Source organism: Hemibagrus wyckioides, linkage group LG07 (assembly GCF_019097595.1).
Source record: "Hemibagrus wyckioides isolate EC202008001 linkage group LG07, SWU_Hwy_1.0, whole genome shotgun sequence".
Lineage (NCBI taxonomy): Eukaryota > Metazoa > Chordata > Actinopteri > Siluriformes > Bagridae > Hemibagrus > Hemibagrus wyckioides.
The window spans coordinates 6,572,565-6,716,743 of NC_080716.1; the positions used below are offsets into that span (position 1 = coordinate 6,572,565).

The 144,179-nt window shown below is 38.5% G+C and overlaps 4 protein-coding genes across 6 annotated transcripts; 2 read left to right on the forward strand and 2 right to left on the reverse strand.

Annotated features, from left to right (window-relative positions):
* The first annotated feature begins 1,514 nt into the window (after positions 1–1,514).
* On the forward strand, positions 1,515–3,070 carry LOC131355905 (probable myosin light chain kinase DDB_G0282429). Its single transcript, XM_058394481.1, is given in 7 exon segments — positions 1,515–1,604; positions 1,696–1,785; positions 1,932–2,079; positions 2,289–2,383; positions 2,496–2,546; positions 2,727–2,984; positions 2,987–3,070. Coding segments are annotated over 7 exon segments (816 nt in total).
* Positions 3,071–12,282: 9,212 nt separating this feature from the next.
* LOC131356474 (probable G-protein coupled receptor 25) lies at positions 12,283–14,208 on the reverse strand. Its single transcript, XM_058395528.1, has one exon. It carries the CDS (start codon positions 14,012–14,014, stop codon positions 12,875–12,877), a length of 1,140 nt encoding a protein of 379 aa, XP_058251511.1. The 5' UTR covers positions 14,015–14,208; the 3' UTR covers positions 12,283–12,874.
* A 5,486-nt stretch (positions 14,209–19,694) lies between these two features.
* On the reverse strand, positions 19,695–77,235 carry chd8 (chromodomain helicase DNA binding protein 8). 2 transcript variants are annotated; one of them, XM_058394024.1, is made up of 39 exons: positions 77,094–77,235; positions 76,014–76,916; positions 69,593–69,871; positions 68,523–68,639; positions 67,368–67,831; positions 61,067–61,175; positions 59,730–59,933; positions 56,787–56,855; positions 56,655–56,710; positions 56,446–56,563; positions 53,466–53,549; positions 53,222–53,359; positions 49,787–49,908; positions 48,418–48,661; positions 47,254–47,430; positions 46,854–46,997; positions 44,697–44,795; positions 43,178–43,337; positions 42,157–42,367; positions 40,780–40,975; positions 37,824–37,994; positions 37,437–37,727; positions 36,167–36,387; positions 35,353–35,555; positions 33,020–33,176; positions 32,841–32,930; positions 32,658–32,761; positions 32,409–32,532; positions 32,235–32,310; positions 30,027–30,307; positions 28,916–29,148; positions 28,006–28,659; positions 27,805–27,920; positions 25,442–25,663; positions 25,232–25,327; positions 24,982–25,083; positions 24,195–24,305; positions 23,945–24,055; positions 19,695–20,606 (listed from the first exon to the last, which is right to left on the reverse strand). In XM_058394024.1, exons 2-39 carry the CDS (start codon positions 76,914–76,916, stop codon positions 20,235–20,237), a joined length of 7,629 nt encoding a protein of 2,542 aa, XP_058250007.1. In that variant the 5' UTR covers positions 77,094–77,235; the 3' UTR covers positions 19,695–20,234. The 2 variants fall into 2 exon arrangements, with proteins under 2 accessions (XP_058250007.1, XP_058250008.1); XM_058394025.1 differs by lacking the exon at positions 24,982–25,083.
* A 35-nt stretch (positions 77,236–77,270) lies between these two features.
* Positions 77,271–88,014, forward strand: cbln12 (cerebellin 12). Of its 2 annotated transcripts, none has more exons than XM_058394027.1 (6): positions 77,271–78,232; positions 80,765–82,126; positions 82,217–82,830; positions 83,578–84,100; positions 84,178–84,297; positions 84,391–88,014. In XM_058394027.1, the coding sequence occupies exons 4-6, from the start codon at positions 83,813–83,815 to the stop codon at positions 84,586–84,588; spliced, it is 606 nt and encodes a 201-aa protein (XP_058250010.1). In that variant the 5' UTR covers positions 77,271–78,232; positions 80,765–82,126; positions 82,217–82,830; positions 83,578–83,812; the 3' UTR covers positions 84,589–88,014. The 2 variants fall into 2 exon arrangements, with proteins under 2 accessions (XP_058250010.1, XP_058250009.1); XM_058394026.1 differs by having other exon boundaries at positions 77,271–77,475.
* Positions 88,015–144,179: the final 56,165 nt, after the last annotated feature.

Sequence of the window (144,179 nt, forward strand, 5' to 3'; positions counted from 1 at the left end):
CTAGCAAATCTACTCCAGCCTTTATTTCACACTACACCATAGAACACAACTCAGATGGGTAGCCTAACCATAGCGAATCGGACCACCTACATATATAATTACCAGCATTTAAATATGAGGAGAATTTTGAGGATGATTATGGAGTTTGTTGAAAGCTAAATGCTAATTGCTAAATGGTTGTTCATAGCTATCTAGCTAGCTTGTGTGTTATTTTTTAAATGTATTTGAACTCTCTTACTTTAATGTTTCTTTCTCTTTTTTTTCTTTTTTTTTTAAAGAATAAGCAATAAAATCATTTTGGACAAAGTTTTGCGAATTATAAAAAGTGCATGAATAAATGAATAAATATCCGTATTATTTAAAGATATTTTTCTTTTACAGAAAACAGTGAAGGCAGAAATCGCCCTGATCCTCTTCAAGGGCTATAGACTTCTGAGGAGAAAGGATTCAAAAGTGAGTGTATCAACATCAACATCATTTTTTCCTTTTTTTTTGTCAGCATCACATGGACTAATGGACACTTTTTGCTTCAGATCAGACGCGTTGCGATGCAGCAGGACTGGTGTCTTCCTCTGGCGAGTCTTTTATGCTCCAATACTCCAGAAGCTGAACACAGAAAAGCCATCACTGAAATGGGAAATGATTTTGGTACAGATATGCTCCATTCTTCTGAAATGAACATGCTCACCATACTCTTTATTAGAAACATCTGCTCATTTGTTCGTAATTATCCAATCGGCCAATCACGCAGCAGCACATTGATTGAAGTGAAGAGTTTTCTATCCTCATATTTTTATGTGTTTAGTATTTTTATTTTTAATTTGGGATATTGCATAAAAAAGGGATAGAAACACAAATAAAATCTCCAAAATGGAAGTGTGGAAAAAAGTATGCCCTCTACTGAGGAGGATCATTTTTTATTTGATAAGAAACCATGTGCTTATGCTATGATGGGAACAGATTTACTGAATAAAATTATTTTTTCTTTTTTGTTTGGTTTGATAAACATATTTTTAACATCAAATGTATGTACAATTTCTTGATGGAAAACATAAACAAAACATGCAGATTTCTCAAAAGAATGATTTTATGACTATTTTATGAAGAGCCCAGATTTAAGCAGAGATATAAGTGGCAAAAGTTAATTTTGTGGCAAAATGTTAAATTTGCAGCACTGATGGAAACATAGCTTGTAATGGTCTGCGGACTAAACAGTTAGGTGCAGGTGTTCCTAATAAAGTGGACAGTGGACTCACATACATGTTTTTTTTCAGCCTCCAGGGGTTGGATCTATGCAGCACATATCTGCTATGTGGTGGCACGACTGTGGCTGGATTCACATCGAAATTTTCAACTAATTGGATATGACAGGTATTTTATGTGTGTGTATACATATGTATATGTGTGTGTGTGTATGCATACTGTATGTGTGTGTATGTGTGTGTGTTTTTTCCTCATGTGATTTGTTTTGTTTTTTGTTTTTATTTTTTCTTTCCTCCAGAGAGCCTGATACCATGTCAGCTTTGAGGGAAGCGATTGATAGAACTGAAGTCTACGAGTACATGCTGTTTCTCACCTCAGGATTCGGCCAGCCAGACTTCCAGGTCGGAAATTTCTGTTCCATGTGTTTCTTTTTTTCATGTTGAATTGAATGGGGAACCTTAACGAGAACAAACCTTTCTGTATCTGTTGTAGATGTCCAAATTTCTTCATGCCTGCAAGCTATCCAAGGCTGGATTTACTTCTCAAGCGCTCGATTATTGCGAGATCATCACTACAACGATCGTCAGATTCCCTCAGTGCACCCTATATAATATAATGGGATTGTTTATAGGGGTAAACAAGACAATTCATATTTGAAAAATATGTGAAAACTGAGTATCAATCGTCAAGTCTTCATAAGTGGTTTTATTTTCCTGTCTGTGTTGCAGTTCTGTAATAATCTGCTTCAAGAGAAGAAAAGAGAAAGACCCGAGTGGCTGATGGAACTTGAGCAAATGCTCCAAAACCAAACTCTTCTTTCTAGCTCTTCTGATGATGAGGAGCAGAAATCAGCTGAGTCTCTCACTTCACCATACGGTATGTTACAATACAGAGAAACTATATTTCAAAATCACTTAATCAAGGTGTGTGTGTGAGAGAGAGATAAGTCTAGATTTGCATGTACTACCTCCAGATGCTTATATTCGGGAGAGTGTACAGACAGGTGTAATAACAATGCTATGTAATCGCAACTGAATGATTGTGTGCGTGTGTGTGTGTGTGTGTGTGTGTGTGTGTGTGTATAGGTGAGCTTGATTCATGGTACATTATGGAAGGGGTGCTGGGGAGAGGAGGCTTTGGCACTGTCTACAGTGGAGTCCGTAAGGAAGATGGTAAAAAGGTCAGTGATTCTGTTAAATGTTTGCTGACCCCTAAAATGTAGTGATTTTACTAATTGGAAGGTTGAATTGGCCTAGAGAACTGACTAATTGTGTTTTGTTCCATACAAACAGGTTGCCATTAAATGTGTCGCCAAAAAGCCACAGGCCAAATACATCACCATTGTAAGTAAAGTTTTCAGATTCTCCAGAAAAGTGCAAATGACAATAATGTTATGAAGCAGATTTCTAGAACACTAGTGAGCTTCAATCCAAAACCTTCTTCAGTTACAGCTCTGCTTCCCACAGTTTAGATGTATTCACTCCAAACCCATGCTAACCATTGTTGTGTCTTTGTAATTTTAGCCCGGAGAGACACGCAGCCTGCCTCTGGAGGTGGCCTTAATGGAGATGGTATCCAAGCCTCCTCGCTGTGAGAATGTGGTGGAGCTGCTGGAATGGTTCGAGACGCCCACTTATTTAATCTTGGTAATGGAGCAACCCAACCGCTGCATAGACCTCCTAAAGTTCTGCATATGTGTTAATGGTCCTTTGTCTGAACCGATGGCACGAGTGGTTATGCATCAGGTGGTTCGAGCTGCTTGTCACTGCTGTGAGCGAGGAGTGTTTCATCGCGATATCAAGGCCGGGAATCTTCTGTTCAATCCAGAAACTTTGCAGGTGAAGTTGATCGACTTTGGCTGCGGTGACCTACTGACGGACAAGCCCTACGAAACCTATGCGGGTCAGTTCAGAATAGACATAGGACACAGTTGAATAGAGCATGCAGTGTAGGTGTTTTTTTGTGACAGTTTTTGTTCTAACTCTCTCTTTTTTCTTTACTCAGGCACTACATTTTACTGTCCTCCTGAGTGGATACTCTACCAAAAATATTTTGGTGTTTCTGCTACCGTCTGGGGTCTGGGTATACTCCTGTATGACTTGCTTGTTGGAGACATGCCCTTTGGTAATTATAATGAGATTACTGCGGCACAAGTACCTCCCATTCCTGGTTTATCTCGTGGTAAGAAAATTGCTACATTTTTGCATTATTTTTAAAGTTTCATTTGAATTTCATGCTCATCCTCTGTCTCATCACTGTTCACACAGATTGCAAAGATTTGATGATGCGGTGCCTGAATCAAGACCCTGATATGCGTCCATCTTTTGATGAAATCCTGAGCCACAAGTGGTTTAATAAGTGACATGGTCCAGATTTCTTATTTTGTGGACCCCTCCTGGTGACAAGGATCTGATATCTCCATCATACTCATACCTTTCATAGACCCCAAATCCCACCCCCGACCCCACCCCAAATAAAATAAAATAAACATTTTTTAAGCACTTTCTGGAATACTTACTCTAGCCAATCTAGTACCAACATCCCTGCAATAATCAAAGACACAAACTTCACACTTTTTCTTCATTCTGGTGAAGAACCAGAAACATGTCAACATTAACTAAAGCTCTTCACCTGTGGTCTTATGTATCTTGTATGAATGAGATAAGTGATTACCAAAACTTAATAAGATGTATGAAGAAGATAGTTAAGTCATGGGATGGGAACACACTATTTAAGATATGGTTACAACCTAGTAAGACATGTGAACATAATAAGTAAATTATGTCTATATAAGGCATGAGAATGAGACTATGAAGTCCTGGGAATGAAATACATAAGATATGGTTACCACTTACTAAGGAATGAGAGCCAGAAAATTAAGTCATGGCCACAACTTATGCTGCATTCAACTTATGTTACATAGCCACAAAATTTAAAGCACACAGTTGTCTAGAACGTCTAGCATGAAATCCATTCATGGGAAAGTGCTACTTTGCTTACTTCTAATTCTGGGAAGGAACTTGTAGTTAAAACGACTCAAGTCATAGCCACATACAGTAACATACAGAACCCCAATGGTGACACCTATTGTTAATAAAACTAATACCTAGCCATGAACGATCCTGGACTTCCCTACTAGGAGACCTCAGTCAGTCCGGATTGGGAACAGCATCTCCACCACCACCAAACTGAGCACTGGGGCCCCTCAGGACAGCTGAGAAGATCATTGGAGTTATCTTCTCTCTATCACAGACATTTACACCACATGCTGCATCTGCAAGCCCACAGCATTGTGGATGACCCCACACACCCCTCACACACACTCTTCACCCTCCTGCCATCTGGAAAGAGGTTCTGAAGCATTTGGGCCCTCACAACCAGACTGTGTAACTTCCCTCAAGCCATCAGGCTCCTCAACATCCAGAACTGAACTGTACTAACTCACACACAAACACACACACACACACACACACACACACAACTGTAAACTGATCTGTTCCACACTCCTGCCCCCTGCTGTAGCCTTTGCTACTTGAGGTACTACCAAATAACCTGCACCCTTTAATCGAAGTAGGCATGGCGGATCATAAATAACCAAAAGATCACTCAGGTACTGCGGCGCGAGACCATTTAGTGCTTTATAGGTCAGTAATAGTATTTTATAATGAAGAAGCCAGTAACAGGTCATTTACCACTTTAACCAGTGCTGTCTCTGTGCTATGATGAGGCCTAAATCCTGACTGATACATTTCATGAATGTTATTCCTATGCAAGTATGAACATAACTGCTGTGCTACAGCCTTTTCTAGGATCTTGGAGATAAAGGGCAGGTTTGATATTGGCAGCTCCACATATACTTGTTCTGATGGATGGAAAGCTGACAGTCAATGAGCTAGATGAGTATCACTTAGAAGCTATTTTGGGTTTCAACCACACACACCAAAAGTGTGATGTAGCCTCTGACCTGATCTTAGGTGTATCTGGTGGGACATACCATGACAAGCAACTCCGCATAGGAAATTCCTCATTGCTTCCGCAGTGGGACTCTATATATACTGTAATATACATAAACAGGAATGGTGTTGGTTCAATGGTATTGATGTCCCAGAAGAGCATCGTCTTCAGTAGTAGCACATTGGGATTCGTCTTCAGCAGCTTGGACCTTTTTCTTATCACATATACAAATCCACAAAAATATAAGGTGGATATATACTATCTGGTATAATCAGCAACGTTTTTTCAACCATACAATCACATCTCTAGGTCTGATTTCAGACCAATTGCACACCACCCTTATGACATTTTGAATCACTTCACGTTTGATATGATGTGTGAAGCAGAACAGAGAGTTTGTGATATGATTGGCTCTGATTGTTGTATGGTCATTCCATTGAATACTGGCCTCCTTGGTCCCTTGAGTACCCTGCTGAGCATCTGTTTAAAGAAACATGCAAGTAAGGGATCTAGTACACAGGTTGATAGTTTTGAAAAAGAAATGAGTGAAATTAAACCAGTCTCAGGAAGGGGAGTAAATCCATTGTGGCTAAGCACTGATCAGAAGTAGGTACAGGATTATCTATCAAATTGTCTGGTTTTATATTAATAGTCTGAATTTTTTGCCTGATATAGTTACATTTTTCCATTGAAAAAATTCATGCAGTCAGTGGACTGTTTTTGTTATCTTTGATTAGGGCAGAGAGATACGATGATCTAGCAGCACTAAAAGATTTTTTGCAAGGGTTTGCCTCGGGTCCATGGCTCGCACCAAAAACTGAATTGGCAGTATCCAGTACAGCTCTTTGGCATCCTTCTCAATGTAATCAGTCCATAATATCTGTCTGAGTGTCACAGAGTCACATCAACCCTACTTTCAAAGTAATTCTTCAGTTTCATAGCTTGAATCTACTAGCTTTTACTACTTCTCCGTCATCATATCCCCATTTTAATGCACTTTTGGCAAATCCTAATTTGGCCTTTTGGTTTGTCTCTCCAGTTTGTACCACTATTTTAAACCCCCTTCCCACCCTGAGTGGGTGGACAACTGGTAGGGTTTCAAACTGTTCCGACTGGGACAGTGGATGGTTCTGTGAGATTTTTGGCTGGAATGCACTCTGTCTCCTCTGGGTTATGAGATGTGCTTACCATCCCTCCTCACAAGATGGTGCTTTAGCACTGTTTGTTTGAACTCAGATTCACCATTACACTTTCTTTTCTTCTTTTCTTCACTTTCTTCTGCAGAATCGATGCTCATCGATTCTGCAACATGCCTTCATCTTAGCGACATGCCTTCATCTTCTAGTGGCATAATATCTTCTTTCAAATACTGAAGGATACTGAAGGTTCTTAACTTATGAACTATGTTTCTATCACTCTCACTGACAGTCAAATGAAGTACTGCACAGACATAATTTAGCTGCGGTGCAGACAATAAGGGCAACTTTTCTTCAATTTCCCCCAATACACTCTCCCATGTAGGCGACAACCCATGTGGATTGGCCATGTTACTGAACCTTTATTTGCTACTTCCTACGTTCTGAGTGGGTTAGCAGCATGCAGCAGCTAATAGCCATGGTCCAGTCACACGTCGCCTCGTTTTATACTTGCTCCCCCGTGACGCAATAATTACACCTTCCGGTCATAAACACCAAATTTATGTTTCACACTCAAAACAACACTGACTAATGACACTTAATTCATTGACTCTGATTATACTCATTTCCACCCTGAAGGAGAAAGATCATGTTATATGATACCACCTGCAGATGATGTACTGAGCATTTGTGAACTAGCTTTAAACATGCTAATATTTGTGGATAAAAGAGCATCTGTTGAAACAAAAAGGAATCCAATTAGTCAATCTGGAAAGATTCCATTTGCCTTTGTTCAGCATAACTATTAACATGGACACTGCAGAGAAAATATACTTGGTCTCTCAACATCATTTTGATGAACTTAAATTTAATAAGAGGACTTCTTGTTAAGAACAGTTATGAGAAGGCAAATCTAAATGAGTGCTTTCAACACAGAATCTGGCTCTTTAATACCTTTGTTTTGACGTTGTGAATCAGTGGGAAGCCGCATACTATGCCCCATAGCATGACAATTTACTCTCTTGGCCTATACATTTAGCTGGGCTTGCTAGGCTGAATTGCTAGCGTCTGGTGTTATAATGTCATGGGAGGTTGTCACCCTGTGAGGTTGGCTTGCATGGCTGTCATATTCCCCTCTGGCATGTACATAGCGTGCCTCCCCAGCCAAGCTTACACCAAAGACCCAAAGACAGACTGGGTGGCATCCCATTCCAAGCACAGAACCAGAAGACAATAGGGCACCCTCCCATGTCATATCTATGCCAGAAGCCAAAAGAGCAGCCTCCCAAGTCAAGCTCACGTGAGTGCCCACAATCATCAGAACTAGACCATGGGAAGTTGGCCTGGTGTGATGAATTACATTATCTTTCATATCATTCACATGAAAAAAAATGTGATTTCTTAGACCAGGCCACCTTGTTTGAGGTGGAGGTGGTGCATGTGTGTTGCTTACCTGGCGAAAAGATGACACTAGGATGTATGGATGTATGAAGTTCTGCTAGGAAACCTTGGGTCCTGGCATTCATATAACATTAACTCTTTCTGGGTTTGTTTACGTCTGTCAACCCCATCCCTCTGGAAGAGGGGGAGGTCTCGCGATAATCTATCGCGAGAAGTGGAAAGTCTCGTACCAGTGTTTCCCTCATTTGAAACCATAGAATCTAGACTGACAGGACGTACTTGTCACCCTATTATTGTTGCTGCTATATATCACCAACCTAAGCCAAACACCAACTTTCTAAATTAATTTGCCACGTTTCTTACTCATTTAAGTGCACTTTCTCCAAATATATTATTGTTGGGAGATTTTAATATACATATGGACAGTACCACCAATGTTCTCACCAGGGACTTTTTATCTTGTCTGGGTAGTTTTGGTCTCCGGCAATTCATAGGTTTCCCGACTTATTTGGAAGGACATATTCTGGACTTGATTTGCTGTTCTGGCCTTGTGCCTCGTGACTGTTCTTCAGTTGATCTACCATTTTCTGATCACGTGCTGATATCTTTCAGTATCAGTTTTACCTTATCTCAACTAAAACAGTTACGTTCAGTTTCTTTCCGCAAAACATTGATTTGTCTCTTCTTTCTAATGGGATCAACAGCCTGCCTGGAACTGAGGATTTACTCACCACTGATGACAGCATCTTCCACTACAAGGCCGCTATTTCTACTGCAAAATCTATCTACTATTCTAACTTGATTAATTCAGGTGCAGGTAATACAAGAGTACTTTCTCAACCTTTAACAGGTCACTACGGACGCCAGATACTCTCCCGCCTCACCTTTAGTCAACTGCCCAATGTGATCATTTTATGACATTTTTTAGAGCTAAAATTGATAATATTCATCATCAACTGACCTCTCTAAACACCTCTTCTTCTTTGTTTCCCATTTCTCTTCTTACACCCTCTGCTTCTTCATTATCTAGTTTTAAACTGCCACCTATTGCTGAAGTATCGCAGATTATTCATGAATCCAAACCTTCAACTAGTCAGTTAGATCCTCTCCCAACCTATTTAGTAAAAGCCTGCTCGCCTTCTTTATCCACTTTAACAACTAACATTATACATTCTTCTCTGAGTTCTGGTCATGTTCCATCATCCCTTAAAATTGCTGGAATAACACCTATACTTAAAAAACCTGGGGCAGACCCCTATAACCTTAATAATTTTCATCCTATCTCGAAATTTACCATTTTTATTTTTATTTTCCTGGATCTGTGTGCAGCTTTCGACACTATCTCACACAATATTCTCCTTGAATGGCTTGCCTCTCTATATGTCACGGCTAGTTTAAATCATATCTTTCCCACCGTTCAGAGTATGATCAGCTTAAAAATTTTAGATCTCAGTCATCTCCTGTTATCTCTGTCATCTCCTGTTATCTCTGTCATCTCCTGTTGATGTTCCCCAAGGTTCCGTGCTAGGCCCTCTTTTATTTATCATCTATCTCAGTCTCTTTCATCTATCTATACACAGCTCTACCTGTCCACAAAGCCTACTTCCACGCTTCCTCCCGCTGTTCTTTCAGCCTGTTTAAATTAAATTAAATCTTGGGGTTCTTTCAACTTTCTTCAAATGAATAGCAATAAAACAGAAGTCCTTCTCATTGGCTCTAAGTCAACCTTATACTAAGTTGATAGTTTTTCATAAAAAATTGACAATTACATTGTTTTTCCTTCCCCTCAGGTAAAGAGTTTGGGTGTCATCCTTGATAGCACACTTTCCTTAGAGGCTCATGTTAATAATTTTACTCGGTCTTTCCCCTCCGCAATATTAATCACCACTGCCCAGGCTTGACACAGCACAGTACTGCCATTTTAGTCCATGCCCTTGTTACATTCAAAAATAATTCCAAAACTTCAACTGGTACAGAACTCTGTAGCTTTCATTATTACTTGAACTCTTTCTATTGATCATATCATGCCAGTTCTTCACCAGCTTCACTGGCTTCCTGTGAAGTGTCGTATTGATTACAAAATTCTGCTATTCACTTTCAAGGCTCTTCATAATCTGCTTCACCATATCTGTCTGACCTTCTCCAATTACACACACCTTCCCGTACACTTTGTCTATTTGTATGGTTTACATTATGCTGTGTGTTTTAATGTATTTTTTGTAAGGTGACCTTGAGAGTTTGAAAGGTGCCCACAAATAAAATGTATTATTATTATTATTATTATTATTATTATTATTATTATTATTATTATTATTATTATTATTATTATTAACATATCACCTACCATGTACCTATTCAACTTAAAAAAATATATAATTATAAAGATATTACACAACTGAGGTGCTAGTGGTCTCATGTTTGTTTAGTGGAAATTATTAAGTGATTCTATGCAAATTTCATGTTAAGCCTGATTTAGCATTTAGCTCACTTAATTTTTCCCAGAAAAAAAGCATCCTCTCTTTTGTTGCTAGTTGACTTGTTTTTTAAAGTTGACTCTTTTAATGTAAAGTTGAATCCAAACTTAAATTGATCTATTACATTTAACTCTATTACATTGTTAATCTATTAGCCTTTTTCATTTTTCAGCTTGTCATTAATTGATTGTACAGAATTTAGACACATTTAATATTTTATTGCATCTAATAATATTTGAAGGTGACAATCGAACTTTTACAGGCTGATCCTTTTTCACAAATTCCTGTGAAAGATCTAGGTTACAATGGATCCAGACGTTTAGTTTCATTTTCTATATTTGCCAAGATTCATTTTTATTTATTTATTATTTCCAAACACATTCTAATGTTATATAATTTTCCTGAATAATGAACAATTTTTCTGCATCATTTAGGAACATTGTTATAAGTCATAAAACACAACAACACAAACAACAGTACTGAATAAAGATTACCCAGTGATTCCTCATCATCTGGTCTATACACAGCATATCAACAGCATTGTGTTTCTACTTTAGTCAGTGAAATGTCTCATGTCTCAAATGTTTAATTTCACCTCTGAACAGCATCTTAATGTGGCTCTATATGATGGATGGATGTGATTTGATGGTTTTTATGAAGGTTTCAAAATCAAAGAGTCTGTCAGTGTGACGGTAGAAGTAACGGCATATGTGCATGGGAAAGTTTCTGAAAAACCACTGTAAATTCCCCACCATAGTGTCTGCTGTGAGTAGTTACAGGTCAACTGTGCTTTTATGTTTTTATCTCAGATAAGCTTAGATATTCATTGTGTGGCTATTTGTGTGTTTTCTGATATAATGGGGAAAAATTATCCCTTAACTCATTGCTAACAACAGTGTTTTGAATTACATTCGGTCTAACCAATGTTAGTGTTCTTGAATGCATTTACAATAACACATTATTTCAGATTTTTTTTTCCAGCGATCTTTCCCTCTTTAATTTTTAAGAAAAGACCAACCTACATGTTTTTCTATTAACCTACTTTGAAATTGTACTGATTCTTTTCAGAACTGATGTGTCAAACTGATGTTTCACATACTCGTGAACATATAGAACCAGCTTTCTAAATAAATAATTTTCCACTCAATCTACATTCATCAGTATTTCTTAAATTCTGTGTAGAATTTAGCAATTGTTTAAAAGTTATAATAAAAGTTCAATCATTTTTTATTGTATGTTTTTGTGGGCTGATCATAGGAGTGTTTGTTTATTTGCTAATAAAATATGTTTTTTATTGAAATTTAGAAAATTTGTAATAAAATTTTGAAAATTGTTTCTTTTATAAAATCAATTTAATATAATCCTTTTATGCTACTTAGTTTAATTCAGAAATGCTAGATTTCTTGTTTAATGATTATTACAAATTACTTTAGTGCTGAAACAATAAATAAAAAACATTAAGCAACAATTAGAATTAAAATTATAAATATTTATAGTATAGATAAGAACCTTTTCTCCATACATTTAAAATTTTAAAAACTGCATTTTCCTGTAACATAGTCTGTACCTATCCTGAAACACAGATAGTTGTGTTAGTAATGGTTCTCTGAGACAAAACTAGAGCTGAAAGTTCACACTGGCATGCACATTAACCACTGACATAAAAACTGCTCTGTGAGTCATTTGTAAAGATAACTGTGAGACCGTGTGGCAAAGTGTGAACCATTGACCTCTCATGTGTTGCATCTACCACTTACTTTCTCATGAGAAAATGGAATTTTAAGAAGACTTTTACGTTAACCTTTCTGTTTTATTTAAAAAGGGGAATGTGATTTATAATGTGATTACTAAAAAGACCTCTTCTGATCTGAACAAGGTAGGAAAGTTCAAGGAAAACTGATTTGAGAATTGAAGTGACCAGTTGGATCACAGAAATCTTTTACAAACATTTACATTTACTAATGATGACAAATGAGCAAAATGAAACATTATCATAACTGTTTTTAATAGTTTTTAATCTTTATTCCTTAAGATTACAGAATACATAATGGTTCCAGAGCACAAAAATGTTTTTAAAAAAGCACTAAAACATTCTGTTACAAGGATGAATATATCAATGAGCATAAAAAATAATAATAATCTGTTTTAATATAAAGAAAAAAAAACATAGAAAGTAGAACAATTACATAAATTCCTGCATTTATTAAGATCAGTCTCATGCATGTTGAAATTACAGATATTCAATTTGAGCAATGATTTATTTAATGCCATAAAGGAAATAGGTATTTTTTTTTTCAGTCAGATATGTCGAGATATAACAGTCAGATATGTCGAGCAAAACAGTCAAAAAAATTTCATTAAAATATCTACTGGCATCTTTGTATTTACAACATTTTAGAAAAAACATTTGTAAAATACTGTAAAGTATTCAGGTATTTTATATTGAATAATATCGAGAACATACACTGAAAAATATCATGAAACATTTCTGGCACACATTTGAGGAGTACCTTCAAGAAAGTATTGTTAAGAATTAATTACAATATCCAACAATCGTAATGACATGACCACATCCTACTGCAAATCTAATCCTTTCATGCATTCCTAAAATAATATAAGAAAGAAATAGATTGGAGTATATTTCTGTCTTTAACAATAAATCTAAAATCATGTAAAGCTTTGTTGATAGATGTGGCTGAGAAAAGTTCATTTCTTTTGAGTGAGGGAGAAGGCACGGCCACGGATTGCAGTGCTTCCCAGACTCTCGGAGAGACCATTTGAGGCAGTTGAGGTAGAGGACATGTAACTCTGCTGTACATCCCCCTTGCCTATGCATGACTTGCATTGTGCAGCTGCGCTGCGTCTGAAATGCTTATCCAGGAACAAGTAAATGACTGGATTCATACAGCTGTTAAGAAAGGCCAGGCAGGAGGAGATGATGAGCCCTCTAGCCAAATATAGGTGGGTGTCATCATTCAGCTTGACATTAGTGATCTTGCAGATTACTTGAATTGTCCTCAACACGTTGTAGGGCAGCCAAGATACCAGAAAGACTACAATGATGGTGAAAACAATTTTGAGAGAGTGGCGACATCGGGCTTCAGCGCGCGAATTTCCGGCAGAGACACAGTGGTGCCGCAGTTTGAAGACGATTGAGCCATAACACAGGAGGATAATCAACACAGGCAGCAGAAAGGTCAGAAATACAGTCAGCAGCATCATACCTTGATAAAAGGAGGAATCCAGGTCATCGATACACAAGCCACTTTCATTCAGCTTGCGATAAACCAGTGATGGTGTCCCCAGGATCAGCGATGATCCCCATACCAATCCACAGGTTAGATGTATACATTTGCTGCTCCTGAGAAAGTGAGAGTCCATAAGGCGCACTATGGCAAGGTATCGGTCCACACTCATGCATGTGAGAAAGAAAATGTTGGAAAAGCGGTTGACTGCAATGACATAGCTGCTGACCTTGCACAGCAATTCCCCAAACGGCCAGTGGTTATCCTTCATAGCTGAGACAGCCCATAGTGGCAAAGTAAAGACAAAAACCAGGTCTGCTAGAGCAAGGTTCAGCACAAATGTATCTACCAGACGTGCATTCTTCTTGTGCCTGTTACCAATAACTATGAGGACAAATAGGTTCCCAGTGAATCCAGCAAAGAACATGACAAAATACAACATTGGGAGATAGATGTGAGACATGGAGAGAGGTTGCTCCTCGCCTGCAGTGTCTGGCATCGGAATCACTGTGATATTCAAATCATAGTAATAATAGTTGTAGAGCTCATCCTCAGTTGCCATCATGGTATGAAAGAATGCCACCTCAGTGCTGGTTGCCATCTGTGCCTGTCTGACTGGCAAAGTGGAAAAAAACCTATTCAGTCACACTCGCTTGCACATGTGACACAACCACAAACTGCAGCAAGTCCTCTTTTTCATCTGATAAGTAAATCTGCAGTTCTCTTCAACAAATCATAAATCTATCTTTTTCATCAAACACTTTTAAAAATATTTTAGATTTCAGTAATACATTGTATTATTTCCTAACAAAACACACAAATACTGTATATATGACTAAACAGACCTAACCATACATGTCTGATAAACATCTTCAAACCCATCAAAATTACAACCATATATCCAGAAACCAGCAGATGTGATTGCAGCAAATGGCATTAAATGTTTTATTTAAAAGCACACTAGATTATAGTAGTAGTCTTACAAATACATGCCATATGGGGAAAGTGTGTTTATGTGTGGTTGTGGTTTCCTGGTGTTTCCGAAGCAAGGTTTGCAAATGGCACATATTTATCATATCAATTACATATTTAAATATAACATTACATATATAAATATAAATACATATTTAATGTATTAGAAACAATAAACTTTTAATTAATTAATTATTTTTTTAGTGAAAGAAACTATAATGGCCCAGCAACTAATATATGGATATTTTAACTAGGCCTCCATATTTTTTGTACAAAATGTTATGGAACCTGCTCAGGGGAGGGATTTCAGTATCTAGTGCTCATAACATGAGTATCGGTGTTAATATACTATACCATTTTAGAAAATCTGCATATTCACATAGGAAAAAAAAACTTTTCACCGTTTCAAACACCGTTTCACTTCAAAAAAAATTTTGAATTTTAAATATTGTGTGTATATATATATATATATATATGACGCTTCCTTGCTAAAAAAACAAAAAAAAAACAAATCTTCACTGAATGCCCACTGAATGCCCACAGAAAAACTAAACAAACAAACAAACAAACAAATAAATGTCAGGTGGAGTCATAGTATGTTGTGAACAGCGACAGGTACACATGAATTTCATAGCAGCATTGCATTTGTCTTATTTGTGAAAAGTCCAAACAAGAGCGCATATCAAAACCGAGAAAGAATCAGATCCAGAACTGGCATGCAGATTCTGTTCAATACCACGAAGACTTGCTGGCTACATTGGTTGTGAATTTATCCATTTAACAAATCTGAAAACCACTGCAGTCTCACCATCACACACTTAGTGCTTCTTGCTCTTGCTAACAGACGCTGAGATTTCTGTGAGACAGAGCTGTGACTAACAGAATCAAATCCAGCAACCATACTCCTTAGTCGAGACATGTGAAGAATATGAGAGCTTGTTACAGAAAGTAATTAGTACTTGTCATATATTCCTTCAGCCTCTATAATGTTGCCATATGTCCTCTCAGCAGCCTCCCTGGCCAAAGTTCATCTTCATCATGTAAATCTTCAAACCCATCAAAAGATTGTAGCAAATGGCATTAAAATGTTTTATTTAAAAGCACACTAGATTACAGTAGTAGTCCTACAAATATAGCTCTGGAAAAAAATAACCAGACCACTGCCCAATCTCCAGATTTGAACCCTATTGAAAACCTCTGGAATGTTATCAAGAGGAAGATGGATGGTCACAAACCATCAAGCAAAAATGAGCTGTTTGCTTTTTTGCAAAAAGAGTGGTATCAAGTTCCCCAACAGCAATGTGAAAAACTGGTGGAGAGCATGGAGCCAAAACACATGCAAATCAGGGGTTATTCCACCAAATACTGATTTCTTAATGTTATTTAGCCAAAGCATTAACACAATTTGTTTACAAATTATTTGCATTTTGTTTTATTTGAGTTATTAAAGGTCTGCAAATACTGCATGATCTTGGGTTATTTTGATGTGTTGTCATTTCCTTTAACTATACACTCTAAATAACAATAGTTATATTTTAGTTTATTTTTTCACCAATATATGAACCTGTAAGAAAAAAACATACGAAACTGATTATTTTGCAGTGGTCTCTTATTGTTTTTTCCAGAGCTGTATATGCGATATGGGGAAGGTTTCTTTATGCGTAAGTTGTGGTTTCCTGGTTATGTGTGCACACTTGTGCAACCAGGTTTTGCAGGTGGCCGTTCACAGATTTTTAAATAATCCAGGCAATCAAAGCAAGAAAGATTCTTAAAGGCAATCTCAGAGCAAGTTAACAATATCAAATCCAGGAGAGCAATAGACATAGCGATATACATGTATTGCTGTTAGCTAAGAACAGGCATCTGATGTTATTTGGGTACAGGACACTTTTCTGACTTGATGAATAGAGAAACTTTGTTTTTCTAATGGTTTTCTGCTGTTGCCCCCTTAAGGTGTGTTCTGAGCACATAGTATAGACTTCCTGTGGGCATTGTGTATCTTATTACCCGCCATTTGCACCTAACCACTGATGTCTGTTAATACTTGATATAGTGTATGTTGACAATTTTTGTCTGCTTCAGTGTATTTGGGCGCTACTATCTACTATCTGTCTATGTATCTATAACCATAACTCTATATAGTAGTAGTAGCAGTAGTAGCCTTTATTTGTCACAAATACATCACAGCATATCCCAACTTTGGAACCCTGATCAACAATCCAGGGCCTTAACCACTTGGGCCACCCCTGCCAACCCACATGCATGCCGGCTTGATTTTTAGCCTCCTGGGATAGGGGCCAGATTCCGTGTGACCATGTAAGATAAGCAGTGTAGAGAATGAATGAATGGACAGATGGAATTTTGTTATAGATATTTATCACTACTGCATTATTGAGTCAGAAATATATTATAATTTCAAACATTTCCAACAAAAAATTAAATGTTACAGAAAAATGTTGTAGTAAGCAAAATAATACCGAACATAATGAAGTCCACACTAAATACTGACTTTGTCTAGTCACAAAAAGTAAACAACTGTTCACTGCTCCTTTATTCTATATTTTTCATGTAGAAATATTTAATTCTATTATTTTTGAAGGCAAATAAAATTAAAGTATTTATGTCCTCAGAATCATTAACAAAGTCCTAAAACTATTTGAACTTGCATTTTATTTTTGTGAACTCACGCTAAATATATTAAACATCTGTTTTGTGTTTTTTGTAAATTGATTTGTGTGTATTGCATGCTTGAAGCATCAGAATGCAGCAGTTAGGAGGAAATAATTTGGAGCTAGTTAGATAAACTTCAGCAAAGCTTTGAACTTTCTTATGACCACTGTAAAATCTACAAAAACTTGGCCCAAACCCAGCGCTGCCAAGATCAGAGTGCTTAGTGCTCAGACAAGAAGGTCAGAGAAGTGTCCAAGAGACCAGCTAAAACACCAAAGGGGTTACAGAGCTCATTGGCCGAAATAGGGAACCTGTGCAAATGTAAAAAAAAAAAGATCATTGGCTTTTTACAGCTCTGACCACTATGAGAAAATGGGCAGATGTTGTGGTCTGATTTGAATAAAGTTGAGCCAGTTGTTCTAAAGCCAATAGCATGCTTGTTGCAAACCAAATACTGCAAATGTAGGCCCACACGACATGGCACCAATGGCCAAATGGATGGAGCCAAATATAAGTAATTGTGGATGAAAATCTCTTCTAGTTAGTACATCTAATGTCTAACCAGCCGTACAATCCCAAGCCATGAGATAAGGCGTTATGTATTGGATCATGATTTTTTTTCATTAGGCCATAGGGAGTTGTTCCCGGCTTTGAGGAATACAAGTGTTTTCTTGTCAAAACATCTCTAGATTGTTGACTGACATTTTTCAAGAATGTACCAAATTGATTAGTACAAAGGATTTTATCTTGAGAGTTAGTAGATAAATAGTGAAATAATGAGGATGTAACGCACCTGGCCATGGAAGATTGATGAGAAGCTAAAAGGCAGACATAGTGGCATGTAGCCTATACCCCCGCTCATTCCTTCTTAAATACTGTTCATATTCTGACCCTTTACAGTATGGATCTTGTCATTTTTGACCTGGCCCAATTACTGCCTCATTATTAGATTAACATTTCTTGCTTGTTTTATTGAAGAAAACGTATAAAACTTAGCAATAGATGTGTACCCTGACAGTAAAAACGTTTTTGAACTCAGTGGACTTATTTCATATAATGAATTCTCATGATTTTACCAAATTCTATTCACAGATATGCCATAAAATTGATTAAACCTAATTTTTCAACACTATATTAACACTGATTTTTCTGCCATTTCTACCCCATCAGCTTGTACTAGTTTGGGAACAAACTAGAGGTTTCACAGGGTTTCTTGATTTACAGATGGGGTCTTGAAGGCAACTCACAATGTCCTGTTTTGCTTCTTTCAATTATTTTAATAAGTATATTTTGAATCTACATGTGCAGCAGATACAGCCAGTTGGATGGTGGTTCAGATTCTTGCCTGCCCATATTCATAATTAACACAGTACCTGTTCATGTCGGGAGTGAACACACTAGGGCCCTTGTGTCATGACTGACCGAGGTACCATTTGCTAGCTATCTGACATCATTTTAATGAAAATAATGTAAGCTGAAGTATCTACCGACTGAAAGTATACTGGTAGTCAGCACTTATCTTTTTCCAGGAAATGAATTGCTGTTCATCATCATTTTCATATAGCTCTGACACCCACAGTAAGATACCCATCTGAAGTGTGACCTAATGTTTTGCATACTTTTTGTGGGTTTCTTTTTTGGTAACATGGGATTAAAATACACACTGCAGCCATACACAAGATGTCCACAGAGATTTTCCCACCTCTATGTGCTGCCAGTGATCCCGACTTACCTCACTAGCAGAGCTCAGCAAAAGAAAATGGGGAAGAAAAAAAAAATTCCTCTCCATCGAACTGCACAAAATATGTTTCAAATATGTATTCTACACTGTTAATGAGTACTAATACAAACCAGTTTTCTTATTATAGTTATTATATTTTAAATAATAAAAAAAAAAACTCTCAATCCTACCAGAAGGCTGGTTTTATGTACCAAAAGCCAGAATGTATAGCAGCCATGAGGATTTTCTAGATTAATATATACTCCAAATGTAAGGACAGAGTTTCAAATGTGAGACACAACCCTATTATATGCTCTAGAAATGCCCGTTTTCTCACTGAAATGATAAATCTCTTTTATACTCATAAGTTGCTCAAAAGCTCCTGGTTACATAGTTGCACTTGACTATAGAGAGTTCCTTTGTAGAAAGGAAACGATTACAAATTACATCTGGTGTGATCCAGGTGGGTTCCCTTTGAGTCATGTTTTTCCTCATATGGTCTAAGGGACTTTTTTCATCGTCACCATTGTCTCTGGCTTGCTCATTACACAAACATGCATTTAAATAATAAATGTTATTTTATTTTGAATTTTTATATTCTTGTAAAGCCGCTTTGTGACAATGAGTATTGTTAAAAGTGCTACACAAAAAAATGGATTTATTTGGTATTCTGAAGTGAATGTTAATGTTATTTCTCTGAATGTCTAAGTGCTTGGAACCATATTAAATTTTCTATTTTATTTTTATGTACACAGTGCTTTTAATGACCGACATTTTCACATTGCAGCTCTATAGAAACTGGGATATCCAACTGTAATTGTTTATAGGATTTTTCTACTTCTTTGCTAAAACTGATTTTTGCAGAGCAAACTGCAGGTGCTGATTGACTATAGTGAAGTGTTTTAGCTTATATCTCAAAAACTGTAAAAAGACTCATTTTATGGTAGATTGTTATTCATGTTTACATTAGTTGGAGTCAATTCATCAAACAAAAATGAACAAAAGTTTTGCATTAATATTACCAACTATACATTGTACAATACACCAAAAAGTCTTGGTTGCGGTATTCACTGGAAAAAAAAATTAAAGCCATGTTCTTTGTGACATAGGCACAGTTAAAATAGACTGAGGTACCACCATGGCTCAGCTCAAAATATAAATATGAACCTTTCAATCCATTCCAAAGACAGTCCAGCCAGAGGTTCCCCACAGCCACAGAACATGAAGGGAATGCTGAACAACAGTTTAACAGATGAACAGTACATACAATTTACTGGGATTTGAGTCTGCATAATAGGCCAATCATACATATTAAAGTCTATGATAATGCCACCATAAAACTAACACAAAACTGGAAAAAAAAAATCCACAATTTCTTATAAGCAGCAAGAAAAATGTATAAAGTGTGGGGGGCAGACACAATAAAAGAATTTCATGATCTCAGGTGAATGGGACCTGGTCAATCTTCTGAGCATGAAGAAGAATCAGAATTTTTAGGTGCCATAATCACATCATCCAAAATAGCCTCCCTATCAGAGCTATCGTATCCAATCGGTGACAAAGCATCTCCTTTGTCCAGGTCAAGAGAACCAGTCTCCATCTTGGCATCATATGTAGAAGTCAGGAGGTGGTGAGAAGTTGTAAGGGCACTACCGTCCAGATCTTCATCGTCCATAATGTAAGCTCCATCAGAAACCAGTGTCTCGTTTTCACCTTCCTCCAGATGAGGATCTATTTGGTCTGAAGGGTTGGTGAGGTAATTGTGGCTCTGTCTGGAGACAGAGGTATGCAGAGTCAGCAGTCGATGGAAGAAATGCTCCGGCAGGAAGCCCTGGAATAGCGATACAGTATAACTGTTAGCATCAGCATGCCAAAATGTCCTAGTCATACTGGCCCTTATATGAATAAGGGCTGTGTTTGGTGAAGACTTTGTGTGAACAAATCTTCTCGTCATTAATATTTTTACCAAAAATTGAAAAACACTTGAATTGCAGTTAAATATACAATCAATATCAGTTATCATAGTTCTAGCAAGTATCTAAAACAAATAATGAACCTATAAAATTAAACTGATAATCATTATTGCACACATGGAAAATGTAGATGATGCAGTATGCCTGTAAACATTTAGATTCTAAATGTGAATCAAAGAGGTGAATCTTTATTAACTTATTAGTCCTTCAGTTCAACAGTTGATCCGGGGACAAACCAAACACCTGAACAACTTAAAAGATCCCTGGATGTCACGGCACATTTTTCACCACTATTTGCATCCGTTCTCTCCACTACTTATCCTGCTGGGTCCCAGGGAACCTGGAGCCTATCCACATGGCAGAGTACACCCTGGACAGTGCAAAGTCTCACACACACATTCACACACTGCAGACAATTTAGAGATGCCAATCAGCCTACAATGCTAGTCTTTGGACTGGGGGAAGAAACTGGAGCAGCCGGGAGGCAGGGTTTTTTTTTTCAGTCTTTGATTAATTTAAACTGAAATAAAGATTTGTTTCATTGTGCTCATTAAATGCTGTCCAAGATTTATTTTGTAATTGAACAGAGTTGCCTTTTCAGTTTAAACTTTCTTTAATCAAATTTATGCTGTATTTTCCTTTTGGTTAGCAGTTTTGTACATTACCCACAATGCTGCTCAAATGGGCCATGGCTTTTGACGTACATACAGCTGTATGACTGCATAATTATATGAGTAAAGCACAGGAAAACTGAAAGTGTGTGAAAACTTGGTAGAGCTTACCGAGCAAAAAAAATCCTTGATTTAAAGATTTTTTAAATACACTGAATAGTTGAAGGAAAAAAAAAAACAAAAAAAACAAGATTATAATCAATTTGCAACCAAAAACTAGTATTAAATGGCTGCTGATCTGAGGATCCGAGTCATTTAATTGGAATTTATATGATGGCAAATGTCATTTCTAGCTGTGGCTACAGCAGATATATTAAATGTCACCTAATGGAATGTTCACAAATATTGCAAAGCTATAAGGAGATCCTGGTTAATTTATGGGTCTTATAAATTTCTATATAAGGGAAAAGCATTTAGTATTATTAGCTGCTCCAAAAATGCAAGAAAAAAACCCTAACTCTATCCTGTTACTAAAAAATAAATTCCCCACAAATTCTAAAATCTAAAGCTAGCAAACCAGGGCACAGCAGATTTAATGTTTTGACAGATTTATTTTGTCTGAAGAACTGTCAAGTTCAGGCCTGTCAATATGAAAATAAGCCCTGGTCCAGAACCTGAAAAAAAAAACATGGGTAAAAAAAAAAAAGTCTTCATTACTGCCAAGAAAAAAATTAAACAAATAAACATCTTATCTGTCTGAACTAGAACACAAAATACTCCACAAATAAAAATATGTACACTATAGCCTACATGCTGAAAGAAAGTAACACATGGTGCTGCACAATACAATCCACGCTGCACTTATTATTGAATGACAAAATGTCTTATTCCACCTTCTGTACAGTTAACTAAAATTAAATTCATCTCACTCATATGCAGCCAGACCTGCTCAATAGAGCATCATGTTGATGCATTACTTGATCATATCTATTAGGCTATAGGCAGTTATGATGGCAGATCTTAGAGAGAATCTCAGGAATGAGTTAGCTAGCTTTTTTCCCAATGTGCATCAAGCAACAATAAGAAAGCAGTGCGGCAAATAATCACTCATCAATGTGGGGTGCAGAAAAAAACCCAAGGCTCTATGCATACACAAAGCATAGAGCCTTGGGGTGTATGGGCTACAACACCTCAAGGTTTGATGGGATGTAGTTCAGAAATGCTTTTCTGCTCACTGTGATTGTAGGTTGTTTAATTGGGTTACTTTAGACTTCAGCTTAAACTAATTTGGTCATTCTCCTCTGATCTCTCTCAACAACAAGATTTTGCAGTCTTGCAGACCTTTTGCAAACAGGATGCTTGGTTTATTTTCGCACCTTTCTGCATACACTCTAGATACTGCTGTGTGTGAAACACTCAATTCTTTGTTTATGAAATGTTTAGAACAGACCAACAACCATGAGTCACAAAGATTACACTTCTCCCCCATTCAGGTGTTTAATATGAGATAATAATATTTAGCTCTTGAACTGTATCTGCCTGATTTTGTGCATTGTGATGCTGCCACATGATTGTTTGGTTGAATAATAATTCAAATAATTATTAAATAATTTTTTTATTGTCAAAAACTTTACTGTCCACACTGACAGAATTTCTGAAAATATCTCTGAACACAGGGAAATTAATTTCATGCTTGAAACAAACCCCACCCCTCCCACAAACTGTTTACCCCTCTGCTATTTTTACCAGGAGGCTCTGCAGGATCTGCTAACTGAAAACCAGAAACTAACAGTTTCTGCCCACAGGTTTTCAAACTGCTGAATACAGTGTTGCCCTCTTTACACACAGGGTAACACACCCATCCACCACTTTGTCGTCACTTTGTTCATTTACTGCACTCAGTACAGCACTACTCTGTCACTTTAAACATTATTCATCTCAGGTCGTCATTCATCTCTCTTTTACACATTTCTGAACTGACAAATGTTACTAAATTCATCATTCTAGTTGCAGCTTTGGACCTTGTGTTAATGCATTTTTTTTTATTGTATTAATGTCTGACCCCCACTGATTCAGATATTCTGATTATGAGATATCTATCTATTTCAATTGTGTAAGCCAAACAAGGCCAAGCTTTGCTCCGAGTTACTGATTCTGTGAACTGGTTTTTAAATGAAAGTGTGACACTTAGTGGCAAGTGGCAGTATTTTCTGCGAATACTACTACTACAACTAAAAGTGATCAGTGGATACCCAATATGAGTTCAAAGACTCATTTATTAAAAACTGTACCATAAGCCTAAAAAGTTATCCAAACCTACACATGCTGTCTAATGTGCTCCTTATGCCTGCCATAGAGTCAGGTACATACATATTTGGACACTGATCAATTCATTTCAGCCGTCAAGCACAGTTTATTGGAACTGAAACAACATCATGTATATAAGTGATTGTTCAGATTTAACCTGAGGGCATTTACATCCAAATCAGGTGAACAATGTAGAAATTACAGCATTTTATTTCTTTGTCAAATACACAGTCATTTCACAACCTAATATTAATATGCAAAAAGTGTATGGGACTAACCGAGTTGCGAACAGTGTCTGCCCATTCTGGTGCTACTGCATGATCAGGATTCTCTTCAAGATACTCCTTAAGGTCCTGCAGTGCAGGTCCATACACCCCACCAAACTGAACCTAAGAACCACAAATAGACTCAATATTTTATAAATCTCTTTGTTGCATATATTGATTCCCAAATTAATTTTGCCAACAGGAAAAAAATTATACTAAAAAAATGAGTTATTTCTTGGTTAAAAAGAATATTTCCCCTCACCTTCTTGCCAGTCTTCATGTCTATAACCTTAACTCTTTCACTGCCAGTTGGTGCTAGTTCCTTTTCAGTTCTCTTCTTTCTCCTTTTCCTTTTGGTCCTGTTCACCAGCAGCTGTGATGCATCAAGAAAGTGATTATCAGAATAAATGTTTATGTCTGTAAGATGGTGGTGGTGATGGTGCTAATAACATCAAACTGGACAAAGCAGAAATTGTGCTGTTTCTGGAAAACTTAACATTTGAGCCAGCAGATCTGAAATGAGTTTGAAAGCCACTTTATTATTTTCCTACTATTAGATCTGGCTACTGTGGTCAACTGGCCACTGACTGCAAAGGGGTTTTCTGAATTTTAACTGAATTTTTTGTGATTGTTTTTTCTGCCTGATTCAGCAATATTTACTATAAAACATTAATGCTATCAAAGTCCAAATAAGAATTACACATATGCTTATACCAGCTCACAAGCTGTTTATGTTGCTGGTGAGATGCCACTGTCAGTCATTACAACTCTGCAGGTTTTGTAAGCTAGCATGAGAACAAGAGAATGTGTTGCAAAAATTATTTATTCATTAAACTGCAGTTAGGGAAAGGTGAATATCATTGGTAGATACCTATTTTATGACATCTATAGTCATTTATTTTGTTGCAAGGGGCTTGTGATAATTTGAGGCTGAACTTTAATTGGGAGAATTCTAACAAAGGATGATGTCAATATAATCTTTATAAATCTAATGATAAACCTTAAACATGCTTAAATAGTGATTGAACAGTGGCAGGTTCTTCTCACACCTCTAGCATGTCACCCTCAACTTCATATTCAGGATTTTCTTTGAGCCAGTTGGGCAGGTCCCTCTTACGAGGGGCAAAGAGTACTCCCTCCGTATCTGATGACTAAGAAGAAAAAAGAAAAAAAAAAAAAAGACAACTGGAAAAATGGCTCTGCATCAAGGCATGTGCCAAGTGTGATATATATTTTTTTTTTTAAATGGTGAGAATTTCTGAGAAATGTTCTACTCTCAGAGAGCCCCCATTATGGTACCTCTTGATCTCTGCGCCTTCGCCGTCCACTTGTCTCTCTTGCTGACCCATTAGGTATTAAAGCCTGCTTGGAGAAGGTTAATTTCAGTCCTTCCTCCTAAAGGCAGAATTAAAATGGATACTTTAGAAAAATGGATATTTTAGAATAATATGCATTGTAAATATAACATTCAAATTTTCAACAGCATTCTGAAGTTAGTCTCTTCCTCACTTTCAAGAGTTTAACAGTAAACTCAGTTTCTTCTCCATTCTGCTCAGAAAGGGTACTGTTCCCTTTGCGAGATATACGGGTGTAGCTTAGGTCATCTCCAAGGCCCTGCTCATCATAAGCCAGTGTAAGTTGAGGATCTGAGGTATACCGTCGTCCAGATGGCCAGTGCCCCGTCAGAACCAGAGTACAAAGGTTATCTATTCGGTTTATTAATATGCGATCCTAAAAAGCAAAAAAGGTCAGTAAGCCACACATCTTCACCAAGCATGTTCAGCCAATGAAATCAATTGACTATTAATCTATTAAATGTTCAACCATAAATGCATTTATTGTTCCATGTACCGTGCATTCAAAATGTATTCAACCTCTTACCACTCTCATTTTGTTAAATCAGTCTTACTCTAAACCTATGTTAAAGGAGTTTTCTCTCTCATCATTATGCAAAGTATTCTAAAATACTGTAGTAAAATACTGATGTATTAATAGGTTTTCACAAAGATTTGTAGATCAATCAAGCATAGATAGTGTACAGGTTTAAAACAGCCAAGGCCAACATTTTACATATACCCAGGCTAAAGATATTCAATCTTAACTCCACACATTTTCTCCATACATTTCTATTGGCAAGTCAATTAGGACATTAATTGTGCTCACATTAGAAGTAACTATAAAGCAATCGATTACAAACAAATTTATCAATCTGAATTTACTAATTATATTTAGTCTGGAAAATTCCAAGTAATTGTTTTTAAAAGCATCCTACCGGCCATTTGTCACAATCAGGAGTGTACCTGTGGCTATATTTAGAGCCAGTGTGTTTTTGCACTAGTTGTGCTGTGCCTAGCAATTCTTAAATTTTACGCTTCGAATTTTCGGAATTCGAATCGAATTTTTGAGTCATTTGACCTCGGTGTACAAAAATATTTTCGGTGTATGACGCCGGTTCTTGTTTCATACAGCATTGCAAAAAATATCAACATTTCGAACAAAATTCGAACGAATGTTAATGTGAACTGTATTTTCAATACAAATTTTCAGTTTTCAAAAATATTTTTCTGTGTTCGACCCGACCTGAAAAGAACTATTGTGACCGCACACCAGGGCTGATACTAGGATTTTCATTTAAGGGGGGCTCAGACCCCAATGAGGGTATAATAGTAAAAAATAAAAAAATAAAATAAAATAAAGGTTTGACTAACAGGGTAGGATGGTAAACTTATTGCAGCATACAGTGGTATTGCATAGATGTGTATAACATCTGAGTACTGAACAAGCCAAATACGAGTCTTCCTGATCACTCTCACACACACACACACACACACACACACACACACACACACACACACACGTCCTCTGATCCTCGCTCTGCGATGCCGCGGTCTGCGGATTGAAGAACGCGCTGAAAGATGGGGAGGAGCCGAAGTCTGCCTGAGTTGTTATATGGCATTTAAAGGGGACTGAGGCGATCACCAATTTGTGTAGTTTATGGAGAATCGCAGAATTTTTAGTGGGGCTGAGTAAAAATTTTAAAGCCCCCCTAAAAATGGCCTAGCGATGCCCATGCTGCACACGCTTTCCATGCGGCGTACCCTGGCGTAGATAATAGAGATAAAGCAGTTTACACGGGTCATCTGTTCTGAAAGCATCATCTGAGTGCTTGCGTTATAACCCCACGCTATCTTTTTCAATGACAAGTCACTGAAACAAAATTAGATCATAAAAGGGAAAAGAAATGAGCATGGATTCTCTCTCTGGACTGGATTTTTCACCTCTGCCCTTTCACCTTTCACCCATAGCCATTTTTTTGTTCAGATGTTTGCCGACAAAACCCACCATTTATTACCTGGCTAATTCCATCCCTGAAACATGGTTGCTGTAGGAATGTTTTTCTGCAGTAGAGACTGATCGAAGGATAGAATCGAGGAGCAATATAATTATGGAAAACCTGCTCATGATGCCAGAGTTTGGCAAAGTTTTGTGGCACAGCCCTAAAACTCCGGCCAAGATAATCCAGGAATTGTTTCAGGACAGGTCTGGCAATGTCTTTGCATGGCCAAGCCTGAAATGGGACTTTGGCAATGAAGCCAATTTAACACCTGTAAATAGCAGTAGAAGCAAAACTCTCCATCCATTCCAACAAAACTTGAGACAAAGCTATGAATTACCAAATCTCCATGGTAAAGTTTAAATTCAAGTTTCTATACATTTGTTCCAAGTTGTTACTGTTGCCTCTGATATGAGTATAAGTATGGAGTAAAGGACTGAATACTTGATTTTTAAAATGTTTACAAAAGGTTGTGAAAACCAGTGTGCTTTTTTAATTAGTGCTAAAGAAAGAAAGCAAGCAAGCAAAAAAGAAATACCTTAGGCCAGTCAACTCTAAGTGTGTCACTGAACCTTTCTGGTGGAGCACCATCCTGAGACGGAGTGAAGGAATGGGTGCTGTTCTCTTCATCTACATCACAGATCTTCAGTGGTTCTGCAGAAAGACTCCAAGATTCAGGCAAATATATGACCATCAAAGACCATCACACACAAAACACACACATACAGCAGCATTTTACCTTGCTCATCTCTCTCGGCATCACTGTCTCCACTGACATCTGAACTAGGGGACCGATGGGAAGAGGTAGATGATTCTGAATCAGAATCGGAGTCAGAGTCTGAAGGCCCTCCATCAGTCTCCCCTTGTTTCCTTCCACCTTCTCTGGGCCCCCTGCCTCTGATTTTATTCCAGGACCAGCCTACTTGTGCTCTTCTTTTGCCTTCAGAGTGAGGAGAGTATGGTATGGCTGGAAGGGATGACGAGCAAATGGTTTCCAAAAGGTGGTTTTTATCACCAATTTTTACTTCTCTAACATTGTCTTCCTGTTGTGGTGGGCTGTGTGTGAGGGTTTGTGCAGCAAGGCATGCTTGCTGTTTCTGGACATAATCATGATGAGACTGGATAAAGGACAACTGTGAGTCTGAGAATATGAAATGCTCTGTGCGGCTTACACCACAGCTGGCAGCACCTAGAAGCAGTTCATGATCATGCTGTGGGGTACTCCACCAAACAGGCAGGTCAGAGCTGGGTGGTGCCAGAGCAAGGTGCTCCTTTAAGGAGGGATGAGGAAGGACAAGCTCACGTAGGCGAGACAAGAGGCTGATTCGGTAGAGTGCTCGTGAGGCACGCTCTTCAGTAATGGGTGCTAGGGAGTGGGACAAGTCCGGAGTTTCTGGCACAAGAAGCGGGTAAAACAAAAAGGCAAGACCATTTATTGTGTGGGGAGGGTAAAATGGCAAAACTATTGTACTGTGACATGACATTTTCACAAATTGCACTGTGTAAGATTTATTTCTCATATATCTCATTCTTTACAATTTCATTTCTTTAAAACTTGTCTTTTAAAACAAACTCTATAACTACAATTGTATTCTAAACATATACAAACAAAAAACACAAATCAAAAATTTAAAAAACAGATACCATACCCTCTCCTCTGGCAGCCTGCAAGTGACAGACCCTGCGACACATAGCCACAAAGCTATGGAAGTATCGGTTAAGGCTCTCATCGGTTTTCTTGTCTAGTCTTGCGAATGTGCGGAAGCGTGTCCAGTCCAGTCTGGGGTCCCTACTCTCATGGAGTTCCACCTCAGTCTTTATGCGTTCCACGCCAAATGTGGACACCACCCGATAAAAGTCGCACTCTTCTCTACGAGTCCACCTGAAACAGATTTAGTAATTTGACAGATGCTCTCTCAGTGTATAAAAAAAAAAATATATATACATCTTATGATGGTTAGAGGCAAAGAGCTCACACAAGACCTTCGTAATAAGATTGTTGTACTACATAATAATGGCACTGGTTCCTGATGAATTTCGCAACTCCTAAATGTAATCACCACTGGGGCCATTATCCGCAAGCAGAAGGAACATCACTCGACCAAGAAACGCCAGCACACAGGAGCTCCTTGCAAGATATCTTATCACTTAAAGTGCTCCAGAAAGACTTGGAGGCAGCAGGTACAACTGTTACAGAGAAAACAATGAACATTCACCCCAGAAGGCTGATGCCCTGACCAGGAATCTTGTGAAGAGGTCCTGTGCATGGCTGGTCGATAATGGAGTGATGTTCCCCCATGTGGACAATGGTGCTTATAAGAACACTGTAGGAGGTACAAAATCTGCCGGTAACCAGTGCCGTTCTTATGTAGTGGAACAATCTTGTTGTGAAGGTCTTGGCTCTTTGCCTCAACCCATCATGAGTTGATTTTATACTTGCATTCAGAGGTGGATAAGCCTTTTTCTAACTTTTACGAACCCAGCTGTTTTTAATTTGCACCAGTAGAAGGTAGAACTTCTTACTGCATTCAGCTGCTGCGATGCAATGCCTTGCATTTCTGTACTGTTTTTTCTAATGTGTGTTTTTAGTTGTCATTACAATTTATAATGTATGTAATAATATGATTTCTTTATCTGTGTAGATTTCTTGAGTTAATACCAATGTTTGTATAAAATAATTCTGATGTGATGAAATGTTTTTCCACCATTGCCATATTTGTTTGTGTGTGTGTGTGTGTGTGTGTGTGTGTGTGTGTATACCTTTGCTGTCGTTCTTGTCGTGCAAGTTCTTTGAGTTTAGTGGCTTGTTCACAGCGCCGGCGACGTCGATCTCCTTTTTCTGCTGCCTCCATCTTGAGTTGTTCTCGTCTGTAGCTGCGCTGGTATGCTGTGATTAGCCGCCGTAGTCGAGCTGTGAGGGAGGAACTTGTTGGCCAATAACAGCTTCCCATAGATCCTGAGGATTGTGCCTCAACTGGCACAGCCGTGGAATATGTGGAGTGATCCTCCACAAAGAACTCATCCATGTTTCTGGGGTCAGTCTAGGATGGGGAAAAAAAAAAAAAACAACCAAAAAAAAAACGAAATATTGCAGAAATGATGTTAGTAAAATATATTATACACACACACACACATACATACATATATAATATATATATATATATATATATATATATATATATATATATATATATATATATATATATATATTATATTATATTATATTATATTATATTATATTATATTATATTATATTATATTATATTATATATATATATATATATATATATATATATATATACACACACATACACACACATACACACACACACACACACACATACACTACTCACAAAAAGTTAAGAGTATTTGGCTTTTGGGTGAAATTTATGGAGAATTGGATCCGGTAAAAAGTTCACGCTACAATGATATAATATCATGAAAGTAGGGCATTTAAGTAGAAGCATGCAGTGGTGATTTCCTCATCTCAAACAATTTATTGAAACAAAAGCCAACAACAGTGGGGGGTATACCACAACAAAAAATGTCAGTGTCTCAATAATTTGTCATGTGCCCTTGACCATCAATTACAGCTTGACAATGACGTCTCATGCTGTTCACGAGTCGATTTATTGTCTGCTGAGGCATGGCATTCCACTCTTCTTGAAGGGCGGCCCTCAGGTCACTGAGGTTCTGGGGTGCAGGGTTACGAGCCTCTACATGGCGACTCAGCTGATCCCACAGTTTTTCTATGGGATTCAGGTCTGAAGAAAGTGCAGGCCACTCCACTTGAGGTACCCCAGCCTCCAGCAGCCGTTCCCTAATGATGCGACCTCGATGAGCTGGAGCATTGTCGTCCATGAAGGTGAAATTAGGCCTGTGTTGTTCATGCAGGGGCACAATGACTGGATTAATGATGTGAATGGTACAGTGACAAGCCAATATTACCTGAAAAACAAGATGTAGGGCAGTTCTGTATTGAGTAGACACACCTGACTGTAACACCACCACAACAGTGGCTGATGCATAGCGCTCTCCTTCGTTGGCGGCCATCATTTCTGCTCACCGTGAATCGACTTTCATCAGAGAACAGCACTGAGGCCCACTGGTCCCTCGTCCAGCATAAATGCTCCCTGGCCCGACGCCTGTGCCTGGTGGTGTGGTCAGGTACCCTTGCAGGTCGTCTAGCACGCAGACCACGCTGATATAAATGGTTTTGAATGGACTGATGTGACACTTGGGTGCCTCTCACCTCCCTTAAATGTGCCTGGAGTTGAGTGGCATTCATCATCTGGTTCCGCAGGGCACTGTTCACAATGAAGCGGTCATCAACGTGGAATGTGGCCAAAGGACGTCTACTTTTCTGCCTTTCTGTGACTCTTCCAGTCTCTCTGTATCTCTGTCGCAACCTGCTGATGACACTCTGTGACACTCTAAGCTCAGTGGCCACTTCCCTCTGAGAACATCCTGTTTGAAGCCTCACAATGGTGAGGTACTGTTGATCAATTGTTAGGTGTGGTCTTGGTCTCATGATGTCAAAATGTGAACAGCATGATGAAGAGGACTGTTTAAATACCAATTCTAATTGAACCAGAAAATTTATTGGTGGATTCATGGATCAAACACCAGTTGTGAATTTTGCCGTTAAGCACCTTGTTAGAGAACAGCAAGTTATGCAAAAAGTACTGAAACACTGAACAGTTGGACATGTGCATTCAAAAGTGTAGAGAAGGTCAAATTAAGTTCACCTGTAAAGGTTATAGTGCATTTTAGGTGCATCCTGAAATTTCACCCGAAAGCCGAATATCCTTAACTTTTTGTGAGTAGTGTATATATATACACAAGTATATTTCAGTCTTTAATAGCATGTATAAAAATCCCCTACTGGTACAACCAAAAAAAAAGTCTCTAAAGTCCTATGGACACTGAAAAGGAAAGAGTCATACAGAAGGAATGCAGGGACCTTACCTCTTCATACATTTCTTTGCTGTGCCTTATTAAAGGCTTGAACTCCGGATCCTCTGAAAACTTGTCATAGGCACCTCTATAAAACCAAGCAGTGAAATGAGATAAAATGTTGTAGATGTATCTGAATATCTGATATCAGAGAGGAAAACAAAAAAGTGGGAAAATGCAGGTTACCCATCTCTTAAATCTGGATCTGTCGAGTGCTGTTCTGCCTTTATGTCCTGGTCATCAGGGCGACCGCATCTCTCCAGGAAACACAAACAGGGATCAGCACGCATTGTAGTGTACATCTCATATCCTAACAAAAAAGATGGAAGAAAGATTATATTATCGGACAGACTTGAAGAAATAATTCCCATGCTCCAATACGCCCTCAATAAGGACTTTTAGGAACACATTTAAAAAACAAAAGAAATTGCTCACCATGTTTGAACACTCCAATAAGCAAACAACGATCAGCCTCTGCATCCCACCAGCCTGATGGAACATCCTGCTGTTCCATCTCAGGCAGCCAAATGTCAATATCCCTACATAAAACATCATGTCAGTATATGTGTGTAAACCCTCTGAATAAATGCTTGAAACAAAAATACTGCTGTCTCTGACCTGCTGTCAGCACCGTCGAGTATAGAATTCACATGTTCGCCAATAACTTCCTGTTTCAGGTAGTACAGCATACGAACGCGCAACAATACCCTGAGAACAAGCATTATTATTAATAAGTGAGTTTGCAAGGTTAAAGGTCATCTTGAAAAGGATCAACATTAAACAAAAAGACTAGATACTTGTTACACTGGTGCTTGAGGTGCTTCCGATAACTGTCATCCAGCAAAAGGGTATCTGGATTATATTTCCGGATCCAATCTGCCTTTTGCACATCAAAAGAGCTCTGAGCCTTGACTCTTTTCCCTTTTCTTCCACGAGGCACAGGAATGGACAGACCTGTGAGAGATCAAATTGGCACCCTCTTAAATATTTTAGAAAGAAAAAGCACATTCTGATTTCCTGTTTTTCAGTTAATCTGAGGGACTCTTAAAAGTGCCCATCAACGACTTTCTCTTTCACTTGTGAACAAGTAAGAGGTGATTAAACAATTTAGGGTCAGGGCTGCCAATCAGGAAGTTGGGCCCTGAATCCTCAACTGTAACATGAAGACATTTACGTGAAAATTCCTGCATGGAACACCTAAAACAAAATTTTAAGAAGTTCATTTTTACCAATAAACTGCAGTTTTCTACATTTCTGTTTAAATATGCATAGTAAACAACATGTGTTCATATCAGAGGTCCTCACCTTGATCTGTCCTATACTTGACCTTTCTGTGTACATGACTTACAGGATGCAGATGTCTACACTACTTCCCTTCTCTCAGCACATGTACTTTCCATGTCTAGTTTCATATCTATTCTTAGTGAAGTGCAAATTATACATCAGATTTATAAAGTTAACATTTTCTATTACTATATACAGACTTATTTTTCTAGATTACGTCTGGACCACAGCTATTTTCACTATATAAGCTATATGTTTATGTATATGTATATATATATATATATATATATATACACATATACCTTTACAGACAATAAACGAAGAAAGAAGTACATTTGCATCTCTGTGTGCTGTGTCTTTCTTCCTGCCAGCTAGCATGGATACCACAGAGGAAAAGAAGGTCTTTAATGACTGGAAATACATTTAGAACATGAAACATGAAACTCACACACAGCACCAGGTGTGAGCTAGTCCTGTGGTTGCATGACTACATGATCATTTGAATTTCAGGCAAGATTTATGGGATTTAACCTTTTTTTTTTTTATCTGTAAGGGTTTATAGAGTTAAAGATACGGTGTATTATTAATTGTTACTTATAATCTCACAGTATTTCATCCTGACTGTGCATAAGATGTGAAGAGCCACAGTTAAATTTGATAGAAACCTATGACTGAGAGACTTGCAGCACTGAGTCTTGGTCTTGGTCTCTCTCTTCCATGTTACACATTTTCCCAACACAAGTTCCCAATTTTGAATCATGTTTAAACTATATAGTTTTTTTTTCTGTTATCAATCATTTTCAGCTATCATTTACATCTGCAGTATTTTCACTTTCCCCTTCTGCTGTATGTAATTTTTTTCAAAGATTGCTTTTGTTTTTTGTCTAAATACAGAGGCTATTCATGTCAGATCTTTCTAAAATAATATTATTAAGACTTTATTTAATGCATGTCAAACACACATTCCTGGAAGATTCAGCATGGTCAAAGTGTTGAGGGGAGGATATTCATTCTTCCTCTATGGTTAGTAATAGCTTTTGTCTGTGTTAAGTGTATATTAGATGTATACTAGCCCTCTGTCAAAAACTACCTCTGGCCTTTCTGCTTCATCAGCATGTGCAGGAGACAACCATATTTTTATATGCTTTTGTAATCCTCTAGGTTGGATTATTGTAATGCCTTACTTTCTAAATGCTTAATAAACAAGCTTCAGTTAGTCCAGAATGCAACACAGTACCTGAGTGAACTTTTGGTCTTTTATGATCTGCCATGCCTACAATCAATCAAAAAGTGCAGACTATTTGTTTGTACATTGAATAATGAATGCTACAGCAGGAGGCAGAGCTTTCTTTTACAAAGCCCTGCAGTTATGGAGCAGCCTTCCATTTGGTGTTCAAGTCTCAGTACAGCACCTATTGTCCTAAAGCATTAATGGTGTGTCCCTTTATCCATTTCTCAGGATACAAGCTATGTATGCATCAAGACTCTTCTCTGTTCTGGCACCTAGGTGGTGGAATGAACAGTCACAGGCTGTCTTCAAAATACAGTTCCTAACTCTTCCTGAAATGCTTTTACCTGATTTACTAAAGTGGGCCTAAATAACTGATAATTAAATAAGTACATTTATTAATTAATAAGTAAGAACTTTGCACTATTAAGCATTCATAAAAGACAAATGCAATTTACCACTGTGTCCCTAAAAAACACAAGGAAATGCAAAATTGTTGCAAACTTCTTCTGACCTGTGCCTGGATAGGTTTGGGGATGTCCCACTTATTACTTTTAATTTAACTTATTGACTGGTTGAAGCTTTTGGAAATAAATCATCTTGTTTTTCATCTCATACCAGAGTGGTTGAGAAGTGTGTTTGGTTCCTGGCCATTCTCTGGTGGAGTGATGAGCTCCCATATGAAGCTTTTGATGTTTTCATCTCCACGGTAATGCAGCAGACAGAAGACTAGGATGACCCTGCAGATGGTCTCTACATCCTTTTCTCCAAGACGACGCTTACACCTAGCATGGGACAGGATATCATGCCAACGTCCCCAGCTGGACACAAAAGGGAAAAAAGGCTGAACATTCCAAATGGAAAAAGTGGGGAAAAACCCCAGAAATAAATCCGTACAAAGACAAAAACAACTAATATAATAACTAAAACCCTACAACCACAGACCATCTGATAACACAGCAACATACGTTAGAATATTCCAGGTTAAACGTTTGTGGCTATGTACACACACACAATGGCATATGAATTTAGATATAGTCAGAAGATTTCAAGAGGGTACCATTAACTGTCTTTAAAAGTAATACGTTGTATTGGAGGTTTACCAGGGGACTACAGAAAATAACTGTGTGGTTGTTTGCAATGCCAATGAAACAGCCTGTTTCTCTAAAAGCAGTTCTTGGCTATGTGTATTTATACTGGTTGACTATTGCGAACATGTTTACATTAGGTTTCAATAAATTTAATTTGGTTTTTGAAAGCTATTGTACATAATACTTGACAGCTATTGTACATAATACTTGACATCTAATATTAGATGTTCTGGAGGATCAAAAGCTATACCATGACAAACAGCCCTAAAATCGCTATTACATGCTATAGCACTTTAGACACATTAGACTGCTTTTTGTAACAACAAAAAACTGTTGGGTACCCATAAATCAGCAGGTGTTTCTCCACTCTGAAGCAGTCAGTGCGGCCATAGCCACCACCCGAGTGACGTTCAGCGCGGCGTGAGGCTCGGGCCTGCCGAGAATTTTGTGGTGGATACTCATCATCACTGTCCAAGTCTGAAAGCTCACCACTTTCCCCACGAAGAGAAGAGTACTGTCGTGTCTGCTTTCTTACACGTGGAGTATCAATCACAAGGGTATTCTATAAACAATGTGTCAAATATAAAGGAACAAAAGAATAGAATGTAAGTAAGAGAATAAGGCATAGATAATGGTTAGATGGTATATTACAGATAGCACATTGACCATAACACCCATATATGCTTGCTGAATATTCTATTTCAAAGACATGGCATTAATAGGGAGTTGGCCCTCTGCTTGCTGCTATAACCTGCCTCCACTAGATTTGGAAGGTTGTGTGTGGATTTGAGTTAATTAAACTACAACAGCATTAATGAGACTGGGCACTGAAGTTGGGCAAGGGGACCTGGCACGCAGTTAATGCTCCAATACATCTCTAAGGTGATCAGTGAGATAATGGTAAGGACTACGTGCAGGCCACACCAGTTCTTTCAAACAAACCCTTGCTCTTGTAGTTGCCTTATGGACCCCACTTTGTGCTCTAGAGCATTGTCATGCCAGAACAGATTTAGGCTAGACCCCATATGAAGTGAAGGAGAACCCTTAATGCTAGAGGGTAAAGTTCATTCATCTGCCTCCAACTTTGTGGAAAAAGTTGAGGACAGCCCTCATATATTTGGCATGGTCAGGCATTCACCTACTTTTGGCTAAATAATAATTTTTATTTATTTATTTTTGCGCTGAAGTCATTTGGGTTTGAGATCAAAAAATATATTCCTCAAAAAGTGGATTGTGATAACTTCACCTCTCCCCTGTACAGACTGATGGTCACTGATAGACTGTTTCAGGGTTATTCTTATCAACAAATACAGTTTTCATTGTTAAACACAGGATGCAAACCAAGAATTCAGAGCAATCAAGTGTTTAAATAAATCAATCTAAAAGGGCACAGCTGGGCAACAGGAAACACACGTTCCAACATTCTGACCACGTAAAAAAAAGTTTGGGTTCAATTAAAAGGTGCAGGTTGTTGAAAGGCAAGGAAGAGGAAAAGAAAGTTGAAACTCCAATCTATAAGTTCTTACTATGGCTAAGAGGTTAAAAAAAGCCACATAGCCACCTATTCTAATTCCCTTTGAATTTGAAATTTAGCAATCAACAAATTCATACCTTCCTATTTATGGTATCCAAGTCGATGTCTGCTTTCTGAGCCCACTTCTGCCAAAATTCTGGGTCATCCAGAGCAATGTCAGTCCGATTTTCTGATGCCACAAAGCTGGCCTTAGAAAAGGTGGATCCCTTGCCCTCACTCTCAATGGTAATAGTGGTGGCTCTCCTCTGAAGGATCTGGTCAATGTCTTCTTCACAGAAACGGCTGCCCTCATCATTCTCATCCATAATTGCAGCATAAGCTCCCTTTCTTAGCAAATCTTCAATTTCCTTCTTGGTGAACTGGTGAACCTTTGAATGAATCCAGTCATTGTTTTAATGCATGTTTTGGTGTGACGTATGTAAAACATAGAACATATACAATACATAAAGAAATACAATACTTACCCCATTGACATTATTGTCTTTATTGCTACTCATGCTTTGAAGCACAGCCCTATCCAGTCCCAACTTCAAACTAGCTTTGTCCAACATCTCCCGCTCATAGGAGTTTCTGGTGATGAGACGATATACCTTTACTGCCTTGGACTGGCCAATACGATGGCAACGTGCCTGAGCCTGGGAAGAGAACCACCAGATATGGATAGATTTGTAGAGCTCTTGAACATTTATGAAGTAGTAAACAATTCTAGTCTTCCAAATAAATCTACACTGAATCTGAAAACATTAATAGAAAAGAGACAGAAATAAAGTTGTAAGGTAGTTGCAATGATATTCAGAACACAGTGCAGGCTTTTAGGGGTTCAGCAGAAATGAAAAATCACCTCCTCTGACAATATTAAATCCAATATTGCTATTGTGTGAACTGAACAAAAAACACAGTCATTGATTCAAAGCACACTGGTGCTTTTCCACACAACCTTGCTGAATTATGCAGGTTTGAAATGCATACTGGAGAATCCAACGTGAATATACTGGAATATAAGAAAATTACAGACTGCTTCAACCCAGATTCCACTTCACAGTACTGCACTTAACAAAGGGTATATGTGACCATGATTGCCATTAAGTAACGCCCCATCATTTGGGTTAAAACACCTGTAACAATACCAAGCCAAGGTGCACGTGACCGTGATTACCACTGAAAGTCATCCGGCTAGACGATAGCATCACCCGACCATATAGGTGATCCTCAGTTCTTACACTCAGTTTCTGCTTTCTCTTTGGCCCTGATGAACCCAAAGCACTTTGTGTATTTTGTCACTGCTACGCTGCAATAAACTTGTTCAACATTTAGATCTTTGACACCCTCATCGTTTTATTTTTCTTACACTGGCTAGTCACCCAGTTTCCAAAAAAGCATGGAAAGTTAAGAAAAACAGATTTTTGTTCTGTTAAGCTGTTTTTTTATTTAGGGAACCCCCTTGTTTAAAAAAAAATGTAGAAAAGAAAAAGTTAAGGGCAGAATAGAACTTGAGTTATTGAGCATAAGCAGAAGGAGTTATTAATTATTTCTAATGGAACTGAATCAACCCGATGCACTGTGGTGACAGTTGTTTCTAAAGTAACTGAAACTTGTGTAGTTGTTATAATTCTGGCAAGATGGTAAAGTAAGTGAATCAGCCCGACGCAGTGTGGTGGCCAAATTATAACTAGATGGTTACTAAAGTAAGTGAAACTTGTGATAATGTAATGTATAGAGCTCGACATACCACTGCTCTGTAAAGTTTAAAACAATAACCCGAGGTAGTGTGGTTGTCAGACGTACTGTGACAGTGTTTTAAACTAAAGCCTGAAGTACTGTGGCTAAGTCAACTGTTTCAAAATATAACACAAAACCCGAGGTAGTGTGCTTTTGTCCGATGTACTGTGAGTGTTACTGTAGTTGGACTTGAGGTCTGACGGAGTGTGGCTGTATGTGAAACAGTGAGAATTTTAAGTTTAACCCTTAGGAGTCGGCGGGAACACTTTCATTTTTTTCCGGTAACCGTGAAAAGAACTTAAAATGCTCCGTCATTTTTGATCATACACATAAGTGTAGTACATCATCTGAATCTGTAAAGGGTCTATTTTATATATGTACACTCACAATATCCACAAAACATTGTGCTTTTGTAAAATAAAGAAAATATTCAGGTTGCGCTTTCAGCCGTCTCGGTCTCTGCGAAAATATTTTTGAAATGCCTCATTAAAATGAACTGAAACTCCGCGAATACTGCACACACAGACATGAGAAATATATCTATAGAAAGCTTGAAGGGTCTACTCTTAAATGATGCAAGTCACATCGAAAACAAACATTCTCAATTTATGTAATCCGTGTGAAACAATATGAATGTGAATCAATATTTCTGAGAATCTGATAATGAGCTGAGGTGGGGCACGCCCACACGCTATTCACAGGGAAAACAGTCTGGGTAATCTACATACAAGGCCACGCCCCCGGACACCAGCTTGCTGTTTTACCCTGCATGTATTTTTGTGGACAGGTTTTTTAATATATATATATATATATATATATATATATATATATATATATATATATATATATATATATATATATATATATATAAAATCAGACTTTAGCTTTAGCAGACTGAAAATCACAAAAATATCAGGACATGTCAGAACTTCTTCAGGGCTCCAAAACACCTGCAGACTCCTAAGGGTTAAACGCCCAATTTATTGTGGTTGTTTTATTCATTTTGCGTCCAAACTACTGGAGCTGTGAATAAACAGACTAACTGGTATCTTAAAGTAACTAGATCCCATGTAGTCACTGAAGTTGTGCACAGCTACTGAATTAATCAAATTAATTCAATAAGATTGTGAAAAAGGAAGAGCTGATTGTTAAGTACATCACTAAGCATGGTTCTCAGGGAATGTTTGATGGAACAGAGAATATTGTATATAGGACTGGGCTATTACTAATTTCAAAAGTTAACCCAAAATACCTAAGAACAAAAAAGGAAAAAATGCCAATGCACTTCAAGCAGGTTTTGCCTCATAAAAAGGAGGCAAAACGAGGAAGACTGTAGATGCGTTAAAGGATGAAAATGAGCAACTTCAATCTAGACTCGATGACGTGCTAATTTCTCAAATAAATTTCAGGTGTATAAAGGTCAGGATGCAGAATGAGATTGCTCTTCGTAGAACCAACAACAGCATGCTTAGATCATCTGTGGAAACATTGTCCAGTGACTGGTGTTTGCATGAGACTCTGTCTGGAGCCTTAAATCAGAAAGTGAAACCTGGCTGAACTGAGCCATCCTGAACAGCGCGCTACATCTAACGGGATTCCAGCTGTTCAGAGCAGATCACCTCACAGAGTCGTCGGGAAAAATGAGAATAATTCTGTGCATAAATATAGTAAAAAAAAAGTGGGAGCAGTGCAAAATCTCACCTGAAGGTCATTCTGTGGGTTCCAGTCAGAGTCGAATATGACACAAGTGTCAGCTGCAGTCAGATTAATACCCAATCCTCCAGCACGGGTACACAGCAAAAAGACAAACCGGTCAGAGTCTGACTTACTGAAGCGATCAATGGCTGCCTGACGAAGGTTTCCTCTTACTCGACCATCAATGCGTTCGTAGAGATATCTGGTAAAAATAAGTAAATAGATGTGATGAACATCCTGTTAGCAATCCAATTAAATTAATCTTACTCAAAATAATGTTGCTTTCAGAAGGTCAAGCTATATTTAAAGTAGACTTTAACTTATGAGGTAACTACTGTATATGGCCAAATGTTAAAAGGCACCTGACCATCACACTCGTATGAGGTTTATCCCTGAACTGTTGCCACAAAATCGGAAAGCACAGAATTGTATAGGATGTCTTTGTATGTTGTAGTATCACTGAAACTAATGGGACCTAATGTAATGTCCTAATGTAATGCTCCTGTGGCTAAATCCCCAAAACCACATTCTAAAACTTAGTGGAAAACATTCCCAAAAGTGTGTGAGTTCCTATATTCAATTCAATTTCAATTCAATTTCTTTTGTATAGCGCCTTTTACAATGAACATTGTCTCAAAGCAGCTTTACAAAAGAAGAAAACAGAGAAAGGGGAGGGGGAAATGAAAAATAATAATAAAAAAATAAAAAATAACTAATTAACTAGAAATAAGAATAAATTATTAAATTCTATAATTAGACTATTATCTATATGAGCAAAAGGGGACTAAATCTGTAATGCATTGTTCAAAAAGAGTGTTATCAGGTCAGTTGTCCTTTTGACCACAGAATGTATTATTGCTAAGGTTATATAAAAAAGGTACATTGTCAGAGGATACAAACATTTGAAACAACTACAATATGCCTTGCTCAAACCATTTAAGATAAGAATCAGATTTTGTAAAATATTATTGTGTAACATTTGTTGAAATTATTGTTAGTAAATATACTATATATTTTATAGTGAAACTGAAAAAAAACAGGTATGAAATAAAGGTTGTAACAAATGCACAATCCTTGCAAAATGGACAGATCAGCTGTTTCCGTTTGCTTTATAAGCTTCACTTTCTGAACCCTCTAGCGCTTTCTGGTCAGATAATTAGCTTTCACATAAACAACAATCAACAATATGAAACATAATCTGCCTCAGTTAACTATTTTATATCTTGAATGTTTTTCTCTCCACCAAGACTTCTAGTCATTTTATATAACTGTGTAACTTTTTATATTTGTTAAAACAAAACCATACAGTAAATTAGACCTTTAATATAACACTTTTTTTCACACTGGTTCAAAACAAAAGGGTTTTTAAATATTTTCTTCTACCTCTTGTGGAGAAGATAATCTTCTAGAATGTCCAGACAGCGCACCATCTGGGAGAAGATAAGTACTTTGTGTCCACCAGCCTTGAGACGAGGCAGCAACTTATCTAGAAGGACCAGTTTCCCTGCTGAGCGCACCAAGGCCTGAAGGTGGAAGTCCGGAGCTGACGCATCGTACACCTCTCGAAGTTCAGCCACTATTTTCTCCTCAGCACCTGAACAGATTCACACATGCAGTAAAAAAGTTAAATGCTAGGTATGTATTTGCAGTACCCTGAAAAGAAGAAAGTTAGGGATTACCCACATCAAATGCGGTGTGTTTGATCAAGCAAACTACTTCAGCTGATCAAAGACATATGCACATGCATCCATTTCACCAAGCTACACTTGATCAAAACTTCTAATACATTAAGTCACGATGCACATAGTCTATAAGTGCAAAAGTTGGCACATTTAAAGATTAGGTGCATGAACAACTCATAATAAGGAACACAGGAAGTTAAGTGATCAAATGTTATAAGCCATTTAACAAATTAGGCATGATGCAGCAATCTTCCTAACGGTTGACTGAAATCACCTGTATGGAGTTAAGACAGCTTGTGAAAGGTGCTACAAAAAAAGAATTTGCTCCATCATCGGGAGAGTACAAGTTTGAATCCTGAACATGTCACAGCTCCAAGAAAGCATAACTGGCCCCTGATAGGAAGGACAGCACTACTCTTTCCCAAACTGTAATCTTAAATATGTGGAACTGTGCCACAAACACATTCCTCTATAGCTACCATACAATATCACACAACGTTAGCAGTAGTTTGAAAAGCTGAAGGGTTTGACATCTTGTGTCTTGAATGAAAGCATGTCCTCACCTTACCAAATCCGCGGTGTGATGGGGAGAATTAGCTAGTAAGTGGGCTTTGGTCATGACTATAATGATCTAAAAATGGGTTTACAACAATCCTCAGGATACTGGAAGGTTACAAGATGCATAAAATGACAGAGGTATAAACAGAAATTAGGAGAGAGACCTGTAATTAAATAAGGGTGGTTGCAGCATTTGCGGAGCTCCATCATGGTGTTAAGAAGATTAGGAACGTTGCTGTTATGATTAGCTCCCATGCTCAAGAAGCTGAAGTTACGCTCTAGAATAGCACGGTAGTACTTCTTCTGCACATCGGTCAACTCCACCTAAAGGAAAAACAACTTAGCACTTAGATCTTAAAAATATTATCCCCATCCATTTAAAGTACAGTGTAACAGTGTACACCAATTTAGTGATAACACAATAATTATTTAAAGGTTGAAGTGCCTGTTCCAAGTTCCTGTTTACACAATTACACTATTTGATAGTATACAGTTATAGAAGATACTATTATTATTATCTGAAATGTAGAGCTGGGCGATTAATCGTTATTATCGATTAATTCGAATTTTATGGTTTATGTCGATGTTGAAAAACAAAAATCAATTTTACAATTTCACTTTGGTTTGGCAGAGCGAGCTTCCGTAGTTCCGCGACGCAGAGCGAGGATCAGAGGACAAGTGTGTGTGTGTGATCAGGAAGACTCGTATTTGGCTTGTTCAGTACTCAAATGTTATAAAACACATCTATGCAATACAGTGGAATGCTGCAGTAAGTTTACCATCCTACCCTGTTAGTCAAACCTTTATTTTATTTAATGTAATTTATTTATTCATTTATATTTTTTACGCCCCTGATTGTGCCCATATACACAGATGTAAAATGCTGTCTGGCACCTGTTTGATTTTATTTAGCGTGTTAGTTGAATGTTGAACTGCTTTACAAAATTGTTTTTCTTCACGGATTTTTCTTCAGGTGACAATTATTTATTTTATAAAAAGTAAGTTAAGTCTGCAGTTTGCACTTTACAAGTTCTAATTATTCTAGCAAAATATGAGGGATTTATAAAGACTGGTGAAAGTTTGCACTTTATTAATCCCAAAAAAAGGTTTTTATGTTTTTGTATTGATTATTGTTTTTCTAAAATAACAAAAAAAAAACTTGGCGAAAGCAAGTTTGCACTTTTAGTCCAAATAAGCAGTTCATATGTTTGGTTATATTGTTTTTGCTCAAATTAAAAAAATCTATCATATAGTCTCTAGTTTTTATTATTTTTAAGAAAATAATCGTTTTAAAATTGAAAATCGAATTTTGTTTTAAAAAAATCGGAGATTCAATTTATAGGACATATCGCCCAGCTCTAATGAAATGTCTTGAGAATTTTAAGTGTCTTGAGAATTCATTCAATGGTTTAGTAAATATAACACACACATATCTGTATAGACCATAAGACTATGTTAAACATGCACTGATACAGTGACAGAAGAGGTCACTAATACAATGATTAGGATATTTTCAGAAATAGGTCAGGATATTTTCACTCCTAAAAGTTTTGGGATTGAATTATAATAATAGACCAGATAATGTGCTGCTAGCCTATAGAGTGGAATACAGTTGACATTCAGTAACTGACATTTTATGGATTCAAATAATAAGCACATTGTTTAATCTAATAGGACTCATACCTCAATAATGGTCTCCTGCTTTGGTGCCAAGTTCTTTTCCACATCCTCCTTCAATCTGCGTAGCATCATGGGTTTCAGAATAGCCTGCAATTTCTGCACCTAATGTGATGATAAAAATATACAATGATACCGTTAGGTTCTTTTTGAAGTATGTATAATAAAGCTCTGGAATAAATTATCCCTGCAAAATTATCAGTTTCAATGGTTTTACTATTTATATGTACGTTATGTATTCTATAAACTACTGAAAACTGATCAGGGAGACAGGAAGAAAGGTGCTGGGTGTGTCATCTGGAAGGAGGAAAGAAGATAAGGAGACTTGGTGGTGGAATGAGGAAGTTCAGGATAGTCTTCAGAGGAAGAGGTTAGCCAAGAAGAAGAGGGACATGGACAGGACTGAAGAGAATAGACAGGAATACAAGGAGTTACAGCACAGAGTGAAGAGGGAGGTGTCTAGAAAGAGGTAAAGAAGCGAGTGCAGACAGGTTGGAATGGGTGGAGAAAAGTGTCGGGAGTTCTGTGTCAAGAATCAAGGGGAAGGTGTACAAGACAGTAGTGAGACCGGCCATGCTGTATGGTTTAGAGGCAGTGTCACTGAGGAAGAGACAGGAGTCAGAACTGGAGGTAGCAGAGCTGAAGATGTTGAAGTTCTCTTTGGGAGTGACACGGTTGGACAGGATTAGGAACGAGTACATCAGAGGGACAGCTCATGTTGGATGTTTGGGGGACAGAGTTAGAGAGGACAAATTAAGATGGTTTGGACATGTCCAGAGGAGGGAGAGAGAGTATATTGATAGGAGAATGTTGGACATGGAGCTGCCAGGCAGGAGACAAAGAGGAAGACCAAAGAGGAGGCATATGGATGCAATAAATGAGAATATGAAGCTAGTGGGTGCAAGTGTTGAGGATGCAGAAGATAGGGATAGGTGGAGAGAGAGATGATTCGCTGTGGTGACCCCTGAAGAGAAAAGCCAAAAGAAGAAGAAGAAACTACTTAATAACCCTGATTTTCAATCATAGCTATGCCACTCCTGGAGAAGAAATTCAAGCAGCCTGGCTTTGATTGATGGCTTGTGACCATCCACTTTTCTCTTGATCACGTTCCAGAGGTTTTCAATGGATGGAGTTCAGGTCTGGATATTGGGCTGGCCATGACATAGTCTTGATGTGGTGGTCTTCCATCCACATCTTGACTGACCTGGCTGTGTGGCATGGATTATTGTTCCGCTGGAAAAATCAATCCTCAGAGTCAGGGAACATTGTCAGAGCAGAAGGAAGCAACTTTTGTTTTGGGACAACCTTGTATGTGGCTTGATTCATGCGCCCTTCACAAAGATGATTGTGCCTGATTTCAGCATCGCTAATGCACCCCCAGATCACCACTGACTAAACCAAAGCTCACAGTAGGTGCAAGACACTGTGGCTTGTAGGCCTCTCCGGGTCTCCATCTAATCATTAGACGACTAGGTGTTAGACAAAGCTGAGAAGTGGACTTAGAGATGATGACCTTCTGCTAGTCCTATATGGTGCAATCCTTATGGTCTTTTACAAACCTCAGCCTGAGTCTCCTTTGCTTCTCAGTGCATAGCTTTGCATGACTTCAGCCTTGGCTCTAGGAGCCTGTTTCAAACCATCCGCGCCGTACACTTCACCCTAGCTGCCATTTGCCATTTTTTTTTAGGTCACTTTAATGTCATCCTCTGGTTGTTTAGTGGCATTCAAATGAGTCGGCGATCATCCGGGTCAGTGGAGGGTTGTTTCCTCACTCTCTCTAGTTGTCTCTAGTGTCAGCAGCTTGACCTTGTTCTTGTGAACCACTGTCTTTGAAAGATTAGGAAGGAAGAAATCTGACACCCACTGTATCCCTCTGACAGCAGAGTTAAACCTGTCTTTTCCCTCACTCAAAATGTTTCTTTTCAACTTGTTTGTTCAAACGTTATTTGACTCCAATTACTTTCGAGGTACTACTAGCACTGTTTTTGCCATCCAGCTGGTCCTATTGGAAGAGAACTGTGAGGACAACAGCAGCGGTTTTTATGTTTTCCCTCATTACATAAGATCTGGTTCAGGTGATCGTTCGTATGTATGTATGTATGTATGTATGAATGAATGTAAGCATGACTGCATGAACGTATGTATGTAAGTAAATTTGTATACCTGCTCCTCCGTTTTGAGATTGCCAAATTCACGCAGGAACTCTGTCTCTGAAGGGAACTGTGCAGGTTCTAAGAAGTGCAACAGACTGAACAACTCTTCCACAGTATTCTGCAAGGGTGTGCCTGTTAACAGCACTTTATGCTCCTGTAATTAGAAAGTAAGATGGCTGACTGTGATTCATTTCTGGAATCTTAGCATGAACAGACTTGCGTCCACAAATTTATGAGGACACTGACCACTTTAACTAGTATTGCTATTATAACATAATGCCCCATTAAGCAGGTACTTTTATATTGCTTGATGGTCTAATATTTCTTGTTTGACAAACAAGCTCGAGTGCAAACAATGAGCACATCGCTAAGCTTTAGTAAATAATGCAATATTTTATACACCTACTCACCAAATTCAGCATCTTAAGGCTGTCGAGCAGTTTGCAGTTTCTGTTCTTCAGGCGATGTGCTTCATCAATGATCACACAACGCCAATAGATCTCCCTCAGTTCTGGGCAGTCAGACAGAATCATCTCAAAGGTTGTGATCAGAGCATCAAATTTATAAGCTCCAGGAATGAGGTGTCCCTTAAGACAGGGGAAAATATATAACCAATTATTTAACGTTTCAGCAAAATAATGAACAAACATTTCAACGTCATTAAATTCCATAATACAAGAGATACAAATACAGCTAAAAACACTGTAGATAAAAGGCATTATAACACTAATAATAATAATGTGGCAACTCACTTTGTGGTCTGGGTTTAAATATAGGTAATATGTAAACCAGATTTTTTGTCAATACAAATCCAAAGAATATTAAACATGGTAATTATTCATACTTAGAGTAATCTACACCTACAAACTGTTCAAATAAATATCTTTACAGGCTGACAGAATAAATATTCAATTTAAATATCCAAATATGGAAATTACTTACTATACTTAATTATTTGCGACTTCATTCATTACTTGGGTAGTAACAGGAAAACTGAAGTCTTAATCTACGGCCTGTTTTATTTGCTATTATTAATGGTTATTAATGCTATTATTAAGGGTTATCTCTATTATCGCTTCTGATTTTTCATTCAAACCACAAAATTCTCTAAAACATCTAAAACATGACAAACTTAATTTAATCAGCTGAAATTTCTACCTTTTAGTTTTTAATAATCAACTATATTTAAAAAGGTATGAACTTTCACCTGAGTACATTTTGCCTGGATATTTCTATTTTAATGAATATTAATCAAATTAATTTCACATTACTTTTTACACCCTTGCCAATTTCTACAAAAAAAAAAAAAAGCTTCTTAAATTGAACAAAATATAGTTAGGATTAATTCACACTACTTTAATCCAGTTATGCAGTATTGTTCAGTACACTGCTTACTGATTTCGAAATGTGGAATAAAGCAAAAGCAAGAGTCATAAGAAGACCAGTGAAAATTTGGTGACTGCTTACATATTTCTAGAATTTAATAATAAATGTATAAACCAAAACCATAGAAAACATACTCCTTTTTGCAAACATCAGATCACACTGCTGTTAGTGCATGCGCAAAAACCAACCTTTTCATCTTTGCAGTACATCTCATACTGCTGAATCATTTGTCTGCTGGCCAGGCTGCCATGATAGACAATCGCATTCATTTCTGTCCATGTGGAAAACTCTCTTTCCCAGTTTGTGATGGTGGAGAGAGGAGCAATTATCAGAAAGGGTCCCTGGACTCCAGTAGCAAATACTTCAGACAGTAGGGTTATTGACTGGATGGTTTTACCAAGACCCATCTCATCTGCCAGAATACAATTCTGCCTAATAGGTGTTCATCCAGGAGAGGAAAAAAAAAAAACAGGAGAGGGAAAAAAAAAAAACAGAAAAAAGCTGTATTAAGAATTAAGCTACATAGAAAATGCCCCAAATACAATTTGGACAAGATAGTGCAGAGATACTCTAGCATCAAATTCTTTGTGTAAACTGCACAAATGTGGTTGTCTTCACAATGTATGATGACTGTAAATAATGCATGAGGGATTTTTCCTTATTCATAGGTCCCTATGCAAATACAAGCTCATTTCTGATACTTACAAAAGGTCAGATTCTCCTAATGCCTAATCTTTCATAGCACTGATGAATTTGATATAAAATTGATTACAAGTATTTGAACAAACTTGTGGAAACCAGGCTAGCTTGAGCACAGTGTCATTATAGCAAAAAGGGGACATACCAAATAGAAAAATACTGAAATTAAAAAATAAAAAAGAATATTAAAATAATCAAAATAGAAGAACGTTGTGGACTCTGACCTTTTGACCACACTGTATGCTTACTGCTTAGTTTAATTGTAGTTACTGTCAAGTTCTGCTTGATTGTTGGCAAGTTACACACCCATAATATGTTAGGCTAGATGTAAAGAACTACAAAAAAAAAAAAACCCTAAAGCATCCCTGCACCAAGAATTCCTTTCAGTTTCATCTACATTTTATTATTCTGCATTCTGAACTTAGCCACTACTTGGGATCTCTATGATTTTAGCAAGAGGAGAAAAATAAATGTTTCTCATGGTGTTTCCATACAGAAGGAAAAAAAAAAAACACTAAAAAAATCTCTCACAAAATATAGTAACATTTTTATCAATGTCGGATTTATGGGGTGTTGTCTACAGGTTATTTTTAAAGAAGGAAAGGACGGCACCATCTACCCAAACGGCACAAAAAAATAGACATGATTAATTCAGTCCCATCTGAAATTCCAGAGCAACAACCGATGTAATTATTACCTTAGAAAAAGACGTTATAGTGTCCCAGCTCCCCAGTCAAAATAGGGCTTTAGATAAATAGTAGAAAATAAATCTAACTAATTACATTAACTGATCACATTTGATTAATGGGTAAGTGTGAGCTTACACACTTACAAAGAAAATTCATGATGATTCATTACCTGTTATACCAATTGAATAGTAGCCAGTTGACTCCCTCTAGCTGATACTCTCTGAGGGTGTTTCCACTACGGTATTCTCGTGATTGCTCCAGTTTCTTCCATGCACTTGCAGGTGGGCGGGACTAACCAAAAGATTAGGATAAATATGAAGACAAACATCACTAGATTCTACACAGATAACTTTTAATTGAAGGTAGCATTATAGAAGCAATATCCATGCCATCATATGCTCTGGCTCCACCCCAATGCGGTTTGAAGATTACAATAGGTTAGGATCCCTTAACTGCTGGATGTGGTGCTCCCAGTATATGCTGGCAGACAAAACAGCTAAACCAACCATATCCTAGCTGTCTTGAGGAGTCTAACAGATTCTACCATATTGAGAGTATGTTTGAAAATTTCTACAGTTTTGTTTAGCTCAGCTAAACACACAGTCAGCTGTTAAAGTGGACATAAAGCTATTCCTCCCAAGAACAACTATATATACACAACCCTTATCTGACTGACAGAGGAGGTGGTAACAATACTGAAATAGAAATAAGAAAAAATAAAAAAATAAAAAAGAATATAGAAGGAAATAAAGTGACAATTGCAATAAAGTAATAATGAGTTTAACACAAAAAATAAACAGTCAAAATATGGTATAGTATTGCATATGAAAAAAACAGTATGTTATGGATTACAAAACAATACGGATTAAATGAACATGGATAAAGTATTATATATTGTTATAAAATGTGCATGTAGTGCATTTGCAAACTAAGATGTGTCAGGCTGAGCTAATGAATGCTATGTGAAAGAAAATGTACAGGCTCTAGGTGTTCCCCTGTTTGGGCCCCAATGGCCTCAAAAGGAAGAAGCTCCTCCTCATTCTCCTCCATTCTATCTTCCCGGCCTTGGTCCAGCACAGCTTAGTGTATATAGACTCCATGTCAGGGAGCTCAGTGTGGAAAGTTCTCTTCTTCACCCTACATTGGCCCTGGCTAGCTCACATAATCTGGCTACAAAATACAACAATAAAACTCAAAATCAAATCTTAATAAGATTAAATAGCCAAACTGGATTCAGAATGGATTATTAGCAGTCATGCAAGTCAGCAAACAAACCAGCTAGTATCAGGCGTACAAGTGGCGTAATCATCCAACCTGCACCAAAGTAAGTCCTTATATACACCGATCAGGCATAACATTATGACCAGTGACAGGTGAAGTGAATAACACTGATGATCTCCTCATCATGGCACCTGTTAGTGGGTGGGATATATTAGGTAGCAAGTGAACATTTTGTCCTCAAAGTTGATGTTAAAAGCAGGAAAAATGGGCAAGTGTCAGATTGGATTAGAGCATCTCCAAAACTGCAGCTCTTATGGGATGTTTCCTTGTCTGCAGTGGTCAGCATCTATCCAAAGTATCCTTTAAGTCCTGTAAGCCCCACCTCTCAACTTACAGGACTTAAAGGATCTGCTGCTAAAATCTTGGTGCCAGATACCACAGCACACCTTCAGGGATCTAGTGGAGTCCATGCCTTGACGGATCAGGGCTTTTGTGGCAACAAAAGGGGGATCAACACAATATTAGGCAGGTGGTCATAATGTTATGGCTGATCAGTGTACATTTCATGCATGTTCCTTTTCAACCATTGTTGGATCATTTTTTCAGCCTGTCCCATCATCTAACCTTCATCTAATCACATTTCAACACACAGTGCTCGTTGTGTTTTCTGTTCTTGCCTTTGCAAGCTTCCGGTTGCCTCCAAAAAGGGTCATGTTCCATCTCCTCGCTTTTGCCATAGATCATAGTTTCTTCACTTTGTGAAGCCCATAGCTTTTCTATACCTTTTACTTTATTTTACTCTAAAGCTTATAAAGTTTCATGAGTAGGGCTACTATAGGTTTCTTGTTTAAAATTAAGTTTATTCAATATCATGTGCTACTCTATATTGTATATCCTGTTCTACACTGTAAGGCCTCTCATGCGTGTCCTCTCTATTTCTTTTGACCAACAAATGACCCCATTGTTTCCTTACTGGTTTTTGGCTTTTTCCACTGACTGTGGACTGACTTAAATTAACTTCATTTTTTGCAGTACATCTGGGGTTACTGTACTGTACTGTACCCTGTTCTTCCGCAAAGACACTCACTTTTTGCAGTCAGAGTCTTAGAGGCTCAGAGGTTTTGTTCATTGTTTCTACTTCTTTAGTTTATATAAATTTTTGTTATTTAAAATTACTTATAATGGTATGCTCAACAGATCACACCACCCCCTGGAGAGCTCACCTGTCCTGCTTAATGCTGTTCACAAACCAGGCTGTGATGTTTCCAGGCAGGATGCTCTTAATGGTAAAGGGGTAAAAGGTCCTTAGCACCTGAGAGGGTAGTTTAAAGTCGGTAAAGATGCTACTGGGCCTTCTGCACCAGGATATTGGCGTGACAACTGTCAATTCCTTTGTCTTGCTGACGTTCAGGAGGAGATTATTGTCCTGACACTATATCCACACGTTTTTAATCTCCTCTAGGTAGGCCATCTCATCATTGATGGAAATCTGTTGATGGAAGGCTGCCTTTTTGACAATGTCCCATGACAAAATTATTTAGGTATGAGTAAATTCAAGCTGTATTTACAAAGACATTTTCTGAGATAGTCCTGATCACAGAGGCCAGTACCTATCTTAAATCTTATGATACATGATCTCATGGGAGCTTTTGTTACTATTAATTAACAAAGTGTTCTATTGTGGAGTTAAGGGAACATCGCTTTCCAGGCTCAGGTCTCATTTGATTGATCACAAAGAACACTTTCCGCATAAAAGTGATGTTTTTTGTTCTAGGCCATTGCTTGGATATTACAGTGAGTAGCTTCAGTTTAAAAGAAATATTTATAGCTTATTTTTGGTCAATTAAGATACACCATGTCTACTACAATCAAAAGGGACAGAGGGGAAGAGCTTGTGCCTGTGGAAAATCCTTAATCACAGATTCAAAGACCAGGGTTAAATACCATCTTGTTTAGTCAAACATTTTGATATAAAGATTTTTTCCCCTTTGTTGTCTTGATTGTAAGTTGTCTTAGTTGTAAGTCTTGTAACTCTGGGGTTTAGGAATCATTAAAAGTTTAAGTATACAAAGAAAATGTTGAATGTTCTGATGATGTCCTTCCTTCTACCCCTCCAGACCTGCATGATTCACTCTGCTGCTTAAAGCTTCTGCGATTGTGACTCTCTTCTGCAGTGGGTGCAACCACAAGGATATCCTAAAATTACACCCCCCTCCCCATAATCATAAACACATGCAAATGCTGTTTCAACACACTTGGTAGTTTGATGGGATAGGATAACTGAAAGAGTAATAATTTATAATCCCTCTATCCACTGTCACCCAGATGATGACGGGCTACTCTTTAGATTCAAGAACAGTAGCTGATCAAATCTGGAACTCACCGGTCTCTTGACTCTAGGCTGGCGACTCTGGATCCGTTTAAACTCCTCCACCTTCCCTTCATCTACATCTTCTTTCAGCTCCCACGTGGCATCCTCATAGGGCAGAGAACACCACTTCACTAAGTAGTACACCACCGGCTATTACAGAACAGGAGAAGAGAAATATCACTTCATGCAGACATTAACAAATTCTGGCCATAACCAGAGCAACACAAATATTTTTGCTGGACCAAAAAGTTCTAACCTCGCCATTTTCTTTGTCCACACTATGGGATTCATCCAGGATACGGTCCACCTCTACATAATCTGAATTGAATGGCTCCTCATCCTTATATATTGACAGAGAATAAAAAATATAAAGAAAAATATAATTATTTCTCCATCAGTATTCAGTGATTTACTGACATAGAAACACAAGCTTTGGTACTGCAAATGTATTTTTTATTATAATAAAAAGAATATATTTCAAACATCCTGGAAAAAAAAAAAAAAAAAAAAATTGGTGAGCCCGTGTTTCTGTTTTTGAAGCAGATTTAACTTAATGTGGTCTGGTGATGGTTATGTTGTCTCTCATCCACCTTAAATTCATCGCTATATTATTTTGCACTCCCTGAAAGCTTGGACCAGCCTGACCATTCATGCCCGGAGAACTGGTGGACACCGGATCCATTTTGTTTTTAACATACTCAAACATGCCTGAAAAGATCAATGCAGCAGAACTGCATGGTTTTAAGAATACCATTCTAACATTACTGAAGGACAAAAAGATATAATTGGGCAGATTATTCATTAAGTATTCTTTATTTGTTTTTTTATTCCATGTTTCATGATGCAATCGTCCAGATGGCTAAAAAAGAGGGTAAAAGTATTTTCACCATTTCAGGTTTAAGGTTTTCCAGTTGTGCAGAAATGTTCGCCAGCTGTAGTCATCAGCATGATGGTGGCTTTTCTGGTAAAACTGCAGTACTGTGCAGTTTTAAATAAATAAATAATAAAAAATTAAGTAAAACATAACCCAGACCATTTTCAATATAATCATTTCACACTTTGGGTGCGACACTGCTTTCTGAGTGTCTGCAGAGACCGACATACATACATTACACATATAACTCTCATCATTATTACCATTAACATTATCTTTGGGCCTATGTATTACTTCTGCCAGAAAAGACCATTCCTGAGCAAAATCCTTTGGTGACCGCCCTACTACATGTAGTTGACCGATGTTAAACGTATACTAAGTGGAATTTGCACCAACAGATTTTACTTCAACTCACTCAAGATAAAAAGTTTGAGAGGGTTTTCGGTATGAATGTCACAATCTGCTGTCTTTACAACAATAATGTATGCTGGACATGACAAGTGTGCCATAACACCCTCAAATGCATTATTTCCATACATAAACACCCTGTTTGGAGCATGTTATACTGTATTTGTATTTTGTGTAAAGTGTGGGAAATAAAAATAATGACCCTTTACTCAGAAACTAGTTACTGTAAAGTACCAGTATTTGCATATACAAATGTAGAAACCAAGTTGGTGGGAGAGATATTGCTGTAATACAATAGTTACAATAGTAAAAGGTTCTGCTTTTGTAAACGCTCCCTAACATGAAGGATAAGTAGACGTTATGAAGTACAATTAAACATAATAGAAGGAAACGATGAAATAAAAAGTTTAGCTGCCTTTTTTTTTTTCCCTTGGACACATATATTTACATATTGTCTAACTTTTCTCTGTCCTTAACCTCAAACAGGCATTTCTTATATCTTACTTCATGGTTACTTTTTTAAGTGAGAAACAGATTTTGTTTTTATATACGCAGAGAGTAATATTAAATAGTTCAGTCTGCTAAAATGACTTTACAAGTTGACACAAAATTCACAAATCAGAAAAATAGATACACAATAAACTTCCTGTATACAAACAATACAAATCTCAATCAGTTTGTAGAAAGTATAGATTTTTTTTAAAGATAAAAAACACAGGCAACTGCGTGAACTGCTGCAAATTTCAACTGAGAGTAATTCACATTTACTGTCAGTGATGCCAACATACAAACAACCCCCATGTCAACAGGACACTACACTCAACATCAGGTATTCAAAGGATACCACTATTCAAATTTGGAAATCTGCTTTTATACTAAATATTTTTTAGTATTTTAGAGGAACAAGAAAGATCACGTCATTGACAGGTCTGAGAAATAGTTTCTGTCCATCCCTTTTACTGACCCTTACTTACACCCTCCCTAGATACCAAGATGGACAACTGTGTTTCAGATGGATGACAGGCTACAGATCCATTAGATCAGTATATGTTCATCCTGTATTCCTTTCTGTTCTGTCTCCATACAAATCTAACAGACAAAAAAAAAAAACTTCCACAGAGAAGAAACCAATAAAATGTGAACATGAATGGTGCTTGAGAAGAGGCTTACTAGGAATTCAGCTATGAAAGGGGCAATAGAGCTGTTTTCCACAAAAAGCCCAAATTCAGGGTGCAAAATGCTTGTCCTCCTCATCCAGTATGTTTTTGATTTTCTAAAAATTAAACCAGCATTTAACTGTAAAATGTATAAAATTGTGAGTGGTCCATCCCACCACAGTCTCACAAAATGAGAGCAGTGCCTCCAAAATGGGGGCAGTGGTGGCTCAAGTGGTTAAGGCTCTGGGTCGTTGACCGGAAGATCAGGGGTTCAAGCCCCAGCACCGCCAAGTTGCCACTGTTGGGCCCTTGAGCAAGGCCCTTAACCCTCTCTGCTCCAGGGGCGCCGTATCATGGCTGACCCTGCGCTCTGACCCCAACCTCCAAGGATGGGATATGCGAAGAAAGTATTTCACTGTGCTGTAATGTATATGTGACAAATAAAGGCTGTCAAATCCTGTGGGAAACACTGACTGAGATGTTGACTGGCATGTGACATGACATTCTGTGGGAAGAGTAGTAGGAATATACATTGCTTTCTTTTTTGTAGTGTTACACTCTAATGTCCTGTTCAAGATTTCAGCGGACGTTTCAAATAATAGGGGCTTGCTTAATGCTTTTTCAGTGTTTTGTATTAAGACTTCAATAAAAGTCACAAATTTCTAAAGTTTTTTCTTCCCTTTGACATTGTTCTAGCAATACAAAATATCAAGCTGTCACAACTCTGAGATCTAAGGGGAAAATGGGAATTTGTTAACGGTCTGCATGCATGTGTGCATTCTTAAATAAAGACTAACCTCTTGGAAGAAGGTTCTCATTTGTGACTGCTTAGCCTTAAATCTTTTCAGCTTCTGGTGAATCCTCTTGTCCCGCTCAAGTTGTTCCAGAGTGGCCCATTCACAGTGCAAGTATGAGCTGGAAGTTATGTTGCATGTAAATTTACTCTTGCAGAAATACAGAAACATGAAGTATTTTATTTTCTAAAATAAATAAAACCAGTACTTACTAGTTTTTGTATTTGACAAAGAACTCCTCGACATTAGCATATTGGCCTGGAGATACCTATAGCAGGTAGAGTGTATAGGTTATTGAACCAAAGACAAGTTTCTGAATTGGACAGTCATGAGTGCTAACTCACCTCCTTTTTGGTAAGGCGCATAGATAAAACTTTATCTACAATCGCAGCATCTTCTTCACTTGGGTTTTCCTGGTTCATACAAAAAATGAAATGTTTCAGGTTCAATAAAACTCTATTTACATATGTAACTAAGGTTCTTTTAACCCAGTGTAAACACCAAGGGTGGTAAGAAACACATGCACAACATCTTTTGCCCACTCACATACATACCAAAACCATCAACAAAGATATATATTAACATATGTTGTTGTTGTTCTTTCGGCTGTTCCCTGTTTGCCACAGTGGATCAGTTGGTCTGCATGCATATAACAAAAATAACTTCCAAACCTTGGGCACCCATCCTTCATTAAACTCTAACGCCAATCAGCAATAATATGAGAGGAGGCTAATCCTAGCTTTGGTAAACAGGTCACTTATAGACTTTTTTCCTGAGGGCACTGGATATAACTGCCAGCAATAGTAGTAGGGTACTGTTGATTGGGTTGCTCTGAGAGCAGTAGGTATTGTTTATGTCCTGATTTGACTGTGTTAAAAATTCAAGACAGTTTATTCCTTCAGCAGGAGTATGTTAAAATGCCATTAAAGGCTCAGGAAAAATTGCAAGTTATTTCAGAAAATGAGAAGTGTATATATTCTAGACTCATAGACATATATATATGTTCCAAAAATTTTTTTATTTAATTTTGATAATTGTGGCCTACAGCTCAAAAACACTGAAAAAGAATATATCAAAACATTAGAATATTTCATTTCCACTTTGAGCAAATCATTTTTTACGCAGTATAAATACCACAAATCTCCCAGTCAGGTTCAGTACACACTACCATAATGATGGGGAAGACTGCTGACTTGACGGTGGTCCAGAAGACACTCACTAACATCCTCAATAAGAAAAAATGAACGTTTCCTCAATATATAATGATATATAATGAGATATATATATATACATACAGCGAGGGAAAAAATTATTTGATCCCCTGCTGATTTTGTACATTTGCCCACTGACAAAGAAATGATCAGTCTGTAATTTTAATGGTAGGTTTATCTAAACAGTAAGAGACAGAATAACAACAAAAAAATCCAGAAAAAAGCATTTCAAGAAAGTTATACATTGATTTGCATTTTATTGAGTGAAATAAGTATTTGACCCCTTTGCAAAACATGACTTAGTACTTGGCGGCAAACCCTTGTTGGCAATCACAGATGTCAGACATTTCTTGTAGTTGGCCACCAGGTTTGCACACATCTCACATCTCAAGGAATTTGGGCTCACTCCTCTTTGCAGATCCTCTCCAAGTCATTAAGGTTTTGGGGCTGACCCTTCAGCTCCCTCCACAGATTTTCTATGGGATTAAGGTCTGGAGACGGGCTAGGCCACTACAGGACCTTAATGTGCTTCTTTTTGAACCACTCCTTTGTTGCCTTGGCCGTGTGTTTTGGGTCATTTTCAGGCTGGAATATCCATCCACGACCCATTTTCAATGCCCTGGCTGAGGGAAGGAAGGTTCTCACTCAAAATTTAACGGTTCTCACTCAAAATTTAACGGTACATGGCCCCGTCCATGCGGTGCAGTTGTCCTGTCACCTGGGTATGGTGTACTTGGGGTCATAGGCAGCATTCCTCCTCCTCCAAACATGGCAAGTTGAGTTGATGCCAAAGAGCTGGTTTTTGGTCTCATTTGACCACAACACTTTCACCCAGTTCTCCTCTGAATCATTCAGATGTTCACTGGCAAACTTCAGATGGTCCTGTACATGTGCTTTCTTTAGCAGGGGGACCTTGCGGGCGCTACTGGATTTCAGTCTTTCATGGCGTAGTGTGTTACCAATTGTTTTCTTGGTGACTATGGTCCCAGCTGCCTTGAGATCATTGACAAAATCCTCCAGTGTAATTCTGGGCTGATTCCTCGCCGTTCTCATGATCATTGAAACTCCATGAGGGGAGATCTTGCATAGAGCCCCAGACCGAGGAAGATTGACAGTCCTTTTGTGTTTCTTCCATTTGGGAATAATCACACCAACTGTTGTGACCTTCTCACCAAGCTGCTTGGCGATGGTTTTGTAGCTCATTCCAGCCTTGTGTAGGTCTACAATCTTGTCCCTGACATCCATGGACAGCTCTTTGGTCTTGACCATGATGGAGAGTTTGGAATCTGATTGATTGCTTCCTTCTGTGGACAGGTGTCTTTCATACAGTTAATGAGCTGAGATTAAGAGCACTCCCCGAGAGTGCTCCTACTGTAATCTCAGCTCATTACCTGTATAAAAGACACCTGGGAGCCAGAAATCTTTCTGATTGATAGGGGATCAAATACTTATTTCACTCATTAAAATGCAAATCAATGTAGAAATTTTCTGAAATGCGTTTTTCTGGATTTTTTTGTTGTTATTCTGTTTCTCACTGTTCAAATACACCTACCATTAAAATTATAGACTGATCATTTCTTTGTCAGTGGGCAAACGTACAAAATCAGCAGGGGATCAAATAATTTTTTCCCTCACTGTATGTAAAATAAAGAGAATTACAACTAAAACCAGTTCTCTTTTTTCTTAACATCTTACTGTTCCTGTCACCTAAGCAAAGAATAATGGGGGGAAAAAAAATAATTAATTTGTCAAGGCATCCGAACCGAACCGAAAACTGTGGTTAAAAACCACGGTACGTATTGAACCGTGGTTTAACTGTATTGTTGCATCCCTAATATATATATATATATATATATATATATATATATATAAATATATATATATATATATATATATATATATATATATATATATATATATATATATATATATTTCAACATTTTACGTTTGAATTACATCACTGTTAATAGCTACAAAAAAAAAAAACTATGTGAAACTGCATACTAACTGGCAGGTTATAAATAAATAAATAAATAAATAAATAAATAAATAAATAAAACAAGCTCTAAATGTTACCACAAAGAACTGCATGCTGGGAAGGCCATCCCCTTCTAGCTCCTGGAACGTAGTCCCTGTTGACTGAGAATGTCCTGTAGGTATTATGGCTGCTGGGGTGATTACATCAATTTCTTCTCCTGGCTCATCTTCATCATCTGTAATTTTAATATCCAAATCCTCTGTGTACTTTTTCCTCTTCACTTGACGATTAGAACGTCTCATCTGTTGGGAGACCAAAATTATGATCAACATGAGTCAGTTCATTGGCCAGTTTTAACATGAAACAATAAACAATTCATAGATGAACATACATTTAAGTCAGGTTTTGAAATTGTAATGCAAAACATGTGAAATGCATGCAGAAGGCTGACTGGTTGTAGTTAGCCATGCTGTTGCAGTAATCCAGTGATCATTTTGATTAATTGTCATCTGAGGTCATTTGTTCATAGAAATTGGTGAGGACCACACAGTTGTTATTTAGGCCCTGATGGGACTAACTGAAGGAGAGTGTACATTCTTTTTCCACATGACTGTAGCTTTGCAACCTGTGTATTCCCATGGCTCAAACTTTGCTAATGTCCCAAAAATCTTGTCTATAAAAATAAATGTCATATAAATATGCCTTTTCAGTTTTGTGAATCTATGCAAGAAATCATGAGTTTGAGTAAACATGTTTTGGTTCCTGCACCTTTGTGTGCTGGGTCTCCTAACAATATACACAACACATTTTCCCACTAGCAAAAATTTTCCATCACAATCAAAAATAACTATTTAAAATGAAAATATTAACACAAGCCACCAAAGGATACATGCTCTAACATCAGGAGCACTGTGATTTGTACTGGAACTTATGGCACAACAGATTAGTTAAGGAAGGGTAGCGTGTCCTGTTAAGTATCTGATAAGATGCAGTTTATAAAGACTCAATCTGACATCACTCCAATTTAGCAAAATAATGAGCATAAAGCATATGAAAGGTGCTGATGTTCAGTGAGATAAGAAAATGAGAAAGGCTTGCTGTACCTCTCATCTCTTTGGGCACAAAATACCATATTAGTTCATACCACACTAGATAAATAAAACATTGTTCATTAATAAAAAGATAGTTAATATGACCTTTAAGTAAGAGTTGGTAAATAAAAAAAAAAACATTTCTTTTAGAAATGTAATGGTTTAAATGTCATGTTAGGGTCTTACATGTATTCAGTGTTCGAAATTAATTCTGCAGTTAAGTGAAACTTTCAAATAGTTTTTCATTTTCTGCCTTCTAGTGGACATTGAAGTATGAAGTGGACACCTATGCAACTAACTGCTGATGACACCCTCACATGTTCAGAACTACAAACCAACCTTACCTGAGATTCTTCCTGTGTGAGAGGTGTGGCAGGAGGGTTCAGTTCTCCATCTGAATGGTCTGAAGATGCATTTCTTTTCCTTTTTTTACCACCCACTAAAGTGATGGTGCTGGAGAAAAGCAAAGAAACAGAACAAAAAGATAAATATGGATATATTAACATTCAGTACGGAGTCATACAAATTAAAAAAAAAAAACATTAGGTACTTTTAATTAAATGCTTAACCACAAGGAGTGTTCAACTTATTTAGATAAAGGGCCACTCAATGTCAAGTGGGCTAGACTAAGAATCAGTAGACCAACATCCTCTTGAATGTGTTCAGTTATATTACTCTGAAATTGAATTTTATTTAAATTTTAGAGCTTCACACTGCACTTAACTCCGGCACCACAATGCAGGGTTAACAGTGTTAAACATTCTTCTACTCAGGATAAAAGTGGGATTTAATACAACTATAACCCATACATGGAGAGTACAGTGTGAAACAATGCTGCGTTAGAACATTCTAGCTAGACTGCAGTATCAGTATAGAAATTTTCATAAAAATCACATTTATTACTCATATGGTCAGGGACATTGAACAGAATCCTTGGCCCAATGCAATGACAGTGCAGGAAGTCTTTAAGGACCCCTTTCCCCATCATCCATGCGATTTATCACACTTTCTTTTTTTAAGTAATAATAACAGGCTATTAAAAGATAAATAGCACTTGCTGGTGGTGAATTATGGTGTAATTTCAGAAAAATGTATAACATAAAATTAGATGTTATTTGCACCCATGTTAATGCAGCACTCAATATAAATACAGCACTTCAGTCATCCCCTGAGAGAAGAGAATAACCATTTAATAATATTTCTGTTATTTCTATTTTGCGTGTTGTAACCTGACAAATCACCACACACACACACACACACACACACACACACACACACTGCACACCCTCACTGCCCATTGTTTGGAATAGCCCTTAAACAACCAATCTAGAGGCCTTGGCCAACCTTTGCTTGTCTGCAAACATCACCATTAAGGCATTTGGCATACACCCTTATCCAAAGTGACTGAGAAGTGTGTACACACATGATTGCTGGGACACAGATGCGGTATATACACACAGTCTTACAGTTGTGAAATAATAATGCCAGGGCTCTATGTAAATAGTCACCCTTGTACCCTGCTGGGTACATCAGAGGGTGAAAGCACACCAGTCCACAGAGTCATAGAAGACCTGGTTAGTAAAAAGAAAAACAGTGGCTCCATTATTTGGAGATGGTTTGAATATAAAACAAAACAATGTCATTTGCAGAGAATGCTGTAAACAGGTTGCATATAAAATGGGAAGCACTTTATATTTCTTCCACCATTTCCAACAGTGCCATAAACTGTGGTACAAAAAAATGTGTTCAGTTCTGTGCTGGCCTACCACCGCTGGATGATCAAGACAGGTGTCAGCCTGAGCCAGCACTGCCCAACCCAACAGACAAACAAGCAGCAGTGCCACAAACATCTAAGAATTCATGGTCATTGGCAAGAATCTTCAAACACAGCAAAGCCACCTGTACCACAATGACAAAGAAAATTAACTTTCAAGTTACCTACAGTCAAAAGAAAGAGGTTTGTTTCAAAGTCTAGGCACAGACTCACTAAAACAGATGAAAACTGGAAAATGACCAAGTTTCGCTTCCATATCTTCAACTGTCCAGTTTAGATGAGACTGGGCTCATGATGGCCTCAGATTCATGTTCCTGGCTGACCGGAGTGTACACCAATGTGGTCTTCTGCTGCTGTAACTCATGCCCCTCAATGTTTGATGTTTTGTGCACACTGAGATGCTTTTCTGATCACCTGAGTTGTAAACCTGTATCTTCCTCTGTCCATTTTCCATCTCTACAGAGCTGTGGACTGTTCAGGCATATTTTTGAGCAATTATTTGTACTAGTATTAGGGATGCAACAATACAGTTAACCCATGGTTCAATACGTACCACGGTTTTCGGTTCGGATGGCTTGGCAAATTAAAGTTTTTTTTTCCATTATTCTTTGCTTAGGTGACAGGAACAATAAGTATGTTAAGAAGAAAAAAACCTGGTTTTAGTTGCAATTCTCTTTATTTAACTTAAATGCAAAAATCAACTTGTACACATTCATAGTGTACTGAAAATAGTGAGATATAAAAATTAGCGCTTGTATGACTTTATTACAGGGGACGGGTTTGGAGGACGGCGCTCTTTTTTTTCCCCAATCCGCTATGTAATGAACAGTAAGGGTGAGATAACTCTCCCGTGAGGTCCAAATATCTGTTATTAGAACAAGGCTTTGTGCTTTAGCCAATTCGTTTTTGATTTTTTGCGCGTTTTTTCAGTCATTTTTTTTGTTTAGCATTCTTATTTAATCGGCATCATAGTCAACAACAAATCCAAAATGTTCCTATACCACAGATCTGAAAGACGGCACTGCTTCCTCGTATTTCCGTCTCACTTCACGGCTCTCCAGGGTTAGAGTGAAATCTGACGCCAGCATCGCAAGCATGGTTACCACCCTTAACTTTAGCGCTCACTGATTGGATATTTACTCGCGGGGAGACGTGTCTGTCTCAGCACGTAGACATACAGTACAGGCAAACACAACCAGCCAGTTCAGAGAGTAATAAAACACATGGTTATTATTGTTTTAAGGAAAAAAAACGAAAAAACCGCGGTTCACATACATGTATTGAATCGTGGAGGTCGTACCAAACAGTTCAATATTATATTGAGTATTGTGGCATCCTTAACTAGTATACAATGTGTAACAGGGAATGAACTAAACATTGTTAAAAATGATTTAATACAATCTGCACCGTAAACAGTGCTACAAAAGCCACTTACCCTTCCACTAACAATAATCTAAAAATAAATTCTTTATTAATAATATTTTTGTTGTTTCTTTAAAATTAAAAAAAACAAATTACAACCCTGGAACTCTCTGGTTAACAGGAATGGACTGTAAAAAAGAGAAAAACACTCCCTCTCTGGCTGACTGCCCTGCTCGATCTGGCTGAAAAGAGGTTATCTACATTTCTCTCATCAGAGATTGTAATGAGACAAATGCTCACCTCTACCAATGGCATATGATCAACCAGTGCTATCCATTAGCATTTTCCACGCTTGCCTGCCCCTGGACTTTTGATAAAATCTCCATTTTGTTAAACAAAGGGAACTGGACAGACTGAATCTCTTACCATCAAGGAACAATGCCAGAGACAACAAAGCATAATTCTTTCTTTTTAAACAAAATAAAGTTATAAATAATCAATTGGACCTTAAATCATTAGTATTCAAGACGCTATTGGCAGAATGTTTTTGCTGTTCATCCAATAGCCCAGCATTGAACTCAACAGTCCGCATGAAAACTACAGACCCAATCAGAAGTTTACCAAAGAGAAGCAGATTAAATTAAACCGCATCATAAGTTCTTTTGCCATCATGGAAAATGTTACAATTAGGCACCCCCACATGGAGGAAAAACATTTGATCATTGGCGTCTGTGTCTGGAGAGCTGCGACTTGCTCTCCTTAGATGTAATGAAATCAGGAAATAGCTTAAAGGACATAAAATATTGACCCCAAAAACATAAATAACAACATCTAGAAAGCAACTTCCAGAATAGTCCATGCATTTATAAATACCTCCAGGTTCACTTTGCAACAGCTTTAGCTAGCTTTGTGACGCACTGATCTGAAAGGCATTCGTACTTTTCTAATGGGACTTCCACTATGGCATGAGATGAGCATTATACTTGTTCACAATGAGCACCCGCTTGAATTTTACAAATCACCCAAGCATGCACATGTCCATGGAAAAAAGATCCCCATGAAAGTGCAATCCCTATAAGGATTAGGGTTAGCAACACCCACCCCTGAAGCCAAGGCTGTTGACCATGCCTCCCAAACAGCCTGGCATGCTCAGCACAAAATGCCAACATGGAGCCTATGATATGTACAATTCCAGACAGGTGCCAGGAATGAAATAAACAGCCTTATATTGGAAACTGACCGAGAACGCTTCACTTCGTGTGCAACCTAGAGCACTTACTCACTGCAGCATCCATTAATGGACAATAAAATTTATGCAGACATCCATACTTAAGCTTTCAATCATTTCCCACCAAACTACTAGTGAGAAAAGAATAGGTTGTGTGCTATTAACAGTGGTGATGGTGAGCATTTTAAGCTGCAGCACATATTTCTATTGCACTTAAAAGAATCCAACGTCTAGGTGAAGTGATGGAAATTTTAGGAAAGTATTACTGGGAGGTATGGCCCACTGAATCTAAAGGGGTTACATTTCATTACAATTATATGAAATCCATAGAATATCAATAACAAGCATGTCAATGTTCAATCACAAGGCCATATGTGTACTTCATACCAGACCACCTTGTTATCTTGAGGCCATATATTTTGAATTCTTAGAAGAAAGGAGGTGTTGTGTGTTTAGTAGACACTATACGGCCATAAGATCATGGACATCTGACCAATCACACCTATACTTTGGCCTTTCCCACACTGTTGCCACACAGTTTAAAGCACACAAGTGTATAGGAAGTCTCTGTATATTGTATGGACATGGTTTGTACCCATTTACACATATTTAGGGACTTCAGTGTGATCAGCAAACTTTGGGACAATGTATTAAAACTTTCTGATTTGATCGAAACTCCTCTTGTCAATATTTGAATATTTCTGTGCTCAATTAAAGCCAGTCACACAACAGGAAGTTCAATTTACTATGATCTTTTTTTTTTCCAATTAAATGAATAGACTGCACAGAACTTAGAAAAGCATTAACCAATAATCTAACATATGCATGCATGTACACAGAGGTTGTAAATTAGTAAATTGTATCACGTCAGTGAATTTTGTGCTGAACATAACAGCCAATCTGTTAATCTGAGTTAATCAACCTCATGTGAAATAAAACATTCTGCACATCCAGTGGTAGATTTTTGCTCAGCTGAAGATCATGCTTCATTCATGAGCGAGTTCATTAACCTCTGTGCAACCTGTGTATTGTATCAGCTCACTCTCAAATCATTTTAATTCTTGCAGCCAATGCTCAGAAGAGAGCCACCAGACAGACCGGCAAGCACAACAAACTAAAACAGTATCAATTTAACAAAAAATTAATTCAAAACATTTCTGAATATCTTCTGATTAGAATAATACTTACAAATCTAATAACATACAAAGATCAAGTCAGTAAACTGCTTCAAATGATTTGTTAGAAATTACCTTTACATTAGCAGTAAAGGGTTACCAGTATTCTAACAGCATTTGACTGTATTTCTATAAAACAGTGTCATGCTATAACTTTTACATAATGGTTATAAATATACAGCAGTTTTCTTTTTCAAGCCTGCGTCATCTGCAATACAGCATCATACTGTAGAGGCCTTCTGGGGGGGGGTTTCACAGCTATTTTTTTTACACATATGTGGAAGTTCTAGGTGTAGCAAATTTATCTGGACTTCTCTCCAGGGTTTAATGTGATGATTGAAACAGATGTTTGTGCTTGTACTGCAGCCAGACTTGATCAGTCAGTGGGACTTTAATGAATGGGTGTAGTTCTTAAGCATTCATTTGCCTGTGACGCAGGATAAATAGATGATGCAGGTTGAGCTGTCAAATAAATACATTTTATCTTTTATTTTAATTGTTTGAGTATTAATACAATAACCCAATATTTTTGGGAGCTTTTCATACATTTCTACTTTGCTTCCACGAATGGTCCGACTTTAGAATGGTAAGCGTTTTACACTTTTCCCATACAAAAAGTTCAATCTGTTCAAAAACTCTTAACCCAGTAACTTACACTGATCAGCCATAACATTACAACCACTGACAGGTGACAAGAATAACACTGATTATCTCCCACCTTTTGCTGCCAAGTGCCAAACGTTTTAGTAACATTTCTCAAGAAGTCAGCTGAGACAATGAACAAAGTCCTTGACAGGACAGCACAGTATGTCAAGAGAGAATCATTCAAACCATCTCATGATTTTGCTATCCAAAAGCTATGTACTGTGTTTTAATGTCCTGAGACAAAATATATCCAACATTAGCATTAGACTGGAAGGAATTAGCACTGACACTGGTATTGATATTAACATTGATAAAATACACTGTACTGTATAGCAGTCCATTTAACACTTAAATTTCAGTCGTTTCATTCAAACTCATTCGTTTCATTCAGTTGGTTCATCATTTTAACTGCCCCTAAGCTTGATAAAATTCTGCTTACACATGCACACACACACACTTACTTGGGCTTTGTTTTCCCTTTGCTCTTACAGCTTCCACCTCCTCCAGCCACGGCAGATCCAGCACTTTTCACTTTAACCTTCTTTTCTCCAACTGCAGCTTTCAGAGTGGGCTCACCCAATACAGGGCTCTTCTTTTTGTTCCCTCCCGCACTTTTCTTCTTGGTCCCAGTTGGACTTGCAACACCATCCAGGTCAGTGGATGTCTGTCTAGCAGGAAATTCGTCTTGACTGAGCACCCGTGGGATGTTTCGCTCACCACGGGCTTTAGCTCGAGCAATGGCCTCAGCCACAATTCGATTGGCTTTCTCCTGCTTACACAGAGTCTCCACTTTCCGCAAGGGCTCAGTGGCTTTGATGATACGTAAACCTTGCGAAGTAGTTGTGGAGTTGGCAGAAGATCCAGCTGAGGTATTGATGACCTTCACCACTGAAACAGCACCCCCAGAACAAGAAGCTGAGCTTGTCTAGGAAAATCATAAAGAAAAGAAATAACGTCAATTTAATTATCTTGCCTTAGCAAAAAAAAAAAAAAAAATGCTTTAATGCATTATGTTAATTTACAAAACATTTTCTTGCCTGAAATATAAGAATGGCAGCATTTTAATTTAAACACATTTCCCTTATGAGTGTGCACAGTTTATGCCAATTTAAATTCAAGGGAGAGGTGGCTTGATCTCAAGTGGGTCTTCAGATACACTTGTGCGGACCTGATGGCAACCTGATGGCACGTGACTCAACTAAAAATTTGGAAAGGAGAGTTTACAATACCCAAGTTCATGTCTGTCTATAGAGACCTCCTTATAGCCGGAGATACTCATATCCTTACAGTCTTCCTTGGATGAAGGATACTGCAACTACTGCAGCATCTTTTAGGTTTCTCTTTGCTTATATTGACTATGAGTGGAAATGGATAATGATGTGCAACCAGTATCAATGTCCCCTTTCACCAGAGCTAGGATTTTATTTAAATTTAATTGAGCTAATAAGTAAAAATGCTAAAGTAACTTTGGGAGGCATTCTACTGGTTTCAGTCAGATGTGATAAGTGTACACTGCAATACATGCTTGAATGAATCATTTTCTAATTAGCATTTTATTTGTCCAGAAAGTTATTGTGTTTGATCCCATGTAGACAAATATAAACTCTGAGTCATACCTGTTGCTGTAGTAGAAGTTTAACAGGCACTGCCAGTCTTTGTCCTCCTTGGCCTTGAGAAACCTGGACTACTTGGTGGCAGCCACCAGCGTTTGCGGTACTAGAAACTAGCTGGAACTGAATAAGGGCAAGTTAATGATTTAGTTCTCATCGGTAGCTAGAGAAAAATAACATGATATCATGTTATAAGAGGGTTTTTTTCTGGTCATCCTGTGCATTAATAGCAAAGCACCAATATAATGTATTGATTATTTCTAAAGCTGCTTAACACACCCATTTGCCCAAAGCATGTCTGAATTTCTTTGACTGTTCTCTCGCTTCCTAACATATCTCACATAAATATAAGTCAAAAGCCTCAGTTAATGTTCACATTTATCATCAGAAAGGGGGAAAAGTGTGATCTATGTAACCTTGAGCATGGCATGAATACTAGTACCAGGTGGGTTGGCTTGAGTACTTCAGAAACTGCTAACTTCCTGAGAATTTCACACACACACACACAACACTCTGGTTTAGACTGAATGGTCAGAGGAAAAAAAAAAAGCACTGGGTAGGAATGCATTGTTAAGAGAGTTCTGAGAGGATGGATACTGTAACTTAATCACTCTTTATAACCCTGTTGTGCACAAAAGCATCTCATCATGCACAAATCATCAACCACTGGGGTGGCGGGGCTACAGAAGTTCACATCACTATCTTCTTCTCTCAACCAAGAACATGCTGTTCTGCTGACTACGGTTGTATAGTGTGCTAATTTGAGTTTCTAAAGACTTCCTGTCAGCTCAAACCAATCTGAAACATCTTGTTGAGGATAAGCAGTCTGCTGACGCAAGGGACAAATGATGTTTTTCTTTGTTCGCACCACTCTGTGTAAACTCTAGAGACTGTTGTGTGGGAAATTCCCAGAAGGTCAGTAGTTTCTGAAATACTAATAATTGGCTATTACAATTCTTATCAATAAAACAATTTAAATAAAACCCAGGCTGGCACTGGCAGCATATCCCCATAGCCTGCAAACAACCATGAATTTAATTTGAATAAGTTGGTCTGAAGCATTCCTTTAGACTCACCTTGGCTCCCTGCTGGCTGGGCTGCTGCTGTACTTGAAGCTGGATAGTGAGCACTTTTGGTTGTGCCCCCGTCTGGCCTGCTCTAGCTTGGGTAAGAGCTGCCAACTGGCCACCCTGAAGGACTAATTTCCCCGGCAGGGAACCCAATACAAGCCTGGGCTGCTGGCCTTGTTGTCCAGCTCCGGCTGACGGAGTGCCACCAACTGTCACTGCACTGGCCTGGTTTGTCCCACCTTGAGAAGGCGGCTGCAGGACCAGCGTGATTCTTTTAGGCTCAGCCTGAGGGGTAGGAAAGAACAATAATAATATTAATATTGACATTGATAATAATAAAGACAACAACAACTATACTGTTATAATAGCTATGAATGACTCTCATTCCTTATGGAACAGAGTTTTAAAAAAAATAATTTTCCCAAAACCTCATCATTAGCCAATATCCGTTATGATATCAGTGTGAAGTGGTTTGGCTTGAGATATCAGGCAGATTATTTACCAAAACAGAGAGGCCAATTGAACACCTTACTTCTTCATAAAAAGGTACTCCAAAAGTCCAGAACCCTTACCCTTTTAATAGCGTAATATTTAACACTTTCATACTCACACTTCCGTTGGTTTCCATGTTCTATACTCTCTCACAACGTGATAACATTTGATGTATCTGAGCTGACATATAATAGAGGTCTATAAATGACCTGCCATTTCCAAATGGACATCCTGACACAGTGCTGATAGAATTATTATTATAGTCATGGTGACAATCAGCAGCTCAGGAACATCATATCAAGTATTTACATTATTAAATCTGTGTTTTTTAAATAGAATGTAAGAATGTTATAGTATGTAAGTTTTGAAATTATACCACCCTCACTGGTAGAAAAATATTACTGCAGGAAACTATCAGAACACGCTATAGGATGAAGCACATTCCATTTAATGATGAATTTAGAGATTCAGTTACAAATAATGAGAGGCAAGTAACATTACAAACCACATTCTGTACACTACGGCTCAGTATAGTAGCATGTGGTTTAAAAATGCAAAACCTGGATTTAATACTTTAGCGTGTTCCACTGGTGCCCAATGAAAAACACAAAAAAAATAGATGGAAAAGATGAAAAATGCCATGTAAAAGTCAGTTTAAACATTCATTCTATACGTTTCTTAGACTGGTTACTTTAATGAACATTTCTCCTCTCTGCTTAACCTCTCATATTGAAAAGCGAGTATAAATGACCAACCAACTTTTCCCCCCATAGTTTTAGGGGTGTTTTTTTTATAAACAGCGATATAAAAACAACGTAATTTTCTGTGAATAAATACATTATATAATGATCTGGAAATGCATTATATAAAGTGCAGGGCTTTATAACAACTGCAGGTCATTATTTTGGCTAGTTTAATCCTGCAAGATCACACAGTTACCTTCCTTTTTCTTCTTTTTTAAAAGTTATCAGTGTCGGGGATTCAAGCCTTGATATTTTTTCATACAAATATTTGAACTTGGTGTATGACTACAGGTTGCCATTGAGAGCTGGTTTAAAACAGCTTTTAAATAACGTTAGACCCAAGATACACACTGCCTGGGTGAAAATACTTCAGTGAAACAGTGCGGCCTAAACTATACGTGTCAAGTTGCCTAAAACTTGCGCATGAAGTGCAGAAGGTTTTTGCCACAACAACCGATTTGTGGTCAAGCAGAACATCGGGACCATACCTCCCCCTCACAGTGAAACCTGGCAACTCCAAAGCTACTATCTGCAGACATCTTATTTTCCAGATGACCACACAGGTGAGATCATTGGTCAAGGTCTAAAAGATGCGCTGGCATCATGGTCACTGCCTGAAGACCGCATGGTTTGCATGACAGACAGCGGGGCTAACTTTGTCAGCGCACAATTGATTAACAAGGGCAGCGGCTTCCTGGTTTTGGCCACAGGCTTCATATTGCCATTGGTAAGCAATTTTGTTGCTTCTGTGAAATGAAAGTCCAATAAAATAGATCTTGAATTTGTAGGGAATTTGTTTAAAAATGCAAAAAGGATAACATAAGCAAAGCTGTTATAGAATAGCAAAATAATAAAATGACAGCAATATAATAAATAAATCAAATTTTAAAGTAAAATAATTATAATACTAAATAGTACTGTGAATAATATAAAATATCATACCTTCACACTTTGAATGTTCAATAGACATAAAAACATTTTGAGTTACTTATGTTTTATGTCTATTAGGAGCATGCAGGATCCTAGATTAGACAGAGCCACTGGACTTTGCAAGAAAGTGGTCAACAAAAAGCACAGGCACCTTCTGAGAGGGCTTTCAGCACAGGAGGAAATATTGTAACATGTCACTATGCTGCTCTCAAGCCAGATGCTGTGGACAGGCTGGTATTTTTAATCACACAACTTGAAATAAATCCAAAGAATCCAAAGAAAGACAGCTGATGGTAAAAAATGTTCAACCTGCTGAAAGCCTACTTTAAAGCTGTTTTTTAAAGGCTACTTTAAATTCTAAGTCTATAAAATAAGTAGACTTTGACAAAAATATTGTACTCAGGACAAAATAGCATATGTAAACAATAATGTTAACAAATGTACTGTAAACAAAGTTAGTCATTTAATTAAAAATACTATAGGCTGGTTTTTTGTATCTTTGACTATGGAACATTTTACAGTACTTGGGAAGGAAGTTATTTGTTTACAAAGTATTTCTTGTGCTGTTTTTGACAGAGGTTTTTATTACTAGGTCATATTTTTGCTTGTGCTGCCCAGTTCTCCTTACAGCAGAGCATTGATCTGAATTGTTCTGACTTGAACGATTCGGTTTTAAATAATAAATACCCTCACCTTCGATATATTGTTCCAATTAATTACATCAATCAACATCCTACTGACATCATAAAAGAACTCAATTGTAACTAAGGAACTGATAAGTACGATAAATTGAGAATTTAGTAGCATTATAGTGCACAAATCTAAAAAAAAAAAAAAGCCTGACAATCAGGAGTGAAACAATACACTGACAACAATACATTGTGATGCAAAGAATATGACAACTTGGATGAGAGAAATTTGCAATATCAGCATTATGATAATGTATCTAATGCAATTGCACTGTTTGAACAGCAGAGGTCCCTATATACAAACCCAGAGTTAACATTCACTCACCATGCACTTTAATAGGAACAGTACACCTGCTCATTTATGCAGTCTTCCAATTAGACAATGAGCAGCACAATGTATAAAATCATTCAGACAGAGATGAAGAGCTTCAGGTAATGTTCACATCAAACAGGAGACTGGAGAAAGTGTGATCTCTATGACTTCAACTGGTGCATTGTTGTTTATTTGAGTATTGGATACACCATTTTCCTGGGAGTTTCTATAAGAGTGTCAGAAATACTCACCACCAGGGCAGCTGGTACAAACAACCAGGCTATAAAGTGATGTTTAATGTGAACATGAAATTAAACTCTTGAAACTCTTGCCCATTAAGTCTCAGTGAAACATTTGATTGATCAGACTTTTTAAGAAATTATAAATATTTTCCTTTATATTTAAGATATGCATGTGATACATTTTGTTTATGATATAAAAACACGGTTTAGCCGTTTTAACTTGGTTTTTCACCTTTTATGATGGAGAAATCAAATGGATAGTTTCATTCAGAATGCATCTTCATTCAAATATTATTCATCAGTCCAGTACCATAAATCACAACGAATCACTGGAAGTGTTGATACACTACAAATAATATCTTCTTCTTAATGATAAAGATAAACAAACTTTTACTTGACTGAACATATAACCAATAACCACCATCTTTAGCTAGGGTAGAGTATTTTTTTATAGAGTACATTGTTTTATCCTATGGAGAGCCTGGCAATTAATTCAGTGGCTATTATGGTAAGCCACCCACCTACCCAAACACCCCCCCCACACACACACACAGACCCAAGCTACTTTATAAATTAAATTGCATAATTATTCTATAGAACAACAGGTGCCCAAGAATTATACCAAATATAAATGCTCTTTCCTTATGACAGAGTTTGTTTGCAAGTACTTAATTTCTACTGGGATTTCAAGGGCATTGAAATAAGACCACCTGTATTTTGGTTCTCTGAAAATTCCATTACAGATTTGCTCCTCATTTGCTATTATAACACCCTTAACTCTTCTAGGAAGAATTCCTATTCTGTGGAGTATATTCATTGGAGTATAGCTGTAGGTCTTGTGGGGGTGTTCCCAGTATGCAATGGTTGTACCTTGTAGTACCTACCAAACGTAGTACAAAAAAGGACAACCGTTAAACCACAGGGTCATGGGCACTCTAGGACCACTGATGCATGTAGGGAGAGAAAGCTAGCCTTTCTGGTAAAGCTGCTAAAAAAAGTTATTGTTGGCCAAATGTGTCAGAACCTGGAACCATGGAACAATGGAAGAAGGTGGCCTGATCTAATGAAACACATTTTCTTTTACATAGATATTGATGGGCACGATAGTGCCAGGATACACAATGGGTAGAAAGCAAGCTGGCAGAGGCAATGTGATGCTCTGAGCAACGTTCTACTGGGAAACTGTGGGTCCTGGCATTCATATGGATTTTACTTTGATACGTTCCACCTATACTTTGCTTTGTTGCAGACCAAGTACACCCCTTCATGGCAATAGTTCTCCATAATGGCAGTGAGTGGCCCCTTGAGTTGTACCATGCACCCTGGTACGCCTTGGTACCAGATACCACAGCACAGCTTCAGAGCTTGTGTGGAGTCCACATTATGACAGGTCAAAGCTGTTTTGACAGCACAAGCTGGCACTACACAATATTAAGCGAGGTTGTTTTAACCTTATGGCTGACCAGTGTATATACATACACTAGTATGCCTCCTCTAGGTTAAACACAGTGTCTCATGCCATTGGAAGGTGGAATCATCAATCAACAGTCAGCATGTGGCTAAAATCATTTTCTGGCTATCCATGGAGAAATGTCTATCAATGCAGAAACAAGTTTGCACTCCAATTAAGGCTTGGTAATACTGAAAATAGAGGAGGGGTGTGGGTATGTTTCTGTGATTCTCCATTATATTGTCAATTACTTTGTTCTTACAAAAAAGCAATAGAAAAATAACAATTTATATATTAGAATTAACTTTGGAAAAATAACTTTTAACCCTACTTGTAGGTAGCAAATGAGGACCATGCCTTTCGTGACATGAAAGACCACGGCAATGGTGGAATGACCTCCTCTAAAGCATGGCAACCCTTTCAATTGCACTCTGGTGTTAGCCACATTGCATAACATGAGTAATATTTCACTTTTTATTAATTTGTTTATAAGAATGTGACAAATGGCAGTGCAATGTACAGGATCGAATCATGCTTATTAACCACTGTGTACTGAGATTTCCCATCACATAACTGTATGCTATATTTCATGCTACATGACACATTTATGGTCATATTAATCTAAATATGCCCTACCTTATCCAAAACAACAACAACAACAACAACAACAACAATCCCATCCTACTTTGACCAGAAAAACATCAGTAGTTGCAAAACAAATATCAAAACAAAAAACAATTCAGTAGTTGGAAAATAAGTGAACATGGACTAAAATGAATGATTAGGCAGAAAGCAAGTGCATTATGGGATATTGGGCAGCGAGCAGTGAATCTACTTTAATTAGTTAATAGGTTTACCCATGAGAAATACTACACTGTTTATTTTAGCATAAATAATACCTGTTCTTAAGATATTTTCATGTTAGGTCAGCATCCTGTTTTCAGTTCAAATACGAAAAAAATCTGATTCACTAAATCCAGCAAACACCAAAATTTCTTTCAACTTGTACACACGGCAGGCAAAATGAATTTTGAATCAGGGTGTGAAATGCAGACAAGATGCAAAAGGGTGCAGAACCAGTAAAAATGTACAGGATACCATCATGACACTGGTTGGTGAATCTCATTTGGTTAACTTAATAATATTCTCATGCTGAAACAGATTACCTGATAAATGTCAGTAATGCTCTACTGCAATTAGTGACCTGCTTTTTAATTATGCCTTATTACTATAGCCCTGATACACATGAAAAATATGTTGGATAAATCAAAATGTACAAAAAAACAGACAAAAGTTTTGTATAAACACACCATAGTAGTTCACTTCCCTGTAGCTCATTTTTGTAAGGGAGAACTGAAGCTCATGCACTAAAAGCTTCTGCACTGAGCAAGCATGCTTCTGTAGCTGATAGAACATTCAAGTACCAAGTCAAGTCAAGTAAACATGTGCTAGATCATAGGATTTATCACTGCTTAAGATGAATCTATCACATCACACTAACACAGAATAAGCACTACAGATAACAGATTGACAGAAATAAAGTTATTTAGAAAACTAAACAGTCTTACCTGTTGTGCTACTGTTGACAGGCTGACACCTTGAGCTGCCACTGTATTTCCAGTTGTAGCAGCAACCTGCTCTTGGACCTGTGCTGACTGTACTTGAGTCTGAAGCTGCAACTTTGGAATCTCTGTCTGTGCTTGCGTAATCTGGGTCTGTGTAGGTATCTGAACATGTGTCTGGGGCAAAGAGGTCAGTAGCACCTGCTTCACAGGTCCATTAGATGTCTGTACCAACCTCTGGACACCTGTCCCCACCTTTACCTGTCCCTGTGCAGACTGTGTAGCATTTAATACTGTCCCTCCTGAGACAATGGACATTCCAGGCCTTACAGGTGCTCCTGTCACAACTCTTGCAATGGTAAGCTTTCCAGCTGTGCCTGCAGTTCCTGCAACACTCTGCAGAACTTGGGCCTGACCATGAGGGCTCTTTAGAATCACTATTTTTGGGGCTGCCTGTCCTGCTGTCTGTTGTGTAAGAAGGTTTTGGGGTTGCAGCTGTTGTGGGGCAACTTGAGACCCAGAGACAGCCAATGGTGAACTCAGAAGAACAGCAGTTGAACCACTGCTACAACTAGTCATGGGAACAGAAGTCTGAGGTACTGTCTGAATGGGAACTGGGGCTGAAGCAACTGATGAGAGTGACACCTGGCTTAATGATGGTGTCTTAGCTGGAACAGAAGCGATGGTTGCTGTGGTTGTTAGTTGTGTTAGTTGGGCATTGTCACTGAGGACAGGGATGCTGGCCTCTGGGACAGAATCTGAATCTAATGGGGCATCCACTTGACCGAGGGCCAACTTCAGAGCCTCCTCAACTGGGTCTGAGGAACCCTGAGAAAAGGTATCTTCTGGCAGGGAATCCAGGTTAAAGAGTGGTGAATCATCAAATAGGTCCATAATGGGATCCGCCATCTTATCAAACAGATTGTTAAAGGGGGAATGTAAATAAAATTATCCAGTCAGAGCAAAAATACTAGACGATAATAACTTGGAAAATATAAAGTCAATTAAATTAATTTATAGGCCCACAAATGCTTTTTTTTTTTTTTTTATAACAAATGCTCCCAGTATGGGTTAAAATTTACTTACAATTTAGTTTTTATGGTGAAACAGCCCATGCAGTCATTCACCCATCAATCTGATGCAGTGGGCTGAAGGGCAGGTGTGTGATGGATGTGGACCTTCTTTCTTATCTTTTCTCTGAGTGAATACTACGCCGCCCTTAAATACAAAAAATGTCTTTTGATGGGCTAACAAAGAAGAATGACATCCTGGTGGAGAGGGGGAGACAAAAGAGCAAACATTTCTAATGTGAAATCGTTTATAAGTATAGCAGTACAACGCTACACAACAACGAAGTTGTGCCCTGCCTCACATCACTGTGAATGAGCGAACATGACAGAACACAGAGATTCAGCAATCAGGAACAAAGTAATGTCTGAACATCAGTGCAGCCTTCATCTGAATGAAGGTAGGAAGTCTTGTATCATTTTTTTGATGATCTTATCTGTAATGAACTCAAGTTCCATAAGATGACTAGCAAGACATCAAGCTAAAATCAAACAACGACTCTGCAGAATCCTATTAAATTTAGCTGTCTCCATTCACTGGGCAATCATTGTGTATGAGCAAGAAAATGCTGGAGATCGTTCATGTTATTGTTTATTATTTATGTCAAATTTAACTTTTCGTCGTTGACTTTCACCGCTCTTTCATTCGGGCTCTTTCAATTTGTCTCATCAACAAACCGGACCAAAGACAACGTGCTACAAAAACATAGCAGGAGTACGAACATGAACAAGGCCGCATAGCTGTTTCGATCGGCCAGATATTTCCATTTATTAAAAAAATACTACAACACTACCACTCACTTGTAAAAATGTTCTCTATAACAATCTCGCTATGGTAATTTACCTTTGCTTCGACACACATGGCTTTCTCCCTCTCACAACACGATTACTGGAAACGGCTAGCGTAGAGCAGGAACTACCTTGCCAACACCAGCGTCGAAAAAGCGCTTACCCGTTTCTCATTCTCTCGCGCTGATTGGGTAATATTGTGAGGGGCCGGCAGCATTGTCGCATCTTATTGGTGTAAACAAATGTCCATCAAATATGGTGTGCGGAATTACTGGGTGGGACGGGTTAACGAATTCTGCCTAAAACGATAGTTTGGTTGACGGAGCAGTGAAAGCAGTCGGCTTATCGTCGGCGTTTTTTCCCTCAAATGTAAGCGATAGACAGAATTACAGGTTATAACATAGGCGAGGTTATAACATGACAATGAACGTGTTTATCCACACCTGTGAGCCGTGTCACTGTAATTCAGCTAATCTCTTAAATAACGCATATTTGAGGTATCCATAGTTAAGAAACACCAAAGCCAAAAAAACAACTATATAGTTTTCCATGATCAATTGTAGTCGATTAGCTAACAAAAGATGTCTCTTATTTAGTTTCCCACTGATTCTCAGAGGCTAATAGCCACCTGCAAGGGTATAAACATGCCTAAATGTATAAAAGTACAAAAAGTGTACTGTTTGTCACTAAGTGAATGTCCGCCTTGCACCTTATGTCAGCCTGCAGTGTTGATACAGTTTGTGGACTAGGTGATGTGAAGATAGTTACACGTTAATGCAAACTACTAAAGATTTCAGAATTTTTCTCTAGCATGCTTGGTGCTCACTGTTAGCATGGAGACAGATACAGGTTAAACAAACAACACAGAAACAGACATGAAGCCTGCTACTGCAGCTACTGACCTCTCTACCTGATGGTAAAGGGTAAGAGTACTTTTGTGCATATCAGCATAGTTGCCTTAACATTATATTACAAAAGGCATAGACATTTCATTTACCCAAGTATTGTGCTGTACCACGCATGTCAGTGACACTTTTAGAGACCTAGATTTGACCCCATCAACCTGTAGTAGCTAATCAGTCCAAGCTGGATTTTCTAGATATAGAGCAAAAAAAATCTGCTTACCCAAATGTCACTCAGCTGTCATATTTTTTATTAAAACATTATAATATTGTGTATCATTTTACCAAAATGACCTAGTCTGCTTGAAAATGCTTTTAAATAAAATGATCTAGCATTACTATCATGAATTATTATCAATTATATTGTTAGAAAATATTAAAAATAAATTATTTGCATCAGACTAGCTAAACATGAAGAAGTAGATAAATGCTCTATAAACTAGAGCAGGTTAACATTATACCGATGGATTGTCATTGAAGTACACTGAAGTACACTTTTTGACCTTTAGTAAATGAACAAGATTAAATCTTACATGTTTAATTTAAATGTATTTTTGGTTCTACTAAATAATAATAACCTGTTTAAAAAAAATTTTTATTCACCTGTGGCACTTGAGGTTCAAACTGGTCATATGTTCAGTGCTGATGCTTTTGCATGGAACTAAAGTGGCCTTTTTCTTCACTATACTGGTATTCAGTGGATTTTGCTGCTTCAGCATCCATACATTATAAAAATAAATGACATTTCGTATGTTGTGTATTACTTTGCACAAATGCCTGCAAGAGCTCAGAGAAGATTGTGTTGAGTGATACGGAGTGTAGATTGATTTGGATAAAATCATTTAAAGCATTTACATGGCTGAAACATAACAACAACAACAAAAACATGCTGAATTCACAGTATAACCTTCATGCCATTTGGAAATGGAAAAACCCAGGCATTTACAAAACCTTCATTATTCTCCATGTACTGGTGTCCCAAAATGTTCACTGACATACATCAGGTAATATCATCATGAAACAATTGTTCAGTTCAAAGGTCCTACATTTCTTACCTGCTGGTAAATTAGTGCTTCTGCCAATCCTGCTATGTCTCTGGTCAAACTTCATGACAGTCTCCCAGGGAAAGACAGCAATCCTGGTGATCACAAATTGATTTTCTAAGTCTCTCTGCTTGAAAGGACTGTCTAAATTACCCAAAACCTTTGAAACTGCTGTGCTATTTATTTCACAATGAGTTCAGATATATTTTACTAACATTTTTAAATCATATATACCAAGGGTGCCAATAATTCTGGTGCTGGCCTTAGAGAATGAGTCATTTTTAATTTATTTGTTGGCTAAAGTTATCTTTGTCTTTTGCTTCATGTAGACCAGTATATTCCTCTTCTCAGTCATGTATTTTGACTGTTTTCAACGAAAATAATCAAGTTGATTAGATGTATAGACCCATATGCTGTATAATTTTCACACTGTCTCTATTTCTGTTGCATTAATAACTCCTTTTATGATTATTCTTCATGGAAATGAAGGTGAAAGGTTTTTTTTTAATGTTTTTTTGTTATAAATTGAGATTTTGTTATTACTAAATTGCACAGGTTAGTGTTACCAGTAGAAATTGCATCACAGCATTTGGATGCATTTCTCTGTAAATTGGCTGACAAAATATAGTTTTAAATGTCTGAATTTATGGTGCTACCATTATGATGGTACCATTTACCATCATAAATAAAGATCTGTGAGCCTGTTGCAGAAGCAGCTATGCAAGCCCCAGCCATGACACTAACTCCACTGTATTTCACAGTTTTGTGGTTTGGATTTTGTGATATGGGCTGCTGTTGTTTACCTTGGCCAACTTGTTCCATGTCTAATTGTCAGTACACCATTTGTTTCACAGCAGATCACAGGAGATTTTTTCAATTTATTTAGTTATTTATTTACATTTATTTTTGATTATTGTCAAATTCTTTGTGTACTTGTTTTTGTACATGTTTTGAAGCCCTCACGCAGAAGCAGGTTGAGAGATGGCAGAAGCTGCTGCAGCCCACCACATCTCCAGCTGTGTCCCTTGCCACAGTGCCACAGGTGAAGCTCACCAAGATTGATAGGAGGTCTTCCTGGAGCTCTTCAAGCATGCGGCCACTGTGTGGGAATGGCTAGAGAAAGAATGGGCTTTCCAACTACTCCCAGGCTATTAGGGGAAGTCCAGCTAGACACCCAGCAGCTGCCACTATAGACATAGTGAAGTGTTCCAGCATATAGAGAATGATCCAGAAGTGCATTGGCTGGACACTTGAGGAACACCACCAATATTTCTGGATAGTGCAGCTGAAAGACAAGCGGGACACAGTACAGGTCATTAAGTAGACAGTACTGAAGTAATCTGTCTGTCATCTCTCAACAGGAACGACAGAGTGGGTCCAGTGTCACTGGCCCATGCCCATGGATAAATACATTCAGTTGCCAGAGGATCACATGACAGCAGTGGTCCAGACATCTCCCTTTTCTCTAACTCTCTCCCTCCTACTTCTCTAATCCCAGCTCCCCAGGCACCAATGTGTAGGGCCCCCAACAGTCATGTGATTAAACCTTTGACCAAGTGAGGCAATTGATGGTCAACAAATTCAGCCTATTTTGCACTATTGAATAATGCAGAATATGCAAACTAAAGAAGAAATTACCGAGTTGTTAGTGCCTTACGGAACCCCTGTTCCATGTGGCTCATCATAATCCCATGGTTGGGTATTTGGACCAAGAAATAAAATCCACTGGCCACTCCAAAAGTGCCACTATGTCCACTTTCACTGATCAAGGTTCCCCCTTAAAAGTATTGTTGTGGACCTTTGTCACACCATTAGAACTGTATGCACAAGGACATTACTTTGTTAGTTGTGCTTCTCCACAGCATCTCAGCACACAGCATTGCAGAGGCACTTTTCCGTGTTTTCTCTCGAGATCCTGACTGACCACTGCATTTCATTTATGTCACACTCTTCAAGAACTGAATGAATTATTATGAAATAAATTGAGTACTATCCACAGATGGATGGGCTGGTATGACTGGTTTAATCAAATGTTTAAAAAAAATGAAAAGTTAATTTATGTTGATGCTTGAAATTGGGATAAGTGGCTCTTGAAGTGCACTTGTTTGCAGTGTGAGATGTCCCACAGGTGGTGTGCAGCATGTCATTAATGTCAGCTGGTGAATCCACTGGCCACGCCAAAAGCAACATTGCGTCCACTTCCAGTGATGAAGGCAATCTGGGTCAGCTGCAGGTCAGATGGTTCTCCAGTCTGAGTCAGGCAGTGGGGGTATCTGCCAGCAGGGTGTGGTCAACCATCAGCTGTGATCAGAGGGGAGGTGGGTTACACAGGCAGGAAACCGCATGATTATTCTAACCTGTGTTTTATTACTGCTAGTCTGCTTATTTGTGTGTTTTTGTGCTTTCAGTAACTGGCAAGAGAGAGTGAGATATAGGGTTTGATATAGTTGCAAGAACCTGCAAGACATGCACACACCCCTACACACCTATACACAAGCAGCAGAGCGTGAACTTGAACCTGATGGATCAAGAGGTATGAGTCTGGGATGGACCAGTTTTCTGCTGTTGTCCTCCTCCTAAATGACAGTAATGAGAAAATTCCAGTGTCTTCCTCCACACACACACACACACACACCGGGGGTTTATAGTACAAATATTTGATAAAATAATAGTGTGGAGTATCATGCAGTTTTAAAACACTTTTTATGTTTCTATGATAAAGATAGTTGATAATATATGTCATATTTAGTGTGTTGACCTATAGACTAAAAGTTGTTGCAGTAAAAGAAATTATTAAAAAAAATTGTTTTAACATATTCTTCCACATTTTGCTGCTGATATATAAAAGAGAAAGGAAGAAGAATAGAGAAATATACAGAGAGATTTGTATTGCGTGGGCTGTGCTAAAGGGGGGGTCCTGGGTAGATGGGATAAATAAGGCTGGAGTCATATGCTTCATAGCACTTCCAGTCTCTTCTTGCCTTATCCTGCACTGCAAAGGAGAAATGGCTACATCAGACAGGTGACTTATTCTTTCAATTACTAAGCAATAATTTTGAAACATCCTATATTTCATGACTCATAGAGATAATAATAGTCTGCTTAGTGGACAATCGTTGTTGTTTGATAGTGATACAGGGAATGAAATGTATGTAATTTGGCAGTAATTTAAAGGTTGGGGTCCTTTTAAGACTGTATAATTGTAGAGAAACAATTATTAATGAAATGTGTTAAAGCATATAGTTTTGGTCATTTAATATAGTGTTCAAATATTTTTAGTTTTTTGAAACTCTCCATTAGTTAAGAACAAATAATCAGGTATTCAGTTATAAAGTTCCAATAGTGTTTATTGAAACTTGATTACATTTATAATGTTTGTCAAGAGTTCATTTTTCTGCATGTTAAAAAAGCCTCTAAACAGTGTGCTTACAAATAGTAGAGATACCATTCAATTAATATGCTGGAGGAATGTAAATAGGTATGGATGCTCTATGTCGGTGGGTGCATGTTATGGAACATCAGGAGGTAGAGGAAGCGTGTGAAAGACAGATGGTCACTCAGTGGAGTTGTTCCTTTTTCTCCTCCTGGCACACACTCCCTCTTGGATTCTGTTTCCCTATGTTGACAGTAATCCAATATGTTACCTGATGATGAACAATTTTTATTCTTTTCTATCTTATACGATTACCTGTTGGTTGACAAGGCTTTTCTGCAAACCAAGACCTCTTTCTAATCTTAGTCTTCCTTTTTTCTCTTTCCCTTGTCACAGATCCTTTGATGATGGCTCTCAAATGTAATTTAAATTAAACAAATTCCATTTGCTTTTCCCACAGATACTATAGCAAACTACAAAGAAAATCACAGTAGTTGGAAACATTGTTTTAAGAGACAGAAACAGGACAAGATAAGCCTTTTAGCCCTTTCAGTTACTTTAAAAAGATATTTTACCTTGTATATTCCCGGTGTATTAGGTGGATTACCAGATATTAACAGCATTTAAGAACATGAACACAGTATTAGGTTGTGTAAACACTGGAGTCCCCACTCTTATGGGGTTAATTCTGCTGTGGTATCCCTCGTTGGTTACAAGTCAGAATGACACTGAGCCTATTGTACTGGAAGGTAAATGTTTAGTGGTCTGTGACTCTACACCGTCTTCTGAACCAGCAAATAATGCACTGGGCATGTCAGTACGCTCAGGCACTGGCCGAGTGGCCTTCTCTGCCACTCGTCAAACCAACCATGAGCCCACAGATATGAGCAATCGTACTATGATCATCTACTTTGATCAGGTAAACATAGAAATAATCAGCAATTACAAAGATATTTGGTTTACTATATCTGTATTACTGCCTAGTCTTCTCTACAGATCTTGGTGAATGTCGGTGGGCATTTTGACCAGGAGAGTAGTGTGTTCTTGGCCCCAAGGAGAGGGGTGTACAGCTTTAACTTCCATGTTGTGAAAGCTTACAACAGACAAACCATACAGGTATATCTTACTGTGTAATTAATGCTTCATCATAGAAAAAGATACTTCTTATAAAATATTAGAAATCATCTTTCTACTGTTTATCTGTTGTAGGTAAGCTTGATGCTGAATGGATGGCCAATGATTTCTGCCTTTGCTGGTGACCAGGATGTAACCAGAGAGGCAGCCACTAATGCTGGATTGGTGATAATGGAAAGAGGTGACAAGGCCTACCTTAAACTGGAGCGGGGCAATTTGATGGGGGGCTGGAAATATTCCACTTTCTCAGGCTTTCTTGTCTTCCCCCTGTGAGCAATCCATGTGTACAGAATGGTTGATAGAAAACTCATTTAAAGTAAAGGGAGGGAGGGGGGTGCTCACTTGAATGTCATTATGTCCAAGTAAGCAAGACTAGTCTAACAATAGAATAATAAATTATCAGATGATTTGTAAGCAACATATACAGTTTGATGGTATTTTTAGCAGAGTTTAAATAAGCAAGATCATTAAATATAAATAAGAAATAAGGAAATACAAATTGCTTGATTTAAATGTTTTCTTGTACAGTACTGTAAGGTCTTAAACACCCTATTTTTAGTAAGATTTTTGTTATAGATGTTCATATGACGTCTACATTAGTGAATCTGGCTAACCTGCCCATTTCTATGTACCCAGTGTTCTATAGTTTTTAGACATGATGGTCAAGCCTTATGAAAGCAGATACACATTCCATCATGCACCTGAAGCTCTTTGACAGTTCTGTAGCAAAACCATGTCTTTTGTGATGTAAAATGCTCTAACAGATCCTCAGAGATGTGTTCTTTGCATGAACCAAGGCAACTAAAATTAGCTACAGTTTATAATAATTTACCATTGACTATATGACTTTAGCTAACACTTCTCAATTACAGAACAAGCACAGAAAAAAGTGCACATCACCAATATGCTAAAAGTCATTGAGAATAACGATATGTTGTGTGAAGATTAAACACGCTGATTACTATTTACCAGTAGATTTTCATTTGGTACCTTAGCTACACATTATATAAGTATGTTTGCTATTAATTGATAGCTCAGTCAGTCAAGACTCAATGCTAAAATCTTTTACTGACAAAGGTAAAATCAATATATGTATGCAAATTATATAAATGGAATTATGTACATATAAATTAATAATGTTGTTCATACCACTTTGAGATTTTGTGTTACGTATTAAGTACATACACCGATCAGGCATAACATTATGAGCAGTGACAGGTGAAGTGAATAAGACTGATGATCTCCTCATCATGGCACCTGTTAGTGGGTGGGATATATTAGGCAGCAAGTGAACATTTTGTCCTCAAAGTTGATGTGTTAGAAGCAGGAAAAATGGGCAAGTGTAAGGATTTGAGCGAGATTGACAAGGGCCAAATTGTGATGGCTAGACCACTGGATCAGAGCATCTCAAAAACTGTAGCTCTTGTGGGGTGTTCCCGGTCTGCAGTGGTCAGTATCTATCAAAAGTGGTCAAAGAAAGGAACAGTGAACCGGCGACAGGGTCATGGACGGCCAAGGCTTATTGATGCACTAGACTATTTATCAAGCCAATTCATAAAACTTAACTACGTAGTTAATTTATCAAGCTAAATTACAAATGTAACTATCTAGCTAACCTGAAAAGCTAATTGACAAAACTAACTATTTATCTAAAATTCTAAATTAAACAAAATTAGAGAACATAGCTAGATAGCTAAATTATCAAACCAAAATTTACCATATTTAACTAGCTTTGTAATTTATCAAGATAACTTATTACATAATTTAACAAACTAAATAACAACGATTTTAGGCAACATAACTACTAGCTAGCTAATTTAGCAAGTTATTTTACAAAAACTAAATAACTAGTAACTTATACATAACACATTGATAAATGAATTCAGGTTCATTTCTGCTTCTAATGATTAAATCATTAGAAAAAGATTTAAGTGTTAAGTTTTAAAGATGTTAAGGCAGACAGACTTCTTTACTTTTGTTAAATTAGCTAATCTAAGGCAAGGTTATAAACTAATATAAACAAAAAGTAAACAGCAATCAAAAATATAACAAGAAATTCAGTTGATGCAGCCATTTCTGCATATTTAATAGGGCTTCATTTTGTCATATGAGACTATATACCATATAAAGTTAGGTCCTTGTGCAGAATACTGCCCTTGTCACATGTGTTGGCTCTAGTGAGCCTGGAAGTTAACAGGGTCATGTACAGTATAGAATGATCCTTCTTCTTTTCTGACGTAAACACTTTGTATGCATCCACCAATTTCCATGATCTTTTATTTTACTCTGCAAAGGCCTGCTTTCAGAGACATGTCTATATAAAATGTCATTAAAGTAATTAAAATTGTCCTCCTTAAACAATATTTAGATTTTTTATTTAAACAAGAGGTCTTTATTCCCTCTATACAGCCATCCAAACATACTGAAAAACATGGTGCAACTGTCCAAGGGTACACATATGGAGCGTTTGGCAAGCTAGCACTTATGCCTTTGTTGGACTCCTATGGACATAACTCAAGCTGTTTGGGATTGGTTCAAAGAATCTCTCTCTCTCTCTCTCTCTCTCTCTCTCTCTCTCTCTACCTACCTACCACACATGCAAACAAACCAAAGAACAAGTTCTAGAATTTGAAGAAGGGTGCCCACTGGTAGAATGGCAGTAAAAACACACACACACACACACGCACACACAAACACACAAACCTTAAGCCATTAGAAGCCCTTATCTAAAGTGAGTTAAAGAAAAACTAGTTTCCATCAAACTGCATGCATATTATTGTATTATATGTATGTATATTAAGTTGGTTGAATTCAATATTTTAGCTACTCAAAATATCTCACTGCAATTTCACATTGTTCATTCATTTAACTCAGAATGTTTTCTGTGAACAGTGCAATCCCATTTTGAAGCCCTAGCCACTTAGGACTTATTAAAGCCAATGTTTTTCTTGGTGTTTATTACATGTTCATATACACATGTTTGAATGGGAAGATCATTAATGGACAAATCATTAATGCATCATTTTGAGACCCACCTAGAAGCACTGCTTCACTGGATGTGAATAGAAGGTTTTAAAAAACAAACAAAAACATATTTGTGTTCTGAGTTTATTGGACAATGCACTGTTTGACATGGATGCACAGTTTCTCTTTATCTTGGATTACAAGTGGGTGGAACCTTGTAACCACCTGCCAATCACTAAATCAGGAACAAATATGACTGACATCTCAAATTAAATCATAGCCATGACAGAATCACTTGAAACATGCTATAGCTGTGGGGAATAAAAGCCTCAAAGTATAAAGTTCTGTTTGATTATTTATATTAATTTCTTCAATTTGTTTTTAATAAGTCTAGCTAGCCATCTCTTTGTTCTTCAGCTAGCAGCTTGGGCCCTTTTTGGGATGAAATGGCAGACAATGATAATGTCCTGATTTTTGAAAAGTCATGCTCAAAAATTAAAGAAGAGGACAGATTAACACAGATTATTTTAATTTTAAATTAAGGAAGTGAAAAAGGCTCTTCAAGATGTCTCTGTTCAGTAACAATAATTGGCTGTGTTTAAATTCCATGTCTTTAAATCCCTATGAATGAGCGATAACATTAGAATGAGCACATTAACATAAATCAATTGTTCAAAATAGTGTAGCTCACACACATTTAGCTTAGTGGAAACAGATCTTAGACTGTAGGACTATACTGTAGATGGATATATTAGAGCTGTATTTTTTGTATTAATTTACATGTCAGGTATGAAAAGATTTGCAAAAATAATAAAAGAGATTGTGTTCTTTACACTTTCATTTGTATAGTATCTTTATAAATGGTCACAAAGCAGCTTCACAGAAATTCAAATGTGGATTTTGATCTCTAATGAGAAAGCCAGATGCTAAAGTGGCAAGGCAAAAAACCAGAGTAACTTGTGGAAGTATCCTTGTGAGGATCCACAATTAAAAGAAAATCCATCCTATTGAAAGTGGTGGCTCAGTGGTTAAGGCGTTGGATTACTGATTGAAAGATTGTGTAGTTGGAGTTCCAGGATAACCAAGCTGCCCACTTGCTAAGCTATATAAACATAAGTTGCTCTGGATAAGGGCTATAATGCCATAGCATTTAACATCAGATATATAAAGAACTGTCTGCGTGATCATCCACATTTGCTTCTCCAATTTTATTGTTGTCCAGATGCAAGAGTTTCAACATTCAAAACAGTTTCAACAGATAAAACATTATTACACCCCTCTGATAAACTAATCCAATCAGCAGATGGCTTTAAACAGAGAGGCCAAAAGTGCTACAAGTGTTAAAGAGGTATAGAATGTAAGAGTCCTGGAATGAGCAGGGGACCATTTTAGGAGTTTCAGAATTTCATAGGAGTTTTAAGTCCATCTGTGGTATCCAAGTGAGATTACCCATTGTAGTAGGAAGGTGAGTCTTATGCTGCATTCAAGTAAATTTAGTCAACTACCTGAAACTCCAGACATAAGCAAAGGGAGAACAATTCACTGAGCAACAGGACAAGCCAAGGCAAGATTCACCTGAAATCCATTTTCTTACGACACATTGCTTCCGAAGATGCCTCAGCTTCACCTGGATTCCTGCCCTTTTCCTTTTCTTCCTCCAGTATCTGCAGGAACCTCGGTGATGGAATTTGCTGTGATCATCAGCCACAAGGCAGCAAAATTCAATTTTAAATTAAATTCAATTTATTTTTATAGTGCTTCTAACAATGGACATTGTCTCAATGCAGCTTTACAGAAGTATAGAAACATATAAAAAAATTGTTAAAGTTACTATTTATGCCTAACTTTTATCCCTAATGAGCAAGCCAGAGATGGAAAAACACTCTGAGATGATATGAGGAAGAAACCTTGAGAGGAACCAGGCCCAGAAGGAAACCCATACTTATTTGGGTGACACTGGACAGTAAATAATGTAAAGGTTGATAATGTCCTTTCTTCAACTGCAACCAAGAGCTCTTGAGGATCTAGCAGGTCAGTGTAGTTTCTGAGTTCATTATTGACTTAGCACTAATTCCTTCCTGCTGAAAGCTGACTGATGCAATGACAGTTCAGGGATGGCATGAGAGTCTCCAAATGGTTCTATCCACAGCAGTCTTCTGGGTCACAGGCTGTTCACGCAGATCTATCCCCAGCAGCAGTGACCACCACCAAGTGAGAAGGCTCCAATCAGGGGTAGAGCATCTGGATGGAACAGGAAAGTAGAAGTGGTAATGCTAGGAACACTGGGAGCTCGGGAGTGGGATGTACAGCTTGACAGAGAAAGACATAGAGAAAAGAGAGAGAGGGAAAATATTAAGTATGCTTGTCATCATATGATGTTGAAAGACAATGTAGATTATGTGTAAAGTGTAGGCAGGGACTAGCTATGACAGAGCCAGAAGGTGACAGACATGAAGCCAACCACATCACACTCCGGAACCTGATAGATAGATAGATAGATAGATAGATAGATAGATAGATAGATAGATAGATAGATAGATAGATAGATAGATAGATAGATAGATAGATAGATAGATAGATAGATAGATAGATAGATAGATAGATAGATAGATAGATAGATAGATAGATAGAAGTGCAGTGGTACAAATTGGTCAGCATCTTGGGGGATAGGTGAACTTTCTTTAATTTTCTCACTACATAAAGATGTTGTTGCATCTTCCTAACCAGAGTTGAGGTGTTCACTTGTAGATAGACAAGTGCAGATAAATATGTAAATATCCACATCAATAAATAAGGCTATGTCAATATGTGCATAGAGAAGTATGTGCAAGTTGTATTTACAGCATATAATGTGTAAAGAAAAGAGTAATTATATATTTGTGTAAAATATGTGTATTAGATAGATAGATAGATAGATAGATAGATAGATAGATAGATAGATAGATAGATAGATAGATAGATAGATAGATAGATAGAAGTGCAGTGGTACAAATTGGTCAGCATCTTGGGGGATAGGTGAACTTTCTTTAATTTTCTCACTACATAAAGATGTTGTTGCGTCTTCCTAACCAGAGTTGAGGTGTTCTGATGGCAAGACAGATCCTCAGAGATGTGGATGCCCAGGAACTTAAAGCGGGATACACGTACTACTACAGACCCGTTGATGTAGATAGGGGAGTGTCTGCTGCTGTTAGATTTCCGGAAGTGAGCTCTTTGCTCTTTGTGGCTTGGAGGGCGAGGTTGTTCATGTAACACCATGCTGACAGGCTTGGACAGCATCCAAACATCACAGTACACCAAACACTCTATGCCCATGAACCTTCTAGATCTGCTCCTTTAAGAAATGTGTTTTCAGCCTAGACTTAAACAACTGTGATACCTCTTATGCTGCTCTGTTAGGCAAGGCTGATGTACTGTATGTAACTACAGTATCTCACAAAAGTGAGTACACCCCTCACATTTTTGTAAATATTTTATTACATCTTTTCATGTGACAACACTGAAGAAATGACACTCTGCTCCAATGTAAAGTAGTGAGTATTTTGAGGGGACAGCAAATTTACACTGTTATACAGGCTGTACCTGTATAACAGTGTAAATTTGCTGTCCCCTCAAAATAACTCAACACACAGCCATTAATGTCTAAACCATTGGCAACAAAAGTCAGTACACCCCTAAGTGGAAATGTCCAAATTGGGCCCAATTAGCCATTTACCCTCTCTGGTAGATAGATACAACTTTATTGTCATTGCAAAGTACAGGTACATAGCAACGAATTGCTGTTTAGCATCTACCAGAAGTGCAAATAGTAGAAATTGTGCAAATGAACAAGTACAGATAAATATGTAAATATGTACATCGATAATAAGGCTATGTTAGAGTGTGCATAGAAAAGTATGTGCAGGTAGTATTTACAGCAGATAAAGTGACAGGTGTAATTATAATTGTGCTAAAAATGTGTGCATTATGTACAATGTATGTATAACAGTAACAGATAATATACAGTGAATATACAGATAGTATATAGTATGTATAAATATAGTATATATAAATGTATATAAATAGATAGACAGATCGGTAAAAAAAAACTAGGTGTAATCTATGAAATGGACAATATGTACATTAATTATATTACACAGTGAGAAAATATTATATTATACCAGAATGTACAACAGAATGTATAACAGTGAAAAATATTATATTAACAGAATGTACAGGGTGGAGCAGAACTGTAAAGTGGTAAGTATAGTAAGACATGAGTGCCCTAGCGGTGTAGTGTAGAGTTCAGTAGATTTATGGTTGAAGGAAAAAAACTGGCCCTAAACCTGCTGGTTCTGGTGAGGATGGACCTATATCTCCTCCTGGATGGAAGGAGGTTGAACAGTTTATGACTCGGGTGGGAGGAGTCCTTGATTATTTTGTGTGCTCTGCACATACATCTACTGTGGTGAAGAGACTCAATGGCAGGTAGTTGGGTGCCAATGATGCGTTGGGCGGTTTTCACAACCCTTTGCAGTGATTTCTTTTCACACACCGTGGAGCTGCCATGCCACACTGTGATAGAGCTCATCAAGATGCTCTCAATGATGCAGCGGTAAAAGTTGGTCAGGATCTTGGGGGATAGGTGAACTTTCTTTAGTCTCCTTAGGAAGTAAAGACACTGTTGTGCCTTCCGAACCAGAGTTGAGGTGTTCAGATGCCAGGACAGATCCTCAGAGATGTGGACACCCAGGAACTTAAAGCTGGAGACACGCTCTACTTCAGACCCGTTGATGTAAATAGGGGAGTGTCTGCTGCTGTTAGATTTCCGGAAGTCCACGATGAGCTCTTTGGTCTTTGTGGCATTGAGGGTGAGGTTGTTCATGGAACACCATGCTGACAGTCTATGGATATCCTCCCTGTAGGCCGATTCATCGTTGTTGCTGATTCGGCCAACAACTGTGCTATCATCTGCATACTTGATGAAGATGTTGGAGTTATGTTGCGAGACACAGTCATGGGTGAACAGGGAGTAGAGCAGTGGGCTCAGCACACAGCCTTGTGGGACACCGGTGTTCAGGATGAGGGTTGAGGATAAGTGATTACCCAACCTTACAGACTGAGGTCGATTTGTTAAAAAGTCCATAATCCAGTTGCATATGGATGTGCAGATACCCAGGTCACTGAGCTTAGTGATCAGTTTACTAGGGACAACTGTATTAAAAGCAGAGCTGAAGTCAATGAACAACATCCGAATGTATGTATTGTTATTGTCCAAGTGGGAGAGAGCAAGATGAAGAGCAGTGGAAATAGCGTGCTCTGTTGACCTATTTGGGCGATAGGCAAACTGATGTGGGTCCAGTGTAGGTGGGAGACATGCTATGAGGTGACTTAGAACCAGCTTCTCAAAGCACTTCATAACAATGGGAGTGAGTGCAACAGGGCGGAAGTCGTTCAGACACTTCGCAGAAGAATGCTTGGGCACTGGTATGACGGTTGTAGTCTTCAGACATTTTGGAACGGTGGCCTGGGCCAGTGACAGGTTGAAAATGTCAGTGAAGACTTGCGCCAGTTGGTCAGCACAACTCCTGAGCACACGTCCGGGTATGCCATCAGGGCCAGCTGACTTACATGGATCTACTCTGCTCAGTGCTGAGTGTACCTCTGTTGTGGAGAGTGATATTGGGGGATCAGCTGTAGAGGAATCATCATTCGTGGCGTGTGACGTCCTGGTCAAAGCGAGCAAAGAAGTGGTTGAGCTCGTCTGGGAGGAATGCATTGCTGGTAGGTAGAGACTGTATTGTTGGTTTGTGGTCAGTGATGGTCTGGATGCTTTTCCACGTGTCTGGGGTTGGAGTTGCAGTGGAAGTGCTGCTCGATACGCAGTTTATGTGCATGCCTGGCTTTCCTAATGCCTCTTTTCAGGTTGGCCCTGGCTCTGCTGTAGTCCTCTGCATTGCCGGATTTAAAAGCAGCATCTCTTGCTTTGTGACTCGTTAGTGTTACAAGGTCTCAGGTGTGAATGGGGAGCAGGTGTGTTAAATTTGGTGTTATCGCTCTCACACTCTCTCATACTGGTCACTGGAAGTTCAACATGGCAACTCATGGTAAAGAAGGATCTGAAAAAAAGAATTGTTGCTCTACATGAAGATGGCCTAGGTTATAAGAAGATTGCCAAGACCCTGAAACTGAGCTGTAGCACGGTGGGCAAGACCATACCGCGGTTTTACAGGATAGGTTCCACTCAGAACAGGCCTCAACATGGTCGACCAAAGAAGTTGAGTGCACATGCTCAGCATCATATCCAGAGGTTGTCTTTGGGAAATAGATGTATGAGTGCTGCCAGCATTGCTGCAGATGTTGAAGGGGTGGGGGGTCAGCCTGTCAGTGCTCAGACCATACGCCGCACACTGCATCAAATTGGTCTGCATGGCTGTCGTCGCAGAAGGAAGCCTCTACTAAAGATGACGCACAAGAAAGCCCGGATACAGTTTGCTGAAGACAAGCAGACTAAGGACAAGGATTACTGGAACCATGTCCTGTGGTCCAATGAGACCAAGATAAACTTATTTGGTTCAGATGGTGTCAAGCGTGTGTGGTGGCAACCAGGTGAGGAGTACAAAAACAAGTGTGTCTTGCCTACAGTCAAGCATGATGGTGGGAGTGTCATGGTCTGGGCCTGCATGAGTGCTGCCGGCACTGGGGGGCTACAGTTCATTGAGGGAACCATGAATGCCAACATGTACTGTGACATACTGTAGCAGAGCATGATCCCTTCCCTTCGGAGACTGGGCAGCAGGGCAGTATTCCAACATGATAACGACCCCAAACACACCTCCAAGACGACCACTGCCTTGCTAAAGAAACTGAGGGTAAAGGTGATGGACTGGCCAAGCATGTCTTCAGACCTAAACCCTATTGAGCATCTGTGGGGCATCCTCAAATGGAAGGTGGGGGAGCGCAAGGTCTCTAACATCCACCAGCTCTGTGATGTCATCATGGAGGAGTGGAAGAGGACTCCAGTGGCAACCTTTGAAGCTCTGGTGAACTCCATGCCCAAGAGGGTTAAGGCAGCGCTGGAAAATAATGGTGGCCACACAGAATATTGACACCTTGGGCCAAATTTGGACATTTCCACTTAGGGGTTTACTGACTTTTGTTGCCAGTGGTTTAGACATAAATGGCTGTGTGTTGAGTTATTTTGAGGGGACAGCAAATTTACACTGTTATACTGGCTGTGCATTCTCTATGATCTACTTTTGTTCTAATCAAGCTACTGAAACAATTTTTCAAGTGTTTCTACATTTTTGTTTAGTTCGGAGAATAGACCCAATCTCAATATTGTGAACTTTGGGTGATAGCCTGCTACTCTGCTCCCTGATCCTGGATTCGGATTGTAACTGATATCATGGCCTGACCAAGTGGGATGGACACCACATCCTGCCATAACATACCAGTCTTGCCCTCAATTCATTTTCTCTAATTGTCTATAAATCCCACATTGTTTTTCGGAGCACCACCCAGACATCCAGCAGTTCAGCAATCATAACCTTCAGGGCAAGGACCACCTTCAAGGCATAGATACCACAAAACCTCTAATAGTGTGCTGTGGTACCTGGTACTAAGATCCTCACACACTCACTTGTTTAGTGAAGCCTCCATGAGTCAAACATGTTTGTGCAGCACATCCCAAAGATGCTGAAACAGATGAGAGCTGGGGAATCTAGAGACCAAGTATTAGCCTGCTGAAAGAGGCCATTATCATTAAGGTATACCATTGCCATGAAGGGGAGTACTTGATTTACAACAATGTTTAGGTAGGTGGTATATGTAAAAAAAAAAAAAAAAACATCCACATGAATGCCAGGCCCCAGAACATTGCCAGCAGCGTCACACTGCTTCTGCCTGCTTGCCTTCATCCTATAGTTTATCCATGTTTGCCATGAAGAAAACCTGATTTTTTCATACCTTCTTTCATTGATCCATGGTCCAGTTCTGATGCTTACATGCCCACTGTAGGTGCTTTCAGCAGTGCGCACATATGCAACAAGCTGTGATTCATTATGTGTTCTGATACCTTTCTGTCATTGCTATTATTTATATTTTCAGCAATTTGGGCTAAAGTAGCTCAATGAGTCTTGGGTGCCCTGACCCTGTCACCAGCTCACCAGTTAACCTTCCTTGGACCACTTTTGGTTGGTACTAATCACTGGATACAGGGAACAATCCACTACACCTAACTATAACAATTTGTCAGAGTTGATCGTTATGCTTGCCCATTTTTCCTGTGTCCAACAGATCAAATATGAGAACTGACTGTTCACTGATATAACCACCCATGACAGGACATGACATTGTAACGAGATAAGCAATGTTATTTATTTCACCCATCAGTGTTTTTAATATTATGTATGATTTGTGTATACAGTATAGGATTATGCATTATTGCATGTTGCAGAGTATAGTCTTATACAGTATAGAAATCTATCATTATTTTTTTCCCCCATACTGAAGGTTGTCTTGTTGATTTTAGTGACAGCTCTCTGTCAATTTATAAAACATTCTGCAAAACATATATAATCAGTAGATTCATACAAGCTGTCAAACATGACTGTATCTCAAATGGCGTGAGACGATTCAAGTGGTGACTGACAAGGTATGCCAAGCAGAATCCTCAGACTTTTCTGTGTGTAAATGAAAGCATCCTCACAAGCTCCATCACAGTCTGGTTTGGAGTCTGCACAGCAGTGGGTGGTGAGAGCTGCCCAAACCATCTCAAAAACTGGACCTCCAGCAAATCAGCACAATCTGGGATCTCCCTTTCAGAAAAGACACAAGGGAATCCCCATCCAAATTGGTAAACACAAGTACAGTACGTCCAGATTCTCCATGAACTGTTTTTAAATACAAAGTTTTAATACAAAAAAAGCCCTTCTAAAGAACTAAAGAAGGCTAAATTGATAAGTTGTTGATTCATTCTGGTAGAAACTTTCCTTTCTTTCTTACATGCATTTCATTTCATTCATCCTCTGTTGCTAAACTGTACAAAACCTGACAGTTTTTCCTGAGTCCTGAAGCCATTTAGTCTGAGGCATGATGCCGTTTTGTCATATGGCTGAGAACTGATGCTGAGGTCTGAGGTTGTCTGAATATGTAGACCATACAGCAGGCTAAAATCAGGATCACAAACAAGGCATATGCAGTATGAAAAAGAGAATATGAAGGCAACAGGAGACAAAACATCAAACACTGAGCAAATAAATAGGGAAAACAGCTACTTAAATACTGGAACTATTTAAAAAACAGGAAATCAGGTAAGAATAATGACAACTTATAAATGACAAGAAACAAAACAAGAGCAAAATGAGAGCCTCTAGTGGCCAAACAAGCCCATAATTCTGACAAGATAAGGCAGACATTAGAAAACCAAGGATTCAAATCTTGGGGCAGACAGGGATTTCATTACCAATAATTTAGTTATTGTACCGGCTAATTCTTTCCAAAAGAGCTGTAGGTACGCACTTTACTTCTGCAGTAGATGTGAGAGAGAGATTGCCATCTATTCAAATGTTCATTTACTTGACTTTACTTGACCCTAACCCTGCTAGGGTTGATAATTGGATAAAATCTTTTTTTTTTACTTTAATCCCCAAATATATAAATACATCAGTTGAGGCTATAGGGAAGCTGTCTTCCCTTGCATTTAGCCTCTCCTGTTCATTAAGGAAAATCTTTGTTAAAGTTTGTTAAGTATAAAATTATATTGTTTACATTTAACAAAATAAGTTGCTCTAGGACATAGGATATAGGAAATTTCAATTCTAATCACAATCGCCTGTGGTTCAAGGGCTAATGCGAACAGTAACAGAAGTGAGTGGACAGCCCTGATAGGTTCCACCTGATAGGTTCCACAATAAAAGGTCAGCCAAATGTTTTGATTTGCAGTTGTTTAGGGGATTATCAGCTTTGGAAATAATTGTTCCTTCATTTCTAAGGTGAGGAGCAAACCTATTTTTACTAGAGAAACTATTAATTTATCTTTAAAGTTTTGCTCAGGAAAGGGATATTAAGACTGTCTTAAAATGTAGATTGCTCCATAATCTGTCCTATACATTCTATAGTAAATAATGATTGAGAGAAATTGTGAAAGTTCCATTAAACTCTATTGGATCTGAATTAAGCTGGACTCATGCTTTTGCCACAGAGAATTTGCTGTAAAATGCTCTTAAAATGTTGATGAAAATATAAATATATCAGAATTCCTACCCCAGTCAGATTTATGTGTATAAAGCAGAGAACACTAGGCCTGGCCACCTTCACCATACTGTCAATAATTCAATATATATATATTGAATATATATATATATATTGAATATATATATATATATATATATATATATATATATATATATATATATATATATATATATATATATATATATATTCAATATATATATAGCTATAATAATAAAAAGCTAATACCTATATATATATATATATATATATGCTACCTCTAGGTAAAATTATTCGTAAACATGGTGGTATTAGCTTTTTTTTTTATTATAGCTTACATTGTAAAATTGATACTTTACTTCCTCCTACTAAAGTAAGCTTTCTGATCACATAATAACTGATGATCACCTTTCTGTTTCATGTGCAGCAGTTAAAAAAATCTGTGTGATTTCTCATTAGAGTCTATCATTTAAAGCTCATGTAGATAATATTACTAGGTTATTCTTCTTTCATCTCAGATATATTGGTATGATAAGAAATATAATGTCACTACATAATGCAGAAAATCTAATGCCTTTGTAACCTCTGGGATGTAATGTGTTACTGTCTGTAACACAGATGCATAAACCAGCTCCTGTTAGTCCAGAATGCCAGAGTGCCACCTTCTGTCTGTCTTAGTTTTAGTTATATGGTCAGAGCCAATATTGCTGGAGTCAGTGCTTGCACAATTGCACGCAGTGCACTATTACATGATAATGGGCATGCCTAATTATTTACATTTCTCCCTCTCTGGCTTGCTCATTAGTAAGAATTTAAAAATATTTAATTTAGATTGTGAATTTACATATTTCTGCAAAGTCTCTTTGTAACATTGTCCATTGTTAAAAAGGGTATACAAATAAAATTGAATTAAGTTAGATTAATTCGATGGATAATAGGTGGGTTTCTTGTGACAAAACAATTGTTGTTTTAATTTTTTAAGTTGAGACATGACCTGCTTCAAAAGTTTATCCATACCCCTAATATTCCAGGATATAAATGCTATCTGAGATTTGACATATTTTGCATTACATTTCCATAACTCTATGATCATACTGTAGGAAAACATATTTTGAGGTAACTCTAGAATCCACTGTAACGCACATTTGTCTTTGAATAATCATTTACATATCCCAGCTCTCACCACCAGATGGTGATCAAAGCAAATGGTTATCAGGAACTGTGAACCAGCTCACAGTTGGGGGTCGACTCCAAGGATTTCAATGTTTTGTTTGAGCATCACCTCAAGGCTTTTGTACTGTCACACCTTCAAGGCCTGCTCACTCAAGGCCTTTAAAACTGTAACGCAAGTTTCTTTTCACTGGACTACAGCACCACCGCAGTGTGTTCTGATCTACAATAAAACATTCCTGCTGAACACTACTTCCGAGTCCCCTGGTCTGCTTCAGTGAATTCACAATGAACAATACCTATGAATGTAAGAACACAAGAAAAAATAGTCCTCATTAAAAAAAAACTTGGGTGGAAACAAACACATGTAATCCAGTGAACATCAGGCTGGTATACCATGGCTCTTTGTCATGAATTTCCCCTTCACACTGTAAGCTAAGCGCATCAGTGCATGTGGCGGTTCATGCGCCTATTTCACCTCTCACTTTTCACTTTCACCTCTGTTCTATTTCCATTCATGTCCTGTCTCCGCCCATCTGGTCATTTTCTGTTTCCCTCATGTTTCATGAATAAGTTCACTTGTTTTCAGTTTTGTTGTTGATTTATGTAACAATTTAAGCCTTTGTGAGTGGTCCTGATTGCAAAGTGTGGCAGTGTCTGCAAGGTCACAATTTTGTCTAGTGTCACCCCAGCACTGAACTGCTCTTTCTCTGTGCCTTCCCGGAGGAAAAGAAAATCATTTATGTCTCCTAGACAATTATGAGGCCTGTGGAAATCAAAATGAGACTATGGTGTATTTTTCCTGTTGCTCTTTTTTTTTTCTCCAGAACAAAAAGATGCAGCAAATCTCAAATTATCTTCCTTTTAAATTTCAAAGGAACTCTCTATATGGACTCAATCTACTTGCATCCCATCCTCGTTGATGCGTAATTGTTTTTTTTTCTCTGTCGTAGAGATTTCGTAGATTTTATTATTACACTCTATTATGATTGTTGACCTTGTGTCCTTGCTGGTATTACCCAAATTATATTGTCTGTGAATAACAGAATAATTCACAGAATAGATTTTTTTTGTGAATTTCTGTGCATTCCACTAACATTATTCAGTTTTGAATCATGTTACAGTTAGCTACTCAGACCACATTTCTTTTATGCTAATTCCAGCATATAGACCACTTATCAGATGCTCCAAACAGGTCCTGAGGCAGGTGAAAATGCTGCTCTTCAGGACTGTTTCGAGTACACCGGCACTGAGAAATACACAGCATTAGTGACCAGCCACATCAGCAAGTACACTGATGATGTCACGGTCTCCAATACCATCACCACACATTGCAACTAAAAGCCATGGATGACTGGAGAAGTGTGTGCGCTGTTGAGGACCTGAGACTACACCTTCGGATCAGGTGACATGATGGTGGGTCTCATCAGCAAAAATGATGAGTCAAGACACAGAGATAATAAATAATAAATAATAAATAAGATGAGGTGCAGTGGCCAACAACCTGTCCCTGAGCGTGAACAAAACCAAAGAGATGATTGTTAACTTCAGAATACAGTTGAACCACTCCACACTGAACATCAATGGCTCCTCCATGGAGATCATCAAGAGTATAACAGAGACTCAAATTGGTGTTCACCTGGAGGAGAATCTCAACTGGTCCCTAAATCCCAGCTGAGTAGCCAAGAAAGCCCAGCAGCATCTCTATTTTGTGTGAAGTTGGAGAAAAAATATATCACACATAGTTAAATCAATGTCTACATTAGATTTTGAATAAAAGAATTTTGATAAGTCAGACCAAAATTTCTTAACAAGGGGGCATTAAAAAAAAAAGATCAGTAGACTCAATACTGACACTACAGAAATTACACTTTAAATGAGAATTACCAAATTTGGATGTAATCTCATTGGTGGGGTATATATTATGCAAAATCTTTAAATGTGCTTCTTATACTTTGTTGGGGACACAGAATTTAGAAGGTAAGAGCCAACATATTGAAGCTGCACACATTTGACGCTTTGACTCTTGCATATGACGTGAGCACATTGTCAGGGTTCACAATTTCATACAACTAAAGCTGCCTCCTGATTGGTTCATTTACACAGTGGCCTGAATGCAGCGTCATTAAGCAGACAGGAGGACTGGAGTGCGCAGGTACCACGGCACCGTGCAAAAAAAAACCTAAGCTAAGCCTTTGTTAAATGTAATTTGAGTATGACTTATATTTCTATTTATGTTTGTTGTTATAGTTTTGAAGAATATCCCGCGTTTAGTCAGTACTACATGTTTCAAAAACCATTTAAAAGTGTTATTTAAAAGTGTTGGGACAGCTGTGCAGTGTGTGCCCTAGCGTGCTGAGCTCGGTCCCTGTGCGCTGACACTCAGTGGTGGGCTGAAACGAGGGAAATGTAATTCGTTACTGTATTTAAGTATCTTTTTCCAGTAGCTGTACTTTACTAAAGTATAAACATATATATTTTTTTGAGACTTTTTACTTTCACTCCACTATTTTGAAGTAACATATCATACTCCACTACATTATCTCACATCTCTCATTACTAACTCGCCACAGCGCAGCAAACCGAGCTAGAGCGCGCGCGCAGGGTTATTGAACCAATGTGTCTTTATGGTTTGATTAAATGCAGCGCGCATTAACACTGCAGTGTCACAGTGTCAGAGGAAAACCCTGACCCCATCCTGACGCCTGACCACACATGACCTGTGGCCTGATTTGTGTTAAGTTGTAGAACAGAAGAAAGACTCTTTCATATTCAGATTCCTGCTGTGTCTCAGTAACATATCATTTCTTTTTGGAATTCAACATCATATTTGTGAAAATGTAGAGGTCAGCACATCCTGTGATAATCATAATGACCATTTTCTTTAATATGAAATCTAATGTTAGCTTGCAGCAATGAAGGATTTTCTTGTGTATGTGAATAAATCTGTCATTATATTAATTATGTCGTGTATGGCTAGTTATGCTTTAGTTAGTTAAGTAAGCGAATGTCAGTAACTCTTGACCAGCAGTCTATATTAACCTTACTGATGTTGCACAGCAATCCAATAACCCAAGTCACCAAGTAACATTTCTTTTTCGTAGTTTTTTAAATGTAAAGCAGGATAAGATTAATGCACAAATACTGTAACTGCCTGTCACACACCAACGCATTAGTTACTAAATACTAAAATACTGAATGTACTGAATTTGAACTTTTTTCCTCTGAATCTGTAGAGCAGCAAGTTTCTGTTAAAGTCAATCTGCTTAGATCCTTGTTGGTCATTTGTTTAAAACTGATTCCCAGGACATGGTAGTGTCCAGCACACATTAGTTATTCTCTACCAAGTCAGACTGTCCCACTATATTTTCATTTTTTTGCAATTTATGTAGGAAACAATTTATAAGCCACAGACCCTGTCTTTATATAAAGGTCCTTTTTCTTGTGTAGTGTCCATGCACATACACTATATTGCCAAAAGTATTCGCTCACCCATCCAAATAATCAGAATCAGGTGTTCCAATCACTTCCATGGCCACAGGTGTATAAAATCAAGCACCTAGGCATGCAGACTGTTTTTACAAACATTTGTGAAAGAATGGGTCGCTCTCAGGAGCTCAGTGAATTCCAGCGTGGAACTGTGATAGGATGCCACCTGTGCAACAAATCCAGTCGTGAAATTTCCTCGCTCCTAAATATTCCACAGTCAACTGTCAGCTGTATTATAAGAACGTGGAAGTGTTTGGGAACGACAGCAACTCAGCCACGAAGTGGTAGGCCACGTAAACTGACGGAGCGGGGTCAGCGGATGCTGAGGCGCATAGTGCAAAGAGGTCGCTAACTTTCTGCAGAGTCAATCGCTACAGACCTCCAAACTTTATGTGGCCTTCAGATTAGCTCAAGAACAGTGTGCAGAGAGCTTCATGGAATGGGTTTCCATGGCCGAGCAGCTGCATCCAAGCCATACATCACCAAGTGCAATGCAAAGCGTCGGATGCAGTGGTGTAAAGCACGCCGCCACTGGACTCTAGAGCAGTGGAGATGCGTTCTCTGGAGTGACGAATCGCGCTTCTCCATCTGGCAATCTGATGGACGAGTCTGGGTTTGGCGGTTGCCAGGAGAACGGTAGTTTGGAGCTGGCCCCTTCCTCTTCCAACATAACTGTGCACCAGTGCACAAAGCAAGGTCCATAAAGACATGGATGACAGAGTCTGGTGTGGATGAACTTGACTGGCCTGCACAGAGTCCTGACCTCAACCCGATAGAACACCTTTGGGATGAATTAGAGCGGAGACTGAGAGCCAGGCCTTCTCGTCCAACATCAGTGTGTGACCTCACAAATGCGCTTCTGGAAGAATGGTCAAAAATTCCCATAAACACACTCCTAAACCTTGTGGACAGCCTTCCCAGAAGAGTTGAAGCTGTTATAGCTGCAAAGGGTGGACCGACATCATATTGAACCCTATGGATTAGGAATGGGATGTCACTTAAGTTCATTTTTCGAGTCAAGGCAGGTGAGCGAATACTTTTGGCAATATAGTATACCTGTGCCCTGAAAACACTGACACACACACACACTCATTTTACATTTATGGCAATTGGTAGGTGCCCTTATCCAGAGCGATTTCCATTTTTATCTCATTTTATACAATTGAGCAATTGAGGGTTAAGGGCCTTGCTCAGGGGCCTAGTAGTGGCAGCTTAGTAGACCTGGACCTACTTCCGGTCAGTAGTTTAATACATTAATAACTATACTACCACACACACACAAAAAAAACAATCAAATGTGTAATTTCAACTTCTACATGGTAAAGTGTTTTATCAGGTTTTAATATGATGCTATCTTAAGTAAAACATAAATCTTGACACAAAACCATAATTGATCTCAAGTCCTGCTATTTTAACCAGTGTAAGTTAAGTTGTCTTTATTTGTCACATATACATTATAGCACAGTGAAATTCTTTCTTCGCATAGCCCATCCTTAGGGGTTGGGGTCAGAGTGCAGGGTCAGCCAGATACAGTGCCCCTGGAGCAGGTGAGGTTAAGGGCCTTGCTCAAGGACCCAACAGTGGCAGCTTGGCGGTGTTGGGGCTTGAACCCCGATCTTTCAGTCACTGACCTAGAGCCTTTAACATTTGAGCTACCACCACCCCCAAGGCAAGTACAGTAGATGTGTACTTTGCCCTCCACTGGTGGCACTAAATGTGAACTGCTGTACATCAGAAGAAGCACATGCTAGCCCTCACCATCCCTGATGTGAAGTTGGCCCTCCACATGATCAGAAAACTTAAACAACCATATCAGTTTATTAGTGCATGTTTGTACACGCAAAATAAACATTTGTGCTCATTCAGTTTTTGAGGTATTAAAAGTTTTTTTTTACCCAGCCCCCATATCATCAAAATCACTTCAAACAGGTCTCCTTCGTTTGTACATTGTTTCGGCCAAAATAAAAATCTGTGCTCAATCACTTTTGTAGATATTAAATATATCTTTTTTTAGTACAATTCCCCTACTCAAACGATGCACAAAGGAATACTGATAATGTGGAGGCCAACTTCACAGACATTTCCCTGGTTGGTAGCTGTCATCAGTGGGACAGCTGCCTTAGGACTAAATTAGGTACAAAAATCACTGAATAAACTAAAAATAGTTCTTGCCTTCTAATCACAGAAAAACGTGGCCTACAATACTCAAATTTGGCACTAAATCTGGAAATCAAATGGTATCAACCAAAAAATTGTTGTAACAAATAAATAAAATGATAAAATTAACCTTGTTTTAAAAAATTTAAATATGTTTACAGAATGGAAAGTAGGAAATTTTAAGAAATGCCCAAAGTAGTGCACAACCCACAGAAGAAGATCAGATTTCATAAACCAGACCCCAACTCACCTAAAGATGACCAAGATGGTAACTGAATCATTCTTTTTTTATTGCATAGCTTTATTTTATTTTATTTTATTTTAACTTTTATTGTAGGTAATACTGGGATAGACAAAATCTTAGATCACATCTAGTCTTTTATCACTGGATTACTGTTATGAATATATTGTTCATTTCCAGATAGAATGATTGAATTACAGGCATTTTGATAATAAATTTTAGTCAAGTGATAGAATTTCTAATCTGATATTAGGTTCATGTTTGGTGACACTAAAACTGTCTTAAAAACTGAGAGAATTGTGCAGCCTTATTGGCCAAATGATCTTATAAAATCCAGTATATTTGGGGCAATAGGGAATTATGCCCAAAAATATTATTACATATTTTCTCTGGAAAAAAAAATAGCTATCCTTTTTTGAGTATGGATGTAAAACAAGTGCATTCATAATGGTCTTAAATGTTTCAATGTGGTTATGATATCTTAAAATTTCAGTTATTCATTTTCAGGTCTTTTTGTATTTTTGTCATTTGTAGATGGATACACAGCAAAAAAAGTTTAATATCACTGATTTACTAAACATAGATGATAAACCCCTGGAGAAGTAGGTGGTATGACAAGAAGTTCTACAGTGCCACAATGGACTATATTGGATCAGCTAACAAGAAAGTGGATGCCATGAAGGTGGCTGGTAGTGAATGTCTACAGCTCTATCAGCTCTTCTGTGGCCGTGTGCAGGCTGTGTCCCAGCTCCTGAGTCACTGCTGTTGGATGCTTGCCTCTAGCAGGTGTCCATATTGACTCTTGGGTCTGTGTTCATGTTTATGGTTGCATTCTCTACCAGTGTGAAACTCGTTGCTGTGAGGTGGAACATGGATTAAATGCATGCAGTCAGGGGATCTAGAATGTTGTGTGCTTTTATTAACAAACGTGCAAAAAAGGCAGGAAAAGGTTGCAGGTGCTAGCACTGTCCCTGGATGCAGCAAGGCAGACCCCAGAAGCATGTAGTAGGCTCAGCAAGCTTGGGGAGCGAAGTCAGTCCTTTGTTCTGCAGATTCTGTGGGTTAGAGAGAGAGTTCAATCAACAGCCCAGATCTCAACTCTTACCAGCTGAGCCAGATTGTTATATATCCAAACCAGAAAACAGAACAATGAGTAAAGACAATAAGGCAGAATAAAGAGTGGGAAACACACAGCTCGGAACTGTGGCAAAACTAAAATATTTCACAAACCTACGCGAATGTGACAGATTGAAATATATTGGTGTGATAAATTGAAATATTTAAAATTATTATTTTGAATATGTTTCTAAATGTTTACAAAATGCAAATAGGTTATTTAAAGAACTTTGGTTAATCTGTGATTAATTAGTTTGGCACAATAAGGTGTTCGATGGAGTAGTTTTGTCTTGTGTCTTGTTGAACTATGGGGGGAGAACTCACGTTGTTTCTCTATTCCACATAAAGTTTGTTTTGATTATAATGTTTAAAAGAGTTTTAGTTTAGAGATGTGTGAGCTCTGAGCTCCATTTTGAGCATAATGCGACGTGTTGAGCAATTAGCGTTACATATTTAGTACGTGCTTTTAATTAATGTTTAGTTTGGTTTATTTAATGCTACTTGTTTGATTTGCTGGAAAAGTGTGAATATATTGAAGAAATGTAACTGGAAATTGAATTAACATTTGAGACATTTTATGCACTTCCAGATAAAATAATTACTTAAAGACAGTATTTGCATGTTGTTAAAAATTGTTTGTACTTGTTTACATCTATGTATCTGGTTAAAGGCCAATGTTGCAGTTTTGAAAATTTGTTTATTGGTAACTGTTACAAAAGAGACTTTATAGAGTTTATCATTGCACGCCATCTCGCATCAAAACTATACATACTTCCTTACCCGCCAAAAACATTCACACGCCCACTATCCACAATAAGAGCTCTCACTGCCTCCCCGTACAATATAGTATACATATACTTCTACATGCAGTTATGTACTTAACTAAACATATAGAACTTAACAAAAACTAACAAGACTATTGGTGGGGTATGTTTAGCATCACCAGTAGTTAGTTCAGAAAACAGTGTAGCCAGAAAGATGGCATTATCAATGGCATCAGACATTGCCAATGCTTCTCCAGCAAGTGTACTCCGCACAATCCTCCTGACTCGTTTTGACTTTCAAGAAAGAGGGGAGAACTTCCCATTTTCACCCATTAAAACAATTAATTGTCCTCCCTGAGTACCTCCATCTGAAAGATTTCCAAAAGAGGCATCACTGAATACAATAATCTTAAGAGTACTGTCTCTCCTGAGGTGTTGGAAGTTCAGAATTACATTTTTTGACTTCTGTTTGCCCACAAATCTGTTAGCTTCCTGAATTGTTTGTACAGTTGCATTTTTAATGCTTGAAGCCAAATTACTTAAATCAAACATGACATCTGGTTTGCTCTGTATTGCAACCAAAAGAATTTGACCCACCTTGGATCTGAGTGTGTCCCTTTCCTCCTCAATAAGAGGTGAGTCTTGTTCAACAGATCGAGATGGATCCTGAATGTGCTGAATGTAGCTTTTCTGATGTATTTGCACTTTTTTGTTCACGTTTTCAAAGTTTATTCCCACATAACAAAAGTTCTCATTTTCCTCACGTCCTACCTGAAACATTGACCGAAGGAGTGGTATTACAGTTGTAGAGAAGCTTTGTGTGCCACCCCAAATAAAGTCATCTACTTTACTGGTATACTTGCTTGTCATGTGGATGACAGCAGGATCTATTTTGGACATCTTTCCTCCTGCCTTTATTACAATTTCCTTTACTCTGTTGTACCAGTAATGAAACATCAGCTAAACCAAATACACATTTCTTAAGCTTCCACAGTATTCCCTCACATTTGGCCTCAGGAGGATGCTTGACATAGATGTCACATGACAGTTCCACACCTTGAAGAAATGCAGATTTTATGTCCATGGAGTCCATTGTCTTTGACAGATCACTACCACAAGTAGCCGTAGCACTTTTGAAGCACATGTGGGCGAGTACTTTTGCAGATCTGACATCTCCAACTTCACAAAACCTCTAGCCACTAGTCATGCTTTTGGTACTGGTCTAGTAGGTGTCTTTTTGAGGGTACAAAGGCATCTAGTGGAAATATACTTTTGTCCCTGATTCTTTACTTCCTCAAACATTGTTTTCATTACAGCTCTTTATCTCATTTTGTTTTGCCAAGTCCAATGTTGTATCTTTTTTTTAGAAATATGTCCTCCCCAACATATGTGGTACTTGCATTTGTTACAGTAGGTTCCACCTGGAGATCTTCTACATTTGACAAGTCGACTGAGTCCATAGTGCCTGCAACATCAGTGGGCTCAATGAGCATCAAATTATACCAGTTTTTATATTTACCTGTAGCTTTGCCTGCACACCCTAAAACTTTAGCTCTATGTAGTACACTCTTTTCTCTGTCCTTGTATTTCACAACTTGTCTGTTTTTTAAGCTCAAATCAATTTTCAGTTTTGCTGTTATGTTTCTGTAGTGTCAAGTGTTCTGCTTCACTCTGCACCCTAGAGGTTACTCCTGTGTTCTCTAATTGTCTTATCCCCTGCTGCACCTCGATAACTGCTTCTCCTGTCTCCTGTTTATCATAATCAAACTCCTGTCCTTGTTCACAGTGTACATCATTTTCTGCACCAGTATGTGTCACAAGCTGATGTTCTCCTTCTGTATTTACTTTTCTCAATCTGAGATGATGTACCCTAATGCATGTTCCTCCATGTCTGACAAACACCACTGCACCATCCTGACCAATGACAATTCCTGGTCCTTTCCACTCTGGACAATCCACTCGCTTGTAGTACACTTTGTCACCCATTTCATACTTCTCATCTGTGTAACATAATTGCTTTTGCAATGCTCTTTATATTCTTTCTGGACATTCAGCCTCTGTAAAAGCATTTCTTGATGCATGTAACGCAGAAATGTGTCTTGCCCCCCACTCACTTTTTGTAGTTCACCGAAAGGCTGGAGGTTTAGCAGTTAGCACAGAGAGTAGGTTAAGATTCTGTCCAAACACTAACTGATGAGGACTGTAGCCATAGACCTTTTGCATGGAATTCTTTGTTATAAGAGCCCAGTCCATTGCAGTGTTTCAATCACAACCAGTGCTTGTCAAGTCAAGTCAAAGTCAAAGAAGCTTTATTGTCACTTCAGCCATATATAGCTGATGCAGTACGCAGTGAAGTGAAACAACGTTCCTCCTAGACCAGAGGTGCTACACATAACAAAGACAAAGTACAGTGACTCAGACAAACATAGAGCTATAACAGAGATAAAAAATTAAACTATAATTTAAAAATTAAAATTAAACTAACAAAAATTAAACTATACTTAAGGTGCAGTCTTTAAGAACTAGACATACAACAGAAGTGCACAGGAAGACTAGACAAGACAAGACAGTGCAGACAAACAACATATAGGCCGACTTTGTGCAATGAGCAAGACAATGTGCAAAGAACAGTGTATACAGTGATTGCAGATATTAAAGCGACACATGTAAACGGGATTAATATAAATATATATAAATGTAAAGTGACGTGCGTGCAAACAGGACAATTTAGTGTGTGTGTGTGTCTGACTATGTCCAGCACAGTTCAGTTCTTTTTTTTGTGCATGTATGTTATGTATGTGTGTGTGTGTGTGTGTGTCCGTGTCCAGCACAAGTTCAGTTCTCCTCTGAGATCAGATCTTGGTTGTACGTGTGTGTGTGTGTGTGTGTGTGTGTGTGTGTGTGTGTGTGCATGCGTGCGTGTCCAGTTCAGCTCAGTTCTCTGTTGAGATGCCTGATTGCCTGAGGGAAGAAACTGTTTAACAGTCTGGTTGTGCGTGTCCGAATGCTTCGGTACCTCTTTCCGGATGGCAGAAGGGTGAAGAGTGTGTGTGAGGGGTGTGTGGGATCATCCACAATGCTGTTAGCTTTGCGGATGCAGCGTGCGGTGTAAATGTCTGTGATAAAGGGAAGAGAGACTCCGATGATCTTCTCAGCTGTCCTCACTATATGCTGAAGGGTCTTGCAGTCTAAGACAGTGCAATTCCCAAACCAGGCAGTGATGCAGCTGCTCAGGATGCTCTCGATGGTCCCTCTGTAGGTGGTCAGGATGGGTGGTGAAAGATGAGCCTTCCTCAGCTTTCCTGGTGATGGAGCTGGTGTTGAGTGACCGGTGAGGTCCTCCGCCAGGTGAACACCAAGGAATTTGGTGCTCTTGACAATCTCCACAATGGACCCATCGATGTTCAGTGGAGAATGGTCACTCTTTGCTGTCCTAAAGTCAACAAACATCTCTTTAGTCTTGTCAATGTTCAGAGACAGGTTATTGACTTTACACCAGGCTGCAAGATGTTGTACCTCCTCTCTATACGCTGACTCGTCGTTCTTGCTGATGAGACCCACCGCGGTCGTGTCATCGGCGAACTTGAGGATATGATTAGAGCTGTGCATTGCTGCACAGTCATGAGTCAGCAGAGTGAACAGCAGTGGACTGAGCACACAGCCCTGAGGAGCTCCAGTGCTCAGTGTGGTGGTGCTGGAGATGCTGTTCCTGATCCAGACTGACTGGGGTCTCCCAGTCAGGAAATTCAGGATCCAATTGCAGAGGGAGGTGTTGATGCCTAGCAGACTCAGCTTCTCGATCAGGTGCTGAGGAATGATTGTGTTGAATGCTGAACTGAAGTCAATGAACATCATTCGTAGATAAGTGTCTTAAATCTTCATCTTCATTGTCCACATCTTCATTATGATTTGACTAAGTGTTTGGTTGTGTCGCTCTTGAAGACCATTGCTCCATGAGTTGTATGCTGCTGTAGTCTTTATCTCTATGTTGAAGTTCTCTGCCATATCTCTCACCTCATCGTTGTTGGATTCTCCACCATTATCACTGAACATGTTTCTGAGGTGGCCCATGTACACTTATCCATTCATGGACAAAATGTTTCACAATTTCACAGGACCTTTTGGTGGTCAGAATACTCCCTGTACTAAACCTTGTGAACTGATCAATAATATGGAGATACCAGACACCTTGTTCGAGTTCATGCAGATCTATAGCCATAGTTTTGTTGTACTGAGATACTAGTGGTAGACCAACAAGAAGTCTTTGGTTTTACTGTATCTTTGACATATTTCACATTCGCTCACAATTTTCTGTAAGATGATGTTGCATGCTGGATCTTTGTTGCCTGAGCTATTAAGAAGCCTTTGTGTTCTCTCAGCAAAAGCTTAACCGAATTGTTTATGAAGCTTCATCAGAATTTTGTTTTTCATGGTTCATGGCTTCTGTAACTGAACTCTTCTTTCTTTGGAATATCTTCAGCAATTGCTAAAATCTGCTCATTACACTGAATATCTTTAAGGTTGCCTCCATTGCCCCCAATGTTCACACAGTAATGGCCAGAACTGGTAAACTCAAGTTTAACAGGTTGGCTGAACATTATTGCTTTGTCATTTTCCATGTCAAGCACTGTTCCTGCTCTATTTAGAGAGGCTTTGCTCAATAGTAGTGGAATGTCTGCTGGGACAACCTCAGTTTCTGTCACACAATTTTCACAGGAATTTTTAGCCTTTTGGTAGAATAGAATCTCCCAATCTAAATGGTCTATGGCTATGTGTTTCAATCTTGTTTACCTTTATTATTTCATTTTTATTTAACTCAGTGATGTAATTATCTAGCCATTCTTGTCCACACACTGTCCAGGTGCATGCAGTGTCTATTATTGCTGCACCAAAACACTCTGCCATAAAGCCTTCAGCTTCAGAAAGCAACTCTTTCATGTACACTGTAATATTGCATTCTTCTACATTTTCTGTTCCACTGTCCTCAGTTAGTTTAACTTTGTGTGGGCAGTCCTTTGCCCAGTGGAATGTACTTTGACATACAGCACATTTAGATCTGTGCCTGGGTTTGTGCCAGGCAGTGGTGCCCTTGTTTATTTTGGGGCCATGACGTGCCTCTGTCGCCTCTGCTCTATTAAATATGCACTTTCCTGATTAATTCCCACTGCAGTAGCACATGGATTTCTTGCAAAAATCCTTTTTAAAGTCGACTTAATTGACATAAAAGTCAGATCTGCACGTTGTTAGCGCTAACTGTCGGTCTTTCAACTCTAAGCACGCGGTATCTAGTAGTTTGAAAGCTAATACTGCATCGGGAAGCTCCATTTTGTACTTGTGCATACAAGAGTAGCGTTGTTGAAAATCGATGATGTAATCCGCCATAGATACACCACTATCTCTCTTAATTCAGTCAAAGTTCGAGTAAGCTTCGTAGGTTCGGTTTTTTTCTTCCTTTAGAAACAAATCAAGTTTTGTTAGTAAAATCGCCATGCCACTGTCCTTATTCAAATCGTCTACCGGTATTTCTATTGCGGTTTACCTTACTCTTCCCGCCAGCGCCAAAGCCACCGCAAGAGCTTGTTTACTTTTTTCAAGCTCTAATCCAAACTCCAACTTCATTCTTCCAGCTCTCGTAAGGTTTCCCTTCATCAAAGGTTGGTGGTATTCTGTAATTGCTAACCATCCTCTGCTACCTATGTTAATCGACAAATGGAAATACTAATGGACAAATGGAACTACTTAAGAACACATTTATTATTGCACGCCATCTCACATCAAAACCATACATACATACTTCCATACCCGCCAAAAACATTCCCACACCACAATAAAAATCACTCCACAATAAGAGCTCTCACTTCCTCCCCATACAATATAGTATACATATTCTTCTACATGCAGTTATGTACTTAACTGAACATATAGAACTTAACAAATGTGCTTAATCTTCTCCTCTTTTTCAGGGGTATAACATGAACCAAACATATTTATTTAATAAAACCCCGGAAGTAAGCGTGACCTGGAAGTGTTAATGTTCTGGTGAGGATTCCCTCTGTCAGCATGGAGGGGGAAGTTCAGAGGAGGCAAAATATCACTGACCAGTGTACATACTGTATGTTGTACAGTACATTGTGCAAAAATAAGATGATTGTAAACAAAAATGATTCTTGTAAACATACACTATATTGCCAAAAGTATTCGCTCACCCATCCAAATAATCAGAATCAGGTGTTCCAATCACTTCCATGGCCACAGGTGTATAAAATCAAGCACCTAGGCATGCAGACTGTTTTTACAAACATTTGTGAAAGAATGGGTCGCTCTCAGGAGCTCAGTGAATTCCAGCATGGAACTGTGATTTCCTCATTCCTAAATATTCCACAGTCAACTGTCAGCTGTATTATAAGAACGTGGAAGTGTTTGGGAACGACAGCAACTCAGCCATGAAGTGGTAGGCCACGTAAACTGATGGAGCGGGGTCAGCGGATGCTGAGGCGCATAGTGCGAAGAGGTCGCCAACTTTCTGCAGAGTCAATCGCTACAGACCTCCAAACTTCATGTGGCCTTCAGATTAGCTCAAGAACAGTGCGCAGAGAGCTTCATGGAATGGGTTTCCATGGCCGAGCAGCTGCATCCAAGCCATACATCACCAAGTGCAATGCAAAGCGTGGTGTAAAGCACGCCGCCACTGGACTCTAGAGCAGTGGAGACGCGTTCTCTGGAGTGACGAATCGCGCTTCTCCATCTGGCAATCTGATGGACGAGTCTGGGTTTGGCAGTTGCCAGGAGAACGGTACTTGTCTGACTGCATTGTGCCAAGTATAAAGTTTGGTGGAGGGGGGATTATGGTGTGGGGTTGTTTTTCAGGAGCTGGGCTTGGCCCCTTAGTTCCAGTGAAAGGAACTCTGAATGCTTCAGCATACCAAGACATTTTGGACAATTCCATGCTCCCAACTTTGTGGAAACAGTTTGGAGCTGGCCCCTTCCTCTTCCAACATGACTGTGCACCAGTGCACAAAGCAAGGTCCATAAAGACATGGATGACAGAGTCTGGTGTGGATGAACTTGACTGGCCTGCACAGAGTCCTGACCTCAACCCGATAGAACACCTTTGGGATGAATTAGAGCGGAGACTGAGAGCCAGGCCTTCTCGTCCAACATCAGTGTGTGACCTCACAAATGCGCTTCTGGAAGAATGGTCAAAAATTCCCATAAACACACTCCTAAACCTTGTGGACAGCCTTCCCAGAAGAGTTGAAGCTGTTATAGCTGCAAAGGGTGGACCGACGTCATATTGAACCCTATGGATTAGGAATGGGATGTCACTTAAGTTCATATGCAAGTCAAGGCAGGTGAGCGAATACTTTTGGCAATATAGTGTATATACACTTAAGTAATAGAAGCAGTTGGCAGTATTGAAATGTGGAGTGCAAAAACAGCAACTGAGTGACAGCATGTGCAGAAACAGCATTTAAACAGTTTTAATATGGGTGGTGCTATAGATATGGAAGTATATTGATTGAATGTTTGAGTGTATTTGTGTGTGTGTGTGTGTGTGTGTTATCACTTAAAATCAAGTCCACTGGCCTTATTTATCATCATAATGAACATTTTTGTTAAAATCTTTTTTGGTCCTCACATTGGTGATTAATTTAGATGTTCGAGAGTGTGTGTGTGTTTCCGAGCCTATTTTTATTCTCAGTGGCCAATTTAAATTTGAGAGGGAAAATCGCTCCAGGGAACTGGGGTGGGGTTTAGACCTGGAGGAGGGAAAATTTATATCACTGTAATGTTTTTAACCAATCGTGACACGACCATGCCATTTAGACTCAATTAAGAAATACTTAACTTATTTTTATTTTTATTTTTTTGCACATTGCATAGTCCCTGGTGTGATACACACTAGGGGTGGGCGATACTGCAAACTTTGTTATTGATCTGATACCAAGTAAATACAGGGCCATTATCGCTGATATTGAAACATACTTTTACTTTTAAAAGCATGCACTTGAACCTACATCTACTTTCCTGTAGGGGAGAGCAGTTTGTCATGATTTATGAAATGAATGCATCATTAATATGCTAAATCAGAATAAATTTTCATGAACACTGAAAGATTTTGTCATTTGTGCTCTCAAAGCACCTGTATTTATGTGTATGTTAAAACCCAGGACAGATATTAAACGCTTTAATAGATATTAAAAGCCAAATAAATTTTTTTTTATTACTGTAATGAACTGAATTTGCAAAAGTATTATTAGAGAACAATGAATTTTTTTTAACTTACATTTTTCTTTCCTTTAGTCTGGGGTCTTTGTTCAGAAACAATAATATAATAAAACAATTTCTCTTTTATCACTTCTTTGTCTTTAAACAAATAAATTAAAAACACATAAACTGCTCAAATACATTATTAATAAACAAAGTGCACAAAGGACTTAAGTGTCAAACTCTGTCCATATCCCACCTTTTGCAGCTGCCCCTGCAGGGGAGCTTGAGCTAGTTGCAATAGCCATTGCTGAGACAGAGCTTGTGGCTGAGCTTGAGCTTGGTTCAGGAGCAGACACTGAACTGAGATCTGAAGTCTGGCTCATTGACTGAATTTCAGTGAAATAGTGAAATTTCAGTCTAGCCTAAAGCCTATCTTGCCTATGTAGCCAAAATATAAAAATCCTATAGTGTCCCTTTCACAGTTAACACAAAATGGATTTTCAGATTTTTTATTCATCTTATTTTCATATTTCAGATTATATATTTCAAGTTATGTTTCAAGGTATGTTTTTCAATTCTAGTAAGATAATTCATATAAATCAGGTAAAGCAGGTTTCAATGTGCTCAATAATGAATATAGTCTATATTTAATCAGTCTGCTGTAACAACTATGATGAACAATTACATTTTTTTTGCAGTTTACCATTAACTAATACTGAAACTCCTATGTAACAAAAATATTAATTTCACCACTATATCTACCTGGATATTCACTGCCTTTCTACACAGCTACATGATAGTATAAACAACAGCCTGGCTACGCATCCGGACAGTGTCTTTATAGCAGCGGGAGATTTCAATCATGCTGACTTGAAGACTGTCCTTCACAAATTCCATCGCAGCGTGAAATGCGCAACCAGGGAAGATAAGACTCTGGACCAGGTATACACGAATGTAGCAGATGCATACAAGGCACAGGCTTATCCCCACCTTGGCCTGTCTGACCATTTATCACTACTGCTACATCCAAGATATACCCCAAGGAATAAAACTGCTGGGCTCACTGTAAAGACTATAAGATCATGGCCTGATAATGCCATCCCCAGGCTCCAGGACTGCTTCTCCTCCACAGACTGGGACGTATTCATGGACCACGGACCTCTAACACGTGAGTCTTTTGATGAATACACCTCATCGGTTTTAAATGACATCAATTACTGTGTGGACATTGTGAAATTCTGGAAGCAGATACGTGTGTCTCCCAATAAGAAACCTTGGATGACACACGAGGTCCAACTGTTGATCAGAGCCAGGGATGTAGCATTTAAATCGGGGAACAGGACAGCATATAGTACTGTCAGGACTGCACTTAGGAGGGGCATAAAATTGGCCAAAACCCAATATAAATGGCGGATTGAGGCTCATTTTAACAGCTCCACCAACTATCGGCAGGTGTGGGAGGGAATTAGGGTCTTAACAGATTATAAGAGAACAACACCTCTCTCTTTTAATAATTGTGGCGCCCTAGCGGAGAAGTTGAATATCTTTTATGCCCGCTTTGATAGGGTCAACAGAGATCCACTACTGCCCCGCCCTCCCTCTGATGATACTGCCCCAGTCCTGAGCAGCCATGAAGTAATATGGTGTTTTCACCACATTAATCCCAGGAAGGCTGCCGGACCTGATGGAGTGCTGGGTTGGGTGCTCAAGACTTGTGCAGCTGAACTGGAGGAGGTCTTCACTACCATCTTTAATCTGTCACTGTCAACATCATGGGTTCCGGCATGCTTCAAAAACACTACAATAGTTCCCATCGCCAAAAGATCAAACGTTACCTGTTTAAATGACTACAGACCGGTTGCATTCACACCCATACCTGCAAAATGTTTGGAGAGGTTGGTGATTAAGCGTATCAAGGATGTCATACCACCCACACTGGACCATTACCAGTTTGCATACAGAGCAAATAGATCAACAGAGGATGCAGTGGCTATTGTGCTCCATTCCATTTTAGAACATCTGGAACACAAAAAATACATATGCTAGGCTTCTCTTTGTTGATTTTAATTCAGCATTTAATACCATCCTGCCAAACAAGCTCCAAACTAAGCTTTGTAAGCTTGGACTAAGCACTGTATTGTGTAACTGGATTATGGACTTTCTAACGAATCGCGTACAGTGTGTACGAGTAGACAAATACACATCATCCTCAGTGCGTATTAACACCTGGGTCCCCCAGGGATGTGTACTAAGTCCTCTACTTTATACACTCTACACACATGACTGCTGTGCCTCCTGTCCTTCTAACTACATCATAAAATTCGCTGATGACATTACGGTGGTAGGTCTCATCACTAACAACAATGAGTCCTTATACAGAAGGGAGGTGGAACATCTGGCAGCATGGTGCAATACCCACAATCTGGCACTCAATATTAAGAAGACCAAGGGGATGATTGTGGATTTTCGTAGAAATAAGAGGACTATTCATTTACCACTTATTATTGGCAATGGGACGGATATTACCTCTGCCATAGGAAAGGCCCAGCAGTGCTTCTTCTACTTGAGGAAAATGAAAAGAACCAGCCTTTCTTGGCAGCTTTGGTGAACTTTTACCATTGTGCTATAGAGAGTGTGCTGACATATAAACTCTTGGTGTGGTTTTCCAGCTGCACTAAGGAGGAACAGCAGGCACTGCATCAGGTGGTGAAAGCAGTGGGGAAAATCATCGGGACTAGTCTCCCAGAGATTAGCACCATCTACACCACACGATGCCTTCGTCGAGTGCACAACATTTTGCTTGATCAGCATCACCCTGCACATCACCTGTTCCAGCTACTGCCCTCGGGTAGAAGGTACAGGTCCATACGCGCTAGAACCACCAGACTGTCCCACAGCCTTTTTCCAATGGCTGTGAGGCTGCTGAACGAGCAATCACCCCCCTCCCTGCCCCCACCTATCATTATATACCACACATCACTATGACAATAACTGTGAACTGGACTTTGCATTGCTGCAGTACTCATGATAAACACAATTTCTTGGTTCGACCCTTCCCCCCATATTCTATTTTTTTTGACATAACCGTTAAGAGTACTGCACTGCTGCACTATGGTTGCACTTTATTATATGCCTAGAAAGATGATGCTTTAATGATATATCGTTGTTATTTATACTCTGTTATTTATGACAATGACAATAAAGTGAATTGATTGATTGATTGATTGATTGATTTCTACAAAGACTCGGCCAGTGGGGGTTTGTCTGAAGGATTTGTCTCCTCCTCTCTGTTTCTTTTGGAGCTCAGTGTTCTCTTTTTCGTGTTATTTTATGTTTGTTTAGGTTGGTGGTGTTGCCCCAGTAGCGACTAAACGTCTCATTTACTGCAGTAAAATAACTCCACACGACACTCCTCTTTCTTTCTGTCATCTCTCATTCAGAGCAGCCAAAAGTGCTTGTGCTTGGTGCAGCTGAGTCACATGATTACAGGACATCTAAACACAGCAAAACAGGGAACTTGTGCGTACAAGTCAAGATATGAAAGGAGCAGCTTATTCAGAGACATGTAAGCTCTTCGATGAAAAGGAACAACATATTTTAGAATAGATTAGAGAATTTTAAACTAAAGTATCGATCTCGGCAGGCTAGTATAGTTCCGATATCAATACCAACGTTGGTATCGATACTATCGATATTAGGATCCACCCACCCCTAATACATACTAGTTTAATTTTGACCACCACTTCATGTATGACTGTTAAAACATATGAACAAATTTAATGTAAGATTTAGGCTTTATTATATTTTTTACATTTTTTGAGGGAAAGTTGGTGTATGGCAAAAGGAGGAAGAGTGGCTTAATTTTGACATTATATGAAAAGTCATATGGCATTAAAAGACTTGCCCGTAAACTTGACTTGACTGTGTAATTACAATTACAGTAATCACAATTAATGTGATCCTCGCAAAAAAGTGTTTATGGCTAATTTGGTGGCCATTTATACATATAAGTACGTCGGGCCGAGTGGGATTGGGACTTGATGTGTAAATAATGTTTAATAATCTTTTAATGTTAAAAAATAGGAGGCGATTCTTGATGAATCCTGTTTGATCTTTGGAGATCACAGAGGGAAGAACTTCTTCAAGATGGGTGGCTAAAACCTTGGCCAAAATTTTGTTATCAACATCGAGCAGACTGATAGGTCTATATGAACTACAACCCGAATTCCGGAAATGTTGGGGCGTTTTTTAAATAAGAAAAAAAAGAAAGAAAATTAAAAAGAATTTCAAATCACATGAAACAATATTTTATTCACAATAGAACATAGATAACATAACAAATGTTTAAATGGAGAAATAGTTGGGACAGAGGCATGTTTACCATGGTGTAGCATCTCCTCTTCTTTTCAAAACAGTTTAAAGATGTCTGGGCATCAAGGTTATGAGTTTCTGTAGTTTTGGTGTTGGAATTTGCTCCCATTCTTACCTGATATAGGTTTCCAGCTGCTGAAGATTCCGTGGTCGTCTTTGACGTATTTTTTGTTTAATGATGCGCCAAATGTTCTCTATAGGTGAAAGATCTGGACTGCAGACAGACCAATTCAGCACCCGGACTCTTCTACTACGAAGCCATGCTGTTGTAATAGCTGCGGTATGTGGTTTTGCATTGTCCTGCATGTTGCTCTAAAACCTTTATATACCTTTCAGCATTCATAGTGCCTTCCAAAACATGCAAGCTGCCCATACTGTATGCACTTATGTACCCCCCATACCATCAGAGATGCTGGCTTTTGAACTGAACACTGATAACACGCTGGAAGGTCTCCCTCCTCTTTAGCCCGGAGGACATGGCATCCGTGATTTCCAACAAGAATGTCAAAGGTGGACTCATCTGGCCATAGAACACTTTTCCCGAAGACCAAACAAAGGCCTTGTCCCTTACACACAGAGATTTCTCCAGTTTCTCTGAATCTTTTGATTATGTTATGCACTGTATATGATGAGACTTGCAAAGCCTTTGCAATTTGACATTGAGGAACATTGTTTTTAAAGTATTCCACAATCTTTTTACGCACTCTTTCACAGATTGGAGAGCCTCTGCCGATCTTTAATTCTGAGAGACTCTGCCGCTCTAAGACATCCCTTTTATAGCTAATCATGTTACAGACCTAGATGTTGTAGTTGCTAGATGTTCTCCCAGCTAAATGTTTCCAAAATTTCTTGCTTTTTCAGCCCCCATGCCAACTTTTTTGAGACCTGTAGCCAGCATCAGCTTTGAAATGAGCTCATGTGGTGGATAAAAGTAAAACATTGGCTCAAGTCTTTTAGTTTTCATTTTATTCAAATTTAAAAAATGTCCCAACATTTTCAGAATTCGGGTTGTAGAGTCTAAGGGGTCTTTATCTGCCTTGTGTATCAAAGAAATATTAGCCTGATAAAATGGTGGTGGTAGACAGCCTTTTGCAAATGACACATTAAAGTAATGGTGAAATTTAGTCAGTCAAAGATTTATAAAATTCGGTAGTGAAACCATCTGGACCTGGATACTTTGGACATTGCATGCTGAATAGTGCTTGATTGATTTCTTCAGTAGCTAGTGGCTGTTCCAAAACTTCCCTATTTTCCACGCTTAAGGAGGGTATATTCAGTCGTTTAAAAAACTGGGCTGTACATGATGGGTCATTAACAGATTCTGAGGAGTATAATTTCATATAAAAAATTTTAAAGATATTATTCATTTCTTGTGGATTAGTTTGTCCTGTCTCTCTTCCAATTTCCATTATCATTCTTGATGCCACTGTTTCTTTAATTTGCCAAGCAAGGAGTTTACCTGCACTCTTCATGCTCTTAATATGTGGCTTTTGCCCGTATCAAACATTTAGTAGTCTCTGAAGAGGATAGTAACTGAAATTCTGACTGGAGGAAGAGCCGCTCTACAATTCTGGTTGAAGGGAAACTTCTTAAGTATTCTTCTTCTAGTATTCTGTCAGTTAATTTATTTTTTTGTTCTTTACAATTTACATTGCCTCCTAATTGAGGCGCTGTGAGAAATAATTTGTCCATGCATATACGCTTTAAATGCCTCCCAAATTGTGGATTTGGAAATGTCTGCCGTATTATTTGTCTCTGAACATAATCTAATTTGAGCTCTGGTTTGTTTTACAAAGGTCTTGTCTGCTTAATCATGTCATATTTGGTTTCATATAATATCTGTAGGACTAAAGGGCTATGGTCTGATATTACCATTGCTTCCTAATCACAATGTGTGACTGCTGACCTATCTATCCTAGACAATGCGTGATGAACTGGTGAGAAAAAGGAATATTTTCGTTGGTTTGGAAATGTAAATCTGAATGGATCTGTTATTTTAAAGGTTTAAATATTTGTAGCTATCTGGCTGATTTGGGTAGGGGTATCGTTCTATTTGCAGATCTGTCTAAGATTGGGTCTAACACAATATTAAAATCACCCCATTATCATTTGATGAGTATCTAGGTAAGGTAAGATGTTCAAAACAGAAGATATAAATTGTTCATCATCTATGTTGGGGGCATATATATTAACAAATAATATTGGCATGTTATAGAGTCTCCCATCTATTATAACATAATGTCCCTTGGAGTCAGAAATAACTTTTGTTGCAGTAAACTGTATATCCTTTTTTATGAGGATTGCTCTACCTCTAGACTTGAAGTTAAAGTTTGAATGAAAGCTTTGGCCCACCCATCTTCCTCTTACTCGCCTCTGGTCTTGGTTTCTTAAATATGTTTCTTGTAAAAAAGCAATATTAGCTCCCAGTCTCCCAAGAGGAGCTAATACATTTCCCCGCTTTATCGCACCATTGAGCCCTTTACAATTCCATGAAATAAACTGAACGTGATTATTCTTAACAGCATTTACTTTCTGTCTTCTATAAAAGGTTGAATTAGATAAAAGATAGTGGTTAGCAGATTGTGTTGAAGTTTTTCGTGGTTTTTTATTTTCACAACAGAAAGAGGAAGCAGGAAGAAGAAAGAAAATACTGAACTACAGCGATACCCGATGTCATCAGTCTAACAGTGAAACCTACTGGCAAATTACTATATTACAACACTCCCACTTAATTTTCCAACAACATTAATTAATGTTATATTAAACTATTTTACTTTTAACAGTAAAAATGCAATTTTTTTTTACCATGTCAAAATACAATAAATCCATCGTAACACACTTAACAATAAACACAATCTAGTCTATTTACTGTTAGACTAAACAGAATTAAATGAAACAACAATTCCATGTCCAATCTCACTTCTAAGATACTCAGACTTCTGTTTTACTAATGGCTTGGTCAAGATATCTGACTTCTTTTCATCTGTAGGGCAGTATTGCAGTTGGATTTGTCCATTCTGCACACATTCACGAATGTAGTGATAGCGAATGTCTATGTGCTTAGTCCGTGAATGGTCAACAGGCTCCTTGGTTGTCCTCCAGAATCACCAGTTGGATTTGCAACAAGATTGGCATCATGCATGCCATATTTTTGAAGAATGGCTTCAATGTACTGCTTCTGATGAAGAAACACATTTTTTCTCCTTGTCTTGGATGACAGAGATACCCAAGATATAGGACAGCTCTCCCATATCCTTCATCTTGTAGCGTTTCTTTAGAGCAAGTTTCAGCTCTTTCATGCTTTCCATCAACTCCGTGATCAGGATCAGATCATCAACATATACAGCCGATATCCCCAGCTCCTACTGCAATCTCACAAACACACATGAGTCCGATTTACTTTGTTTGAAACCAATGTTCTTCATTAACTCTGTGAATGTTTTGCTCCAGCAGCGAGGGGACTGCTTCAGCCCATATATTGACTTTTTCAGTTTGTATACCAAATGTTCCTCTCCTGGTTTGACAAATCCGTCTGGTTGCTCCATGTAGATTTCCTCATCCAGGTGTCCATTTAGAAATGCAGTTACCACATCCATCTGATGCACAATTCTGGATGGAGAATTGAGCTAAATCTTACCACAGGTGGAAAAGTTTTATCATAGTCAGCACCATACTTCTGTGAGTATTCCTTAGCGATGAGTCTGTACTTGTATCTCTTCACTCACCCGTCACTCTGATGCTTAACTTTGAACACATATCTTGACCCTATGGCCTTCCTGGTAGTTCCACTAAATCCCATGACTCATTTTCAAGCAGTGACTCATATTCCAAGTCAACTGCCTCCTGCCATTCCTTTGCATTGGGACTGATCATTGCCTCCTTCAGTGTCCCTGGTTCTGCAACATGACAAACACTAGCATAATGATCAACAGTCACTAGGTCAGCAAACTCATCATATCCATACCTCTTGAGTGGTTTTCTGATTTTGCTGCCTTCTTTAGCAGTTTCACTGACAGAAACATTAACTGATGTTTTCTCATCAGTTTTCATGATAACTTCGTTCTCCGAACAATAAATGTTCACTTCTTGTTTCACCTTCAAGTCTGACTCATTGAAGACGAATTAGAATCCTCCTTTTTTCTTCATCAAACAAGCGGTAGGCCTTTGCGTTGTTGGCATATCCCATGAAACGGAGCTTCACAGCCTTCTTGTCCAGTTTTCTTCTTTCTGCATCCGGAACATGTGCATAAGCTACACAACCAAACACTTTCATGTGACTCACATATGGCTGTTTGTCACACCATCTGTGATAGGGCATCTCTTGCTTCAGAACAGATGTGGGCAGCCTGTTCTGTAGGTAAACTGCTGTCGCTTCAGCCTCTGTCCAGTACATCTTTGGCAATTTAGTATGAGATAGCATGGTTCTTGCTGCTTCAATTAATGTCCTATTCTTTCTTTCTTTCACACCAGTTTGCTGAGGTGTGTGAGGTACAGTTGTCTCATGATGGATACCTTGAGCCTTCAAGTAGTCTTGAAATCCTTTGGAAGTGCATTCCCCACCATTGTCTGTTCTTAGTCTTGCCACTTTCTGTTCGCATTCATTGGAGAATGTTTTCTCAAACTCCTTGAATTTGATAAGCACTTCACTCTTCTGCTTCATAAAGTATACCTTGCAACATGTACTTCACTCCATTCACCAGATTTTTAAGTTCCTTCAATTTGGTGATGTGTCCCAGAAATTGCTGGTAGTTTTGGAGGATTTCTTCATGTCATGTGCTTTGAGGCTCCAGAGTCGATCAACCACTCGTTTTGTTGCATCATTTTATCCTGGTTCGCCTCTTTAGTGATAAAAGCACTCTCAGATGAGTCTTCTGCATCTTCACATATTATGTTTTTGTCCTTGTGGGTATTATTCCTTCTTTTTTTACTTGAACAGTCATGCCTGATATGTCCCTCTTTCCCACACTTGTGACATCTCCATGAGCTGGATCTGTCATCTTTCACTTCCTTACAGTTGGACTGCATATCAAAATGAACTGACACGCCACCGGACATACCACTGCCATAGTTACCATCAGCAGACACTCGCTTTTGTTCTTCATTTATTAATGCTTGCTGAACAAACTGCAGTGTTAAATTGTCCAACTTAGTTTCCAGTGCAGTGACAATTGTAGCATAGCTTGATGTCAAACTATCCAGCAGTGTTGCAATCTGATCCTCCTCTTCAATAACAGCATCTATTGCTCCTAGCTGGTCAGTTGTCAAATGTCCCTCCTTCTTTCTTTTCACATCTGAAGTATTTTTTCTTCAGAAACAACTTGTTTGCAAGAGTGTCTCTCTCAAAATGTCATTACAGTGTGTCCCATGCTTCTTTAGGGGTCTTACAGCTTGTTATCAGATACAATTGGGGTGTACTCACATTCAGTTCTCTGGCCCACTCAGCTTATCCAGTCTATCCTCCATTGTAAGTTCCACAACACTGTCTATATCACACAAATTCCTGGGCCCATAACCTACTGAAGTTTTTACATGGCCTTTTATTATCACATCAGAAAGAGGAAGAAGAAAGAAAAAACAGAACTTCAGCGACACCCAATGTCGCCATTCTAACAGTGACAACAGATTGCTCTATTAGAATCACTAAAGAATGCCTAAAGTCAGTTGCTATGCATATTCACTCACCTTCCACTTTAATAGGCACCTGAACACTGCTTCATGCAGTCACACAATCAGTCAATCATGTGGCAGCAGCACAATAGAATCAGAATCAATCAGATAGTGGTCAGTTAATGTTCACAAGACATCAAAATGAAAAAAATACTGATCTCTGTGACTTTAACCATGGCATGGTTAGTGATACAATAACAGATAATTTAAACATTTAGTGAGAGACAGTTCGGTGGATGGAAATGCTTTGTTGATAAGTGCAGGTCAGAGGAAAATGACCAGATTGCTTCAACTAGCCAGGATGGATACAGTAACTAAAATAATCGGTCTCTACAACTGTAGTGAGCAGAAAAGAATCTTAGCATACACAGCACACTCTTGAAGATTATGAAATATCACCTGCTCTTTTCCCAGCCTTTGTCTGTTCAGCTTAGGTGAGTCTGTGCCCATGATAGTCAGAGATTTTTTCCTGTCAGATTTTTTTTGGCTGACAGGAAAGCTAAATTGCTTTTCTGCTTTTGTAGCTCATCCACCTGTGAGTTTGATGTTTTGTGCATGCTTTTATGCTCATCACGATTGAAAAAACTTTATTTGAGTTACTGTAGACTTCAATCAGTATGAATATTTTCCTATGATCTCAAACAAGGTTGTTTGGATTGGGTGTTTTTGGTTTTTGCACTGTGTAAACTCTAGTCTTTTGTGTGCGAAAATCCCAGCAGGAGGTCAGCATTTTCAAAAATACTCAGTCCAGCCCATCTGGTAACAACATCCATGCCACAGTCACAGGGATCAGACTTTTTCTTTATTCTGATATTTGATGTGAGCATTAACTATTGATCTTGACCTGTATCTATATGAGTTTATAAATTGAGATTCTGCTGATATACATGACCAATTGGATGACTGCAGATGAACGAGCAGATGAACAGCTGTTTCTATTAAAATGGACAATGAGTGTATATTATAAACAGCTTGTATATATTATACTATTCCAGCCCCTACTAATGAATAACAGACAGATAAAATCATTTTGCAACATACCACAATCAGATTCATTATCTGGAACATGGGAAGTAGCATGGTTGTGTCTTCGCTTTTTTTTTTGATACACTCAACCCTAACTCTGCCTCTGGAGTACAAAGAGACACTTCATCATCTGCAAAAGCACCCAACCATTTTACAAGATTCTGTTAAATTTGAGGTTAAAACTGTATGCTACTACACCAGGTCACAACATACCACTTTTCTGCATCATTTCCATTGTCCGTAAGTATAGCATCACTGGGCCCAGCCATACTGCTGAGGTCTAAATATTAAAAAAACAAAAATTGCAAAAGTGCATGCATAACGATCACGTCTGATTATGGATAAACCATTGCCTCTTCATCATTGCTACATTCCTGAGATTCTGGTGCAGAGCTGCTATCCATGGAGAAGAGAGGCTCCGTATCTGTAAAACATGAAAGAAAACAGGACAAATATTTATAACTTAACTGCTGTTATATTATACAAAAATAACAAGGTGTCCATTTGCAAGTGAGTGCTTTTTACTGGAGTTTTTATCTCCATTCCAAGCCAACCATCTTGTAGATTTTCAAGTTTTTGCTACTCTTTATGAGATGTTTGTGCAACCTTACATCTTCAGTCAGCTTCAATCAGCTTTGTTCCGTTTGTTTTGCTCAAGGTTGGTCCTGCCTCATTCATGTCTGTCTTCATTCATCAGACTCTCACCAATCACAATGTCACAGACTTTTTTGAGGGTGTACCCAATTGTACAAGCTAGAGATGGAGTGTCATATTTATGATTTTGATGGATCAAACCCACTTGCTTCTTTTGCTGCAGATACTGCTAGCTGAAATCTTGCTAGCTGAAATCTTTTTGGTACACAAACATCCACTAGACGTTGTACAGCAGGGTTAAGCTTCTTTATTGCCCACATAAACCTCCCTAACTCCCTCATTTTCTGACTGACTGACTTATGCATTTGTCATGTCCATGGAGGTCAAACATGATTTCTGCATATTTACATATGCAAGTGTCTGACTGCACCTTATTAAAGATATCATTTTGATTGCATGTTCAATATGATGCTTTGACAGCCTTCTGACACGGCAGGTTTACAAGGTAAACTTTGAGAGGCTATTGCATGGATTCTCTCCTTTTGCTTGATTGTTGTCCTTTTCTGCATTTTTGAAACAGACTTGGTTATGCTTCCGCAATTCCTTTCTTTAAAAACCTCATGGCAATGTTGTTAGAATTTTGATACTGTGGAGGTAGTTTCCTTTATTTTGAAGGAGGTCAAGTGTTATCTGTCATTCCACTGAACCGTTTGCTTTGTCCTGAACCACAGTATACACAAAAGTATTTCTTATGCCACTTTCTGTTCCTTCCTTTCTTTTTTGAGCACTTTTTAGCCTTCACTGTCAAGTTGTTTGACCTACTATCTTCATTGATGGATTTATTTGCTTTTTTTTTTTTTAATTTGTGCTTCACCAATGCTTTCAGGTGCCATATGGACCGCTTCAGAAAGTCAGAACTTTCAATGGATGGGACATATACAGAGCCACTTGTACATCCTGATGACAGATCATTGCTTTCAATGGCATCTTTAGTCCTTATTACCTGTGAAATCAACAATTTTTAATATGATAAACAAACACAAATATAGAATTGTGTTGTGCTACTTATTTTTAACACAAGTAACTCTAACTGGATCTATTGATGTTGCATTAAAACACTGCTCTTTTAAGATCAAACAATGGAGCCATTTTTACTAATTGTTACTGTAACAAAACAAATGAAGATATATATTCATATTTTTCATGAGCTGAACTCAGAGATCTAAGACTTTTTCTATGTACACAAAAGGTCTATTTCTCTCAAATATTGTTCACAAATCTGTCTAAATCTGTGTTAGTGAGCACTTCTCCTTTGCCGAGATAATCCATCCACCTCACAGGTGCGGCATATCAAGATGCTGATTAGACAGCATGATTATTGCACAGGTGTGCCTTAGGCTGACCACAATAAAAGGCCACTCTAAAATGTGCAGTTTTATCACACAGCACAATGCCACAGATGTCTCAAGTTTTGAGGGAGCGTGCAATTGGCATGATGATTGCAGGAATGTCCACCAGAGCTGTTGCCTGTGAACTGAATGTTCATTTCTCTACCATAAGCCGTCTCCAAAGGCATTTCAGAGAATTTGGCAGTACATCCAACCGGCCTCACAACCGCAGACCACATGTAACCACACCAGCCCAGGACCTCCACATCCAGCATCTTCACCTCCAAGATCGTCTGAGACCAGCCACCCAGACAGCTGCTGCAACAATCGGTTTGCATAACCAAAGAATTTGGTATACCACCAGAGTGTGCGCTGGAATATGCTCTAGAACCGCTCTCGCGATACTTTAAGGTCATACACCTATCGCTCTCCCTCTGCACAGTTTTTCTGTTCTCGGCTGTGGAGCCTGCATACCACACACCCAAACAGATGTGATAGATGAATGTATGCATGCACAGTGTGTGGGAATGGACACTTTGCAGCTTCAAACGTCCAGAAAAAAATATGGAAATGCTGCTTGTGTGTTTAAGAACACCACTGGGTAATAACACTAAAAAACTGTGTTTAATTGTGAGAAAAAAATTACTTGTTTATTTAAATAAGAAAGCAATTAAACAAATGAAGAAAATGAACAAATAAATAAAAATCAATGAAGACATATTTTGGGATACCAAGAGGTGTACCTTGTGGGGATGACCAAGTAGATTATTTTTGGTACTAGTTTGGGGTCCCAGGGTCGCATGACCTAGAAGGTATTGAAGGAATCGTGATTTTTTAAATTAAAACATAAATAAATAATTACAACTTACTTCATATGATACATAATTAATACTATCTATTAATTACATTTTTATTAATAATTAGTTAAGAAAAGCTGTATGCAATGATGCATGGCATATGTATATTTAAGAAGAAATTAGAATAACTGGGGCATGTAGCCTGGTAAGTAACAAGTACCACATTTCATGCGTACAGAAATTTGTCGACAGTCCCTAAAATACGCTTCCGAATGTCTGTCTAATGTCCGAATATCAAACTAACTTCACCGTGGTCGTAAATAAAATCTATCGACATTAACAAAACAACACTCATTTTAACCTGTAAAGTGATATAAAAGGAAATGATAGATCTAAACATAGGTCTCTGTTCTGTTAACTTCATCTGTTGCGATTTGAGTCTCCAGCTGATGACGTAGTTTCGAAGGAGGCCTGCCCGGGCCTGCTTACCACGCCCCAATACCTTGACTCCACCCCTACGTCAAAACAATGCCGGAAAGTCAAACACAAAGAAACGTGAAGCGCAAAGAAAAAATGGAATCGCAAACTCACATTTCACCGAAACACAAAATAAAAGCTGAGTCGCAAATAAATTTAAGTCATTTATATTTTGCAACTCTTTTTTTTTTTGCAAAACTTTTTTTTTCTCGCAAATTTCACTTTTTTGTTTGCAAAACTTTACTTTTTTTGGCAAGACATAAATACTTTTGCGAATATATGTGGCATTGAATTGACTCCATACTTCCAAAATACTTCAGTAGATATATTGGGAATGTCTTCTTTCACACTGCTTGTGGTGTTGTTTTAGCAATAGCAATGGACTCTATGCATGACCCACTGCCTACGTATTTCCACTAAAATCTCAGTGGTACGTGAGCTTCCGGTTTAGTGTTCTCCGATAGCAAGCTGTAGTAATAGCGTGGTCTTACTGTCAATTTTTTTGATTAAGTAGCAATTATAAATCATTATTTTATTTTATATTATATATATATTAACTGTAGTGACAATATTTTAGTATATTATATTAAAATATAACGTTTTATTAATGAGTTCAAGAATCTTTAATTGCCTTGGGCATGAAGGTGCAGTGTGTATGTATTGCCGTGTCCTGTTATGTGACACATCCTCAAGGTTTAACTCTGTGCTCTTTAATCAAAGCATTATATACTAGACAAGACACTTGCACTTATTTGTAGATAATGTAAATACGTTGATTAATTCTAAACATTTTTAATAATGTGTCTGTAAATAAATAGCTTTGATACAGCGTTTCTGTAAACATGTAAATATAAATAACTTTGATACAGCGTTTCTGTAAACATGTAAATATAAATAACTTTGATAGTGTGTTTCTGTAAACATGTAAATATAAATAACTTTGATAGTGTGTTTCTGTAAACATGTAAATATAAATAACTTTGATAGTGTGTTTCTGTAAACATATAAATATAAATAACTTTGATGCTGTGTTTATGTAAGCATATAACTATAAATAGCTATGATAGTTTTTCTGTAAACATGTAAATATAAATAACTTTGATAGTGTGTTTCTGTAAACATGTAAATATAAATAACTTTCATAGTGTGTTTCTGTAAACATATAAATATAAATAACTTTGATGCTGTGTTTATGTAAGCATATAACTATAAATAGCTTTGATAGTTTTTCTGTAAACGTGTAAATATAAATAACTTTGATGCTGTGTTTATGTAAGCATATAACTATAAATAGCTTTGATAGTTTTTCTGTAAACATGTAAATATAAATAACTTTCATAGTGTGTTTCTGTAAACATATAAATATAAATAACTTTGATGCTGTGTTTATGTAAGCATATAACTATAAATAGCTTTGATAGTTTTTCTGTAAACGTGTAAATATAAATAACTTTGATGCTGTGTTTATGTAAGCATATAACTATAAATAGCTTTGATAGTTTTTCTGTAAACATGTAAATATAAATAACTTTGATAGTGTGTTTCTGTAAACATATAAATATAAATAACTTTGATAGTGTGTTTCTGTAAACATATAAATATAAAAAACTTTGATATTGTGTTTCTGTAAACATGTAAATATAAATAACTTTGATAGTGTGTTTCTGTAAACATATAAATATAAATAACTTTGATAGTGTGTTTCTGTAAACATGTAAATATAAATAACTTTGATGCTGTGTTTATGTAAGCATATAACTATAAATAGCTTTGATAGTTTTTCTGTAAACATGTAAATATAAATAACTTTGATAGTGTTTCTCTAAACATGCAAATATAAATAACTTTGATACAGCATTGTGGCTTTGTGGCTTCTCTGTCTTCCTCATAGATCTGAAACAAGTCTCCCTCATGCTGATCTCTCCTGTCACCTGATCCTTTTCAGAAACTGAAAAAATATGACATTTATAGCTTTTTATTTTATAGTCATACAGATCGTATTAACATAATAACATTAATGAAACTATAAAAATAGAAGATTTTAAAAAGGTTAAGTAAACAGAACACAAAACACTGTCTATAAGAGTATGCACTGTCACAAACCAAACTAGCTAAACTAGCTTGTTAGCTTGAGAATATGTACCTTCAAAGTGGTCAGTATAACTTAAACATACAATTTGAAGCTCTTCTCCTTTTTACTTGAAGGAGCGACCGATGCTAATTTTGCAATGCGATGGACATCATTCACTGTAAGTTCTTGCAAGCAGCGAGTGTAAAATGCCATGCTCTTATTGAAGCGACAGGAAAAAACACTTCCATCGCAGCATGGGAAGTTGCTGAGGCAAAATGTGGAAGTAGTCGTGCATAGAGTCTATTGGCTTTAGAAATCTTTTAGAATCTTGTAATTATTTGGAAAATACTACCTTTTTAAAATATATTTAAATATGAAAGGCAACTTGAAGTAAACACATGTAAACCAATATTTTAAAATATATTTTATCTTTTTTTTTATAGTTTTAGTATTTTTAAGTATTTTATTTTATTTTATTTTATTTTATTTTATTTGCTTGCTTGCTTTAAAGGTCTCAGCAAAAAAAGTGCTTCCCTCCCTCCAGATTTTTAGCCAATAAAGACATTCTTTTTATTAATTCGGTTATCCAATCAAAAAACACTTGAACCTGCCCACTTGCTGTAATTTGCTAGGCGGCAAAAATCTGCCTAGCAACCAAAGGTCCTCACAATGAAGGTTGTGAGTTCAATGAAGAATATTTTGGATTTTAAGTGATCAGTTATGACAGTGACACCTACTGGTGAATTGTAGTGTTTGTTTTTTAACACTAAGAGAAAAGGTGCTCCTCACAACACTGTCCATTGTCAAGGTCCTCACAAGTGTACAAATACATGTGTGTGTGTGTGTGTGTGTGTGTGTGTATGTGAGAGAGAGGGAGAGAGAGAGAGTTTGGTACAGTTCAGTTCTGGGTGTTGAGGAGTCTGATGGCTTGAAGGAAGAAACTGTTGCACAGTCTGGTTGTGAGGGCCCAAATGCTTTGGTACCCTATTCCAGATGGCAGGAAGGTGAACAGTGAATATGAGGTGTGAATATGTCCCTGTATAGAACATGGTCAGGATGTGGTTGGGAGATGGGATTTCATCAGACTTCATAGGAAGTAAAGATGCTGCTGGGCTTTCTTGCTGATGGAGCTGGTGTTGAGTTACCAGGTAAAGTTCTCCGTCAGAATAAGATCAAGGAATTCACTCTATGTCCTCGTGAAGTCAGCAACCCTCGCTTTAGTTTGGTCGACGTTCAGAGACAGGTTGTTGGTGCTACACCAAGATGTTAGCTGTTGCCGCTGTTGTGTGCTGACTTGTTGTTCTTGCTGGTAAGACCCACCACGATCATCATCGACCCAGTCATGTGAGAGTGGTTGCTGGGTCTTAATATGCATCATGGCGAGCCTCTTGAAGCACTGCATCACGATGGGTGTGAATCCGACAGGATGATAATCATTAAGGCAGCACACTGTAGAACAGTGGTGGTCTTGAGGCATCATGGAACAATGGAGCTGCTCAGGGATATGTTGAAGAAATATGTTGAAGTCAATGAAGAAATCTGCTAGCTGTTCTGCACATTCCTTGAGCAGAATGTTGTCTGGTCCAGCAGACTTCAATGGTTTAACTCTGCATTGAGTTCTCCTCACATCAGCCGTGGCTAGACAGAGCACCTGGTCATTGGGAATAGGGATGCTTTTTTCTTGCCGCTACGTTGTTCTGCACCTCAAATCGAGCATAGAAGTCGTTCAGTGCATCTGGGAGAGAGACGTCAGTGTTACAGACAGGTGAAATTGCCTTGCAGTTTGTGATTGCCTGGATGCCCTGCCAGATGTGCCGGGTTTCTCTGCTCTCCTGGAAGTGGCTGTGGATTCTGTGAACATGTGCGCACGTTGCCTCTCTGATGGCTTGTTGACAGTTTGCCCCTTGCTGTACTTAAGGCTGTCTTGTTCCCTGCTCCGAAGGTGGGGTCTCTGGACTTCAGCAGCGCAAAACACCTTTGCAATCATCATGGGCTTCTGGTTGAAGTGTGTGGTGATGGTCTTGGAGATCTTTTTCCACATGCTGATGGACTTTAAAGAGCACTGATTTGAGATTTGCATGGTCAAAATCTTATAACTAACTAACTAACTAACTAACTAACTAACTATCTTATAACTACTTATATCTAACTATAATAAACAGCCAGTCTGGGTGAGCATTCTGCAGATCGCTAATAGCCCCATAGTTCACTTAGTGCCTCCTTAGCATTAGTGCTGGAGGGAATGTCCACTCTGACAATGAAAACAGTGGTGAATTCCTGTGGAAAAATAAAATGGCCTGCATCTAACAATCACAAACTCCACTAGTGATGAGCAGTAATTAGAAACAAGCACAGAGTTCTTGCACCTTTTACATTCTGTGTTGATGTAAACACACATGCCACCTGTGAGCCTCACTGCAGAGCTGCAATTCTGTCGGCACGAAACGAGGTGAGCCTTTCTAGCTCAATGGTGGCATTTGGAACTCTGTCGCTGAGCCATGTCTCTGTGAAAACAAAGACATAGCAGTCTCTAAACTCTCGTCTTGTGGTCCGTTGTAGTCTGATGTAGTCCAGTTTATTATCCAGGGAGCAAACATTTGATAGTAGAATGGACAGGAGAGCCAGCCAGTTAGGTTTGTTTTAACGTAACACGAACACCCGTGTAATCAACTATCTGCCTGTCTCTCACAGAATAACTTCTAAGGTCCCAATCAGAGAGATTTACCTTGCAGATGTCGTAACTTTAATAGGTTTTGACAGCTCAGGTCAAAGGTCAAATATTAATGATATGTAATTAAAAAGCTATTAAAAAGTAATTATCAAAAAGGTCAAAGGTTAACGACTAATGAGTGTTTAATGATTTCTGTATATTGTATTTCTGTATATAATCACATAATAATTTGGATTTCTGGCTAAAACTTTGTGGAGGGCTAAAGTCTTTGCTTTAATTGGTTTTACAGTCACACACACAGACAGATATACAGACACACACACACACACAAAATAACAAAAAAATAATAATAAAATAAAGACACACCCACCATTTTTCCCATGAAATGACTCATGTCCCATGACTCTGCATGTGTAATATTGGTGATTCTTTGAGCGCAACTATGGCCACTTGTCCTGCTGCACCAAAAAAGTTGAAATCTACTTTGGGGAGATTTGCAAAAATTTTAGAGCAAGAAAATATTCAGTATTGGTCGTTGTCAAACAGTTGAACACCCGGGGGTTTTTTCATTGAAAAAATCAGCAGTCGTAGCGCTTTTCAGGTTATCTGGACCGGGTCACATCCACTGGAGCAGTGCTACTGATCTGTTACTTTTGATCGGTGTGACTGGGAAAAGTTTCGTAAATGGTGTAAGGACTTTGACTACATTGTTAGAATGGATTTCTTTTCACCAGAGGCCTACAAACGGAAATGGAAAAACAGTACATCTCCACACAGACATACCACATCAGAGCAATAAATTTAACAGTGAACAATTAACCAATGATACCCCTGAGCAATACTCCAAACCCAACCACCCACCTCAACACCCCCAGTAAGATACCTTCAATGAACAATGGTGAATTAACCAATGATACCCCTGAGCAATACTCCAAACCCAACCACCCACCCCCAATCTAAAGAGAAAAAAAAAGCTGCATATCTCACAAAGGTAACAAAGAAGTATTCATTTTTATACATCACATTTTGTATTTTTTCGGTAGATTGGATTGCATTTATTTGTAAATTATGATGTAGGTTCTTTTTTTTTTCACTGTCACTATGTAAAAAATAACAAAAATATTTAAAGAAATAAAACAACTTAATGTTAACCACATATCATAAATAAAATATTAGTACAGACATTTAAAACAATTATTTATAAATTAATATGTGATGTGTTTTAATGGTGTAATATTTCTTTAAGTGTAGATTTATCGGCTTCGTCCCAATCCGTACTGAGCCCTCCCCCCTCCCTCCTTCCCCCTACATGAAGTGTTATCGCTTATTGACACACTGTGGTATACCGTGCAATGACTTCCCCAGGTTTTTGTTTTAAAATTAGCAGATGCTGAATTTCACTTTCAGCATGTTTCATTTGTCGGCATACACTTCTGTCAGGAACAGGATGGTGACTGTGTAAAGTGCGATGGTTTAGTGGTAATAAGTCTGATGAACAGCCGATTTGAGAAGCTGACTCCTCTACAGTAAAGACTAAACAAAAAGACTAAAAAAAAGACGTATATTGGGGAGACAGCAGTGTGAAGCGTTTGGAAAGCAGTGTGGATTTGGACAGCTGTAGGAGAGACACTGACATCAGAAGCCCAGGGACTTCAGGCAGTTCATAATAACATGAGAGAACAGTACACTAGTACACATGTCACAAGTAATGAACCAAAGCAACAAGAAAAGCACACAAAAAAACCTAAAACCTCCAAACCACATAAAAGGTACTAGATAATGACAACAATTCAAACTAACTCAACGAGGAAGGACAGAAGATGCCTCAGCAGACAGTGACACTCTAATCCTACTAATAGAAACCTAAACTGTCGTTCCCAAATGTAAATAAGACCAAACCTGAACTAAATTAAATGAGGAACTTCAGCGGTACAGATAAGGGATTCTTTCAGGAGTTTATTATGTAGTACAAGTGTACAGGGTACATGGATTATACCATACTGCAGAATCTATTAAATAGCAAAGCAAAACAGCACAAGCCACAAGATGCTGAATAACTTAAAAAACCTTCTAAACTAAAAGTGTAAGCCCAAACTAAAATACTGACATATTTATAAAATAAAATATTGATCTATTACACTGTACAGCCACAGACACTCTACTGTCAGACACCAAGCTGATGGAAAGGAGCAAACTGGTTCCAAATAGAAAGTGAGCATAAAAAGAGCAGTGATATCTGGACCAGTGTTTCTTTGCGCTGTAAAGTGTTTTGTCCTACTGTACTGCAGTCTGAATGTACAAAACATTAACAAGTGTTAAAACATTACTTTTTTAATCTACTGTTTAAAATGATATCAAGAACAACCCTGCAATACATTTTACAGATCATAACAACAAAGAAACAAATAAATAAGAATAAAAAATTTAAAGGTTTCACGATTCAACTTACCTGGGCAAGTGTCCTAAAAACCACTGTCCTGACCCAAATTTCTACTGTCCCAAACAAATGTATATATTTTAAAGCTCTATTTAAATCTAAACTTATCTCTGTAGTTAATTTATTGTTAACGTACCTGCAAGTTATCAAAATGGAGTTTCTTATACCTTATTTTAACTTTACTGAACTGATGTTTTTAATAACAAAACACAAACGTCATCTTACATTACAACTTAGTTAACTCTGGTAATATTTGCTTAATAAATTAAAGCTTAAATAAAGTGCAGCTTATGCATCATGTATGTTTTCCTGACCTCTGTCCTGTCCTACTAGCACTCTCAGAAAAAAAATTTGTACCATTCCAATTTGTAGCTTTAAGGTCATGATTTGTACCTTGGGCAACCAAAATGTACCTTTTGTTTTTTAAAACCTGCTGATAGAATAGTGTACCTTCATCAAAGGTACAAATCTTATCCTTGAAGGTACCACCACAGAGACAAGGCACTTTGTGCCAAAGTGTTCCTTCCAGAACTATTAAAGATCTTTTCCTATTGAACAACAAGCACATTCAACAACTGAACCCAAAAGGCATCAATTTAATATCAGTCATTTTAATTATCAAATACATGTGTTCAACCAATTTCTCCCAGTTTACAGTAATGTTTCCTTCTGTGTAAATTTACATTTTCAGTTCACAATAAAGATTTCAAAAATATTTGAACAAAATATAACTTATTTAAAAAACATTTCACAAAATACATTTTCACAAAAATGTTACAGTATATAAAACATTTTCTGATCTACAAAATAAAACTTTTCACAAATTGCACACAATACTTTTTCCCCCACACAATACCCTTGCATTTACTCAACATACACTTCATTTAATTTACTTAACTTTAAAGTAGAAATGAAATTTTGCAAAATAATATGTTTTGTCAGTCAGTGTCACAGTGTACACAGGTCCAGACCACCAGAGGGAGCCCTCACCTGAATATTGATTGTTTGCATGTTGTTTCCAGTTTTCAGGGCTTTTAAGTAAAATGCTCCCTCTGGCCAAATGCGAAGCATTGTTTCCTAGTGTCTCGTGCCAAGCCTTGCTATTTTGCCTGTTCTCATTGATTTACATGTATGATCCTTGCCTGTTTCCCTGTTTCTACGATTCTCGGTTTCTCTTCTGGTTTTGTTCGCTAAGTATTTGCTTTTCCGGTTTTGACCTTTTGCCTGCTTCACCATTTACGATTCTGCCTGCTGATTCTAATAAATATCTGCACATGGATTCTAACATTCACGCGTCCAGCGAGTCCTTACAGGATGCCTCGCCGGATATGAGTCCAGCGGATATGAGAGCGCCTTTGTGGTGTCAGGGAGTCCTCATCCAAGCTTACCAGTCGGAAGTGGATTTGCTGAAAGCCACTAACCAACAGCTTCAGCTACAGCCCACCAGCCAAGCTACTGCTACCACACCGGCGTCTAGTTCTCGCAGTGAGTTACCACACTTCGCTCTTCCTGAGAAGTTTGATGGCTCTGCCGACCAATGCCGAGGGTTTCTGTGCCAATGCGACAACTTCTTCAGCCAACAGCTGGAAGCCTACGGCAGAGAAACAACCAGGTGCGTGTTTATGCTAATCGCTACTCACGGGCAAAGTGTTGGATTGGGCATCAGCTGTATGGGATTCCGATCCACAAGTGAAAACGTCGGCGAACTATTTTGCAAGTTTGATCAAGGAAGTGTTTGAATACCCGGCGGAAGGTAGAGACATTTAAGTGCAGTTATTGGAGCAGTGGAATATGCTGTCAAGCACTGTCTTGCACTGTCGGCGCAATTGTGGTGGAACGCGCCCTCACTCATGGCTGTGTTTTGTGAAGGGCTAAACATGGAACTGAAAGCGGACATGGCGTGCAGAGAGACCAACGTTACCCTTTCCTAGTACATTACCACCGCCATCCGCCTCGATAATCTACGCAGTCAGCACTGGCCATCGTCCACCAAATCACGCCACTCTCTAGAAAGCCATGATTTTCAGCCGGACTTTTCTGAACCTATGCAACTCAGAAGGGCTCAAGTCTCCAGAGAGGAACGAGAATGCTGTGTACAGCACCAGCTGAGCCACAGAGTGTACCAATGCCCCGACCGAGAAGCCCACCACATCCAAGGTAGAGACTCGCACGCTGTCATGCAAAGTTTCACTTCCTGTTTGTTTATCCCTCACTGATTTATGTTTCTATGCCACAGCGCTAATTGACTCTGGTTCTGCTGTAAAACTCATTGATCATCGCCTGGTTCAGAAATTCTGTATTCCCATGGTTCCATGCATGCCCCCATTGAAAATAACTGCCATCAATGACCAGCCTATAGGGGAGGGCCTGATCTGCCACCAAACCACATCCATAGAGCTACAGATTGGATTATTCCACCGTGAAATGATCACATTCTTCGTTATCACCTCTCCATCCAATTCTGTCGTTCTGGGACTTCCATGGTTACAACTCCACGACCCACTTATCTCCTGGAGGGAAGGAGACATCCTGAGGTGGTCACCTTATTGCACTGAGAGCTGTTTTTTATCTCATCCTCCATGCCCATGCAGATCTACATCCATTGAAAGCCCCATTGCCACTGCCGCTACCACACTCCCAATGGAATATCATGACCTTCAGGAAGTATTTAGCAGAGAGAGAGCTGCCAAGCTACCCCAGCACCAGCCGCGGGATTGCACCATTGAGCTCCTCCCCAACGCCATGCCTCCCAAGAATAAAGTTTACCCTTTCTCCATACCTGAAAAGCGAGCCATGGAGGAGTACATCCAAGAAGCTCTCACTGCAGGCTACATCCGGCCTTCTACGTCTCCCGCCGCAGCAGGGTTCTTCTTCGTCGAAAAGAAGGATGGAAGCCTGCGACCCTGCATTGATTATCAGGGACTGAACGCCATCACGGTTCCCTACCCTTATCCTCTGCCAGTAGTGCCTGCAGCCCTTGAACAACTCCAGGGAGCCAAGATCTTCACCAAGCTGGACCTGCGCAGTGCTTATAATCTGATCAGAATTAGAGAAGGTGATGAATGGAAAACAGCTTTCCACACCACACATGGACACTACCAATACCAGGAAATGCCATATGGTCTCACAAAAGCCTCGGCCGTGTTCCAGTCTCTAATCAACGAAGTCTTCAGGGATATGCTGAATCGTTATGTTGTCACCTACATTGACAACATGCTGATCTACTCCCCCAACCAGGAACAACACATCATGCACGTTCAGGCCGTCCTCCGTCGCCTAGCAGGAGGCATATGTCACCTGTCATCACCTGTATGTCAAGCTAGAAAAATGTGAGTTTCGCTGACTGTCTGTGACTTTCCTGGGTTACGGCATATCATGGTTGTTGGGTGGAGATGGACCACGTACGTTCAGTCACGTACCGGCCGGGCTCAAAAAATGGGAAAGTGGACATCCTATCCAGACTCCATGACACCACAAACCAACCCACTTCCCCCGAGCCTATCCTCCCTCCATCGGTTCTCATAGCCCCTGTCCAATAGGACATTCTAAGGGAGATAGAACAGGCCGAACACTCAGAGACACCTCCACCCAACTGCCCGCCTGCCAAAGTGTTTGTTCCCACCTCGCTGCGTACCAGAATCATACAATCATACAAAGCCCGAGCACAGGTCACCCAGGTGTTCACAGAATGACCCAATTGTTACAGCAAAGGTTCTGGTGACCATCCCTCCGCCAGGACGTCGAAGAGTTCGTCAGATCTTGCATCATGTGTGCCCAGTCGCAAACTAGCCGCCAACTACCTGAGGGCCTCTTAGAGCCATTACCCATTCCCCAGCGCCCCTGGTCTCATATTTCTATTGACTTTCTGACTGACCTTCCAGTGTCTCAAGGATACACACAGTCATGGTCATCATAGATCGATTTTCGAAGGGCTGCAGATTGGTTCCCATGAAAGGACTCCCCACTTCCATGGAGACTGCTCAGGCTGTGTTTCAACACGTGTTCCACACCTTTGGTCTACCTGAAGACATCGTGTCCGACCGCGGAACCCAATTCACGTCCTGTGTCTGGCTCGAGTTCTGCTGCCAGCTGGGCATCAACGTCAGCCTGAGCTCCGGTTCCCACCCACAGTCCAATGGCCAAGTAGAATGCCTCAACCAGGAACTGGGGAGATTTCTTCATACCTACTGCAGCCGTGAACAACAAAGGTGGAGTGAGTTCCTGCCCTGGGCGAATATGCCCAGAACTCCCTACGTCATTCATCTACGGGGCTGACTCCTTTTCAATGCATGCTAGGCTACCAGTCACCGCTATTCCCCTGGTCTGGGGAACGTTCCTGTGTCCCGAGTGTGGAGGACTTGTCTAGAAGGAGACAGGAGGTCTGGGAAAGGGCTCATGTGAGACTCCAGTGTGCAGTGAGAAGGCAGGAAATCCAGGCGAACCGCCGGCAAGGTCCTCACCATGCATACCAAGTGGGCCAAAGAGTATGGCTGTCAACCAAAAACCTGAAACTCAAGTTGCCATGTAAGAAACTCCATCCCTGATTCATTGGCCCATTCAAAATCATCTGGCAAATTAACCCTGTCTCTTACCGCCTTGAGTTACCTCCAGCCTACCGCATTTCACCTACCTTCCACGTGTCCTTGCTCAAATCCTATTACGATCCCACCGGCTCTGCCCCTACGTCTCTGGAACTGCCCCCTCCCCTGGACCTAGATGGCGCTTTAAACACATATATTTGATAAATAAAGTTACTGATATTAAATTGGTTAAACACATGTATTTGATAATTAAAGTTACTGATATTAATTTGATGCCTTTTGGGTTCAGTTGTTGAATGTGCTTGTTGTTCAATAGGAAAAGATCTTTAATAGTTCTGGAAGGAACACTTTGGCACAAGGTGCCTTGTCTCTGTTGTGGTACCTTCAAGGATAAGATTTGTACCTTTGATGAAGGTACACTATTGTATCAGTAAGTTTTACAAAACAAAAGGTACATTTTGGTTGCCCATGGGACAAATCATGTCCTTAAAGCTACAAACTGGGATGGTACAAATTTGTTTCTTAATGTTGAGGTACAATTCTGACCCATTAAAAGGTACTGCCCCAGTGACAATGGTTTGTACCTTCTTTTTTCTGAGAGTGCTAGTAGGATAGGACAGAGGTCAGGAAAACATACATGATGCATAAGCTGCACTTTATTTAAGCTTTAATTTATTAAGCAAATATTACCAGAGTTAACTAAGTTGTAATGTAAGATGACGTTTGTGTTTTGTTATTAAAAACATCAGTTCAGTAAAGTTAAAATAAGGTATAAGAAACTCCATTTTGGAAACTCCACTTGCAGGTACGTTAACAATAAATTAACTACAGAGATAGGTTTAGATTTAAATAGAGCTTTAAAATATATACATTTGTTTGGGACAGTAGAAATTTGGGTCAGGACAGTGGTTTTTAGGACACTTGCCCAGGTAAGTTGAATCGTGAAACCTTTAAATTTTTTATTCTTATTTATTTGTTTCTTTGTTGTTATGATCTGTAAAATGTATTGCAGGATTGTTCTTGATATCATTTTAAACAGTAGATTAAAAAAGTAATGTTTTAACACTTGTTAATGTTTTGTACATTCAGACTGCAGTACAGTAGGACAAAACACTTTACAGCGCAAAGAAACACTGGTCCAGATATCACTGCTCTTTTTATGCTCACTTTCTATTTGGAACCAGTTTGCTCCTTTCCATCAGCTTGGTGTCTGACAGTAGAGTGTCTGTGGCTGTACAGTGTAATAGATCAATATTTTATTTTATAAATATGTCAGTATTTTAGTTTGGGCTTACACTTTTAGTTTAGAAGGTTTTTTAAGTTATTCAGCATCTTGTGGCTTGTGCTGTTTTGCTTTGCTATTTAATAGATTCTGCAGTATGGTATAATCCATGTACCCTGTACACTTGTACTACATAATAAACTCCTGAAAGAATCCCTTATCTGTACCGCTGAAGTTCCTCATTTAATTTAGTTCAGGTTTGGTCTTATTTACATTTGGGAACGACAGTTTAGGTTTCTATTAGTAGGATTAGAGTGTCACTGTCTGCTGAGGCATCTTCTGTCCTTCCTCGTTGAGTTAGTTTGAATTGTTGTCATTATCTAGTACCTTTTATGTGGTTTGGAGGTTTTAGGTTTTTTTGTGTGCTTTTCTTGTTGCTTTGGTTCATTACTTGTGACATGTGTACTAGTGTACTGTTCTCTCATGTTATTATGAACTGCCTGAAGTCCCTGGGCTTCTGATGTCAGTGTCTCTCCTACAGCTGTCCAAATCCACACTGCTTTCCAAACGCTTCACACTGCTGTCTCCCCAATATACGTCTTTTTTTTAGTCTTTTTGTTTAGTCTTTACTGTAGAGGAGTCAGCTTCTCAAATCGGCTGTTCATCAGACTTATTACCACTAAACCATCGCACTTTACACAGTCACCATCCTGTTCCTGACAGAAGTGTATGCCAACAAACAGTAGCGTAGCTATGTCAGCTATGTCACCTGTCAGTCAGGCCCACCCAGTCAGTTGCTTGCTACAGAAAAGATTGCTTTGACTACGGCGATTGCTGGACGCCTTTATACATGCCTTTGTCCGTATTAGGTTTTTTGGCACGTGATATGTTACTTCTCTGAGTCAGTTTTTGTACTTTCTGCGTGAGAGCGCCCTCCAGTTTCGAGGAAGAATGAAACGTCTCTACGCTCATGCCGCCCCTCTCCCTCCACACCGAGCACATTTCACAGAGGGTCACCGAAGTTTAGTTGCACATTAAACTAAAATGAAACAGAGCAGCTTACTAAAGTTTGTGTCAAAAAGACGTTGTGTGCAGCCGGAGGAGAAAGATAATTCCGATGTTCAGGAGCCATGAAGCTCGAGTAGTAAGGAGCTCTGCTAGTGTTCATTCACCTTTTACTCCATCACCAGCAGCACTTTATTCTCCAGCGTGTACCTCCCCTACACACAGTGTAAAAGTAAGCCAGTCTACATTTTCCTACTATGTAGTTGTATAGTCATTGTTGTTCATTTCACGTGGTTTATATGGCCGTTGAGCGCATGCGCGTGTGTATGTATGTGTGGTGTGGCCGCCGCGCTCATGCTGTTCTTATTGTTATGTTCTTAACATTGCTTACGATGACATACAAGCTTATGCTCTCATTAAATGGTGGTTTGCATTCAAGCAGGTGTAGTTATGTTGGCTTATTTTGATAAAAGATGCATTTTAGGCTAGGCCCACCCAATTTTCTCTGGGCCCACCCACAGTGTGATTCCTACGCTAGTGCTGACAAATGAAACACGCTGAAAGTGAAATTCAGCATCTGCTAATTTTAAAACAAAAACCTGGTGAAGTCATTGCCCGCTATGCCACAGTGTGTCAATAAGCGATAACACTTCATGTAGGGGGAAGGAGGGAGGGGGGAGGGCTCAGTACGGATTGGGACGAAGCCGATAAAACTGCAGATCATTTCTAAATGCTGTTTTCAAAAATGCTCATAAATGCCGGGATATAAAGAAAAATCGATTATTCAACTACACTTAAAGAAATATTACACCATTAAAACACATCACATATTAATTTATAAATAATTGTTTTAAATGTCTGTACTAATATTTTATTTATGATATGTGGTTAACATTAAGTTGTTTTACTTCTTTAAATATTTTTGTTATTTTTTACATAGTGACAGTGAAAAAAAAGAACCTACATCATAATTTACAAATAAATGCAATCCAATCTACCGAAAAAATACAAAATGTGATGTATAAAAATGAATACTTCTTTGTTACATTTGTGAGATATGCAGCTTTTTTTTCTCTTTAGATTGGGGGTGGGTGGTTGGGTTTGGAGTATTGCTCAGGGGTATCATTGGTTAATTCACCATTGTTCATTGAAGGTATCTTACTGGGGGTGTTGAGGTGGGTGGTTGGGTTTGGAGTATTGCTCAGGGGTATCATTGGTTAATTGTTCACTATTAAATTTATTGCTCTGATGCGGTATGTCTGTGTGTAGATGT

Excerpts from the sequence above, each read along its gene's own strand:
- chd8 (XM_058394024.1), bottom strand. The coding sequence starts at position 76,916 with ATGGCGGATCCCATTATGGACCTATTTGATGATTCACCACTCTTTAAC. Across the intron at positions 37,728-37,823 it reads AAGACAATAATGTCAATGGG|GTTCACCAGTTCACCAAGAA; the intron begins GTAAGTATTGTA and ends ATTCATTCAAAG. Across the intron at positions 25,328-25,441 it reads TTACTGTTAAACTCTTGAAA|GAGGAAGGACTGAAATTAAC; the intron begins GTGAGGAAGAGA and ends TTCTGCCTTTAG.
- LOC131356474 (XM_058395528.1), bottom strand. The coding sequence starts at position 14,014 with ATGGCAACCAGCACTGAGGTGGCATTCTTTCATACCATGATGGCAACT.
- cbln12 (XM_058394027.1), top strand. The coding sequence starts at position 83,813 with ATGAACACAGTATTAGGTTGTGTAAACACTGGAGTCCCCACTCTTATG. Across the intron at positions 84,101-84,177 it reads TGATCATCTACTTTGATCAG|ATCTTGGTGAATGTCGGTGG; the intron begins GTAAACATAGAA and ends TCTTCTCTACAG. Across the intron at positions 84,298-84,390 it reads ACAACAGACAAACCATACAG|GTAAGCTTGATGCTGAATGG; the intron begins GTATATCTTACT and ends TATCTGTTGTAG.